The sequence below is a fragment of the Echeneis naucrates genome, chromosome 1 (assembly GCF_900963305.1).
Source record: "Echeneis naucrates chromosome 1, fEcheNa1.1, whole genome shotgun sequence".
NCBI classification, from domain to species: domain Eukaryota; kingdom Metazoa; phylum Chordata; class Actinopteri; order Carangiformes; family Echeneidae; genus Echeneis; species Echeneis naucrates.
In genome coordinates this window covers 13,382,810-13,525,411 of record NC_042511.1, presented here as the reverse complement: position 1 = coordinate 13,525,411, position 142,602 = coordinate 13,382,810, and the positions used below count along the sequence as shown (strand labels likewise).

At 40.3% G+C, this 142,602-nt stretch overlaps 9 protein-coding genes across 16 annotated transcripts in view; 5 read left to right on the top strand and 4 right to left on the bottom strand.

Annotated features, from left to right (window-relative positions):
• helz (helicase with zinc finger) overlaps positions 1–33,623 on the bottom strand; it is a 45,201-nt gene extending 11,578 nt beyond the window's left edge. For both annotated transcript variants that reach the window (XM_029501655.1, XM_029501664.1), the window contains exons 1-23: positions 33,584–33,623; positions 29,379–29,621; positions 28,537–28,573; positions 28,032–28,156; positions 26,361–26,417; positions 26,030–26,078; positions 25,735–25,810; positions 25,085–25,283; positions 24,069–24,176; positions 23,807–23,948; positions 23,188–23,343; positions 22,825–23,095; positions 20,299–20,425; positions 19,941–20,156; positions 18,913–19,043; positions 17,181–17,360; positions 14,741–14,842; positions 13,048–13,226; positions 7,619–7,737; positions 6,093–6,238; positions 4,355–4,502; positions 1,850–2,033; positions 1,297–1,525 (exon numbers count right to left, since the gene is read on the bottom strand). In XM_029501655.1, the coding sequence (XP_029357515.1) occupies positions 1,297–1,525; positions 1,850–2,033; positions 4,355–4,502; positions 6,093–6,238; positions 7,619–7,737; positions 13,048–13,226; positions 14,741–14,842; positions 17,181–17,360; positions 18,913–19,043; positions 19,941–20,156; positions 20,299–20,425; positions 22,825–23,095; positions 23,188–23,343; positions 23,807–23,948; positions 24,069–24,176; positions 25,085–25,283; positions 25,735–25,810; positions 26,030–26,078; positions 26,361–26,417; positions 28,032–28,156; positions 28,537–28,573; positions 29,379–29,603 (3,206 nt within the window). In that variant the 5' untranslated portion in view covers positions 29,604–29,621; positions 33,584–33,623. The remainder of the gene's footprint in view (positions 1–1,296; positions 1,526–1,849; positions 2,034–4,354; positions 4,503–6,092; positions 6,239–7,618; positions 7,738–13,047; positions 13,227–14,740; positions 14,843–17,180; positions 17,361–18,912; positions 19,044–19,940; positions 20,157–20,298; positions 20,426–22,824; positions 23,096–23,187; positions 23,344–23,806; positions 23,949–24,068; positions 24,177–25,084; positions 25,284–25,734; positions 25,811–26,029; positions 26,079–26,360; positions 26,418–28,031; positions 28,157–28,536; positions 28,574–29,378; positions 29,622–33,583) is intronic.
• A 1,246-nt stretch (positions 33,624–34,869) lies between these two features.
• psmd12 (proteasome 26S subunit, non-ATPase 12) lies at positions 34,870–41,566 on the bottom strand. 2 transcript variants are annotated; one of them, XM_029505624.1, is made up of 11 exons: positions 41,371–41,566; positions 40,917–40,976; positions 40,402–40,530; positions 39,953–40,060; positions 39,536–39,640; positions 37,888–38,037; positions 37,577–37,711; positions 37,294–37,406; positions 36,531–36,705; positions 35,929–36,006; positions 34,870–35,478 (listed from the first exon to the last, which is right to left on the bottom strand). In XM_029505624.1, the coding sequence occupies exons 1-11, from the start codon at positions 41,476–41,478 to the stop codon at positions 35,269–35,271; spliced, it is 1,371 nt and encodes a 456-aa protein (XP_029361484.1). In that variant the 5' UTR covers positions 41,479–41,566; the 3' UTR covers positions 34,870–35,268. The 2 variants fall into 2 exon arrangements, with proteins under 2 accessions (XP_029361484.1, XP_029361494.1); XM_029505634.1 differs by lacking the exon at positions 40,917–40,976.
• A 5,305-nt stretch (positions 41,567–46,871) lies between these two features.
• On the top strand, positions 46,872–106,446 carry LOC115041251 (cytoplasmic phosphatidylinositol transfer protein 1-like). The gene is given in 10 exon segments (XM_029498593.1): positions 46,872–47,168; positions 91,310–91,458; positions 94,788–94,876; positions 96,217–96,224; positions 97,060–97,131; positions 100,684–100,779; positions 101,346–101,501; positions 101,775–101,838; positions 103,652–103,723; positions 103,726–106,446. Coding segments are annotated over 10 exon segments (1,038 nt in total). The 5' UTR covers positions 46,872–47,120; the 3' UTR covers positions 104,010–106,446.
• Positions 106,447–108,817: 2,371 nt separating this feature from the next.
• Positions 108,818–120,325, bottom strand: vwa10.2 (von Willebrand factor A domain containing 10, tandem duplicate 2). Of its 3 annotated transcripts, none has more exons than XM_029508667.1 (22): positions 119,983–120,325; positions 119,183–119,390; positions 118,492–118,577; positions 118,276–118,369; positions 117,699–117,827; positions 117,430–117,616; positions 117,086–117,255; positions 116,868–116,980; positions 116,443–116,559; positions 116,158–116,361; positions 115,924–116,056; positions 115,572–115,724; positions 115,387–115,479; positions 115,115–115,224; positions 114,686–114,850; positions 114,200–114,508; positions 113,543–113,988; positions 110,400–110,498; positions 110,134–110,319; positions 109,787–109,929; positions 109,511–109,611; positions 108,818–109,110 (listed from the first exon to the last, which is right to left on the bottom strand). In XM_029508667.1, the coding sequence occupies exons 1-17, from the start codon at positions 120,181–120,183 to the stop codon at positions 113,557–113,559; spliced, it is 2,904 nt and encodes a 967-aa protein (XP_029364527.1). In that variant the 5' UTR covers positions 120,184–120,325; the 3' UTR covers positions 108,818–109,110; positions 109,511–109,611; positions 109,787–109,929; positions 110,134–110,319; positions 110,400–110,498; positions 113,543–113,556. The 3 variants fall into 3 exon arrangements, with proteins under 3 accessions (XP_029364527.1, XP_029364510.1, XP_029364519.1); XM_029508650.1 differs by having other exon boundaries at positions 110,814–113,988; positions 119,983–120,324; XM_029508659.1 differs by having other exon boundaries at positions 109,787–109,889; positions 110,814–113,988; positions 119,983–120,324.
• Positions 120,326–126,800: 6,475 nt separating this feature from the next.
• On the top strand, positions 126,801–128,915 carry LOC115041828 (ecto-ADP-ribosyltransferase 4-like). Of its 2 annotated transcripts, XM_029499656.1 has the most exons (3): positions 126,801–126,941; positions 127,102–127,244; positions 127,364–128,915. In XM_029499656.1, exons 1-3 carry the CDS (start codon positions 126,908–126,910, stop codon positions 128,267–128,269), a joined length of 1,083 nt encoding a protein of 360 aa, XP_029355516.1. In that variant the 5' UTR covers positions 126,801–126,907; the 3' UTR covers positions 128,270–128,915. The 2 variants fall into 2 exon arrangements, with proteins under 2 accessions (XP_029355516.1, XP_029355525.1); XM_029499665.1 differs by lacking the exon at positions 127,102–127,244 and having other exon boundaries at positions 126,855–126,941.
• A 207-nt stretch (positions 128,916–129,122) lies between these two features.
• LOC115041837 (ecto-ADP-ribosyltransferase 5-like) lies at positions 129,123–130,240 on the top strand. Its single transcript, XM_029499678.1, has one exon. It carries the CDS (start codon positions 129,255–129,257, stop codon positions 129,948–129,950), a length of 696 nt encoding a protein of 231 aa, XP_029355538.1. The 5' UTR covers positions 129,123–129,254; the 3' UTR covers positions 129,951–130,240.
• Positions 130,241–131,035: 795 nt separating this feature from the next.
• ftr84 (finTRIM family, member 84) lies at positions 131,036–135,002 on the bottom strand. 2 transcript variants are annotated; one of them, XM_029499645.1, is made up of 7 exons: positions 134,276–135,002; positions 134,005–134,100; positions 133,624–133,857; positions 132,832–132,988; positions 132,667–132,742; positions 132,418–132,461; positions 131,036–132,229 (listed from the first exon to the last, which is right to left on the bottom strand). In XM_029499645.1, the coding sequence occupies exons 1-7, from the start codon at positions 134,846–134,848 to the stop codon at positions 131,688–131,690; spliced, it is 1,722 nt and encodes a 573-aa protein (XP_029355505.1). In that variant the 5' UTR covers positions 134,849–135,002; the 3' UTR covers positions 131,036–131,687. The 2 variants fall into 2 exon arrangements, with proteins under 2 accessions (XP_029355505.1, XP_029355495.1); XM_029499635.1 differs by having other exon boundaries at positions 132,418–132,471; positions 132,686–132,742.
• A 2,017-nt stretch (positions 135,003–137,019) lies between these two features.
• On the top strand, positions 137,020–140,429 carry tppp2 (tubulin polymerization-promoting protein family member 2). The gene is made up of 4 exons (XM_029507625.1): positions 137,020–137,158; positions 138,126–138,317; positions 138,826–138,979; positions 139,610–140,429. Exons 2-4 carry the CDS (start codon positions 138,127–138,129, stop codon positions 139,799–139,801), a joined length of 537 nt encoding a protein of 178 aa, XP_029363485.1. The 5' UTR covers positions 137,020–137,158; position 138,126; the 3' UTR covers positions 139,802–140,429.
• A 1,561-nt stretch (positions 140,430–141,990) lies between these two features.
• The window catches only part of cbln18 (cerebellin 18), a 2,643-nt gene continuing 2,031 nt past the window's right edge, over positions 141,991–142,602 (top strand). Inside the window, exons 1-2 of one of the 2 annotated variants that reach the window (XM_029510315.1) lie at positions 141,991–142,098; positions 142,529–142,602. The exon at positions 142,529–142,602 is cut by the window's right edge and continues 40 nt beyond it. In XM_029510315.1, coding sequence (XP_029366175.1) covers positions 142,549–142,602 — 54 coding nt within the window. In that variant the 5' untranslated portion in view covers positions 141,991–142,098; positions 142,529–142,548. Of the gene's footprint in view, positions 142,099–142,503 lie in introns of those variants that run through there. The other variant, XM_029510325.1, reaches the window with a different exon arrangement.

The window sequence follows — 142,602 nt, the reverse complement described above, 5'->3', positions numbered from 1 at the left end:
ACAAAACTAGATTTGTGAAAATGTATAATATGGAAACTCATGCTTAGAGGAATATTTAATGTGTTTTTATTACAAAAACGCTAGCTCAAATTATTAGTGTGCTTAATAGTGGCCATTAATGTGGTGAGCACCTCTCTCTCTACTTCTTTGTGGCTCTCTCTCCCCCCCCCCCATGCATGTACATTACATGTCTATAACTTTGTTTCTTCCCATAGTCTGTGTTTTGTCCCTCCTGTTTCTGTGTCTTCCTGTCCACGTCGTACAGGTGCCGAATCATTTCTGCTCCATGTTCCTGCTCAGTACCTGCTGCTGAAACAGTTACCTTTAGTTATCATTACACACTACTAGCCACTTCCCATTGTAATCTCTTTATCTCCCCTACTGCTGATATTTAATAGTGCAGATTAGAACTACCAGGTTGCAATCACTGTATGCTTCGTTTGCATTATTCATGGCATCTTCTCTTCTCCTGTTCTCTCTCCATCCCTCTACTGAGCCCTGCCCCCCGTCTCCTTCGCACTCACTCGCCTCTGCTTGAAGTGAGAGAGACCCCCGCCCCCATCTCTCCCCTTCTCAGCTCAACCAAGTGCTTGCTCTAGGAAGGATATGTTGGGTGACTTGAACAACTCCATATAGAGTTTGCTCTAGGCCTGTTTTATGTGTTAAATGACTTGGTGCAATTTTGTCATGATTTGGTGCTATAGAAACAAACAAACAAACAAACAAAAAAAAAAAAGGAAAAGAATACAGACACCTTTAACTACTAGCCAGGAGATTCACTGTGGGGTTAACAATGCCTTTGCTTTGCACACATCCATTTAATTGCTCTGTCTTCACAGACTGACATTTCCAAACAACCACAACAGCAAAATGATCTGACATGGTGTGATGACTAGCAGACAAAACTGACAGTTGCTAGGGGAAAGTGTGAAGCCCAAGAGATAGAAGAAGAGAAAGGAATCAGCCAATGATCAACCTCTGACAAAACATTTGACTATTACTTGCAGCTTAGTATGTTCACATATAAACTGAACATACCAGCCAGAAATGAACTATCCGACTTTAATTTTGTATTTTCCCTGCAATCTGTGTTATTTCATTTTAAACCAATTCCTTTTCTAAGCAACCCTGCATTCTAAAAATATCTAGCCATGTGCAATATGATAATATAAACATAAATAACATTGGTTATTACTTTTATTGATGCTTTTGGCTGATCCCATGAATGTCTCATTTACTATATTTTAATCGGAACTACATTTTAAGCATAAAGATCTGCTTTCTCAAGCTTATTACCTGCACCGCCCGACGGAGCACAGTGCTATTGGGTCTCCCACAACTGCAACAAGAGATTGGGCTCTGGTGATGGCTGTGTTGAGCAGCTTGTAGTTGGAGAGAAAGCCATAGTCGAGGTCCTCAGTTGAGTCCTCAACTAGCTGTTCTTTACGTTTTATGGCCGTCTGCTTGTGCTTGCAGGTATGCCTTGTTCGAACTGTACTGAGGAACAGTACCCGGAACTGTTTACCTGCAAAAAGTTTTGTATTGGGACCTTTTTACGTTTTCTGAAAAGTGTTATACCGGCCAAACATAAAAGCAAGAAACTACTGATGGTAAAGATTCAAACACCATGAAACAATGAAATGTAACCATGAAAAACACCATAAACTTAAGAAATTATGTTTTGTCACTGTTTGCAATGATGTAATTTAAATGTCAAAATATGAATATACTGATAGACTGTCTGCTGCTGTCACTGATACACTAGTTTCAGTGTTTGGGCCAGTGATTTACAATTACAGATGCATCAACTACTTATGATACACAGCGTCACATAGTGTTTCTTCCTCACCTTGGACATTGAGCACTCTTTCCACGCTGACTTCATGCATTCTCTTTTTTCTTAGCTCAGCGCGAATGCGAAACACCTGGTCAGCGTATGGCGACACTACGCCAATGCTGCCCTCGTCCAACTTTCCCCAGGCCACTGGCCACTTCTTGCGCAGCTCCTCCACTCGTTCCACAATCTCAAACACCTGTGATGCAACATTAGAAAAGAAACAGCGAGGCTCAAACACAGAATAAGACACAATTTCCTCCCAAGCAAACGGACAATAATGGGGGATTAAATAATTATAGAACAAAAGAGCCTTATAGTGTGGTGGAAAATAGGTACTACGTGGCACCCATTTTCCACAAAATGCCCCAATTAAATTAGCTATAGCTTGATGAAAATGAATTTGCTGTGAAACTGAATTTGGAACATTTTATTGCAGACCTGCATTAATTATCACTTTTACATACAAAAATCATTTTGGTTGTGTAATTGGGTAGAAGTTGGGAGAGACTGAGTTTTCTTCAGATTAGATTTTGTGTGCAGGTTTAGCCCTTTAAAATCTTAGCACTAGTTCTGACTTTGGGTATTGATTATTATTATTTATTTATTTATATATTTTTTGTCTTGAACAGGTTTTACATTCTTGTTCAGAGCTTTAGCATACTGCTTAAAGCCTTGAACTGTCAAGGCTGTCTTTTCCTTGATGTTAGGCCCATCAAAGACAAGACAAACAAATAGACATGCCTTTGTCAATGCATTTCAGTTCAGTAAAATTATGATAATATTGCTAATGGTTTGATGTAGGCACTGTATCAAAGAGATGGGGGGTAATTCATTTGACATTGCTGACAGTTTGGGAGCAAAATCAAACAGCATCCATGTGTAATTGGTTAGCAAAGAGTCAGGCGTCAGACATGGCAAATAACCAAAACCAAGTGAGTCTGCAGAGCGACCAATTATAGGCTAGGACTGTTATTGACTCGTGCATCGAGTGTCAAACATAGCCCTCAAGGGCATCCTAATTAAGTTTATGGTTTTCCCTTTCAATTATGATTAAAAGACAGCAGGTATTCATATTTATGGTAATGAGATCAAATAAACAATTCTGATCCATTTTGCTTTTGTGTTCAGTCTACCGCCTACAACTGAATAATCTAGATTAATTTTTTTTTTTTTTCAAATCCTTCAACTGCTGATTATTTACAGCTAAACAACTATGTGTAATCAATGCAAGTTTGCATACTTAAAAATATTATTTCCATCCATTTCTCCCAAGTATTCATAAAACTGAAAAATTTAATTCTTATCGGATCTGTGTTTTTTCTGGGCCAGTGAAGATCGCTCATGCATTTGAAAAATATTGTGTAGCTAATCTCATTATTCATTATACAGATGCCGCATGGTGATTAGGCAATTGTCGTTATTTTCTGTTTGAGATGATCAATGGTAGAACTATCACAGCTGCGGTATGTTAAGCACATACACCCATTGAGCAATTTATTAGGAAGACATGCACTCATTACTAATGCCGTCACAACCACAGCCCATCATGTGACAGCAATACAGAGTATAAAATCAGGCAATCAGGTGTGCTACCACACATACAGCGGTGGTAGCACACCACTAACATGCAGTAGATGGGAGACTGGAGGAATGAATCTGCATCAGAATCAGAAATGCAGAAATTATGTGATGCTGCAATGTCAACATGGAGCACATCCTAAAAGGAGTGCTTGTGGGCTCTTGTGGATTCTATTTCACATAGGATTTAAGATTATTTGAAATTATCAGAATTTGAGTTGTTTCCAGGTGTTAATTTCTGAAGTTCTGAACCTTTACTGCAAAGTAAGTATTTATTGATATCAGCTACAATAGTTATCCCCTACCAGAAGGTGGAAGCAAGATTTTTCTGTTAAGGATTGGTTTTATATGTAAAACATTTATTGAAGGAATCAGCAGCAGATTGCCAAGGGAGTTTGTGGGAGCTGTTGTTCTTTTTTTATTTTTATTATTATTTTTTTTTTACATTTCATAAACGCATTTGCCCCCTGGCACTCAACTGGAAAGTTCCAAATAAAATAACATAGACGTGACTCTAATTAATAAATCACAGTGTTTTTGAGTTGCAGTCATCTTGACGTGTTTGTGAATGCTCTCCTGCTTGTAATTACATTTCCTCAATCATGAATTTTCTATTTATTCATTTATCTATCTTAAAATGTATCATTTACTTTTAAATATTAAGGGTTAATTTGACAGATTTTATCATCACACAGATAACATTAGCCAAAATCTTTTATTAATATTTGGCATGTTCGTGTTTTATATGTACCATCTGGTGTCACACAACCGTATGACACAGAAGATCATTTTTATTCTATTATAAGTAAACAAATGTGTCAGCAATCGGGTCTGGACTACACTGGCAAGTGGCCAGTTTTTTTTTTTTTAAATGTGCATTTGTATTTGATTCAGTCATTTTATGCTGGATGTGCATTCACAAAACCTTGTTTCTCTTACCTCAGCATTGTTGTAGTAAGCAGTGCTGTTCTTCTCCTGGACATCTTCTCCTCTTGCTGTGAAAAATGTCAGAGGGTAGAAGTCCTTATGGGAGGGCTGCTTTCCACTTGCCATCAATTTGCCATCGTAAAATAACTCTGATGTGTAACTGTGGGAAGAGGAGAGGGAGTGGGGGTAAAAGAAAAGAACTTTAAAAACGATTTCTTTTTTTTTTTTCAAAGAAAATGTTTTGAAAATTACTGACATTTTAAGACAAAGAAAACCGATAATGTTTTAGGCTTCAGCAAGTCTCTGTTGTATACAAGAAATCATTATTACATAATGACTGTACATAATCATTATTTTTTGACTACGGTTCATTAATCAACTGTTAACTTACAAGACAGAACAGACAAGTGTTTGTAATTCCTTAAAAAACAAAAAAACAAAAAAAACTAATGCACAGGTGTTAAAGTGGACAGGGCTGACATGCAGCATCAAAACAGAGAACCGAGAAGACGAGCACACTTTCAGAACAGAGAAAAACAGCAACTACATCCTGCTCATGTAAGAAAACATAAAAAGAACAGTTTTAAATTCATGAGGTTATTATAAAGATCATATCCATATGTGAGTAAAAAAAGAGCAGAGGAGCAGAACAGTTTCCTGACAGGTGCTGAGAAATGCACGTTTGATCTGAACAATCAAACTACTGCCCACGCAACACAAGGTCAGATTGGTTTTAAACCTTAAAATAAACAGGCCAGGTCTTCATCAGTTCACAGGGAAGTGGACAGCTTGTCGACTGCTTTTTATTCAGAATAGCACCATATTGAGAAGATGTAGGGTTGGCCCAGTGTGCAGACCTGTGGCTGAGAACACCTGCACAGACTTAACTGTTGCTCAAACACATGATTGATTATGTTCTTTGGTCCAATTTAATATTGTCACTTTATGATCAAGCAGTTGAATAAGCTTTCATTGACATTTTTGTGGTCTCTATCATTTGATTATGTTGGAGTCAAGTACTGTAGGAATGACCAGTACTTGGTCACATCGTACACATTACTAATGCTGTGGTACATCATGAAAAGATGTAACATGTTTAATTATTATGGAGGTACTGTGTGTAAAACTATTAAATCACAAGAAATCAAAATGCTAAATATTCTTTCATTCCCAGTGCTCCACTGTATTAACGCACTCAAACTTTTACCCAGTAGCCGAGAACTAGACTAGAATCAATGTGCTGGTGAGAGTAAAGAAAGTGTGATATCGGATATTGGGATGCTCTTGATGATGCAATTAATCACTGCTGCACATGCAAAAATGCTCCAACATGTAGATGCCAAGTAATGCCCTATAACCCTCTGTGTGTCTGCTCTAGAGTGATCTTTGGTCACATTTCAAGATAATTTGGTGGTGTACATGTTTGTACATCATATGTTTTGAAGGAAATCCTTAAAATGTATAAATAAATAAATGGTGCTTCTTTCAAAGCAGCATACCCACACCAAGCCCCTTGTCATGTTTTATCAGAGGGCTGCTGTTTTCATGAACTTTTATTACACCTCTTTCCTCTGAGTACAGCCTATGTTTTTCAACTCTTCTATATGACTCTTCAACCCTATATTCTTTTCTCATTCTGAACACTTCGTCCTGCCACCTCTTTTCTGTACATTAACTCATCTTTTCTCTATGTGTTCAGATTCTCTTCCCATTGTTTTGACACAACGCAGGGTTGAGGGCTCACACCTACTTGATGATAGCTTCATGGGAGCGGTAGTTCTCACACAGGAGGATGCGACAGGGGAATTCAGGGGGATAGTGCTCATACAGTCGGTCCAGCAGTGACACGTGCAGGTTACGCTCCCGTGCGAACTCGCTGTACACAAATGGGCTGAGCTGCAAATCAGAAGCAGAGGATAAATAAATTAGTTTCAAACCATATCACAGTCTTTCTCACACTTTTTAAAATTTTCTTTCTATTTTGTTTTGGAATATCATACCTAATAAGTCTAAGTCTAAGATTTCAGTTTTTAGTTTTGTCTTATCGCACTGTGACGTGCAAATGCTTCCATCTGGTGTCTTTGAATGCCTTAAATGACGGTAATGACCTCGAGTTGCAGTGATTACAGTGGAATTTGCCGACAGTGATTTGACTGCAGCAAATTTGATTCTGCTTGGAGTATATACACACACTAGCCAACCTAAGTTACAGGCCTGCTCTAACATGGCAAGCTAATGCAGAATAGTATAGTATAGTAAACAGCATCTAAAGGCTGATCATCTTTGAGTTTAATCAAACATAATCATCTTACTTAAATAAGTCAAAAGAATTTTCATGTGTTATGTTCCTCTGGTCCAAAAGTAGCATGATTTGGAGCCATCTCCGCCGTGGGCTTTGATTCAGATGAGGCTACGCATTTTCAACATTTTCCATGCCCACACATGTAGCCTCATTTCCTTTTTTCTCTTTTGATCACTATGATGGACAATACAGAGCAGATCTGACGTTTTAATCTTAATTCAAGTGAGACAGGAACAGCTGGCCTAATAAGGCCAAACACAGATTGGCCACAAAAACAGACTTGAGTTACAATTCAGCCAGCTCTTCTGGTCCTGAATGAGCTAAACTGTTGTCATGGGGGTCAAAAAAGTGATGAAGTTTAACAAAAATAAAACAAAAAAGAAAGTTAGACAAAGTGATTGGGAAAGAAACAGATTGATATACCACTGCAGCAATGTATGTTAAATCTCCTATTTTGGCCCAAGAATTAGTAGAAGGAGATGAAGAAATTAAATGAAGTAATTACATTGCAGACTCTTGGCTTGTCCCAATCCACTGTCTACTGTTAATCCTTTCTACCGTCTAAAAAGCAGGAGGAGGAATAAAGAAGGGCTTAATTCCTTGGTTGGCTTAGAAAGCTTGATTGACACAGGTTTAAATTTGTTAACTTTAGTTGAAGTGGTCAACAGGAAGAGAACATTTAAGGAGCTGCTATCTCCTCTTTCATACAGATAGTAGGCAAGACTGTAGTCTAATCATGTTCTAAACATGTATTTTGGTTAATTTTAGGACTAAGAAGAAAAAAAAAAAAAAAAACAAGGTAGACCCTACAGCATTCACTAATATTACCCTTCAATTAAGGTTAATGAGAAGAAGCTAAGTAAAGTGGCAGTTTTTCTTTTTTCTTTTCACCGAAGAAACTTGCAACTTCAGCGAAGTCAAGCTTGACAGCACATATTTTTGCAGCTTCCCTTTCAACATGGCAGTTAACTTACCTGCATATGGTCTCCAGCCAGCACGATGCGGGTGGTCTTGCTAGCTAAGGCAAAAGGCATGATGGTTTCACACTCCATGGCCTGGGCTGCTTCATCCAGTAGGATATGAGTGAATAACCCTGCCAGAAACAGATAGGACACAGACATCAATTTTATTTACTCAAAGTAACTACGGGATGTGAGCCTGAGGCCATTTCCCTATTCACTTCAATAATAATGTCAAATATATCCTGTTGAAAACAAACATGAGAAGTTGAGCTGGACACACTTGCTCATTCAAATGTGTGTCCAAACATTTGTATGGTAGTGTATATCATGATAGAAACTGCTTCACTAACAATAAGACGGCTTCAAACACATTATCAATATTTCAATATACCTTATTTACAGCATCTGTCACTGATTGAGGTTTATTACTGGGCGATGCCATCACTTCATTGAATTCAAGCTGAGCAAAAAGAGAAAAACCCTAACCCTAACAGAGCAGTAGTCTCAGACATGGTAAGTGAACCTCTGACTGCAATGCAAACATGACTGAATGAGCTTTCAAGTCATGTTAAAGCAGACTAAATAGTTGATGAGAGAGGAAATACTAATTCAGCTGCATGGAAATGGTTTGGCTATCAAAGATACGATAAACTTTCAGTGTGCTGCTAAATGTGCTGGAGCTGAGCAAAAAGCAGCGTGAACGCATCAAATCTGTCCACCATTTTAAGCAGTTCACCTGAATAGAATAATACGAGAGCATCAAAAGAGCAAACCAAATTTAATTTTGACCCCAACAATTGTGTAAAAGGATCCTGGGAGGAAGAAAAAAAAAAAAAAAAAGAGAAAACAAAAACAAATCTAAATATGTTGACAAGAGCCATGATGTATATCTGGAGCATGAATCAAATTTTTTCGGACAATACAGATCTAATCAATTAAACAATAAAGTGAGTAATTTTGTGAGTAATTTTGCTTAAACCTGGAAGGACCTCAAGCTGTTCAGAAATGTTATATTTATCATAAAAAGACTTTCAACATATTATGTGGCGTTAGAGACCACAGAGCCTGTTGTTTATTTATTTGCATTTTCAGCAACAACATACTTTTTTGTATCAGGATTGTTTAGTAGTATTTTGGACGAAAATGTACAGGGACATAGAAATTAAGGGGAGAAAAACAACAACAACAAAAAAAAAAACAAACAGACAACAACAACAACAAACTTGTCACCTGTAACCTTTGTCATTCAGTGTTGAAATACTAAAAAACCCTGGGAATTTGACAAGATACTGCTTCTATGTAGCTGATGCTCTTTTTGTTCTTATGAACACTTATATAAATGTATACTCGTGGTTCTGGTAAACAAAAATAATGTTTATTGAGAGCATTCAAACCATGTAGCTGTCACTAGTATGCCATCCCCCCAGTCACTTTTTCCTCTCTCTCTCTTTTAACCAACCCTAAAACCAAAGGCAGGGTTTTGTGGACGTTTTGAAAGGGATGAAACAGTAGCCTCCACCCTGATTTAAAAAGCTCAAACAGTGCTCTGCAGTATGAAGAGGGATGAAACTGCATGGTAAATGAGTGCTGGAGCAGGGAAGAGAGGCTGAACAACAACCAGAAAACAGACTCCCAAACACCATTTCCAGAAGAAATAATATGCAGATATGATATGTGACAGCTGAAAATGACAAAATCAACTCTGGGCCTGTCAAAGAGTAAACAAAGCACAGAAACATGAGGTGGCAAGAAAAGAGGTAGAGCAGTTTGATGTGAGGGAAAATTCACTCTTAACATCTACCTTTGAACAACTGAACTGCAAAACGTCCCCCCCCGAAGCTTCAATCCAGCTTTCTCAACACTTAACTGAAGCCCAGGCTGATACTCTACCCCCACTGTGGTCCTGATAAAAATGTATACACTTGGTGACAACATCCAATGATCCCATATATGTTTGCAGAATGTGTATAATTGCATTTATCTGTTAGAGCATATGATGTGAGAAACACCCTTTCAGAGTAAGGCAAATATGAAGGCGGGCAGGAGGGGTCTCTAATTCTTAAAGCAAACAAAATCCAGTTACATTAGATTACTTTCATTTGATTTTTTTTTTTCCTTATAGGAATGAGCTGTTAGATGGCAAGAGAACATTGCTCGATATCACAGAAGTAACTTACTCCAAAGCTGCTGTGCAATACAAAAAGAATCACACCCATGAACAATTTCTGAATCATTAAGCTTGAGTGATCTCTGGATAGTGTACATACAAGATGAATGAACAGCCAAGTTGCACAATGTTTCAGTGTGTTGAGAGCAATGCAATGCTAGCGGGAGTATAATGTCACACAGTAATGTTAAAGCCTTTCTTTTTAGCACCTTATTGTTTTTTACCCCTTCTTACTCAAAATGCACTCATTAGGACCTCTTAATGTGCTACCTCTTTTGTCACATTGTTAATTATTGAGGTCAGGCACTGTTGATGACCTTCTATAAATTGTAGTCAATAGCACCCCTGCTGCAAGTTGCCTACTTGCTCTAATACTTCAATCCACATGTATATATATATATATATATATATATATATATATATATATATATATATATATATATATATATATATATATATATATATATATATAAGGACCAGCCAGCTCTCACAAGTGAGGTACTTGAGTCATCACAAATGGGACTGTGTCCCCAGGCAGGGAGGCAGATGTGGTTTTATGAACCCAAACCTTAAAAACTTTAAGCTGGAATACAGACGACCGTGTTGAGGAATCTCTTAAACAGGGGTCCAAATTACATTTCTTTAACTGTTATCCGTCACTGGACTTATAATATGGTGTCTGAATACGACATAACAATGGTTATAGAAAGAAGGAGCCAGTGACAAGTAAGCAGAGGTTATCAGAAGCAAGATGGTGCATGAGTAATTGGGGTCTCCTTTAACTGCTGCTTTCTACCCTTTTTGTGCGGTAACAGTGACTTGAAAAATTGGTGGTCTGCGAGTGTGAGAGGGTTTATGCAGGCAGCTGTAACCCCCCAAAAAGAGCTTTGTATAAATCTGATCTATAGGTTTTTCTAACTCTCTCGATTTGTCACAAAATGATTTCCCAACAGTGAAAGTAATATTATTTCTGATATTGTTCTTGGGTGTGTTTTGGCTCCTGCGACACAGGTTGAACCCATAAGGACCCAACATAATTTCAGACATCACAATACCCTTGTTTTCTACAGTATGAGCTATAGTCTTCAACCTTTCTCACCAGGGTGTAAAGGCAGGTAGCCTCCAGACATAATACATCATATTAACCTAAGACCTTGTAGAGCTGGGACTGATCTAATCCAAATTGGGTAATCAGATATCAGACTGATGCTACCAATTCAGATTCCATAGTCTGATGTTTTATCAAGTCTAAAAACGTAATAATGTAATTGTAAGCCAATAGCCAAAAACCTTCAGCACAAGTTCATTGACTGATTAATTTGATAGTGATAATCAGGGCTGCCTCCTGAAAGTCTTCGAGTCTAATTGTCTGTCAGAGACCTGTCAATCAATTCGATTTGAGAAGTGTGCGGCTCTTTTGGTTGTTTTTGTCATTGTTGAAATGTTATCCCTGCACATTTGTTTAAGCTTCTATCTGAGGTATCCTATTATTGTAATGCACAAACACTGCTCAAAGACTGAGCACAGTCGTGGATGTGTATCCAGGAAGTCATCATGACAGTGCAGCAAACATGATCTTGTTATCAGACATGTTAACCACCGATCTGTCCTGAGGAACTGCACCGTGCGAGGGCTTTGTTGTGATGTACACTCAGTGCAGTTCTGCATTAACGCAACCTGTCGCATTGTAGCATACACAAGGTGTCTATTTGGTAAAGTGCAGAGGAACATATTTCCTGATTGCCAGATAGTCTCTGTCTAAAGTCTGTTTGACTGAAAAATTTAATTTTTGAATTGAACTAATGATTAAAAGTTACAGTGATTATAGGTAATTTTTTTTGCTGTCTACCAGCTGCTTAAATACAGGAATGTGTTTAATTCTGAACAGCACTTGGCAGAACGGTAGACAAAGGCACACAACTACACTACATATCACCTTGGGGGAAATGTCATATTTGTGCCTCCCCCGGCGGTCAAATTTCAATAGTTTGATTTTTGTAAGCTTGTGTGAAAAACACAGACAAAATAGAGACAAAATAAAGTAAATGTGAGCTGTGTGTCTTTCGTGTTTTTCCATTTTCTGGCGAAAATAAAAAATACAATGTGCACAGGAATTCACTCTCCATTACTAGATTTGCTTGTTTTCAGTCTTATAACCATCTTTTTAAAATTCTGCCTTTTTCATAGAAAACATCACACCAATGGCCACTCCACTTCACCTGCACATTTCAGCTTACTGAAAACTAAGACAAAACGAACATCTCCAACATGTACGACAAAATGAATAAAAATCTGAAAGGGCAAAGGTACTTTCAGTGTTCACTGATGCAGGCAGAAGATCAAAAGAAATGTAATTCCTTTTTCTTGCACACACAAAACCAATCGATGTGCCAGATCACATCTATGCCATAAAAAAAAGTTGGAAATCAACAAACCAAGCTTAACAATCTTTTTAAGTCACCTCTGTGCTTGAGAAGGGAGATTTGTTATTGCTACTTAGTAAACTTACTGGCTCCCAGTTGCCTCGTTTCTTGGCGATTTTCATCACTGTTGAACGGCAGGAGAGCGGGAGAGAAAAAACGTGGGGAGGAGGGCTAATGATGTAAAGTACATTAGAAACAGGCAGATGGTGTTCCCAAGCAACAGACAAAGCCCCCTCTGCTGACACATTAGAGTCGGTTATTAGGCTGCGCTGACAAATTGGTTTGTTTTCCATGTTTTTGACATGACTTAAATGACTTCCATCTCTTTAAATGATGGGCTTCTGCCAACACTGGGTATGAGAGTCACTGGGGATGACCAAAGAACAGGATACCGAATGCTCTGAGCAGTTTCTGCATACACTTTTGTTTTGTGCATTGATTTAATTCTATGTTTTGCCATTGTATTGGCATTTCTCACATTTTCTCTGCCTGGTTCACAAATGGTACATAAAAGAGGCCTCTGGGTTCAAAGCAAAAATCATAATCCACAACATTCTTCTTACAGACTGCTGCCCTGCACATTTTACAAAAGTTTTCAGTCCAATGTGGTGTAATAGGTGTTAATATGTATGTGCACATTCCCCAAATGTGCTCTGGATATTGCACCCACATTTTTTGGGGTTTTTTTCGCTTTAGATAAATTTGGACGAACTTTGCATAACCATTTGCTGGGAAATCTATCACAGGTAAACCCTGCCATAGCCATTCTTAAAAACTCTAACCAAACCAAAATTATCTCTAAGCAGCCTTACTACTCTAAAAACTGCTAAATCTCTACCCGCATGACTCACCTGGCTCCAAGTCAAGCTGGCAGAGATACTGGGAGGTGCTGAGGGTGACCACCACCACACGGTGCCTGAGGATGTCCTCCCTTGTGGGCATCTGAAAAGTGATCTGTGTGCTGGAGATGAGACAGTACTGCTGGACCACTGGGTGGACCGTCTTCACCCAGCGGTTCCTGAAGTATACCCTGGAGCGGGAAAGATAACGAGACAATGGTCAGGGAAGAAAGGTAAAATGAGATAAATTACTTTGCTAAGTGTGGCTACTAGTTACCCTATGTTGTGAATTGACCCAGGACTTACAACTGATGTAAGTGTGTTAATTACACATTTAGGTTACTCTGTCAAAAAGGGCTGAAAAGAGACTTCAAATTTCAAATAGTGGCTAAGTAACTATTTTTTACAGGACAATTTCTTCTTTCTTTGTGAACTCAATATGTATGCCTATGCATGATCCTTTGTACACCTGAGGTCTGAACCAAAGTGATAGTCATGGACAGCCAAGAAAAAAGCTCAGACAGATTGGTTCCTTGGGTTGTTGGTCAGTTTTTCCCCCCATATTCTGGCATCAAGTATTCATACAAGCTCCTTATTCTTGAATGACTCCGCTCGTCCTTAAGGAGAAAGGGGAGCTTACTGCAGTGATTATGAAGGAATTTAGCCCGGAACCCGTTGAAATCAGACTGCCCACTCATGTAAAACAAGCCTTTTGATTGCCCATATGGTCCCCAGGCTTGTGTGCGTGTAGACAGACACACGCTCAAACACACAGCTGTCATGTTACCGCCTTTGCCGATCAAGGCGGACATTGCTTTCCTGCCCTTTGTGACCTCTGGAGAAATGTGATTAGAAGTCACTCGTGCAGGGTAAGGCGGTTGGGTGTAACTCTTGTTGGGTTCATTGCCTCCAGGTGTACTTATTAAAGCAGGAGCCTTACTGAAGCCACATCTCCAGACTTGGGTATCTCTGGCATGGCAAACTTCAGCTAAGTGACACAAAACCTATAAGCATTTTTTTTAATTGTATGCAGTTTGAAAATCTGAAAATGTCTTCTGCCTTATATAATCAGCTGGTGCACATAATCATAAGAAATGGTTAAAAGCACTAACAGGTTTCACATTAAATCATGGTGGAAATGCCAGACAGTTAATATTACACTAACATTAGCATCATATTTTAACAGTAATTAACCATGGTAATCAACCACGGTTAGGGTACTAATGTAGTCATGTTAGGTTGTATACAGCATCAACCAATAAATCTCACAGAAGCAGATTTGGTCTCTTTTGTACTGGTCAAAACATGATAGGAGAGGGGAATGAGCTCTTCAGATTTCTTTGCATTAAAAAAAAAAAAAGAAGTTGATTCTTTAGTTGATACAGTGATTAACTCCTTACACACTGTGAGACGAGTTTACCTTTCTTTTCAGAGCAGGGTTTAATCTCTAGTGCTGATATACTACCATTGTCACAAAATGACATGATGCTTACCTTCAAGACAAGAATCTGCTTTGTGAAGGATATACACAAAAGCTGTGTAAAGAGATTTAGGATTTTCACAGAAAACATGCCAAGATTTCATTTTTTGCCAATTGCAAGTGGGGGTTTTGGTGTATCTTTCAGGGCAATTAATATTTTAATTGCTACAGAAATGCATTAACACAAAAGATGTTTCTGCTCATAGCCACAAGGTGTTTCCCAACCTGAGAGGTCTTGCATGTGGATTGCCTGCTTCAACATAGGGATGAAGGTAGTCCTTAATGTAAAGGTCAGCTGCACTGTTGGAGTGGGTGCAGATCAGGACCCTGTAGAGAGAAAAAAAAAACAACCCAAAGTTCTGCATGAAACATGGTGCTCAGTTGCTGCAATAATCAATGGCAGAGACTGTGGAACAATAAAACCCAGACAACTCAGTGGAATTAGCTGCATGGACCTTGCATGGACACTTTCTTTATTTGTTATTAATTGGTGTGAACCAAGCCATACTTCAAGGCTTTTTGTTTGATTTATTAGCAGTGGCTGGATCTCAAAAGACGGAGCATGTGAGAAAGAAGGCCTACCATCTTAAGACTTTATGACACATTAGCAATAAAGGAAACAATTCAACACCTATAACTTATGATTTACAGCTCTTAAACCCATCAGCAATGACGTGATGATTGACTGTACTTGCAGGGACAGCTCTGAGCTTTTGACCTATGTAACAACAAGTACTGGGTTAGACACCTGACTATCTATACCTGAGTCTATAAAAGTCTATAAAAACTCTTCTTCACCATTTTTACAGTTTAATGAGCAGGCAGCTTGGATCCAGGTGGGTCACTTTCCCTTGTCTTAGCTCTTAAAATAACCCTTAATGATCCATAACATAACTGTTGCCCCACAATAAGAAGGTTGTGGGTTCGGTTCCCGGCCCAGGGCCTGTATGGAGTTGGCATGTTCTCCCCAGATCTGAGTGGGTATCCTCCCACCATCCAAAGACATACATGTTTAGGTTAACTGGTGACTCTGATTTGTCCGTAGGTCGGTCTGAATGCGAGCGTGAGTAGTTGTTCGTCTCTGTCTCTGTGTGTTCGCGACCTGTGCTGGCGACCTGTCTAGGGTGTACCCTGCCCCGTGCCCGTAACGTTGGCTGGGATTGGCTCCAACACCCCCCACAACCCAGAAACAGAAAAGCGGTAGAGGATGGATGGATGGATATTATGTTGTTACACATTTTTCAAAGGACGTGTTTTCTTTGACACTAAATATAGCTTTCTCTCCCTTATTAAAAAAAACAACATGTTTCTGTTCAGGGTACACTGTCCGAAGTCATAAAGACGAGGAAACGTTTATGTGCTTCTGCAGCATTGCTTTGCTTCAGACACAGGCTGCATAATTTCCTATGGGTATCTGCACATAGTGAGGGAGCTCACTAATGATAAAAATGCCAGTGGAAGCTTATCTTGCAATCTTTCATTGTTAGACACACATTGTGGTGAACTCAAGTGATTACAACTTTGTTGATCAGATTATGGTTTACGTGAACATCCACTGCGGCTCAGGAAATCTGTTGATCATCAAACTATCCGTTGTGCAGTGACCACAAATGACACAAATACCTCCAAATGACCAGGACATTGTGACATTGAGTAATGGTGCAAACACACACCAAGTATGCACAGCCACATAGTAACAAACCGAGGCTCTTCTCCCACACTACAGTTTGACACTCTGCAGCTCAGTGTTTTATTAGCTTTAAATGTCAAACCCAAGACTGTTAAAACTGAAGCCACTGCACCACCAAAGTCCCCTTTCCACCTCCACAGCGCCCTTTGACTGCCCTCCCCTGTCGTTTCTTTTATTAATGATGCTGCTGCATGTACATGCACACCTCTTTCCCTCTCTATAACATTCATCCATATTCACTATAGTAAATACAAATAAATAAGCAATAGCTGCTGAAAACATCAATAGTTTCCTTCAATCTCAAAATGATGTACAGATGGGTAGATGAGGTTTCACAAAAAATTTTAATGTTTTAGTAATATTTAAAACATCAACTGTCTATTTTAATGCTAAACTGTGCTGCATTGCATTAAGAGGTAATTGTTATTGTTGTCCACATAGTTTTGTCTTCAACACCTCTAATAATAATGCGATACTTTTTAACAAAATCATAAACATGAGTTTTTAAAATGATCATGAGGTTTATTAGTTAGATTTACAGCTTAGTTGGCTATATTCGTTTAAACTACCTGTTCCTAAAGTAACAATTTAGCAGGATAACAATCAAGTGTTTTCTACATTAAGACAGAATAAGATCAACGTGTGTGCGATTTCAAAGGCTTGCTAATCAATACCTTTGGCAGCATTAAGGCTTTATGCATTAAGTGAAGACAGAGAGAAAATTTTCTCTCATCCTCTCATTTTCCTTACATGTTCTAACAGCACAAACATTTCATTCCAGTGAATTAAAAATTTATTCTCAAAACATAAAAAGTGTCATTATTATGACTATCCCCTACTTTAAACTGCATAACCAGAAAAGGATTACATGGATAGTTAGGATTTGTCTGGGACGGAGCAAATTTTCTGCTGGTGGGATGAACAACAGAGGTAAAGAAAGAAAATAAAAAACAAAACAAAACCCCCCTAACAAACCTGCTGTGGTCCTGGCGGAGGATGTGTTTGACAGCTTGTGCCAGGGTGAAAGTCTTGCCGGTGCCGTAGGGCCCAATGATAAGGATTGGGGGCAGAGGGATAGAGATGGGTGTGGTGATGGCCAGGATTGCCTCTTTCTGCTTGGCATTCAGACGGGGGTCCAGCTGCTCGTCCCACTGCCTGAGGGTGAAGGGAGAATGGGCAAATTGTTAGGGGAAAATAATAGGTCCAACTTTTCATTTACTTACTGAATTATATGCAATTTTCAAGCGTTTTGAAAAACCACCGCCTCATAAACTTCTAACAGCTTTGAACATTGGTGAAACAGAAACATTCAAAATCATTTGCAATGAATTGACTTCATTGTGAATGAGAATAACATGAAACCTCTTAGAGCCCACACTAGACACTTTGCATGTGTCACTCGTGCAAAGGCGTGGCAAGGTACGTGTCCAAAAACAACATACAGACTGACACAAAAAGCCTCTAGACAAACAAGCTGTCGGGGTCTTCTCTTCTTTTCATCTTTCATAATACAGGAGGTTATCAAGAATGTAAAAAATCATAATTTCATTAAGCTGTAATGTACAGTGAACTGATGATACTATCACTTACAAAAAGGCGAAAAGAGGACTTTAAATCAAAGCACAAAGTGGCTGTTGCACAATACTACTGATCATTTTTTCAAGGATTTATTCTCATTGTAAATCCACTGAATAAGCACCAAAGTAGCATTGACACTGTTTGGGTCCAGCATCATTATGTGGATGCCAAGTGGAAATGATACCAAGGTTATTTAATGGCATTTAATGACAGTTTTACATTTCAAGCCTAAAAACAAATAATACTTCAGTAACTTACTGAAAATATGAGAAAACTCAAAAAGCTGTACAGTTTTATAGCAGTACCACTTGGTGTGTATCCATTTTACACTGAGTTTAAAATTCACTGAGAGAAAATGAACTTAAACTTGAGCTAAACTCAATGCTTGGCCCATATTTGATGAATCATGCATGCTTATCCAAATTCAAATTAAAACAAAAGTCTACATCAATCATATTCTGGAGCGGAGATGAAGCAGCAGCCTGGAAAATCACAGGGATTATATTTGACTTTGGCTCCAGTCAATAAAGATTACTGTCTTGCTCTCCTCACCTGTCCAACTTCAGAGAGATATCTAAAACTGCAAGGAACTGCTGGCATTTCAGAAGGACTGGCAAGTCAGTAATGCTAGGGATATTCAGTCAACTCTTAAATTGATGTGGTGTCCCTTGTGTGAAGATATCTATTAAGCTAATGTGATGTGCAGGTATTAAAGCAGTCTCTGAATAATAAATGTGTTTTGGATTAGCACTATTTACTGTACACGAGAGTGTGTACATGCTGTGCGCACAGCTCTCCTTGTTATAGAGTTTGAAGCCTTCACTGAATATCTGGCATCTGCCCATCATTGTCTACAACATGAAAGATTTCCTCTCTCACACAAAGCCATTAAGCATTTCGCCATGTTTACAAAGAAAAATGTCATTGCTTCTATGGATTTACTTCATTTTGATTTATTTCCCGTCATCTAAATGCAATGATGCATGAGACTTTCAACTGAATCAATGGTGTGAGACACCATGCCCAGAGGAGTTACTATGGTGGCAATTATATTCTGTTGTTCATTATACAAATTGTAAAAGTCACATTTTAATTCAATTTAAAGTATGTGTCATTGTAGAATACACACCTGTTAGGACTCCAGGGGATCGTGGGGACAAGGCCAATGTCAGGGAAAAGGATGGTGTTATCTTTGATGCGATCCAGGGCATAGTGCATCTCACAGAGTGGCTGTCTGTTCAGTTGAAACTGTAGTTCCACCTGACACAGAGGCAACAAGCTTAACACAAGCTTAATGAACTGTCAATCCAAACAACAGCACATTAACATCCATCCATCCGTATCTATGTCCATCTACAGGCTACAGGTATTATCTTAATGAATGACGACAGTTAATTCATTGAAATACAATAGCTGTGTAACAAAAGATGTTTTATGTGGCATAATTCTGGCTCGAAATCAATTAAGAAATTCAGATTTAAACTTGAGACCCAGCAGAAAAGTGAATTAAACAACAAATACAAAAATAGTAAAGTTGGAGAATGCGTGAAAGAGAAGGGCATAAAAACATTAAGGGTCTGTTGAATACTGTAAGAGACAGAGGAAATGAAATTGTAGTATGTAAGCAGGAGCAGTAAAAAAAGATTAAGAAGATTATGCTCCCTGTGTGACAGGATGAGAGTTTTTTTGGTAACTGTTAACACAGAGCCTTCTTTCCTATGCCAACTACTGGAGAGGAGAATGAGGCTGCTGAAGGTAGGTTGTTCAATAAAAGATACTTTGCATAACCAGAAAATGTGAAACTAAACAGTGCAGTTGAAGCAAACAACAAACACCAGCGCACACAGGTTTTCCTGAAAAGGTCGCAGTCTTCTGTTGGACAGCTTTTTGTTAAAATGCTGATCATCTGTCAAGATTTACAAGTCAATCATAGGATGGACGCTAATTCGCTGCTACGCAAAGTACTGCTTGTATTAGGAAATGCCTCAAATGCACTCACCACTCTAAAGCCAATCCAATATCTTTATCTATTATCTACATTAAAACCATATATATATATATTTTTTTTTTCTTTTTTTTTTTTTAATCACTTGATATTAACAAAGACCACTAAAACTAAGCCACAAAAGTGTCTTGGCCACTTGATGCATCCAGTACCTGGAGTTCTCTGTCAGGCTGTAGTCCCAACTCTTCGCAACAGTCTTTGCAGATCCTTAGGAAGATGTATTCCTTTGTCTTCTCCTCAATCACAGCCTCGTAAACTCGTTCTTTGACTCCAGGAGGTGGCTGGCTGCTGTGGTGCCCCTCGCGGCCCAAGGGCAGCAGCAAAACAGAATTTACCTTGGTCATCACTAGCCGTCCAGCCAATGTGTCCTAAAGCAAACAAAAACACTGATTAGGAGAGCTACCTGACAAAATGGACTCCACAGCTTTTATCAAGTATATAAAGTGCTTAAGATGGAAAAAAAAAAAGGGGGCAGAAAAGTGTAATTAATGATTTAACTAGTCCAGTTACCTCAGAAAGTGTTTCAGTGAGTTTGAACCGAGCAAAGAGCTGTCCATTCTGGGCGTACTTGGCTCCAACAGAAATACCAGTCAGCATAAAGCTGGTAACCAGCTGCAGGTTCACTTTGATGTTAAACCTGGCGGTGGAGAGAAGGTTGGAGGGGTTGCATAGACATTTGGTTTTATTTTAGCAAATGTATCTATATATTTCCTCTTGAGAAAAGCTGACTACCAATTTTTACCACCGTTTGAAGGTGTACCATTTGAGCTTGTTTTGTGCCTTGCTTCACTAATGCATTTCCATAAGGACAACTGTACACACCATCAAGAAAAGCACAGACTGGTGACAGGGAAACATTCTGTCACTTCAAAGCAGTTGTAAAAGCACAGAAAATAAAAACAACCTCCATGTATTTTGGACAAGGTCTGGAAATAAACATGAAGTAAAAATTTGTACTAAAGCAAATCCTTAAAAAAAAAAAATCTATTCAAAATGGAGCGTCACTTAAATAAAACATTGTCAGTGACAACACTAAAAAGCTGAGAAATTATTTTCACCATGTCCTCCAAATAAAAACAACTATTACCACAAAGCTTATCCATGCACAATTTTAGGTGAAAATTTAAGCATTTTTGAGGAAAAAGGACAATCCCCCCTGGTCTCTGATCTGAAATGATGAAATTGGAAGAAATATTGGCAAAAAGCCTGTGCTGGATGATTGACGTATGCAGATAAATTCATACATTCAACTTTTATTTGCAGCAGTGGTGTTACAAAACCAAAGGGACTCTTGAGGTCTCTTGTTATGGTTTTCATCAGCTTTCTGGCTATGCATTTTGACAAAAACAGACAGCACAGCACTCCATGAATGACTCCTTCCACACTTTAAATAATCCCCACATGCCTCTTGACCTCCAAGACAAGACTGCCAAATGAGAGGATGTTATCAGCAAGCAAGGAATAAAATGTAGTTTGAGATTATTCAGAGTTTTCTTTCTAAAAATACTTTGGCTCATTTAAAATGAGCTTCCAGGAGTCCATTCTTTCGCTTAAACTGACTAATGAAAAGACATAGAATTGGGCAATGCATGCATGTTTTAAAAGGTGAAGAGATTATTCACATGCACACCGCAAATTCAGCAGATAAGAACATTTGATACTACAAGTAAAAACCAGAAAGGATCCATTATCTAATTCTTCACTAAGTCAAATGCATTAAGACTCAAGTGAAACGCTCAAATTAAGAGTGAAAAAGAAAGCTGACACATTTTATTTGTTGGGGGTTGGTCACTGTACCTATGTTCCTGAATTCATTATCATAATATGCCTTGTAATCACTACCACATTTAATTTAACATGTGGAGCATGTGGCAAATATCAAAACATGCCTTAGACATAAATGCACTGAGTCAAGCTGTGTGTGAGATATACACACAGACACACAGCCAGACAGACAACGCAAATTCACAACGAAGGTTGAGTCTGACACCTTGTGGTGTGTTCCCATTTTGTAGCAGAAGAGATATATACCCAATGTCAGAGCAAGGCCATATTGGTTCATGTATTGTAATGATGATTGAACAATCAGTAAATTTATTATGTATTTTTTTTTTCCACAAAGTATGTTTAACAGCGCTGCTAGATCAAAAAGAAAAAATGCTTTCAACACATGAAATCAGACAGCAAAACTACAAAATGAAACAAATCAAGCAGCCCAAATGACAGCAACGGCTTGCCTTGGCTGAAGCGTTCAAGAAAATAAATAAGCTTTGAGCCAAAATTTGAAATTGTGGGACCGATTGGGCCTATTTGACAAGGGGAAGCTATTCCACAGTCTCCAGTCTGTTAAGTGCATAGCCACCTCTACCTAGAACTGATTAGAAGCCTTGCTGTAGCGTTATGAACCAGTTAAATTCCATTTTTTACACATAACACACATAAACATTAAAAATATTACTTCAAATCACTACTAAATATTAAATGTCTCAATCAATTTCAAAATATATTTATGAGAGTAATTATTATTTGGAGCAGAGTTACTGACAGGGAGCACATTGTACAAATCAGTCTAAATAGTCATTAAAATGCTATGTGGGTTCTTTAATACACAATTGCATTTCAGTTTTGAAAGTTTTGGTTAAAAGCTCTGGGAAAGGCTAGTCTGAGGACTCGGAATAAGATAAACAACATGATAAATTTCATTGTAGGCTTGTCACCACTTCAAGAGTTTTTCCTAAATTTTATACCTAACAACAAGGTGACATAGAGCTTTTCATTAGCAAAGTAAATTGGGCTTAAAACGGATGGATACAGATCAGATGTGTGTCAATATCTTTATCTAGCACACACAAAATTTTCTTACCCCAGGTTGTATTTTGGTGCCTACAGAATTTCTAACATATACCACCAATGTTTTTGCTATGTGTGGTGTAGGTCATACAGAGTCCACACTGAGTAATCATGGATATATTGATGTATACATTTCAGCAATCTGTTACTAGCCTAGTGAGATAAAGCATTAATTTGTATACTTACTTGCTAACTTCCTTATATTGTGCAATCTCCTCTATGTAGAGCAGGTCATGCAGTCGGGCCTGGTAGTTGTCTTTGGTCAGAGTCTTGTCCAGGACTGACTGGGTAAAAAGCTGGTCAGCCGACAGAGGGATCTGATAGCGGGAAAGGAGGCTGCGCTCCAATTCAGCCATGGTCTCATTGGGACTGAACTCTACAATGGTCTTACAGGAAGAGTCCCAGCGCTTTGCAGTCATCAGGAGTTGCTGCCTGGCTGCCATCAAATGTTCTAGGTCTGGAGTGTAAAGGGAAAGGTAGGTATATTAATGCTATGACTGTATTGGACCAATTTTCATCCATCCATTTTTGAAAATTGCTTTGCCATACCTTCAATTGAGGCAGCATCCACCATGATCCGCTGCATCAGCACGGGTTCTGAGCCAAAGTCAAAAACAACTGTCTGACGGAAGGTACCAAAGATCTCCGTGCTGAAGTTCACGGAAACCTTGTAGACACAGTTGTCCAGGCCATTGTCTGCTGCCACTGTAAGAACAGCAAATTCTTTTAAGTGTATGCAGTCCACTTGAGAGAGATATTACAAATAAAACCTGCGTGCAAATGTAGCTAAACTTAATAACTAATGTAAGATACGGGCAACATTGCAAAGCTATTCAATGCTATGCACAAATTAAATAAGCAAATATTTTAGTTTTTGTTACCTTGCCCACACAATAAGAAAGTCGAGCTGCACTTGCTTTTTGTTCAGAGTCAATGTCAATAAATAAATAAATAAATACATACATACATATATTTATGTATTTATCCATTTTATTTTCCTGAGGCCAGATATTATGCAACTTCTTTGTGTTGAAGTTGCTTTGTCAGTTAAACTCTCCTGCCGTTCAGATACAATTACAAATTAAGAGGGACATAATCAGAAGTTTAATGTAAGCATAATCTCCCCAAAAAGTGTCTTCCCTTGGGACAAAATAGGGATATGACATACATGCTGTGTCTTCTCCTGGAGTCCACTCTTGGCAGCCTTTTGGAACAGCTTGAAGCCGCTCCCCAGCTGACACACCAGTGATGAAGAAATGTGGTCGGTGGGCATCATAGAGCAGGGCGATGCGATACAGCTTTCTAGCCGGCTAGTACAAGATAGAAAAAATTCCCAAAATGAAAAAAGGGGTGTTTTGTCCAACTAATACTGGCACATTTGTTGTGAAAATATGACCGTCATTCTGTGCCATACTGAGATGTGAACCTACCTTGCAAAACAAGGAGAAAGCCCAAGAATGAGAGGATTTCTTGGTGGTGACAGTAACAGAGAGGCTGGAGCTGGTTTCCACATTCACTCCTTCTAAATAGTCACTTAGCTACAAAAAGAAGAAACACCCAAAGTTAAAAACAACGGCTTTCAAAACCATCACATATTTAACCCAATGGTCAAGAGCCAATAATGTCTTCAACTTATTAACAAAAGGTATATGAACTTTATGATTCGTGCCACTTTTTATAGTCAGTATTCAACACAGTTGCAGTGACATTTTGAGATTTTCCCCACAAGGATAAAAATTTGTACTATATTTTCTACTTATTAAGTCAAGAGTACAGTGGCCAACAAAGGCATACATGCTTCTACAGCCCAAAACACTTCCATTCCTACATGTGGCAAAATCCAAAATTATGCCAATGAAAAAACACATGAAATTCATGTGTGCATAGATTCATATTCAAGCCAAATGCACCATGTGCCGTAAAGTGCTTGATGAAGTCAAAACAACTCCATATGAACCAACAGACAACATACACAGATGCCACATCGCTGGTACTTGTACTTAAATGTCATTGCTCCACTAGGTGGGGCAAGACTAATTTTTTCAGTGGTTTATGATTTATGTGGAGAAAAAAAAAAAAATAAGAGCTTTGTCTTAAGTTACTAACAATTAAAATATTTCTCCTCCCATAGGGAGGAGAGTGTAGCAATGTTTTATATACATGGGCTGAACTGCTCATGGGATGGAAATCATCTGTCATAAGGGACTGATTAAACTAGCGCGCAAAACAAAGAGAAAGTAAAGTAAGGCAGTGAGCTAGTTAATGGATTGAAATAGGGAATTGACACTTCCCTGCTAGATATGCAAGGTTAAAGTTTTAGAGAGGATTACTGACTGCACAATACGCAAAATTTGTGTTTGTGTGGCAATTGAACACTCAGATTGACACAATTTCTGCTATATTGAAAAGACACTTTAGAATTAACGTGCACCACAGAGTCACTCACAACTTTCTCTGGGGAGAGGGAGTTCATCCACTTCTCTATCAGGGTCTCCATGTAGTTTTCAGTGAAGTGCTTGCTTTCCTGCTGTTGTTTGAGGCGGATGAGTCGTGACGCATAACGTTTCTGCCACTCCATCAGCTCCTCCTGCGAGTGGGCTGATGTACACTGTGCTCCATACCGACACAGCCCCTGCTCCAAGTACCTAATCAAAGGCAAGTGGCATATGCGGAAGCGGTGCTAAAACAACCAACTAATAATAAATAGCACCAATTTGAACTGATAACTATAAATTTTGCATTATGAATTTATGAAGGAGATGAAACATTTGGTTGTTGTAGATTCCAGAGGAAAACTTGCTGTATTTGTATAATTCATTGAAGGGTTAGGGTCAATGAATGGCAACAAAAATGCCAAGAAACTCTTTATCAGAAGGTTCATAGTGACAGGTTCACAAGAAAAGGCCAACAAATTTGTTGTTATTCATCTGCACAAATCTCCTTCTTTCATTCTTTGTTAGAATTTGAAAAGGACTCCTAAAAAATTAATACAGATTCATTTGAAATCCAAGGCAAATTTTTTTCCTCAATATTGTCAATGAAAAATGTATTCTTTATTACTTAAAATTGTTTGCAAATTATTTAATGTTCTGTTACCTTTTACAGAGGGTGTACTCTTCGCTGCTAGTGACTCCTCTGGGAGGAGGCCTGAACTGCCAGCCATCTTGAACCTCTGTTAATGCACACAGCCAAGTGGTCAGTCAAACAATAAAATGATATGGGCTCCAGCCACCTGTTTAGTATGTGCTCAGGCTTCCAACAGGAAACCCAAGTCGATAATTCTATCAACTGGACTTCAGTTCAAGAAGCTATTTTTGGAACCAGCCTCACCGTCATTCTTTTCAAAGTTGAAGGAGGTAGTGAAATCAACTCATGCAACAGATTTGCTTACCTTCTTCCTGGTCATCTGTGTATTCTGGTGCCATGTCCCTATTCATAGCCTGACAGAGATGGGGTAGATTCAAAAAGATTACCATCTTGTCAACTGTTAACTGCTAACACACAGAAGCTGTTTGAACACTAAACTGATAACAGTCAAACAAGCAATAAATTCAAGACAGCTTCAAACCGGACAAGAGAAATAACTAAGTTACTGTTGGAGTCTGACCATTAGCCATCTTTAGGACTCCTGCCTGCAAACATTAACCCACTGCCAAAAGATATGAACAAAAATGGACAGGAGGCTATAGTAAGGTAACAGCCCCAAATCACCTGACACTTACCTCTATTTCTGAGAGGAGCATTTTTAATCTGGTCAGGTCTTTTGCGACGATGCCATTCTATGAGAGGGAGAAGACAAAACATCTTCGTAAAGAAACACTGTCAGTGGTGTATTGTCATTAGTGTATTGGATGTCCTGCTAATAATTGAACCTCTGGTACCAAGAATTTATCACTTGAAATACTGCCATCACTTCGATGATGAAAGATTTTTCCTAATAGATAATTTAATTCACAAAGGATATAATAAATATGAAATTATGAATTTATCATATGGCTTTGTGAAAGACAGCTGTGGATGACATGCTGGTACAATAACAAATTGGTTAGACGTGAGTAAAGACATCTTTGAATCCTGGCTAACTATCTGTTTTTTTTAAGTGAGAAATGCCCTACCATTGTTTATTAGTTTGTAACCTTACTTCTTATGCCCAGATCCAATCAGGAATTCCCTAGTACTGATTTTTAAACCAATGTACAAGCCTAATTTCTATCACCTGAATGCTGCCAAGCCTTTCGACTCCAAAGAAATTAAACAAAGAATCACTTACTGGCTTGAATGAAATTTAAGGTAGGGTACATCTTTGGAGCTGTTAAAGGCATGTAAACATACTTAAAATCACACTCTAGGGAACAGCTAAGCTGTGCTGAGTTTGGAGTGCACCAGCACCACTCAGGGCTGAGAAGTAGCAAAATAAATGAGAAAAGAAACAAGAATTCACTGTTTTCTCTAGTGTTTCCATTCTAATTCTGAAGTAATGTATTTCTCTTCCTGAGAAAAAGGCATTGATTATTTATTTATTAATTGTTTCATCAACTTTTAGGGGAAAAAAAAAACAAAACAAAACAAAAAAAAAAAAAAAAAAAACACAGGAAGAATTCAAGATATAAAAAAAAAGAGCAACTTAAAAGTAGTGCATAAAAAGTGGGAGTTAAAAAAAAAAGAAAAAAGAAAGAAGTAGGGCAGTAAGAAGTGGAAATATAATCAGTCCAGACTGTGTCCAAATAATATGACATCAAGAAAGATTGGGGAGAAACCTGCCTAAAAAGTAGGACTGCATAAAAATTTTATATGACCTTGGGGCCAAGTTCTGCGTATATACGTGTGCGTACGTGTGTTTGTGTGTGTTGCAGTGGGCAGGAAGTGGTTTGCAAAAAGGAGAAGAGTGGAGCTGGAGGAGGCACCTTGGCAGCAAAATGCATGTTGATGTATAAAGACAGTGGTTAGAATAAGCTAAGGGAAGGCCAGAGAAGTCAGAGGGAAGGGAAAAGAAAAAAATGGGAAAAGCACACACACACCAATATAACAAAGCACACATTAATGCTCATGTGGCCCTTTTTTGATCCAATATTTTTTCTATCAATATTTGTAATTTCATCTAATGTTCACCATATGTGGGAAACTTTTTGGATGCATCTTAAACCATTAAATTACTTTGGATTGCCCATATGTTTCTATTATAACTTTTCCAATGTATTGAAATGACTTTTGTAAACACAAATGACATAGGAGTACAGAAAAATGAATTTCATACCCTGTATTTGACATTACTGGAGAATCTAACATTAATTTAGGACAGGAAAAACTTGATCTCATCAAATATAATATTCAAGCCTTAAATCCACTGTGTCTAGTTATTACACATAATTATATACATTGTTGATGAATCATACCATTGGCTCTCCATACAAGGCTTTAGAGAGGATGTTGGCCACCTCCTGCAGGCTGCCATCTACCAGCATGGAGCGCAAGCTGGCCTGTAGCGAACCGTCTCCTCTGGCAATCTCTTCTACCAGGACTAGGACAAAGCAAAAAGCACAGAGGGAACAGGTAGGAGATCATATTTGGCTCTGTCAATGATTAACACTTACTGTCACTGCAGCAGAGACATTTTTCATCATTTGAACTAAAGGCCAATTACTGAACAAATTTTTTTGCCTTACGTTTCATTTCTGATTTGATGTAACGACATTAACAAAACAGATATATAGGCATCTGTTCAATAAAGCTCAGCAAATCAGACCCCACTTAAAATTCAGTCAGCTATACAAAGACCAAGCCATGATAAAACTAAATGCCTCCCACCCGTACACTGTTTAAACCAATCCAAAAAAAAAAAAAAAAAATTAAAAAGACTATATACTATCAGCATATGGCTCAAATTTGAATTGCTCTCACCATGTTTGCAGTCCTCATCTGCTTCATCATAGTTTTTCTGTTGATAGAAGAAAGAAAATGTAGATAAGTGGTAGCCATAACAAATGGGAATACTTTGTGTTTGAGGGTCAAAGCTTCACATAAGTGCCAAGAAATGGCTATCTTTGACTCACGATGGAGTCCTTCACACTATCATTACAGGCCTTAAGTAGTTTCCATAATCTTAGGGCTTAAGTAACTGGTATAATTTTAGTCCACTGGGCAGATAACAGAGTACCACAGAGAGAAAAACTGAGTTTATTGTTCTCATTTCCATCAATTTCTTCATGCTATTTTACCCAGTAATTGGAAGTACAACAGTGAATTTATAGTCCATTGATCAGTCAGTAGTATTTCAGTGCCATGCATTTATTATTTAGAACTGGGTGAGAAATTGTTCTAGAGAGGTTGATGGTTATTTGACAGTGTGTTCTCCCTCAAATAAATCTCTCCATGCCTTCCATCAAAGAAACAGTCCTACATGTGTACTGCACAACAATCTAACTGTGATTGCCTGGAAACCTGGAAAGCAAATGCAAGCTATAAAGCAAAAACAGTGAATGTGGGTCTGTGTGTGTTACACAGAGAAACACAGGAACACATTCCTTTCACACACACTTTAAAAAGTAAAGTATTTAAAATTATTTATATGGAGGTGCAAGCATATGCTAACAATGTCACGTCGTGCTAAAAAGAAGGGTGTCTTGAGAAGCATCATAGCGAAACATGTTAATTTAAAAAAAAAAAAAAACAAAAAAAAAAACTTTTGCACATTTACAGCTGAATTTTAGCTGACTTGTGCTTGGTACTACAATTGCCCTCACCAGCTGCAGGAAGGCAGCAATCCGGTATAGCAGGGCACGGCTGCGGAGGGACCCAGGGGCAGCAAGGGATGTAGGGCTCAGCTGGACAGGGGCACTGGAGGATGGGGCTTGGGACACAAGGACCACCAGGGCGTCTGTGCAGTGGCTGACTGCCGCCTCGTACTCCCGCCTGACTAACGATCTGCTGGCTTCTTCACATGACTTCTCCGCTCTCCTGTCCGCCATGACTCAGGGACAAAACGTCTGGAAGAAAACCAAAGAACTTATTTTTAATCAATTGGCTACCGTCACCTCAACAGAAACGTTGGTTACGAGCAATGTATTGAGTGAAGGAAGGTGATACTTGTTGTATCTCCTAAGCTACTAGTTGAGCACAGAACAGAAGATGAATCCATAATTACACTTTTCAACAGTGACAGACACATGAAATTTTTACATTAGAGTGCATCCAGTTATTCCTGTCTATCTCTTTTATAAGGCCATTTGTGCAAATCAAAGCCAAGCAGAGTTCCATATACACAAGGAGAATATTTTCCATAACATCTTTATAGTAGATAGTAGGCAACCCTACTTTTGTTTGTTTGTTTCAAAAATATTGATATATTGATATATTTCATATATATATATATATATATATATATATATATATATATATAAAAAACAGCAGAGGAGCTAACTGTCTGGTGTCATCATAATCATAATTGTATAGATATAGATAATGCAATATAAACTGGCTTTTTAGACGATAATGTGATGCGCAGTGCAGTGGCAGCCAATGCAAAAATCACCAAAGTATGACACTTCCTAGGAACAGAGCCAAATGATCAAAATTATTTATCAGCTATGATCTGCAATTCAGACCATCATATTTTGCTATAACCTGCTACTATAAATTCCACCAGCTACACATCCAGTGACGGGACTGGTACATTTAAGTATATGTACAAACTGCCAAAACAGCGTGCACTACCTGATAAAGGATAAAGGATCAGGATTCTTATTTCATATCTGGGTCAATATCGATGTGTTTATTTGTACAAGTTATTCTTACAACTTTAATTTTAACAATACAAAGTTTTATGTCCCTGACACAATGCTGCAAAAATAAATATGGAGGTAGATTCAGCGGGTCATGTACCTGATTTTTTTTTTTTTTTTTTTGCAGGGGGTGGGTAGCAAGAGACATATTTAAAACACATATTCATTCTCAAGCATAAGAAAAATTGTCTGGTTCTGTGTGGGGGAGTTGTGTCTGTTTGTAGGTGGTGTGTGGGGATCTGGCTACGTATTAAGGTATAATTAGTACCGGGGACTAAATTTGATTCAGACAAATTCATGTGCTTGTCTCTGGGTGAAGTCAGTATGCTTCTATTATACTTTATATGAAGGAAAATTTAAGAACTGCTATACTAACTTATAACCCTGAGATTCCAATTAACTATACCATAACAGTGGTATAAGCCAAATTATGAATACATCGTATTTGTGGCCTACTGAGCATTGCACTTTATGATTCATCATAGTTCTCCTATTTAATATTAAGTTTACTATTTACCCCAGAAACCTGCACCCACCATTTCATACCTAAGCCAAGCACTGTCCATCCCATGATAAATCAAAGCATAAAAACAATATAACACTGCCTGGCCAGTTCATATTAGCAGAGGTTCATCCCAGGTCAATGGTTTAGTCTGACAGGGGATGCTTTCCCTTGACATGGCGCTTCAAGACGTATTAACAGACAGTTGATGCAAGTTTTAGTTTAGTGTAAATGCCAACACAGAGTAGCATGGCTCCAGCAGCCTTTCAGTCATCTTTGCCAAATTACAAAAAGCCACAGTGCAACTATATGTTTACAAGAAGCAGCAATCCCTCCTTCGCACCAGCCAGCATGGATCAAGATAGAGGAGGTATACCATGACTGGTGGGGGAACACTGCAAATGCTCAACCTTGGCCAATGGCCTAGTAACTTTGAGTCCTATAGTTACTTCACTGGTTTTACTAACAGCAATACATCTTATCTCAGAGTAGCAGAGAAATAGCTTTGATCACATAAATTCTACCCAGAAAAAGCCTCATTAGTGTTATTATAGGCTAAGATAGCTGGCAAAACAAACTTTAGGTTGCTAATTAAAATTCCAAAACAGTTAGCTGTTACTGAATTTCCATTCAAGCAAAACAACAAAGTCTGGAATTCAGCTTTTGACTATGACGGCTCAAATTATAATTGAACAAAATTTTTGTGACAGATAGAACTTTATGATGTGAGCACACAGCCAATGTATGTTAAAACAGCAGTATAGCAAAAAACGTCAAACCTCAAAAAATCTCAACCTCAACCTCCGCCCCCCCCCAAAAAAAAAAAAAAAAAAAAAAAAAATCACAAAAAAATCTCACCTTCTGGAAGAAATTGACTTTTTGTGAGAGAAAGGCCTATTAAGACATTTTATTTCTATGCAATAAGAGAAAAATGCATATTAAACTTAATTTTGTAATAAAAACTTGCAAGACATCTTTCACTTCTTGAGCGCAGGGCAACAAGTAACTATGGTTGTTACAGCCGCTCTAACCCAACAGGCACATCATCTGAGACAGCCTACTGTTGTTCATGCAGACTAATTCCTCAGTTAATCTACAGTACTTGTTGGAAGACAAATGACAGACACATGAAATAAATTATACCTTACTGAAGCACACATATCCTCACACAGAAACTACATTGGTCTGAACAAACTGAAAATTGTGAATGATGTAAGTAGGTAATACTGTTAGAATAGAGGTGGTCAATCATGTTTTCTACAAAGGTGAATTGCAACCAAAATTATAATATTCAGAGGAGAAACAACAGTAATAGTATAGCTGATGAAAACACTGCATGACAAACTATCCCTTTATACAATGCACTGGAAACGGGCCAAATAGGACAAATAATATTGCTGCACCCCTGACACTGTAATAGCACATCTGCACTTAAAAGACTGCTGCATGTGCCTGCACCAATCTGTAAATAGTATTTACAATGCACCGGCACCAAAAGTTTTAGGGGAAAAAGTGTGATATTTCAGTGCCTTTAAAAAGTGTGCTTTGACCAAATAGACAGACATCTCAAGGCATTATTGCTGTAGTGACAACAGTGTTTACATTTTTCATTGATTTCATTGATTCATTATACACTGTATATAAATAGCAATGGTTATACTGTGTGTAACAAGACAAATGAAGCTTAAAGGGACAGAAATACAGGTTCTGTGACTTGATCACTGGAAAAAAAAAACCAACATAGATAAGTCTTGTTTTAAAGCAGCATTTACTCCAATGAAAAGAGGTCACTTCATAAACTATGCAGTGTCTCTCTGTGACTGTGGGAATAGCCCTTACCTAATGTTTTTGCTGGCGAGTCAGCTACTTCATAGAGACTACATCAAATAGTTTGGCGGGATGCAAACCACTTGTCTAGTCTTTTGGACCTTACAAAAGAGACTATAGCCTCGCCTGCAGCACAGTCTACTCTATAGCTGTTTCTATAGCTGAGGATAGCTGCAAAAGACCATCGCCTGCTATTCATCCTGACATAACGTTATTTGGCTTGGCAGCATCGTTAGCAGCTACGCGAAGAAAGCGGCTTAAAAAAAAAAGAAGAAAACTTGTGGATGTCTCTGCCCCGTATAGAAATGATCAAGAGAGCATACTCGAGACAAACGCTGGAAATGACTTGTTTCGTCCCACTGTTGTTTGTCTGCTAAACTTGTCATGACTGTTGCAAGTCAGAGCGATGACGGCAGCGTTACAAAGCCCCGAAAATGTCCCCACGGTGTAGGTTAACTCACCCTTCGCATTTTCACGGGGTAAACAGTGTTGCCACACTAGCCAGGGTACGTGCAGCTAACAGCTAGCCTGCTAGCCAAAACACGGCCTTTCTTGGCACCAAACTGGCGAGCTAACAACAAGAATAGCTGGCTGGTTTGTTAATGTTAGCAAGAGAGCTAGCTAGCTAGCTAGTGCTCGCCGAAACAAAACGGGTCGGGGCCTGTAATTTTGCCACGGTGTTTTGGGCGCATATAACGGACGTGACATCGTGTTGTTATCCATGCATGAACTCAAAGCGTTCGTCAGTATCCCAATGATTCGTGAAGGGGATTCGTGTCAGTGGCTGTGCAACCCAAAAGATAACTAAAAGGGCTGAAAATGGGAAGTCAACACTTACCTAGCTTTACTTTCTACGCCATCTTGGATCCACTTGTCAGACCATCGCAAAGCATAGTGGGATGTACTGATCTGAAGGTTGAGGGGACTGCGTGTGTGCGTGCGTGCGTGCGTGCGTTTGATGGTCTAGTCCTGGTTTTAAGGTTCAGGTTCAGGTTAGGATTAGTTTCAGGGGTGAAGGAGAGGGGATCTTAAATTGCTTAAATTGCAAAATCGCTATATTTTGTGCAGCTTGATAGAACTGATCTTAAAACAGCATAAAAGTAAAAAAAAAAATTATATCTTGGATCTGCACCCATTCTCTACAAGTGGGTAGGTAAACAATCACTTCATTTGTAATTACTGGGGATGAAAGACAGAAATATCAAAATGAGGCTTATTTTCTGTTACAAGTGACAGGGTTTAAAAAAAAAAAAGGTGAATTTAAACAGAACCAAAATGATGTAATTAGTAATTGAATGTAATATAAATGTAGGGAAGGTTGAAACAGATGATGTCAACCAGAGGATAATGACTTAAAGAGGAATAATACAATAGTGCACATATCTGTCTGCAGGGTTGAATTATGCAGCCCTCTTTATGTCACTGAGGGAAAAGCACGGGTGTGTTCAGTGACATGAATTCGTGACTGGAAATTGTATGCTCTCCGAAACAAGGTATGGCTGAGCACATTTACTGTGTGGAAGTGAAATGGGTTTGCCACAGTTTGCACAGCTTCAAGTGTATATATGTATGTGTGTATGTGTATGTATATATATATATATGCCACCATAGTTTTTCCTCATATATATTTTCACAGCAGACTTCTTCATATTTAGTAGTACAATTATGCCATCTAATTGGACTATAGATATTGTTAAGGTATTGTTTAAGTCCAAGTTCGAACAGTTAAAATGGCTGCTATAATGCTTGAAGAACATTGCTTTAATCAAATTCCTATATGTAAGTCACTGAGCAGCAAATCCGTTTTTATTAAAATCAATGAACACTAAATTAATTTGGCTCAGAAACTAGAAATATAAACAGATCGTAAAAAAGTCTGTGTGTGCCATAGAAGCTGTAATACAATGAGCATTAAGAATTGAAACTAGAAAACATACCAATAAAGGTGGCTATGTTGTATTGGGTGCTTTTTACATTATATATATAAAAAAAAAAAAAAAAAGTAACATCTTCCACTGGGCACTGGTGATCAGATCACCTAAGTGATGTCCTATCCTGTCTGATCTTGTCAGATCAGCTTCAATGTGCCATGACATAGGTACAAAATTTACATACAATAGTTAATCAAATGTGAGGAGTTTATTGTTTATATGGCTAAGTATACATTTACAAGAGATTTCAGCCAAGTTTTCATACAGCGAAGAGCAACATGTTTGAAGGCCCAGTCTTTGCTAACACTAACAGATGGATGAAAATGACGGGGTTTCTTATGTATGTGTCAATGCTTTACCGGCCAGTAAAAAAAATTAGCAAAGTTGGGGTGCTATGTATTTGCTGCAGTCTTTTCTCTAATTACAGTACCAGTCAAAAGTTTGTCCAAGTGTGTCCAAACCTTTGACAGGTACTGTATATGATACTGAAATAATGCTGCATTGACAGTTCACTAATATGTTGTATATTCAAAAACATTCCCACGTTAGAAAAAACAAATATTGACCAAGACAAAAACTATCGCACTCCTTTTCACTGTAGGTTGTGGATCATCTCCTCCTTGGCAATGAGATGTGTGGTCTTGTTGACCAGAGACATGAGGGAGTTGAGTTTGTGCGACCAGTCGTTGAGCAGGTCATTGGGGTCTTTGGGCCTCTGAAAGTTAATGATGCCAGCCAGCCGGTCCACCTTGGCATAGATGGTCTTGTTTACAACTAAGTTGGAGAGGAATTCCTCGGATTCCTGACAAAATCACGACAGATATTGGGTTAATCGCTTTCAAAACTTCCCTTAGTGAGTCAAAATACAAAAAATTACTTCTGTTACAATCCAAAGGTACTGAACAAGATTGTATTAATCTGTGAGATAAATTATCTTATAGTATGATATCACATTTAGAATTTACTAAAACTTAATGAATGATTTCATGAATTTGCAATTTAAGCATTGAGAGAGGGCCATAACCAACCATATCATTCAGAATACTTTCATTTTTTTTATGAATTTTTGTGAAACCATAACCTACCTAAGACATGGGATTCATCAATTAACCAATGATTATTCTTTTATTCTTTTACATTTTGAAAGTCAAAATGCAAATAATGCTGGGAAAATATAGAATGAGCATATGATCCAACAGCATTCGTTCTCCCTTTACTATTAGCATGCGCTACATAATAAAAAATTGTTTACATCAATGGAGAGGTCAAGGAGTCCAGCCATCCTCTTCATTGTGATTCTGGTGTAATACTTGGCCATTATTCTGATGTTCTGGGGAAAGTGGAGAATTTCATTACTATACACATATGTATCAGCAGGACAATATTTAGAACTTGGCATCTTTAAGGTGACAACAAAACCGCAGCAAAACATATTCATAACTGAATCTTAACTATCATAAATGATACAATTTGAAAGCAGGTCCATATTGGACATGGCTTTCAATTTGTTTACCTGCTGAATATGTAGAGCTTCTCTAGTCGCTCCTTCATTTTCCCATGTTGCTTATGTAGCACGTATATTGCATAGCAAAACCACATATCAGTGGTTTCACAGGCATATTCTGCACGGTCTGTGCATAATTGTGCATATCTAAGTAACATTTCAGATTCTTTTATAATTATTACATTCAAATTCATAAAATTACTATGCCACAAAATTTTGTACAAACTTTATGAGGAGAATGCCAGATGAATTGTTTGGGCAGTCAAGGAAAAGAGGAAAACATTTGATTAATTTGACCTCTGTACGTATCAACTCCAACTAAGAAGACCAGACTTGATTGTGTGACTTACATGCTCCACAACTCTGTTCTTCAGATCCTTCCACCTCTTCTCCCCCTCTTCTGAATAAGAGAAGACGTCTGTGGCAGGGCTGTCAGGTGAACCCTCTCTCAACTCCTTCCCATAATCTTCCACCAGGGAGGCCCAGCGCATCAGCTCCATCGTGGTAAACTGCTTCAGAAGGTCCCTGACAATAAAGGAAGAACACAGAGAGAATTTATGTTCACGTCCATTTGTGACAGTTCCCAAGGTGACTTTGCCTTATGTGGCATGAAAAGGCAATAATTTGCTGATCACACTTAAAAATCTTCAGCATGCCGATGTGCCACTTTGTACAATTAATGGTCAATTCCGGTGACCTTTGCAGGATATATATTTGCCTTAGTGATCTCTATAAATATCAGTGTTTCCTCTACATTTATTTAAGAGTGTCAAGCTGTTTAAGAGTTTATTTATTTTCATTAAAATTCATTAAATTATAATTATTTTTTTACATTCAGCCTTTATCTGACATTGTATATGGCTGAGATGTATAGGTTGCAGTGGTTGTAAGGGGAAAAAGCCATTTTCAACTGGCCAGCCAATAAATAGGTTGTAAAAGTTAAATCTGCAGTCAAGTGTCATTTGTTTATTCCACCATGGCCCCCTGGAGAGCCTGCCGCTGCTGCTGAAAAAATTCCTATTAAGAATTCAAGCCCAAAATCACACCACAATGTCTTTGGCTTATATACTTAAAGTGGACTTAATAGATCAAGCTGCACAAAGTATTTCTTACTTGTACTTGGGGATTTCTTCAAGTTTCTTGTCTGCACTGATTCTGTGCACAAGGTCTGACTGCTCATTATCATAAGGCGAAAGAATCACGTACAGCACCACACTCTTCAGGGCCTGAAACACAAATGTATTAAGTGTTTTTCAGCACAACGCTCAATTGTAAATATATTAATTTTGAAGCAGATATATAGATGTTTTTACTGTTACAAGTGAGCAATCAAAATTGCAAATACAATTATTCCTCAACAGCCAATCTACTGCCAGCAAGAATGACGAAAATATACCTGTTGCCATTTGCTGCTGTCCTCCAAGATGCAGGGGGTGTCATAAATAGCGCGGTAGTGTTTGCAGATAGACAAGTAGGAGCCTTCGTGTTGGTCTACCTGAATCATGAGGTTGTAGTACTTCAGTTTTGACTCCTAAACATCCAAGGGGACAAAAAGGAAGAGTTGGCATTCAGTTACACCAACCTATTCATTGTAGATCCATCTAAATTGCTTCCAAAACCCTGCTATATAAGTGGACATGGAGAAAAACCATCAAGAGCTTTCAAAGGTGTGCTAAGCAGCATTTAACATTAATGTATTTATTTTACCTCTGTGCCCTCCTCTTGGAAGAACTTGGTGTTTATCTTCTTGCTGATGATTTGGGTGCGAATGTAATCCTTGACAGCAATGCAAAGCCTCATCTGTTCCAGGATAAATTCCACCTTCTCCTTTTTCTCCATGGATCCATAAGTCTCCACCTAAGTCAGGGAAAACAATAAATTGTGAGTACTTTTATGGTACTTATTGGGAGTGTGTGCCAAAAACCCCCCCCCAAAAAAACAAACAAACCGATTCATATGAGAATTGCGATTCTAATTCACTACGATGTCCCAAAATCGAAAAAAAATAAATAAAAAAAAAAATAAATTAAAAAAAAAAAATAAATCTGTAGGCTGTCTGCCTCCATTTTATATGTGGGACGTCCTGACATCACCACGGAGCCGGTTCTGGAACATAATGGAGCAAAGAGCGATTCAACCGGCACCGTCCTCGTTGAAGGCAAAGATTTGGACTCATTTCGGTTTTTACCTAGAACCCTATAAAATCTGTTTTATTTTTTCTCAAATTCCATTTTAATTTTACCAATATGGTGTTTTGTTTTTTTTGGGATTTTTTTCTGAGAATTCCGCTTATAGAATTTTACACAAATTTAACCCAGAGACAGTTTTTTAAGTAATGAAATATAGACAATTTCTTCAAAACTTTAATGCTTCCACACATTTAAGCAAACACATAAACAATAAAATAATGAAACATATGTTCCACAACTTTGGTTCGGTCTCTGGTCTAGGCACTGGTCACCGTTCCTTGCTGTAGCCCAGTCCATCACTCGTTACCAATTAACCTAGATATGCCCCCACCAGGAATCGAACCGCACCCTTCTTGCAGAGAGACAGCACTAACCACTACGCCACTGTGCTGCTCATAGGTAGGGGGTGTGCATTATTAGTGACCCCCTGTGGAGCATTTTCCTGACAGATACATTCCTTTTTATTCTAGGAAAAAAAATGTTTATGTAAAATGTCAGTCAGTTCTGTTATTCCGTGTTTATAATGAATTACGTTTTTTATGCCCAATTCCTAATTTACCGAATGCCCAGGATGACCAAGCTTGACATGACCTTCACAGTGTGCAAGGTTTGCAAAATGAGGGAGCCACGTTGAACTGCACTCTCTTTTTTTTTTTTTTTTTTTTTTATAAAGAGACACTTTTATTTTTGGTACTTAAGCAATATGTGATGTTGTTTTTATGCAACACTTGCAACAATCCAATCTAAGCATGGATAAATGTTTCAAACTTAATAAATGTGAAAAAGACACTTTAATATCTCCATTTGTTATTCTGTCGTGCAAAGCAGACTGGAGTAGATCATGAGGATCCTTTGCACACCTTTAGATTTAAGCAGACATTATTATGAATCAAATCGTTTTGAATTGAATCGAAGCCCCAAAAATCTGAATCTAATCGAATCGTGATATAGTAAAAGATTCCCACCCCTAGTACTTACACAGGCTAATACACCCTAACCCTAACCCTTTAATGTTTAGTTCGATGACAGAAATATCAACGTGGCTAAATTTATTTCCACAAGAATCAATTTCTTTTAAATACCATCACCCATAGATATGTTCCCTTTTGTTCTGACAACTTTTTCCTCATCTTAAAACTTGGAAGAACAAAAAGACAACGTCTTACCTGCAGTTCTTGGAGAATGGAGGCAGCCTCTTTGACCTCTCCACTCTGCTCCTTGATGCTGGCCAGGGTCTTTGTTAGCCTTGCACGCTCAATTTCCACATAGATCTGTGAGATTTTGTGAGAGGGATAATTTAACTAAATACCGTTTCCATCGTTACAACGCTGTTACTGATGATTACACGGGACGTGTTAATGTAAATGAGATTATTAAATTGTTGTCACCACCGGCTCTATGAGCCTAAGAAGAGCTGCATTTTTTTTTTGGTGCCTCCTCTTTCATAATTTACCTGCTATTTTCAAGACACCACCCCATCTCTCAGAATGCAGTACTTAACATTACGTGTGAAATCCACATGAATTACCTTTTGTGTCTAGTTAACATTACTGTTTCATAACACAAAAAGACCTTCCACTAACCTTGCCAGCAGTCACAGTGCGAAGTGTGTCAATGAGTCTCAGCTTAATAGTCAGATCGGTCACAGCATCCACATACTTGTAACATTCTTGAACCATTTTGGCAACAGCCTGAGAAGATAGAAAACACGGGAATTAAATGCAGGCCTGAGTATTGACAGTCTTATAAAACAATGACAGCAGCAAGTCATCTTTGTTTGAAATTATATAAAAATAGTTGATTATAAGTTAGATACAGGTATTTTTCAGATATTTCTTTACCACTCAGAAGATTATTTACAGATGTGGAGGTGGGGGGTGGAATCAAAATATATGATTTATGATATATATGAAGTGTGCACATTCTACTGAGTAAAAATAAGTCAGTGTTTACGAATAACAACAAACTTTTAAAAAGTGAGACAGAGAATATATTTGGACACAGATGATTATGGGAAAAAGAGGCATTTAACCTGTTTGAGCTGACTCCTCCTTTTGGTGAGCAACATGATGTTTTCATTCAGGGCGTCCCAGTCCTTGGCTTCATAACACATCTGGACCACAGCCACCAGTATTCTGGAGGTGGACACCATGTCTGATGCCTGAGCAAAGTTTGAGGGTAGATAGGTAAACACGTGGACTAAAACATGTAAACAATTACACAGTTAAGTGAGTTGATTATCTAAATTTCCATTTCTTCATTGCTGTAAATGTAGCTGGTCTTCGGATATCTTGTTTAATTCTGTTGTATTATGGAAAAGAATCGCACCAACTGTTGCTGCTGTGGGTTTCTGAGTCTGATTAATGGGCAGTTACACTACTTCAAGCCAGTTCAGGCAAATAATCACAACATTGAGTATTCGACAATGACTTAACTTACAATTTAACAGGGAGTGGGGGGAAAATGCCAGTTCATATCCTGAAATCATATCGATGATGCTCTCAACTGAGGATAACCAATGATATATGAACAAAAACATTGACTTACTGTTCTTGTTTGCTTCTCCAATGACAACAAGCTCTCAATGGCCTCCTGCAGTTTTCCGTCCTGCAACAGAAAAACACACAATCTCAGCGTCGGTTGTCTTTAATTCCACTTTTAAACAAAAAAATGTTAATTTAAATGTTTTTATTTCTCACTGTTGCAAACACTTTCGCGTTGCTAGCAAGCTAGCCATGTTGCCAATGACATGGCTGCTAAGATTGCTACCATGCTAGCGAGCGTCAAACAAAAATAAACTGGTATATAGCAGTAACAGCCGCCACAGAAACATAGTTAAGTTAAATATACGTCAAAATTTATGCGATACTGCCATTCAATGCGTCACTTATACAAAGTTTCCCTGTGTGACATACGACGTGAGCGTTAGCCTGAATGCTAACGCAGTGATCCTGGATCACCATGACTCAGCCGGCGCTGGCCTCTTTCTCTCTCCGCTTACTTTGGCCATTTTCTCGCACTCCGGGAGACGCTCGTCTACAGTTGAACTGTAGTCGATCTCCATCTTCACCATCCTGCCATCGGACCGTTCAGATCGCTCCTCGGACATGTTTGCGGTCTACAGCGACAATAATGTACGGGGGCTTTCTTTCCTCAAGGCTCCACTCAGCCGGACGCCAGCAAACACTATTTTTCCTGTCAAATGAACGGAACGGGACAAGTGACCAATCAGAAGAGCGAGTCAGAGAGGTGTCCGTGGCGCCTGAAGGACCAAATGCTGGTGTGTTCTTCTGCGTGGATTTGTTTTATAATCAAATGTTTGTTTGTTTGTTTTTTTTTTTTTTTTTTTTTTTTTGGGGGGGGGGGGGGGGTTATAAAATTACACTGAAGTCATGTCAAATCACTTAAATGTGTGACAATATATTTATTTTCACTTTTCACAAAAGTGTGAAAAAATAAGATATTTGCTATTTTATATTGTGTAATAGTAATAGTAAGTAATAGCCTATAGTGTAGTTTTACTATAACATTCTTCGTCTTATTATTATTATTATTATCAATCTATATAATTGAATCCTGGTCTACATTATCCGAACCCATAGGGGGCAGTGTGTGCCTAAAAAGTGCTATTGAGTCTGCACAGGGTAAAAAAAGATGATAATTAATTTTTTGTCATTGTTTTATTGTTTGATCCACTCTATGGTCTAGTATTAACGAAGTGAGTATAATTTTTGATTTCTGCTTTTTGTCCTTATGGGAGTGTTGTAATGTAAATTCGACATATGCGGTTTAATGTTATCTTGATGTCCTCGCAAACGGACTGAATAAAAATAGCACTTCTCCCAAGGATGTACTTTAATTCGTCATTTTAAATTTGTGATGGTGCAAATCAAGCTTTAGGCTTTCTCGTTGGAATTGTTTTATACTTCGCCAAATTTGGATAAATCTGAGAATGTTTTAGATAACAAGAGGTTCTTAATCTTGTCATCTTCAAGATAGGCACAATTTTCTTTGACGTAACTGCAACGAAGAATGAAGAATTTTATTTATTATTATTGTTCTTATCGTCTCTGTCTGTCTCTGTATGTTGGTTCTGTCCAGGGTGTGCTCCCGCCCTCGCTCAACGTGAGCTGGGATTGGCTCCAGCAGCCCCCCTGACCCGGAAACGGATAAGTCGTGGAAGATGAATGAATGAATGAATTATTCTTATTATTATCATCACTATAGGCATGGTTACAGCCTAGTTTCAATTCAGGAATAGAATAATAAAAAATATGCAAAAAACAATGAAAGATTCTTATTTAAGATTATCTGTATCAACAATTTTGAGTTACTAAAGGTACTTTATTTTGAACTATCGTTAATATCTTATATTATTCATAGTATTATAACTCAGCATAAGAAGAAAAAACCTCACACAGCCTCAAAACCTCAAATACTGACGAGCCTTAACCCATTGAATGAGAAAAATGTACATGCTATTTATATAAATTAATCTATGTCATTAAGATAGCCCTAAATACAGTATTAAAAAATGTTTTACAATGCTTGCACTCATCAATCAAATGTGGAGTACAATGAATGAAGATCCTTGTGAATGAACACAAGTGCCATGACTTAAGTCCACCAGTAGATGTCCCTTTAATATGTGCATTGTGGATTTCTGGCTTAACTATTTTGAAAGGCTGTAGTGCCCCAGTAAATAAGGCTAATGTGGGTCAGTAATTTTTATGCTTGTAGCAGAGAAAGCCCCTAAACCCTGTGCTAATATCAGTTTGATTCCAGTGCAGGCTCATCATTCGACTTAGAGGCTTGGTAAACTGAACATGACTCAGTTCTACTGAGAGGAAGATCTGGGATTGAACAAAAACTCTGATTGCAAAGACATACAAATATTGTCAGGACTTTAAGCACAAGTTTCAGGCTTGAAAAATATTGGGAAGAGCTATGCTTAAGAGCACAAACTTGAGGCCTCAAATGGCTATCATCATCATCATCATCAATATTATCTTTCTCAATACCTTTGATGATAATCTGATATGCACAGATCATATTTCCTGCGTCTGCTCACTAATGAAAGCCAAAGGTTTCTTTGCTTATTTACGTGAGCCCTTTTTAATTTAATGTAATGTTTGCTGTTAAAAAAGTGGGGCAGAGGTAGGCCTAGGGTTAGTTATTTCAGAACTCACAGATTTGTGTGGTATCATTGACGCAACACAGCAGTTCAGATAAGATCAAGCTCTAATCTGCTTTCGAATCAACACAGACCTCATTGAAATAGCAAGGTCACCATTTGATCATGATTTGTTGCTTCAGAGATACCATTCACATAAAGCCCGTCACTGTCCCTTGGCTTCAGGGCTTTATGTTAAGAGAAAGATATACTGTCACAAAATGAAATCCTAGCTGGGTATTATAAAAGGTTTCTCGTGTATTATGCATGAGATAAATATGAATGAAAACTTTGTTTGTTTTCACACCCAGCTATCTGTCTGGCGACATCTTTCATTTTTGGAGCACTGCCTTTATTGAATAGCTGATTGTGAAGAGACAGGCAGGATCTTAACAGGAGAGAGAGTGGAATGTGTGTTACATCTGACGTCTCAGGCCAGATTTAGACCATGGATGAAGGATGTTGTTGTCATGTGGTTGTGACAATTCAGTAGTAATGATGAGGCCACACAAATCTTATGACAAATAAATAAATGAATAAATAAACAAACGCTTAATAAATAAACATTTATAAACATAAATGAACATTTCACACAAAGATGGACTGAGAGGTGCAATGTGAGAGATATTCTACAGCAACTGGTTATTGTATACCATGAAAGATATTAAATCTAGTGCAATATATGAGTCCATATGCGCACATAATATTGCATTATATAAAATTGTATATTTCCTCTGTATAAACCACTTCAAAGCCAAATGTGTGACTACAGTTACATTAAACCATGTTATAGTTTTTAAGAATTTATTTTCAACAAGCTTAATTTGACTTTGGATACATCCCCATATGTAACACAACACAATGTTAGGCCATTTATATGGTGACACATGAGAAAACTTTAATATAAGGCTGACTCTCTGGAACAGCTTGCCTGAGGAAAGATACAAAGAAAATCTTATATTGTTGCTGAAGACACTTCTAGGACAGCTTCCTTTATCTCACATTTATGATGCATTTAATCACATTTATGTCTCAGCCACAGTCTTGTGATTCCTGGCTAGCAGTGACAAAGGTACAAAACTTCACAAACTAGTCTACGTCAACAAAGTCTGCGCTTGATTTGAGTCGTTGAAATTTTTTGTAAACCCTGTCATTCTAACAAGTGGGCCCTGTATCCTATACACTTACTTTATTATTTACACATAGCAAGTGTAGTCAAAATTCCAATTCAGTTTCATGACCTTTACCCCTTTGGACATTTTTGAGTGGACCAGCCGAACGTTTACTTAGAGTTATATATACTGTTTCTCAGTTCACTACATCCTTTGAATATGAATGTGGATTTTTTTTTTAAATCAAAAGTGTCAATGGAGCCAGCAGGTCCACTTATAGCAGGATCAAAAGTTGCTGTTTATCAAAGCTTTTATGTTGCAACAGGACAGTAGTCAAAGAGTGACTTCAAAAAGTGCTTTCAAACCACGACCAGAGACATTTTAGTAATATCAAAAGATAAGATTTTCATTTGTCTAAAACATGGAGACTAAGCCAGTAATTTAAATTGCACCCGATGATGAACTATAGTATCTAAATACAGCCCGCAAACTCCCTACTTACTCTACTTGAGGTTGTAAAATGCAATTGATTTTAAACGATAGAGTAAAATTTACCTTTCAATGAAGTAAAGAGCATATTTTTCCAATTCCCTAACAGAGACTCTGAGAGACAATCGACCAGCAGACCCCATATTTGCTATTAACTTTCTAATTGTTTGCATCCAGGGTAAGCTTCAGTTTTCTTATTACTTGTTCTGGATCCTTTTGCTTAAAAAAGGAAAATCTAAATCCAGTATATGAGCCAGCCACTAATCAGACACCCTTCACTGTTAATTTCCTGAAACCGTGTCTGAAAAAGACGTGACTGGAAAGCCTCATAACTGTTTGGCCTAAATACTGTCATCCAACTCGCACTTTGGATTGCTGAGGTCAAAGCGATTGTTTACTGAAAGTTGCAGACAGCGTGTGTCTGCTCCTGACGCAGCTCTGCGATAATGGTGAAACATGTCGACATGCAGTGATGTTTCCTGCGCTGGAGATCAGCCGACCGACGTTTCCACCGGATAACCCACCGCGTCAGGTTTCAGCGGGCCGATCCCATCCTCGCCGGGTCGGGGAGGGGGGTGAGGGGGGCTTCAGTTTTCCGATCCCTTCCCCGAGCTGCTTTTTCAAGCAGAAGAAGAAGAAAAGGAAAACCAGAAAAAGGAGCGAAAACTGAAAGTGTTGCTTTTGTTGTGACCAGTGATTCTTTTCTTTCCCAAACTCGCTCACTTTAAAACGTGTACCGGGGAAGGAGGATGTTTGTTTGAACGAAATTTGTTCTTTACCAGCAATTTAGATGTTCTCTAGCGGTAGGCTATCCCGAGTAGACTCATGTGCAGCCAGGATAACCCATAGCCACATCCGGTCAGATATCTTTCAAAATAAATTCAAACAAGGACTTTTTTTCAGGTTGAAACAAGCTTCTTTAACTTTGCAGACTTCTTTGACTGTAAATATACTTTATGTAATAGGAAGGATAAAAGATGAAAATGAGTAAAGATAATTAGACTGAAAACCTTGCAGATGTTGAAAAAGATGATACAGTTCAGGTAGGTCCCTTTTTACACTTAATGGATAGAGAGATAGAACTTATCGAGCCCAAGCTGGGAAATTCTTTAATTCTTAAATGACGAGAATTGGCCACCATGGTCTCAGTGATACATATGTAGAAATGCCAAACCAAAATATATTCCTTAAATGAATCCATACAGCATGGGACGGAAAGCCAAACTATTGATAGAAGTATAGATGAATAAGATCTCCAGTTAATAAACGGTATGCCTGGTTCTCATTCCTTAAACGATTGAGCTACTTAATTAAGGCACAAAACAAATTTCAACTCCTTGTGAAGTAAGTTTTTTGAAATTTTGTTGATTTTTTTAAATAGGGTAGTGGTAAGATCATTCTTTTCCAACAGAAAAACAGTAGAAAAGGAAAGTCTAAAATGATATTCTACTTTTCCAATTAATCAAATTTAAGCCACTCTCAGTTTTCCACTTTAAAAGAATTGGTAATCCGGTCAATGATCCTGATATAATAATCAATGTCTTTCACATGTTTTCGTGTTTTTTGAAGGAGGCATATATATTCTGGACAAAACCACGAACAACGGGGTTCACAGAACACTAATAACCAACTAGCATTTGCCAGCTCTTATTTTGAAGGCTCGAATCACGCGTCTTCCGGTCTTTTTGGGCGCTGTTTATGTTCCGCTTGACTCTCCGGCGTGAAAGGAGGGGACGATCTTGAAACGAGCTCATTTGTGCCCTGACTGTCCTGGAGGAAGTGTCCGCTGGTTCCGATGAGACAGCTCGCTCGCACCTCGGGCCGTGTTTGCTGAGCCGGGCCGAGCGTCCCGCCTCATGCGCTGCTGACGAGCGTCCGGCTGCTGCAGGCATCCCGTCGGCGCGGCGGAGGGGAATCTGTTGACTTGGCCGGCTTGACACATTGTGATCACACAGCAGAGACGCGCGGAGGGGGAAGATGTTGCTGAAGGAGTACAGGATATGCATGCCGCTCACCGTGGAGGAGGTAAGTTTTCGACCAATTTCTACCTTTCTGAAGTCTCTTTTTTTTTCCCCCCTCTCTCTCTCCAATGAACTGGGTCTGGTACCGCTGAGGGAGAGTGCTGACAGACAGCCGACCGCTTTGGGTTAGCTGCTGCGGCAGGCATGTGGCAGGAGGGGACATCAAGTGTGAGCAACATATTGAGATTAACTTGAAGGCACCTCACTGAAAACTGACCCCCCCCCCCCCTTCTCCATCCCCCTCCACCACCTTCACTACTACTCTGTGACGCTTGTGGCGTGATCAGGACTTTCTGTTAGGTCCCTCAATCACTCTCAAATCCAGCAACTAGACAAATCCAAAACAGCCAGCATGGTTTGAAACACTTTCACTTAGACTTTTGACAGATTGTGTGATCACTTGATAGATGGATGTTTTACAGTGAGATCATTATTATCTGGTCAACACCCTATAAGAGGTACCAGATGACCAATGCAATTTTGCGGTCTCAAAGCTGTTCCTGTTTCACTCCCTCTTGCAGACACACACACACACACACACACACACACACACACTAATTGCACAAAAAATTGCTACAGACGTCATTTTGAGCAGGGAATCTCCACTTTTAGTTGTGTTTCATGTTAATAGATGCATGTGCTTTACTGGGTGAGTTCACAGACAGGACAATTGTCTGTGGTAAGTCTCTCTGCATTGTTGGTCTCACAGCTCAAGTTAAATTTAGAATGTGAAGATGATTGCTTCAACTTCTTGTCCTGGACATGAATTCCATACAGCATGGCATCTTCCTTTTCAATTATCACCCGTGGTATTGTTTTCTTACTTTTCTCCTTAGTCGGTGCTGTGGTGTGTTGGTGTTGCCCCCCCCCCCCCCACCCCCACCATGACCACCCCGTAGCCAGATTGAATAATGTCTTTCTGCTGCACAGTGTTTCAGCTGACGTCTTGTGATTTCAAATTGTGAGTTGAAAGCTCAGTCGACATTTGCTCCCTATATTGAAGCTTGAACGAGCAATACATTTTCCCAAAATAATCAGGAGATTTTCATTTGAATAAAAGCTATTTGTAACAAATGGAGGCAGAAATAAATGACTGCTTGCTTTCAGATCTTTTAAATTTCTTTCCTTTCATTATCTTGTGCTGATGTTACCCGGACTGCTGGCCTGCACAGACACTATTAAGCTGCAGCTGGCTGCGTAAAGTTTATGCACATTTTTCTCTGGGGATGCTTTCTAGGAATTAAAGAAATCACCATGGAATGATACGGAAGGAGATGCATCCCTCCTTTGTGTTACAGGCTGCTCATTTACATGAAATATTTGACAAGAGTAATATGTTTCTCCCTCCTTCGTGTTGCTGACGGGCTGCCAGTGCTATATTTTCTCACCACAGGCAATGAAAAAGCCATTAAATCACTGACTCATGCAGAAACCATGGCTAAAAGAGAAATACCCTCCTCCAAGACAAGAGTATCATGGGAAGAATATGTCTGCAGTTTTTCTTGCCCGTGCACTTGAATACCTTTGCAAGAGTGGCATTGCTCATGTGTGTGTGTGTGTGTGTTATGTGGGTGTTGGCATTCATACATATATTTTCCGTTCAGTGAACCAGCCTTTACCATATTTGTGTTAGAGGCCCAGTGGAACAGTAAGAGCCTCCTTTTCACACCTGGTGAAACTGTGACCGCAGAGTCATTGATGACTAATGAGAATTGTGCAATTAATGGCTCAAGATTAATTTTGAAAAACAGGCTTTTTTCCATCTCCAAAAATCAATGCATACTGCTCTTAGCTCAAAATTGACGTCTTCTATTGCACAGATTAACATTAAATACATTTTTTCTTTTTCAACTTTAATTTGCAGGTCAATCATTTCACTCGTAAATACTCTTCAAATAATGTCACAGAATAATTACTTATTTCACTTTCAACATTAGGTTTAGGCCTATCAACACCCGCTATTGTAACTGCCTGTCTGTAAACCGTTCCAGAGAACGGCACTTCCTTTAGAATGCAGGCCAAATTTAAAGCGTGATATGCATGTTCAATTTATGATTCAATTACACCAAGTTGATGCTTTTTTTTGTGAAGTTGCGTGGCCATGATGTAGAGTCATACCTATAATGAAGCAAAATAGGTTATTTGGTGAAGTATGCACATCTGTCTGTTGAAAGTGGAGCATTTCAACACGCCACAAGCTGAAAAAAGCACTACAGTTAAACATTTAAGTAAACAAGGAGGTCAGAGAAGATCAACCCTGCACTTTCCTTCCTTTTGTTGTTTTGCTAAAATTAAATTCCATTTGTTGTAATCCGAGGAAATTAGCAATCATTCTTTGTTGACGGTCCTATTTTAGAACAAAGTCTACTCAGTGGTCCGAAGGGAAACCTACAAGAGGATGTGATGGATTGCTCTTATCATGGCTGCACACATGAGCTTATTGTCTTTTTAAAACTTGACTACATGTTTCCTTCCCGTCCAAAGGTTAGAGGACTAAGGCATGGCCGGAGAGAGATATATGAAATCCAAGACGGAAGGATGGAATGGATGTTGAGTGAGCATAAACAACCATGGGCTGATGGCTGAGGGACTGAGGGGAAGGGTCAGATGGAGGAAAGGGATGGCAGGGGCGATGGAAAGAGTAGAGGGAGGAGTGGGGGTAATGTGGGAAGTTTTGGGAGGGTTTCTTTTTTTTCTAAGAAACTCCCAAAGGATCATGCACAAATATGCTTTGTATGCGCGCTTAAATATGAAGTCAAATGGACATGCAAGGTCACGTCTCTCTATGTATTGTCTCTGGGAAGAGATTGCTGTCTGCCCCTTGGTTGTGTTGCGTCATCACGGCCTTACTACAGCAGATGTTGGACCAGCTATCCGAGCAGTGTTTATACAAGATTAACAAACAGCACACACTCTGAAGAAATTGTTTGGGAATTCCAGAGGGTATGAATTGTTCCATGAGCTCCAATTTTTTGCTGCCCTAATCATCTCTGGTCTGTCTAGGGGTATGTCTGGCATGTTCCTCTTGCCCTTCGCCCCCATTTTCTTAATTCATTTATACTTCCCATAATGACTTAAACCATATTAATAATCACCAATAGTTTCTTTATGTTATGGGAATACTTCAGCAATGTCTTACATAATGATTGTGTAACAACTAGGATTTATGATGACGCACTAAAACAACTCAAGAAATTCAGGTTGGGATGATGTCTTCAACTTTGGAGTAGTTCAGTCACAGCACAGCCTATTTACTTGAATATTTGTTTGAAGTTTCTTCCGAGAAATCGGTAGACGAAACTCTAACCAGAACTAGTTGGCCAAGAAAAAAAAAAACATTGTCCTTTCTTAAGGGATAACGCTGCTCTTCTCTTTTCCTGTGAGTATCATCATTTATCTGACATTGAGCCTTTCCTTTTTTTTTTTTTTCCCCCTGGAAAGGATCGAGAGGTGATGCATCACGGGAGAGTCAGATAGATGTTTTATCTGTCCCCCTCTCTGTGTCTGTCTCTCTGTCTGCCTGACTACCATCACCCTGCACCACCAGAGAAATGCCTGCTTTCAGAACCTGTACCTCCCTTAATGTGACGTTGGTTGATGAATCTGGATTTTTCATTGCAGCTTTCATCTCATATTGGGATAGCTTTGCCTGGACAGTGAAAATGCGGCCAGAGACGGGCCTAAAATTGTGCTTAGACTCACAAAGACCCAGACTGAACCAGCTGACTGAGGTTTTAAGGGGTTTGGTTATTTTCAGGGGAGAACAGATTAGAGGGAGGTCCTCGTTGCAGAAAGCCAGTCTCTCTTTTCTTTGCCATTATCCATAGTGACTCAAACCGTAATGACAAAGTGAGCAAAGGCCAAGAAAAAAAAGACACCCATTCATAGCTGAATAAACTAAACCTCCATGATTTCTGAGTCGACTAGATGTGGTTGATAGATCGTCATACTCACTGGCTGAATGGCTCGTTGATGGGGTGCTCGCTCTGATAATAAATGAAGGATTATTGCACCGTCTGATCTGAAGGTACCTTCTCGGCATTGGTTGCCATATGCACAGTAAACCTAAAGGTGTAACTATTCACAGTTCCACTCACTATTCGCAGGAAGTGAAGTGTTTCAGCACAGCTGAGCACAGCTGGTTCAAACTCAGAATTAAAGGTAGTTCCTCTGTTTCCACTTTGCATGTTTATGAGTGTGTGTGCAGGTTTGGAATGAATGTTAAGCACGAAGCATGTGAGAACGTTAAATCACATTTGAGATCCTGTAATGATTTTACAAAGGGAAGTTGCTTGTCTAGGTGCCGTTGGCGTGCTCAGAGGATGGGTGGGCCTACTCAAAGGATGGATGACTATATAAATAGGAGGATGTAGGGTTGGCTGCTTGAATGGCTGGAAGGACATCTGTGTCACTGTTTTCATTGCATCAGCATCTCTGCTAATCTTAGTCTAGACAGTATTAATCAAAGTGTGAATACTTATTAACCTATGCGTCATTTGGGCTGGTACTATAGGAAGGTAATTTTCACAGCTGGATCTGCACAGCTGATGAGCTATGAAATTGCAAACACCAGAGACGGGGCAGCACGGGGGCATAGTGGTTAGGTGTTGCCCCACAGCAAGAAGGTTGCAGGTTCAGTTCCCGGGCCTGGGGCCTTTCTGTGCCGAGACGGCATATTCTCCCTGTACAGGTTTTCTCCGGGTACTCCAGTTTCCAAGACATCGTGTTTAGGTTAACTGGTGTCTCTAAACTGTCCGTAGGTCTGAGTGTGAGTGGTTTAGGATCTCTGTCTCTGTGTGTGGGCCCTGTGATGAACCGGCGACCTGTCCAGGGTGTACCCCACCCTCGCCCAATGTGAGCTGGGATTGGCTCCATTGACCCTCGCGATCCAGAAACAGATAAGTGGTAGATGATGAATGAATGAATAAACACGCCACAGATAACAGCTTATCTGAAACAAAGTGAGACACAAAAGTGGAATCCACACCTAATACACATTTGTCATAATGTGTTGTGGTGGACCGATCAGGTATTGTAATCGAATTAGAACAGCTGTGTCATATTGTGCTTTTTCCCAGGAAGGATTATCTGTGATACAGCTTCATAGAAATGTTCACGTTGTACAGACACCAGCCCGGAAACACAACAGTGACAGTCTCAAAAGTCTCATGCAACACTAATGTAGCATCGGTGGCTTGAGTTATCATTAAGTCGATGAAAACAGTACATTTTCACAAAAGGCAGCGGGTAACACTGCTGTTGGCATTAGGTCTTCTTTCCCCTCTTTCACATTGGATTTAATAGAACTAGCGACTGCTGGTTTGTTGAAACCCCCTTTTAATAAGGGCTCTTTAACAAGATTGGTTGCCATTGTTCAGTCCCACAGCATGTTTCCATGACGCCAGCAGTTGATTTCATGTATCCACAGGCTGTTAGCACCGAAAGGCAACTATAGCTCAGCAAGGACACAGAAAGGCTTCTTTCCAGATGAATCAAGTTATTTTTTTTAAATAGGCAAGGTATTTAAATAAGACACTGTCTGTTAATAAGTGGGTGTTGCTGCATTTACAGACTGTGACGTAATGAAATGAAATTTGAAAGTTGTGTAACATTAGACTGCATTTATCCCTGTGGGGGAATTCTCCTGTCTTGTCCATGTTCACACAGGGTGGGGTCTAAGTTGTGTTCAGTAGGTGGCTGCTTGCCAAATCAGGGCCAACGTCATTCATTCAATCATTCATCTGCTATTGTTACTCCATTTCCGAGCCGTTGGGGGTGTTGGAGCCAATCCTAGCTCACATTAGGCGGGGGCGGGGTACACCCTGAACTGGTCACCAGTCCATCGCAGGGCTCGGAGCCAACAACAGTTTCAAAAGTATCCAGGCTAACAACGTGATGTCCATATTATTTTCACAAGCACTGTTACCTGTATATTATTTTCTCTCTCTGTGTTTAAGTGCCTCCCACTCCTCAAAGGTTTGTTCGGGGGAATGAAGCCTGTGAGACACTGTTTGTTTCTTTGGTGTCATGGTAAGGTGCAAGGCCTTTTGCCATCTGGTATACATGACAATGCTGTGATTCAATCAACATCCCATTTACTGCCATTTACTCTTCGAAAGGAAACCATCATGGGCTGTGATGGACCATTATCCAAGGATGAGGCCTCTCCTCATTTCCTAGATGGTTGTGTGAGTGTGTGTTTGTGTGTGCATTGTCTTGTGTCATATTGGCAGAAAGGCAGTTTCATAACATGAGGGCTATATGAGATTGTCACACTCTGCAGAGGGAGTGTTTCACTTAGCTGAGGAACATATTCCCTTTGTTTCTCTTGAACACACCTGCACCCTGAGCTGAAGTGTGCATGATTCCATTATTCATCAGCAGGATACATATGCACATTACAGGACACATCATCGTAAGTCGCTCAGCGAGCTGCACTTGACGGCAGCATCCACCACTGCCATCTAGAGATGCTCAGACGAGGCGCTGAAAGAGAATAAGTGCCTGATGGTAGCTTTTTGGAATAAAAACTTGGCATGAAATGTAAACCAGCAGGGAGTGCAGCTTGATTGTTGCGCCTTGTTCTGTGGGTTTTCTTTTGAATAAAACATTGACTGGCTATGACTCTTTGTCTTATCAAATGTGGCCTTTAACAAAATTTTAATCTGAGGCTACCTTTTGTTGCCGTGAAGGAAAAAAAGAGAATTTCCTCCACCATCTTTGTGCTGCATCTATAACTCACAGGAGGGATGAAGCTAGTTTCCTACCAGCAGCTTCAGTCTGTAGGCGGCTGCTAAATCTGTAACGTGTGGCTGAAAATAGAGACTGTCGGATTCTTTAGATCACAAGGCCACAATTCTTGCTGCGCTTTGCATGGACATCTTCACTGGAACTGCTCACCGCCGCTACTGAGGATTCACTTGTTTCCATCATCTCTCAAGAAGAGCTGAAACAGCATGCTGTGAACGGAATAAAATGCTTCTTTTGCTCTATTTTAACGTGACTGAGAAGCTTTTTGGGTAGATATTATATTTAGTCACAGTGTAGATCTGTGTGTAAAATTATGGTAAAAGACTGTGAGGATGAATTAATGGAATTATTTGGGAGATGGAGCTTCACAGCTTCTTTACAGTACTTGACATTAAAGAGATTCATCTGCTCAGTCAAACACACACCTACAAATGGATGTGTGCACATTTCTTTGTTGTTTATTTGTGGACATTTCAAAGGCTGCAGGAAGTCTGACAGGAATGACAAAGTAGCCTGTTTCAGCTGTGACATGTGGAATGACTAGTCTTTGTCAGTGACATGGAAGTAATGCGTCAGAGATGAGAGATGAGGGGAAGTTGGTGACGAAGGTGTGCATGTTTTGTATTGACACTGGATGAAAATATGGGAAAAAAAAGAAAAACTAAAAATCCAGTCACGCGGAAGGTTAAATGTATATTAATCACTATGATTTTTTTTTTTTTCCCTGGGGAGTCCAATTGTTTCAATGGGCAAAGCCCTTTTGCACACAGATATAGTGATAGTATAGATTCACACATCAGAGCTGATGAAGGTGAAGGGAGTGTTTCTTCTTTTTGGCTGATAATATCTGTGCTGCAGCAGAACAGTTTGTTTAAAAAAAAAACCAAAACAAAACAAAAAAAACTCCACGTCACTCCACTCCAAAATACTTAACCTCTCATTTGATTACATGTCACTGAAGTATTTATCTTGCTCTGTTCAGTTTTAAATCTGGGTTTTATGAAATAATCCTCTTTCATTTAGTTCACAAATGTCCAAAAGACGTGAAAAATACCCATCACAGTTTTCTTCACTTCAGGTGACGACTTACATCATCCTCTTTCTGTTTGACCAGCTTTCCAAAATCCTGAAAGAAAGTACCTGCATTGACGTAAAGCACGAAAATTTCAGGGCCAGGACATTGTTTAGTTATGTTTCCTGGGAAAAATTACTAAGTAAGCTGCTGATTCATTTTCTGTTCCTGCTCAGTCAAGCAGTGGATGTTGTGACTTGTTGCGTTTACATATTTTCTCTGTTCGTTCAGTGCTGCTTGATTGCAGAAGGTGTGTTAGACATGAAGGGAGATGGCATGCAAAATTCTGAAAAGTGTCTATTCTAACCTTTGCTTGTCAACCCGTGAATTGGGAAATGCCACACTGTGCAATATTTATACTTGCTTATATCTCATAAGCCACATACACCTGTTCACTGTTGACGAACTGCAGCGTCCCACGCCATCGGCTGTGTCACACACAGCGTGCCTGCATGTTAAGGGTTAAATGAATAAATTGAAACTGATTGATAGCAATGTTCACCGTTGGAGATGTATTGCCCACAAATGACTCATCTCCCTACCCAGCTGTGGGGTTCTGTTTGCAACTAGTCCTACAGGTTTTAGTAATAACTTTGACTGTCTTGTGTGCGCTCTGCAATTGATATTTGCTGTTTGTCCTGCCACAACCAACTTTCCCGGAAAATGTTTCTATGAATTATTGAATTATTTGTTCCTGCTAGAGGAATAAAGTGCTGGCTATTAAAATTGAACAAATGCTGGAGTTGGTGAAAATGTATTCTGACTGTAATGAAGAGAAATGGAATGAAAGAGGCCATTAATGAGCAGTACTATGATTTGCAGGGTGGTTTGTTTTCTCATGTAAGTTTCCCCAGAATATCTATTTTTTTTATTTTTATTTTTTTTAAATCGCTGTGTGGCACTAAACGATGTTGATGTGGTGCCTTAAATCCTTGTGTCTGATGGTTGATCTTGCAATGCAGTTTATGACCGATGTTGCCTGAGTGAATAAAAGCAATTTAAACTGAGCCATCATAATCTTGTTGATATGATCTTTTTCCACTTTCTGCCTGTTTGCCTTAAGCTATGAACTGCTCTGTTAACATTAACCAATACTGTTGCCCTCCACATTTAGCTTTTAATTTGTTATTCATTTGAATATGAATTGCACTTTCTCAAATCTTAGTTTGAGTTTATTTAGCTGTATTTACAGGACAAGAAATGATTGGTTCTTGAGGGCTTTATATGTGTTTTTGTGTTGTTTTTTTTTTTTTTTTTAACTTCTTGTCTTAACATGATCAGAAAAGGCAAATACTGACTTGAAGAGTGAATAAGGGAGCGACGATTCTGTACAACGTGGGCGAGACACCTTGGAGTCTCCGGGTTGCTTTTTGACAATTGAACTGTAATCCTCTTGTTAGCTGAGAAAGTGACCCTTCGAAGAAGCTGTGGAGAAACATTATCACAAGGTCTACGTAAACACATTTTGGTGCTCAAAGCTTGATTTTTGGCTTGTAATGTCTCCATTACTTCCACAAATGTCACATTGATAATGGTATCACTTAAGCGTGAAAATGGCCTCTAAAGTGGCCTTCTGTTTATTTGGCTTCACTATCGGGGTCTGGTTATCCAGCATGCACTGTGTGCGCCGTCACTGATTAGCACTCGGGCTGTTTTGTTAACTGTCCGCCTTTATTTGTGACAAGCTTTTACCACTGGAGGCTATGAAGCGTGAGCTGTCATCTGATCAAATTTAATTTAATGTTCTGGTGGTCCTTTCTCACCTTCCGTAGTTTCACTTGCATAGTGTGCCTACTCCTGGATGTGTACGTGCTCAAAGGCACAGAGCGAATGTTTTTCCAAAACCTGTACTTGTACAGAGGCTGCTAGTCCCTGCTTCTGCTCCAGAGAGGGACTCAAATTGTGCAGAAGAAGAAGAAGAGGAGGAAGAACAGAGATAAGCAGCAAAGAAGAAAAATTTGCAGCCTTTTCTTTCCACTTTTGACTTCCTTCAGTTTGCCCAAGAGATGGAAGAGAGGGAAATATTTGGCTAAAAAGACAAAGAGAAGGCTAAGGGCAGATGGATGGAAATAGAGAGGGGAGGGTCAGTAGATGCCCTCTCATACGATGCTTGTTGTGAAATACGTGCAAATGGATGCTGGGATAGTGAGATAGAAAGAGGTTTTAACAAGTTTGACTAATTGTATTAAATATGAAGTAGGTTGGAAGAGTTGTGAAGGAAATGTTTTCCGGTTAATACAGCTGATGGTTTCTGAGGAAGATCTTAAATTATGATGGCTGTGGCTTGTTTATGGATTGCATTAAAATGATGTTCCTGGATGCCAATTTATTTCTAAGAGCGTAAAAATAATCCTTCTGAGAACAAATCTATATGTCAAGGCCTTCTATGCCTTTCTTTACTTTTCTGTCTTGTAAATCCTCTGGCTGCCTCTTAAATCAAAGCAGGTTATCCTTAAGTCATTGGATGCACCAGTGCCCTCATTATCATATACATGTTAGTATGAGTCAGAGCTTCATCTTTATTTTACATGCTGGTAGAAGTTGAGAAATGTTGTTTCCGCTGTGTACTTTCGGTGATTCTTTCCCACACAGGATACGAATTCATCTGCTCATGTTGGTCATCGAGCTATTCACCTATGCCTCTAGCCCACACACAGGTACAGCGTGTCTTGGAGGAACTATCAGCTCAGCCCCCACCCTAACCCCCACCCTACACACACACACACACACACACACACACACAAATTAGATAGGCTATAGATAGCTATATGCTGACACACTTCATTATCATCTCCCGTTTCTATGGTTACTAGTGCAATCCATCCCTACCATTACCCCCAAAGCAGAGTAGATTATAGTGATTATAGCGTAAAACCATCCCTAGGATAACTGTCAAATAAGGCCAGGGATTTTGTACCAGTCACTTCCTTGCTGGTTGTTTTCATTGTTTCTACTTTAAAGAGGTCCAGGTAAACAAAATCACTAGCTGGTTGCTCTCAGGCAGTTGGATGTTGCCTGGCGTATCGGTTAGCGAGAGTGCGATTACAAGTCTCATACCTGCATTAAGTTTCAACACTCAGGAAATTCAGCACATACGACTAAATGCAAGCACTGTCTGTTTTCTGACCATCGTCTCCAACCAAGAGCAGTGTTCAGGTTTCAAGTTGTTTTAATCTGTAATATTTTCATGTTTTGATCTTCTTGGTGTTGGTGTTGTAGTGGCTAGCACTGTTTCCTCACAGCAAGAGGGTCCTGCGCTTGAAAGTGGACCCTGGGCCGTTTGCATGGTCTCCCTGTGCCTGCATGGACTCTCTGTGGGAGCTCCATCTTCCATCACGGTCCAAAGACACGCACATGAGGTTAATGTGGCGATTCTAAATTACCTGTTTTGTACATTTGAGCACCCAGGGTGTTCAGGGAGATTTGCCCCCCCCCCCCTATAAGAAAAAGGTGATTATATATTAGATCAGCTCTATATTCTTACCTCAGAGCCCCTTAATGCCCCTAACTGTGGTGACTTTATTTGGTCAAAGCGGTAAGTATTAGGAGTACCTTATCCTTACTCTGCTGTTGTCGCTTATAAGCAATTTTTATAAAAAGGATTTTTATTCCTAACCCCAAAAAACACTTTACAATAATTCCCATCACACCCATCCTGGGGCAACAGTACATATTCAGAACATTCAAGTGTCGGACAGAAAATTAGATAGTTTGTCTCAGTTCTGAGTAGGGTGAGTTTTCTGTAGGTTTTCGAGGGACAGCGCTGCTTTACAAGTCTGGGTTGTAACGTCAGTATTTCTTCTGTCACTATTGCACAAGGGAGTCATAATTAAGGAACACCAAGATCATCAGCTCACTGAGTAACTGTGAATGAGGCCAATAAACTACGCATCTTATCTTAATGGCTTCACAATGAAGACTGAGGTTCAGTCACTCTCAGCCTTTGATAGGAGAACTATAGGGTGTGTGTGTGTGTGTGTGTGTGTGTGTGTGTGTGAGAGAGAGAGACTCTCAGGGCAAAATGATCTCCATGTTATATGATTGTAACATGAAGATGGGTCACGTTAGGATTGATTTTCCTCTTTGCTGTTTTGTGTGTGTGTGTAGTGTGTGAATATTTTCTCCTGTTTTAGTATCCTCTCCAACTGAGTCATCCCTAACCATGGCTGATTTGTAGTGTGATTTACAGGATTAGGAAGCAAAAATGCCTGCTAAGATCTATTGAGTGCTGGAAGTAAGTGTGTGTGTGTGTGTGTGTGTGTGTGTGTGTGTACATTATGCACAGGGGCACAGAAGGGGCAGAGAAATTATGCTTTGAGAAGGAAGAAAAAATATGTCCTCAGCTATTCATTAAGATAACGAGAACATTACTCACATTGGCTGTTCTTGTTCAGTTTATGTGACAGGACCAAAAACAAATCCATGTTTAGTCATAGGTCCATTGTGTTTGTGTGCAGGCCCATAGTCAGAGGATAAAGGCAGAGACAGATTTAGAGAGAGGAAAATGTTTACTCCTATTCAGTTCTCATTTTGCTTCTGTTTACTTATTTACAGTCTTATCTGCATTTATTTGACTGAGAATCTCAAAATTAGTTGAACCAAAATGGTTAATGAGGCTCTTGAGAAAATGTTTCTTCCCCTTTTTTCAACTGTTGCCCATAATGAGGTCATATTTTTATCTTTTTATCTTTTTATGATCGACTCCGAAAATGTTTCCTTTCTGTCCTCCTTATAATTCTTCTAAAGGGAAAAGAATAACAAATAACTGTGTGTGTTTGTATGTGATGCTTTACTAAAACAAATTACAAATCTCTGGTGTTGGATAAGAACACACAGGCTTGAAAAAGCCTGCAAATACGTCATGGCAGCTTTAGGACAGACTTGTGTTGTAATGGTGAAAATCACCTGACTATTCAACAAGGTTTGCACATGATCTTGCCAGCCAGCTGAACCAAGGGAACCCCCCGCTCACCTCAAGGGGATGAACGTAAAATAAGTTATTTGGGTCCAGTTATCTTAAGTAGTCCAGGTACTGTGCTTTGTTCAAACGGTGCTATTGTACATCCTCATTCAAAATCCGTTTAGGGTCTTCTTCACTAATTTCAAGTTGACTTTGATCCCAGTGCTTAGTAATGAATAATTGCAAACTGGGATTGTAGCATTTTAGTGTTGTCGTCCTTGAGTCCAGCAGAGATGATCCTCTTCAGACTGCTGACAGCCTGACTGAGATTTAACCTCTGTAGGGCAGAGGCCAGTCTCCCAGAGCAATCCTGCCAACCGAGTTGCGATTATAAAAGCAGGATTTAATGCAGAAGAATTAAAAGTTCACAAGTAGAAGAACTCATGAAGTATCTTGTGATAAGGCAGGAGTTTAAGTAGTACATATAAGGTGGATTGTTGTTTGGTTGACAGACTACTACGAGCCTTGTTGCGTTGGGTAGAGTTATTAGTTCCTATCTGTCCCTCATTAAAAGAAAATTTTTGCAGGATGACTCATAAAATTCCTTTACCAGCAAAAAGATTTGACCTTACACCGAAGAAATGCACATCATGGTATGCACGCTGACTTATTGAATTAGACTCACTTCATACTGCAGTGCAGTTTCATTGTGGGAATCTGTAGTGGGCCATATGAATGGAAGAAATGGGTGGAAAAAAACCCCAAACCAAACTCTAAAATACAGAAACACTTATTATTATTATCATTTCTTTTTTGGTGTTTGAAAACTCTTTTATCTTTGTCCGAGTAGACATGAGCATACCACAGAAAATTTCCTCGTATCGTCTTAAAGGAGATTTCCAGGTATTATAGTCTTCAGATTCCTAATAGATGCTATTTGGGGCCATTGACATGTAAAAATTGCATAATGCGGCTTTAAAGTGCTTACTGTGGGTGCTTCGGTTTCAGGGAGTTTCCACAACAACAGTGTAATGTTTCTTGGCAGACATCTTAAGTTTACCATGCTATTGGAAAGAAAAAACACTTGAGGGGGCTGATTTTGTATGTACAAGTCCCAGTGTGTTCATTTGAAGGCTGTGGTGCAAACAGACTAAGTGTGGAGCTCATAAAGACGATCGCCCTTCTCTCCATCACGGTTCAGCCTCCTTTCAATTTCCAGGTTTACAGCCCTGGAAAGGCAAACAGGGGGCAGATGTGCCAGCTCTTTAAATAGACCTAAAGAGGTCTTAACAAGCGGTATGCTCAGCTTCAGGTAATGTCCAGCTGCCCTTCACCAACCCTTTGAAATTCCTGAAATCAGTTACTACTTAATTACTGACTTTTTTTGGGTGTATTACACTGTAACAGCCCCTGTCCCCCCCTGGAGTCGTGATTTTAGTCCAAATCCCGTTGCTTCTGCAGGCTGCAATGAGTCACTGACATGATTCACCCTGAATCGATCACATTGTGCTCTCTTTTTTTTTTTAAACAACACACTGTTGAGGGCTTCATACTCGCTTGTATTCGTGTGTGTATGAAACAATTTCATCCCACATCTCTGTTTCTCCCCGTGCTACTATCCCAGAATTCACAGTTGAGCGGGAGGGGGGAGGGGAAGTGTTGAGACCTTCACACTGTAAGGTGTAAAATGTCTACGTGGTTATTCTCTCGTCTTGACCTTTGCTGTAATGGTTCCCTTTTGTGTGTGTTTGTGTGGGCCTGTCTTTATTGATGTTGTTGTTATTATTATTAAATTTACTACTATTAAGAAGGAATGTGTGATTAAAAAATAAAAAGTGATAGAAATAAAATCCTTGAGAGACAAATACACTATGTAAGACCAAAATCAATCTCTTGATGATTGCTACTGAAGTATGTTCTGGTTTTCCTAACCGGTGATCATCCCCTCAATTCTTTAGCAAAAGCCATCAGAACACCAGCTTTGGTTATGTTTTTTTTTTTTTTTTCCCCTCCAGCGGTGCCACACTCACACACTGTTTGGAATTCAAAAAGGCTTATTAACAAGCAAGACACAGAAAATTTCATATGGGATGACTGACGGATAGCATGGCAGAATGCAGATGGATAGAAAACCACAAACAGAAAGGAAATAATTTGTTGGTGTTTTCTCTAAGAAAACGACTCTGGCTGCGATTCCATTCAAAAGAATGATTTATTTACTTGGAAATCAAGCTGTTAAAAGTGTAACCACCAACTGCTGCCTGCAAAAGAGCATGACACCCCATCCCATACAACCCGCCCCCCCCCAAGGCTCTCCCCTAACTTTGTTATCTCTGACTGTGAGTTAATTTCTTGCTATACCCGACTTTTTGAACCACAGTATGAAATGTTTCACCAAGTGATGGCCTCAATTCCTCGCCTCAGACGCCAGATGTGTCTGCAGGCAATTCAGGTAAAAACCTCATAATAATTATTTTCCTTCAAAGTCTTTACTGCATATATGAGTGACATGAGCCTGGACAGACATGGATGTGGGCAACTCGACTGGGTAGATGGAGGCATACAATGAAGTAATTTAGTCATCCTTGTTATGGTAATGATATTCATGTTGGGTTAAGCTGTTGAAGCAGTGTACACTAGCATCTCTATCAGGTTGACAGTAAAATGGAAAGACACTGAGCCAAACCAGCGTTTTAACCTCCTTGAGGAAGGAATGTTTTGCTCTGTGTAATTAAAAAGATATGTTTCTGTTTAGTCTTTTGTCCAACTCCAAACTCCATTTTTCTCTTTTCATCTTCTTGCCCTCTGCTCCCCTCGTAATGTCATCTCGCACAGCTACCCTCACACACACATCCAGATCTATACACTCACACATGCTGGCTACGAATCAACAGTGGAGATATTTTGGAAAAAGCTGAGTGATTTCCTTGAAGGAAAAAAAAAGGGGGGGGTGGTGGGCAGGCATTGCTGCTGGGCTTATTTGGCCTTAATAGAACTTTGACGTCAGTGGAAGGCAAAACTGGACAGAGATGCATATTTCTGAAAGGTTCACTTGAGAGGCCTCAATAGAGGAGCTTTTTCAGCCCCTCGTTTTGCTGTTGCTGTGAAGCTGAGCACACTTGGTGCTCCATCTAGGGGCCCATAGGTGCTTGAAATGAACTGTAAGCATGAATTGCATCAGTGTTTTGTTCTTCTTCTTCACTCAAAATACCTTAAATGTAGTTACGTAATTTTCTTTTAATTCATTCTTTCATTTACTGAATTTATTGCTTTATAAACAGTATGGAACGTCAACATTTTTGAACAGTCTTCTCAGCTCCAGCTTTTCTTTGGCTCATGTATATATTTCACTGAGACTAACTTGCATTCCCAGAGAACAGAGAACCCAGAATTAACCTTGTGTATGTCTGTCATTGCGCATGAATTTGCACATGATTCTGTTTTAGGGATTGACCCGAGTCATGGATGTCTGTGAAAAGCACATTTGCAGTATGTTTACTGTCAGATGACGCAGGCAGCTGGTTGGGGAAGTGGGAACCTGCCCAGAGGGCTGAACCGTGTGCTGGGACTGAAACTATTCCGCTCCCTGTTTGTTTATCTTTGCTCTTTCTTCAGCGTAGACACTCTTTGAGCTTTGTGGGGAAGGAACCAATGAAAGAAAAGAAGTCATGAGGAGGAAGGTGGACATGAATGGGGGAGTAACTGACAGCCGAGTGGATGTAATTTGTGGAAAGCAGAAGTGGAGCCAAAAAGAAAGTTGGCCTCATGTACAGTATAGGACCCACTGCATGGGAGTGGTGCAGATAGTAAGCTTAAAAGAACCATAACCAAGTTCTCCTTTTGTGCAACCACATTTGTAATATTCAGTTTAAAATATATGGCGAATGAATATCCAACACCTAGATTACACATCTGATTTCTAATGTGGGCTTTAAAATTTTACATACTCCACCAAATTGCACATTTGTCCTTTCTCAGATAAGCCGGGCGGTTGGTGTGTTGGCAGGGCCAGAGAAAGGGGAAGTGGAGCTGGGAAGCTCAGATAACACATTAATATCAAGAATGATAAAATTATATTTGGGGATTTGCTAAAGGTTTTCACAGTAGTTGCTCTTGACACAGACACTCTCAAAAAAACAAACAAACAAACAAACACAAAATAGGTTGGGATTAATTAGAAAAATGCCTTCAGTAAGAATTTTGTATGTGTGTTTTTTTTTTTTTTTTTTCTTGTGGTTGTTGGACTGCAGTTATTTGGCATGAAGTGCGAGGTGCTTTGATGGTCTGTCAAAAATGATTATCATATTTATGGAGCCACAAATTGGTTGAGCAGGATGGGAAAGCAGTACATTAAGCTGCTTTCAGTGCTATAGTGGCTTGTGAATTTATGCATGTGATGTGCCAAGGCCAACAACTTGGGCTATAAACCCTGATCTGACCCTGACCCTACTCCAAATTTTTGGACCTCCTCAAATATTGATGTCACCTAAATGAAAGATTAAAATAAATAATTCCAACATTCTTATTTATTCAACACAAAGACCTCTATACTACACCGGACAGAGGAACGAGGGCAGCACCCTTCAGCCGTATTTCTTTTCCCCAGTTTTACAGATGACATTGAGCCTCTCAGCAAAATGCTTTCTGCCTGTTCACCTCTGATTTGGACGGCTAGGTTTGGATATGGGCACATCTGGTTCTAATATGAACATCATCCTTGGATATCCTAACAGAATTTTGCCTTGCACCACAAAAATCTTACTGGCAGGTGGAGATCCCTGTATTCCGCAGGATGTTCACCGTTATGCAGCGGCTTGTGTGTGTCTTCAGGTCAGAGATTATACATTTAGTTTGATACATTTCTGTGGATCGGATTTGAAACTATTCAGTGTTAAGTGAAAATTGTGAATCATTTTTGTGAATATATTTTTTCATATAAACATCCCCAGCGTCTGTTGCCGTAGTGACCCATTACATCATCTTCGGTTAAGTTTAAATGCGAAGAAAGTCTTTCCATTACGCTTTTGTGATGCACATCTAGGTTGACACGACTCAGAAAAACCACCTCATGAAAGCGCAAAAACTTTTTGGCAATATTTGAGAGTTTTTTCCAAATTCGCCTTTCCATTACCAAGTTTTTATTTCACTATTTAGATTTTGCACATGTTGAAGGGTAATGGGAGCTCTAATGGCTGAAATGGCTTACCCTGACTTTCAGTTTTGGTCACATGACTCTGTGCCTCTGTTCCTTCTCCTCCTCTCTTTCTTTCTCACACACAAACAAGCACCTCACGGGCCACAATTTACTCTTCTCCTGGAAAAATTGACTTCTGACCTGTAATGTAGTTGTGTGTGGTTGCACATGTCCATTGCAGTCCATTTTAATCCATTTATTCCAGCAGCACTTTGCTCTTTCTTTCTCTCCCTCTGGCTACCAGCCTCATATGTGGGCCATTTCACAGGATGGCCTTCATACCTTCAGTAGTTTAAACATCATTCTCGCTTTTTAACTCTTTTTATGCATGTTTTTACACACTAACTGGCCATTTTGTTGGGCACACGTGTTCAAAATGCTTAACTGCAAAATATCTAGTCAGCCAATAAGAAAACGAGTCAACAACGTGGACAACCATCTCCAGAGTTTACAGTGAATGCACATTGAAGAGGAACCATCCAGTGAGTGTTCTCTGAACACACCACACTTCGAAAGTAGAGGCAGATCGCCCACAGCAGCAGGAAATCACACTGGGTGTTGCGCCTGTCAGCTAGGAAAAGGAAACTGAGACGACAGTTCACCGGACTCACCAAAGTTGGGCAGTCGAAGACTGGGAAAACTTGGCAGTAGGCCACTGCGTTGTTCGGATGCAGTGGCCTATTGACTCAACTCACTGAATTACTCACATCTGTTGGTGCTTACTACCAACCACAACATTCCAAGAAAAACTCCTGCCAGCCATAGTGGGATTCTTTCATTTTTTCACAAGGCACAGACAGATTTCCTGCATCACGTTAATGTAAACCCCGCGACCCGACCTCGGATAAGCGGATGAAGATGTTAATCTAAGCAGATTCTGGTCCTACTTTGAATATCGCCATGTCCTTATCAATGTCTTTGGAAATGCATGGATCACTGAAATGGCTAATGTACTGAAGCATAAATGTTTGATGTGAATTAAGATTAGGGGAAGTGAAATATATTTTAATGTGCTATATCATCTGGTGCCATACTGTTAACTGCAACGCAGAGTGAGAGGAAAAACGTAGATTACAGCACGATGTCCAAAGGGTTAAGGTTGTTTATGCAAACGACATTTGCTCAACCGGCCTCACCCCAGACACAAGGCCTCACTGCTGTGTTGTCACAGATGTACAGAGTTGCACTGATCGAGGTGACCTCTCCAGCAGCAGGCGCCTCAGTTTGGGAGAGCCGCGAGAAGAGACCTGGTGCGTGCCCTGATTTGACTTTATGGCATGTCACCATTTTTGCTCTGCCTCAAAGTGTCAAAATGTGAGCAAATGTTACCCCATTATCCCCATTAGGGAAATACAAAAAATGACTGCGCCGCTTTGTCAAGTTGAACTTTCTGTCATTTAGCAGTCTTAGAGTATATAGCATTAGAATCAGTGATGAATGGTTCCTTGTTGTGTTGCCATTTGCATCCTGTTTAAAACTCAGTGGGAGATACTTCCAGCTCTTCGACATGTCACATTCATGGACTGACACCACCAGAACAAACAATAAGTCTTATATTAGTTTCCAGAATCTGCATTGATATTAATCCTGAGTGAAACAAATGCCACACAGAGGCTCAGACCAAGACGTGTGGGTGAAATATTTAACTATTTAAGGAATTGCATAATGAATGTTGTTGATGTTGTTGTTATTATTATCATTTAGTTGGATTTGTATTACTGTTGCATTCTTTACTTAAAACTAAAAGTAAATATTGCTGATTGAAAAGCAGTTGCACGTTGTTAATATATAGTAATTTGCTGACAAAAAACTCAAGATTATTGTGGTATAAACTTACAAGACTGTAGTACAGAAGTATTTCGAACACTTAGAAACACTTGGTAAAAAGTGCAGCACTTAGGAGGCACAGCTGCCGCCAGTAGAAGTGTGTGTGTGTGTGTGTGTGTGTGTGTGTGTGTGTGTGTGTGTGTGTGTGTGTGTGTGTGTGTGTGTGTGTGTGTGTGTGTGTGTGTGTGTGTGTGTGTGTGTGTGTGTGTGTGTGTGTGTGTGTGTGTGTGTGTGTGTGTGTGTGTGTGTGTGTGTGTGTGTGTGTGTGTGTGTGTGTATTTATACGGAGGAAAGTTCAGTATCCACTTGAGTGTGTTGTTTTTAACTGTGCTTTTTACATTGACAAAGCCTTTTTTTTTTTGGATGACTTTTAAAATGTCAGTTTTGAATGGAAAAACAATTCAGCGAAACTTTGAGTGAAAGCTGATGAAGCCACTTACTTCCATTAGATGTTTCTGTGGCGTTAATGGAGGAGCAGAAGGAAACAGTTGGGTTCATTCATTCAGTCCTGTGTTCGATGGATTTTTGATGTCAGGCCCTGACTAATTTAAGCTCCAGAAGCGAGTGGTTTTGCTGGGAATGATCATGGTAATGTTCAAATTTTTCATGTTTTGGGGCTTGTGGGATTTATTTAACCTAAAGTAAAGACAAACATTTACATTTAAGTGGCCTACAAGTGCAGAGATGACAAACGAGGATTTAGAAATGTAGAAAAATAAGAAAAGAGAGCGGTTATGTTACAGCTAGCAAATTATCTTGTTGCTCAAAAATGCTGACATGCTGCGTCCCTGCTGAAGGTCATTACTTTGGTCCCTGACAGCTCTTTGTGTATATATGTGTGCCTGCAGTATACAGGATACTTCGTCGCCGTTACTCGGATTTGTAATTATTGGTGTTTCATGATCTTTTAAGTTTTGAGGGGCATCACACCTTCATCACACTGTGATTCTTGTTCAAATGTTGCACAACCTTTCCTCATCTCTTGACTTTGCATTATCCATCTCTATGGCGATCACCATCAGCCTCCAGTTATGCAGTTCCTGGTAAATGAAGCCATTCTTCGCTTCCTGGAAAGTTTTGTGGACTTCCAAAGGAGAAAAACAGCGCCGATTTGGAAACTCTTCAGTTTCTATGTTGATACACTGCCAAATGAACCCCTTTCTATTCATCTACTGTTCTGAGTTTTCAGGCCCTTTAATGCTCCAGTCTTTGGCTGTTTTGTTTGTGCTGTCTAATGTGATTGTGGCTCTGTTACCCGGGACTGCGGGTTTATAGCCCAAAAGTTTGGAATGTGTCAGCTCGCTTGAGCGGGATCATTATTTGCCTCTTCCTCAGCTTCTGTCTGTGTGGTCTGCCTCACTCGCTTAGTTACGGTGAGAGGAAAAAAAAAAAGTGGTGTATTTATATTTTTTAATTTGCAATTAGGCCATGTCTCCTGAAGAAATCAATGCCTGGTGTAGAAAATCAATTACTCTCCTAAGTCTTAAAAGTCATTCTTTTCAATTACTATCAGTGATTCTGTAAAGACATTAAGATGCATGCACCACTCTCATCTGTGTTGTGACATGGATAAAAAAATTCTGTTGAATATTTGCTAATGGCTAAAATATTCAAAGTGCAATGTCTGATTTGGGCTAATCTACCAAGGCAATTCATAGTTTCCACCCCGCAGAAAAACAAAACTGTGACAGAGACCTGCTGCTCATGCTTTATCCAGAGATGTGAAAGGGTTAAGTGCCGCCTTCATATGGCATGTCCATCGCGAAAAGGAAAAAAATCGGTCATGGTGTCTACATGTTGAGATTGCTTTGATGAGTAAACTGAGGTCTGTCCAATTACTTCACTGGATTATAAAAAAAAAATGCTTTTGTCGCTGCCTTATTTAATGTATTTATCTGTCTCCATCTCAATGTTGACTGTCCTTGATTAATTTCTTCTCTTCCTGCTTTTTTTTTTTTTTAATGTAGATTATATAGCTACTCATGACGCACTGAAATATCCCTACAGGGATTATTAATTTATCTATCTATGTGTAGAACAGACATGAACAGGAGGCTTGAGAAATTGTGAAGTCAAGCAGCTGTCATCTCCGTCAGGCCCATACAGCGTGGTATGCATGAACTGAAATTTCAGCAGGAAACAGAGCAGTTGTGATTTAGTCATGGATGTGCATGATTGATACAGTGCAATATGTCTATTAATTTGGCACCATCGGCCTTAGATCCACAATGCTCGTTGGAGCGGTTCGCAGCTGGGTGTGAAGCGGCAGGGATGAGGATCAGCACCTCTAAATCTGAAGCCATTGTTCTTAGTAGGAAACCGAAGGATTCCCGACTCCAGGTGGGGAAGGGCTCCTTGCCCCTCGTGAAGGGGTTCAACTATCATGGAGTCATGTTCATGAGTGAGGGAACGCTGGCGTGCGAGAATGACCGGAGAATCGGGGCAGCTGGTCCGGTGATGCAGTCGCTGTACCGTACTGTTGTCACAAAAAGGGAGCTGAGCCAAAAGACAAAGCTCTTGATCTACCAGTCAGTATAGTTCCTGCCTTCACCTATGGCCTATGGCCTGAAAGAACAATATCGGGGATGCAAGTGGCTGAAATGGGTTTTCCCCGCAGGGTGGCTGGGGTCTCCCTTAGAGACAGGGCCGAGAGGACCCAGTTGAGGTGGTTTGGCCATCTGATAAGGATGCCAACAGAGTGTCTCCCTAGGGAGGTGCTCCTGGCGTGTCCAACTCGGAGGAGCCCTTGGGGCAGACCCAGGACCAGCTGCAGAGAGTCTATCTCCTCAGTGGCCTGGGGGCACCTCAGGATCCTGGGTGCCGGCGAAAAGGAGGTCTGGGGCTCCTTGCTGTTACTCCTGCGACCCAACTCCGGATAAGTGGTTGAAGATGGATGGATGGATGTTTATTAAAGATGCCATAATAGGGTGATTGGTGGCTAAACACATTTCTGGGTTTGTTTTTATATTTTGAAAGTGCATGACTTGATAAAAAGGCCTTCAGTATTTATTCAGAATTGTCTGTTAGCCTGACACGCAAGCGATGCAAATTTTTACAACTCTGGGGAAGAGTTTCCTCTTCCTCTTTTTATCCAGAGCCTAAACAAGCAAGCAACAGGCAAGTTAATTGACAAGGCCATTTTCTTTTTAACACAAAAATATGGATTACCTTTTATTTTATTTTTTCTTTCGTTTATTTAATCTCTGGTTTGAATGTTGACATACTTTATCAAATCAAACCAAATTTCTGATGCAAATCTAACAAAATGACAATTTACCGTTTTGTAGGAAAGTATTCAGAACACAGAACTAATCGATCGGGCCAGAAACGTATAATAATCAGTCCCATTACTTTCATTTTGTATTGTTTTTTTTTTTTTTTTAATGAACTATTGCTCTTGCTAAATGTGATAACCTCGGCTGAAGCATTTAATAACGCAGCACTAGGGTAAGTGTAGCGCTGCATCTGGTTGTGATTACTCATGTATTAATTCATCAAACTCTTTGCAGAGGTAATGGTTCATTGGTTTAGCAAAATGTTCCCTCTGTGTGCTGTTCTGGGTGTTACTATGCGAACTTTATCTCCATTTGACCCACTGCCTCTCTGAGACCCCACCTGTCTCGTATTTTTCAGACCCTTTTTTTCGCCCTCTCAGTACAACTGACTGCTGACATTTCCTTGTTAAATTCCACAGGGAACCTCTAAGCGTGAGAGCATGTGGCTGAAGAAAGATGTCCTTGTGTTCATACGTACGGACCTATTTTTAGGCAGCCTCCTGCCTTTTATACACAAACCAGATTCTGAACCCGCATTCACGGAGATGCACACCGCGGTGGACGTTTATTTTTACAACTGTACGCGCTGGGATCCCACAGAGAAACTCGACTGTGATTTCACTTCTCAACAGACCCTTAAAAAAAAAACATCAGTTGGTGCTATTCACTGTATTCTGGGACACGTTTTGAGCTGATTAATTAAACTTTTGTGGTGTAGGACTTGAATAGATGATTTATTTACAGTGTAAAAAAATCTCTAGTTTTGGACAACCTTCATCATCCTGGTAACACGTGTGAACATATACATACACATGTAGATGTAAAGAGAAACAACAGCAGTATATCAAAACAGCAAGGCCTTTTTAGAAAAAAAATAAGAACACCATTAGTCTCATTGCTGCATTGTATTCAGCTCTCTTGAGGATGATGTTTTCATCTCGTTTAATGGGAGCTATAAAATATCCATTTATGTGCTCATCTATTTTTGTTTACAATCTATGTGCTCAATGATTTTCTTATTCAAACTGCATAACTGTGCTTCACCCAGCACATGTGGAGTCATTGTGCTGCCAGCCAATTCACTCCACCCCCCCCAGCAGCTGCTCAGCAGCACTCTGTCTGTCAGGAGACTGTCGGGCTTGAGTCCAATTTAAACAGGATTAAATTCACTATGGAAGGCTCTGTGAGTCTCATTATTATCAATCCAGCCGCAATTGTAATCCACAATGCATCTGCCATGTCAAATGTAGAGCAAATTATCTGCTGCTTCTCAGGGAACTCTGAGGTTGTCTCATCATGGAAGGGCAATGGAAAAAGACCTCTCATTGATGCAGGAATGCCTCGTATTCGGGCTTGCCAGCGTATTGTGCCACCGGCATATGTATGTGTGGGCTGCGATGGTTTTGGTTAGAGTTCATGAAGGGCTGACCTCGATTATAAATGACTGTACCCACATTCCCTCTCTGAGGAAACTGTAGCTGTCCAAGGTACTGAATTGTGTTTATAGCCCAAGTGGTTGGCCTTGGCACATCACACACACACACACACACACACACACACACGGTGACTTCCTTGTGGGAAATGCTGACTTCAGCGTTTCATTGAGCTTCCACCTAACCAGCTGTGTCGTGAAGTGCTCCATTCTTTACTGCAGCCCGAGGTTAATGGTATGCGTGCAAGTTTGTGTTCCCGTACGAGAGAGGCACACCTTGCGCTGCCGCTTAATCTCTGTTGAGTGAAAAACATTTGCAGGACACAAGATACAGCTCTTCATCTCTATAAGTGCTTGCGTGTGTGTGTGACACACAGACACACAGCAGGATTGTAGTCTGCATGTGTGTTTAACATCATGTGCATAGTTGGTTGTAAGCAAAGTCCAGGCCTTGCGCAATTTTGGGCAGGTGGTCATAATGTTATGGCTGATAAGTGAATTGCTATCTGCCTCTTATAATGGGAAATTTTTCATTGACTTAGTTTTGGGAGATGAATTAATGGGAGAAAAAGAAATCACTTTTGTTGGCGAAAATGAATGTCATGAAATTATTAATTTGTAGGTAGGTGCCAGTAAATGATTTTATAAGGTCAAGGAAATGCATTGAGGAACTTATGGGTGATACAAAGCACAGGTCTGACCTCATGTAGCAGAAGAGCTAATTCTATGCAGTATTAATCCTTGATTTCAGCATTTTATGGCGCTCTTCTCATTCACACCGTGCTTCAGACCAAAAACCACAGATGTGTGATGGGTATTGTTGGAGCAGCACCCAAGGGAGCCAATGTATGCAATCAGTGGATGCTGAACTGCCACCCAGGAGTCTTGACTTACAACTTGGTTATTATTCTTATTTGTTATGTACATAAACAAATTCTTTGGAATACAGTAAATCAACACAGTGGAGTGACATTATCCTTGTACAGGTTGTGGATAATGAGAACAAATGTGTGTAAACCTGGATTGCTGCCAATGAGAAGGAAAAAATAAAGGCATGCTCCTCCAGACATTAAGCATGTGTTAATTCCTATTTAAGAATAATAGCCATTGAGTTGAACTATTGGGGACATGGATTAATTGAGAGAGGATAAATTACCTGTCTGTTCTGTATGTTTGTCCGTGTGAACGTTCCTGAGTAGTGTGTGACCCAAAGTCTGTAACTATAACTATAATTAGCTCCTGTGTTTTGGTTACCTTGGTAGCACCACAAGTCTTTGCTGTGTATGTGCGTGTGTTCATGTGGGCGTTATGTGCGTTTGCGAGAGCAGGAATGTGTGAGTGAAATTGTGTGAAGTGTGTGCTGGCATTGTTTTTCTGGCTGTTGGTCAGCAGAACAGATGTGGCATCAGGGACTGATTTTTGGGCAAAGCCGCACAACTGGATAATGCCCAGAAGGCTGCTCTCGGGGGAAACACACTCATCTGAGTATAAGTACAGACAACATTAGATTGGACAGATCCAAAGAGAGTTGTTTCCAGCAGAGCTTAATGAGTCTGATAGGAAAACAGTGTGTTCACATCAGTAATCGTTCTCGCAGTTCATTTAAACTCTGGAACAGTAAGCGCTCTGGTTCAGTGGGAACGGTGCCATTTAACCTCAGGTGGTGTTTCATTGCAACAGTGGCTCCTATTCCTTAATCAACTGAGATGCAATGCGTTCATTGAGAGTTAAAGCAATCTGATTCAAAACACTGGGATTTATGGTCGTTACAGGACCAGCGTCGCAGCCTGAGCCGCTGCCAGCGGCTCCTCGGGTTTAGGGAGCCAGTATGAATCACAAAGTACAGCTTAGTTTATTTTTACCAGGTGAGATTTACGTACAGGAGGCAACCCTCATTAAAAAAAAAAAAAAGAAAAAAAAGAAAAAGATCTTGTTTTGACACATTGAGAGCAAATGATAATATATATGATGAATGTAAACTGGATGAGGGTGGTGGCTCATAGATTTCTTCTCAGCTAGTCACATTACAGGTCTTTCAAACACCTGTAAACCTGTAGCAGCAGTTTAGAGAGTTAACTTCAGATCTTAATCATATTGTTGTGCGGTCATTTCATCACGTCGTCACACAAATAGGATGAATTGGGAATATGCCGCCAAACGCATTATTTTACATTTAAAGTGAATGAATGGCCACGTGCGGGGGAGTATTAGATTCCAATCATGTGCTTCATACACACTGTACAAAATTGTAAGACACCAACAGCCCTCATTGTTGTGCAAAAAAAATATCACTCCGGGAGCCTTACGTCGATAGTTCCTTAGGATACATTTCAGTTCACGCAGCTTAGCCTGTGTGACACTGCAGCTTTAGTACACCTGGTCTCATGTTAACGCTGCTATGTTTGTTGAACCTTGAAATCTTCCTGTAATGAAGAGCAGCTGATTTAATTCAGCTTCAGCAACTGTTGCTCTCTTTGAAAAGGATCCATAATTAGGCTGGTGATGCTTCATATGCCCATGAAGATTAAGGTTTGCTTTGATAAATTAATACCCTCCGTTTTGCCCTCACACTTTCTTTATTTCTTGGAAGGCACTTCATGGATACTTGAGGATACCTTGGATGCCACAATGATCAGACTTGCAATATGTAGCCTGGTTGGCCATTTGGGATAGACAAAGCCATAGTTGTAGTGTAATTATCGAGCCCTTCAAATGAGGAAAAATTGCTTTGGTAATACATGCTTAGCTATGACTGCACAATTAAATCTTAGTCTGTCGGCTGTCCTTGTGGGGGTTCAACAACACTGTGGCTGTACTGTGTAATACATTGTGTCGGCCCAGCTCAGTGTCTGTTAGGTCACTGTGGCCCTAATAATGCACTATTGATTTCTCTCAGCATGTCAATTTGACTTGCCTTCTGTTGTGAACCTGTTTCAAAGTTGAGCACTTGTGATGGTGAATTATGTGCTATTGGATATCAATACTTCACTTTATCAGTGCTATTCTGTGTTCAGCCGAGAGGTTTATCACCGACAATCTGGGTCGAGAGATTTAAACCAGTTTGCAAGTGATTTACGAAAGAAAGGGCCTTTTCTTTCCTCCTGTTTGGTACCAGAGGGTTTTTCTACGAACACGGCTGGTGAGGAACCAACCTTAGCTTGCTGGCTTGCTGGCGCTGTCGGGTAGCATTCAGAATCATTTGTCCGTGTAGAATTACACCGCCGTGGACAGTAACACTATCTCAGCTGTCATTATGCAATGCCTCGGTGTGCTGCTCATAAGTGCATAGCGTTGGTTGTACACAGGACCTGAAAGGGTGGCACAGACGTTAATGGATGATAAATGTAAAGGAAGGAAAGGAAGACTAATGGCAGGAGACAGGGAAGAGGGGGAGCTTTCTGCACCGTCAGCTCACCTGTTTATATTATTAAACAAGGCACATGGGTCAGAGGAGAGATGAATTAAGGGTGAAGCGACGCGGAGGGACGGGTGTACGTAAGGTGGATTCACATCATGTGCATGTAGCTGTCTTCCCAGTTTCTTGTGGTTTATTAGACAGTCAGTAAAATCTGATCAGAGACGAGGCTCATTATTTCCACACAGACGACTCTGTCATCCAACTATTTCTCAAGTGCTAATTCTTTACTCAGTGCATAAATTGCACAATATCAGGCACCCGGCAGTCTCTATATTGAGTTGTCAGTAAGGTTGGAGTTGTTAAAGTCTCACCAACAGGATATGAACTCAGCAGTTTGGTTCTGACGGGTTGGACCGTTCAATGCAGTGATCTCCAACGGGTTGCATGATAAACCTGTAACATGTAAGATTCACTGAGGCCCTTCGGCAAGTTTTCATGATGTCAAGGTTTAGTTGAGCTGAACTGATACTGATTGAAACGTTTATAGTAGAAAAAGTACACAGAAGAGATTAAGAGCTCATCTGGACAGTTGTGACCGATTTCACTGGAGAATAAATCAAACTTTGTCCAGAGCAAGAATACAAAGACGCAGCACAAGTTTAGAAAGACAAAGGGAAAGAGGAGGAGGAAGGGAAACAGACTGTCCTTCATCCCAGATGATGACGTCAAACTTCAATCAGCAAGGCTAAAAAAAGTACATAGTACAGTAGCACACACACACACATCCCAGCAGGGATTCCCATCAAAGCTGCCTTCACCCACTCTGACCTTTTCATTTAAGTTAAGTCACTCTATCACTCTGTCATTCACAATGTCCCTGTGTGGTATAACCTTTCACCTCCAGTCCTACACTGAGCCCTTAGAGTCAATCTCTCTACAGATATACACAAAGACACACACCTCACCAGCCCGAATTACCATGTGCTGCACAGTAAAGCTTTCGAATGTTAAAAAAAAAAAAATGTAAAAATAACTTGAATGAATATATTAACCCTATATTTCTCCACATGCAGCTGTTAAAATAGTTCAAAAGACTTGGACACGGTCATTATAGTGGAACGTTTCTGTTTTGTGTCTTAATTTGTCAAGGTGACTGCCAACAGGTCTATTTTTGCACGTAGAAGTATGCATCACTTGTTTAAAAAAAAAAAAAAAAAAGAAAAATCTTAAGGTCATGCGTCACAGTCTCATGCAGAGAGTATGTCTGCTGCGATCTGTGGACATTTACATCAGAATGAAAACCACTTTTCCACCCGCTGCTACTTGGTCAAAAATAGAGCTCTTTGTTATAGGTAAAACAATGGCGCTGGGAAAGGACGGAATTAAATAGAAATTGATTTAGCCTCGTCCCAGAGGTAATGAGGATGGGAAAAGTAATTATGTGAGCAACAATTTGTGCATAAACATTTTGAAAGAAAGAAGGGCGTCAGAAAAAGGGCCCTTACTTTCAGACCAGGGTGCTGTGATGCATATTCCGCCCCAGTCTCTGTCTCCGAGTTGTCACTCTGCATTGTGTTTGTTTCCTGTCTGCTGGGGCAGCTGCGCTCTAACACAGCTTGTGTGTGGGTTTTGTGTGAAAACGTACAGCGGAGAGGAGAGGAAGCATTTTGAAGTGACCACACGTGCACATTCACCCCGCAGACGATTTTGTTCCACCTGAAGAACTATGTGAAAACAAAAACACGTTCATGTTCACGTTATAGCCTGAACGAAAACATAAAAAAAAAGAATGACATAAATAATGAAAAAAAAGGGACTAATTTTACTTTGGCACTTGGTTTTTGTTTTTTTTTTTTATTCATGACACATTCACAACTTCAAGGGACCCGACCGTCTGGTCACAGTGACAGTGAGAAGAGAAAAATTCAGCAGAGTATTTTAGCTGAAAAAAAAAAAAAAGTGCAACAAAGAAAGCGTGAAAGGCGTGGTGGAAGGAAAATTGTATGATGATGGAGAGGATGACAGATAAAAGGAAGGACTTCCCCCCCCTCCCCAAATCCCTCCTCCTCTTCACTGGTCTTTAATGGGAGTCTGTCCTCACCAACTCCCTGTGTTATTCTTAATTCTCGTCTTTTAAGCATTCAGAAACTTGAGTTGAAAAAGCTCTTGTATTCATTCCCTATGAGTATTTTCCTTTTTCAAATTTCTGCTCATTAATTTGGAGTTCCATTGATCCTCAGATCAGTCATCATCACTGATAGGTCATGTCTGCCCACATTAAGACGATATTTGGTCCGTAAGCTATGTTGAATAAATATTAAAATTAAATGGAAATGTTTCTGCCATTTTTTTGTCGCACAGGTTTCCGGTGTTTTTTCTAAATTATAATGACATCCTCTGCATTTAACTGCTACTTCCAAGATATCTGCGCACACACACACACACACACACAGGAGCTGGTACCCGTGTATGTGAAAGAGTAGGAGAAAAAGCATGAGGTGAGCTGAGCATAAAGAACAGAGTGACCTGAGATATGTCTTTTTCACTGTTGCATCAGCCAAAGGAAAGAAGATTAGAGGAAAAAGAACACAACATTGAGATTTTTTTCTTCTTTTGATCAAGCAGCTTCTTTTGTGTCTTTGTCTTGAGGTTGAACATGAAAGTTGGGTAGAAAAAAATTTCTAGTACAAAATGACTCCCGTGAGACTCCATGGTGAAACATTTTAGGGGAGCTGATGAAAAGGGAACGATGTGCTTGCTGTGCCAGTTGAGGATTGGCAGGTGCACTCAATGTCCTGAGCTGGGAACCCAGTGTGTGTGTGTGTGTGTGTGTGTGTGTGTGTGTGTGTGTGTGTGTGTGTGTGTTGGCACAAATTGTGAGGCATTTACTGCAGAACATATTGAACGATGGTCTACCCCCCAAAAAAAAAAAAATTATTAGAGAAGGACAAATGTGAAGATGTACATTCAGGCTGTGCATTTATATATATTATTGTTTTTTTTTTGCATATTTTACTAACAATGTAAGCATTTCTGCATGTTCGCCCCTGTTTGTCTGCCTGTCAGGATACTATGCTCCACTTGGGGGGTGTGTGTGTGTGTGGAGGATGCTCTTCCCTCCGGTAGAGCAGGGCTAATGGTTTGTTTACATGCTCTCAAGTTTCGGAGGGATTTACAGTCCCTGAGTTGGCCAGCGAGGACGAGGAGGGAGGTTCAACAATCCTCTTCCTCTGCAGCCTTCTTCCTCCTCCTTCGTTCACTTGCATGCTGGGACGCCGTCACAACGCTTTCTCACATCTGCCAACGTGTCTTTCCTCTCAATTATTTGCTGTCTTTCCTCATTTTCACTGCATCATTCTCTCCCCACCAAACAGTTACTCACTCTAACACCTCTGATGTGGGGTACCTGCCATTATTACTCTTTCCGCATTCATTGATCATCTTTTTTTTTTTTTTCTTCTTGCCATCTTACAAATTTCTCTTCACTCTCTCGCTGCTGTCATTCGTCATTTTGCCTTTTTCTCGCTTATTCTCGGTTCCATTAGCTCCCTCCTTTTTTCGAATAAGTCCAGCTGTGCTTCATCGTATTACCTCACCATCTGTCCTTGTATCCGTTTTTCTTTTAAATGTGCTTGGGGCTCTTTCTTTCCTTTCAAGCGTTCTAATGATATTAAAAATAAAAACCTATTATTGTTGCTTTTCAGTGAGCTATCAGTTAAAGTGCACTCAGCTCTTGGAAGGAAGAGTAAACTATTAGATATTAAACAATGCCACACATGCATTTTCTCGCTGCAGTGTTGTTAATTGTTTTTAGATGATTGTCCTTGCGACAGTTAGGAAGCACAGGGGAGATGCAGACAGTGTTGAAGGGTTATAGCATATACATCCATGCTGCCTGCCGCCAACTAACAAGTGAATTCTCTGCTCTGGTTACAAGCCTCATTGCTCGACGTTAAACATCTACAAGTATCAAAGCAATATTCTGTCTAAAAACCCCCGAAACTTTCAGCAGACCAGACAGAGAATCAGACATTATTGCTATTTCATCATCACTGGTACGACTGTATTCTTCTACCTCACCTACACCTTTATAATCTTAAAATATCTTTGATATTATTATTATTATTATTATTTATTTTTTTTTTAAAACTAGCTGAAAGATCTCACTCTGGCCTCTCCCTCAGACAGTGCTCAAATTTTTGGCTCAAAATGTGATTTGGAGAGTAAAATCTGGTAATGTAGCTGTTCGTGGATTAAAATGTGGCGTGGTGGAGTCGAGTCAACAAGATTTTCATCATCAAATTTGCACAAAATTCCTTTAAAAATCAATTTGACCACTTTGACCACTTCAAACCGCACTTCAGCAGTTAGCGCCGCTCATAAATTAAATGTACTAAACGTAGACTCAGCGATCATTAATGATTACAGTCAATTTAAATGATCGCTCAAACTGTGAAAATGTGCCAGACTTTTTGTATCACAGATTTTAGAAGAGAAAACACAAGAGGAGGCTCCAGGGCACGTGTTTGTATCAGTGCTGCTGCTCTCTGTGAGGAGGTGAGTGAGGGGAAAAGTGTGTGTGTGTGTGTGTGTGTGTGTGTGTGGGTGAGTTTAATGGAATATGGGACATCCCTCACAAAGTAGCGACACTCCACCAACCATTTAGACACACACACACACACACACACGCAGAGTTGATGTACAGTATGTGCATCTGCCCACTTTGAGAGGACAGAGCTAATGACACACCGGTCATTGGACATATGTTTAGCCCCCCTTCATCCCATTCAAACACAACGCGCGCGCGCACACACACACACACACACACACACACACACACACACACACACACACACACACACACACACACACACACACACACACACACACACACACACACAGTGGCATGTCACAGTGCTCTTCACACCACTCTCTTGTGACACACACACGGTGTAGCAGCTGCGTGCACTGTTCTGCAATTCATAGCACACGGCTTTGACCTTCACCTCAATGCCAGCAGCTAACTGGTTTTGGGCCCAGCCCTGTGGAGGCTGGGGGGTTGGGGGGTGGGGGGGGGCGGTTTGACTGGACTTCCGCAGCAGTTACGTACTTTCTTTTTTTTTTTTTTTTTTTTTTTCAGTCCAGACAAGTGTAGCATCATTCTGACGGGACAGCACCTGAATCTGGTGTCAGGGGAAATTTTCGCGTAGAAATGTCAGCCAAGTTGTCAGGCCTGTCCCTCACTGCTGCGAGGACATTGGTTTTCCACAGACCGGTTAGCTTTTGTGGTGTAGCCTGTATCCACATGCCTGTGCATAACAATTTAGAGAGATGAGGTGAATGCTGCTTCACGGCAACGCACTGTATCAATCAGAAGTCTTTTTACATGCATAAAACATTTAGATGAATATGAATAATGCTGACCTTTTTTTTTTTTTCTTTTTAAAAAGCAGTTTTTGATGGAAATGAAGCGTATATCCTCAGAGATTAAACATCCTACACTTCCTATGGTTCTCTGTTTCCTCATGCTCTTATGACCAACATGTTCGCCTCGGGAAAGCGTCCATCGATCTGTCGCTTGCATTTGATTTGTAGGTGTGCATCATCTGTGTGTGCAGAGTCCTGTCTGCATGTGGAATGATCTGATGAATAATAATAGTTTGGGTGATTAATAGCGCTGTCAGAGGTGAGGCATGGGTCCTGGGCGTGTGCCTCAGCTGGCCAGCACTTTATCCCACATTAGCCGGAACTTGGAGCTGACAGCTATCAGGTTGAGTCACAGGTGGACAACTCGGCACAGTTTGTCTCACTTAAAGGTCAAGGGAGCGGCCATCAAAGTCAATATAGAACTGTGGAAATCAAATATAACTCCAGTTAAAAATTGATATTTTAGTGTTTTGCCTCAGACTAGCTTTTCCCAGAAAGAGGAACAGGATCGTAAAATGGATATAGCTGAAAAACTACTCAGCAGTTGTTGGGCCTTAAAGGTTTCTTCATATATCCACTATGAAGAAGAATAACATCTCATGTCCTATAAGGGATGCTATGTTTATTTTCACTTCATTTAGTTGTATAAGCAGTAATAGATCCCTATTGTGTGTTTTCTGGTTAAACACAGAGTGCCTAGTTGTCTGTAAACCAGTTGTTTTTCAACTGGTGTATAAAAAAAAAAAAATGCAGCAGTTGCCTTCCTGTGTTTATAAGAACCACACTGAAAAGTTTTTACTTCTCCATATAGAGAGCAACATGTGATTACCCCAAATAACAGATGGGCTTTGTCAAATAACATTTGTGTAAAGGTTAATTCTTACACAGCAAACCTGCTTCGATGGCTTAAGCAAAGACGGGAAACGTGGTGAAAAAGTCCTGCCTTCTCTCTCCGTTGGCCTCCTGTAAACGTTGTCTTCGCCTCCCTGGATCTTGTGCACGTGCTTTGTTTTAATAAGCAGGCGCAAACACCTCGCTCCTCTGTTACCCGCGTAGGCTTTTTCTCACACAGTGTGTCAACTCTGCCTCGGCCCACTCCGTATGCTTCTTGCGGAGGATGGGACCGAGATGCACTGCAGATGTTTTCCCACCCTGCACGCCAGTTTTCTCGCTCATGGTGCTCAGGCTGGACAGGCTGGGCGACATCAATAACTCTTTCTCTCCCACTCATTCACTATCTCCACTATCTTTTTCTGTCTTATTCGTTTCCTTTTTCTCACTCGTTTTCCTTCATTCACGCAAATGCACTAATTACACTCCTGGTCTACCTATTGACTGTCAAGCCTTCGGCTGAAGGATAATCTTATCTGGACGGAGCAGCATAGCGCGCTGCACGCTGTCGCCTAGTTGATTAAATGTGCACCGAACAGGGGAAGAACATTGTATGTGTGTGTGTGTGAGTGTGAGTGTGTCATCATGGGTAATGAAACTGCGCAGTGATGGGCCCAGAGCTGTGCCAGCAGTAAAAAAAACACACATATGTATGACAGTGAAAGGGGTTCTTTTTTTTTAATGGCTTATTTCAATACGTTGGGAAATAAACCATTTCAATAATACTTTGATTATCAGAAAAGTGTATTATTTCACAGCTGGAAACATTCATGTTTCTATTAAGAAAGAAGAAACAGAATTTCCTGTTGAATGACAATTTCTCTTTTTCAAGATTTCTTTGTTATTCACCGTTTTAGAATTGCATCGAGGAAGAACGAAACTGCAACATGCATGAAATCATTTCACTTTGTGACAGAAAGCATAACGTCTTCTCCTCCATTGTCCTGTTTTCTAAGCAACCCCTGCTCTCAGGGTTAGACTGTGTTATAGTCACTGGTCATCATGATTTATTCTTTAGTCTCTCACTCGTTCCATTTACGGGCCATGCCCTCCTTAGCTGTAGGTCCTGGCTGAATGACTTTTATCTGAGACAGGGAGATAACATGCGTTTTATCTCACCATTTTAAGGTGGCAATATTACATTTTCAGGTAAATACATATATGTATGAAAGAAATAGAGAAGAGCACATCCACGATCTGGTGTTCTTACGAAGGGCTCAGCTCTTCCTGTGAGGGCAGCTCTTATATGTACTGTCTTTTTATATTTATATTTTTTTATAATAGCCATGAATAAAAAAAGCCCACCTTTCTTCCCGTGTTACCCCCCCACACACACACTGGTCCTCAGCGTGCGATAGCACCGTGTCCGTAAGTGCTTCTCACTCACATTCATAACACTCAGTAACCGAGGAAAGCACACTGGGATCAATTACAGAAGCTGTGAGTCCGGGGGCTTATTTTTATGCTTTCACTTTCATCTCTGGAGCTATTTCTCTTTTTCAGAAGGAAATTGAGCAATTAAAATCACATGAGCTCTGCGGTGAGATAGGTGCCTTTTTTCCAGCAAGGTTGCTCAGTACCTGTCAGGCATTCAATGGTCTCTGCTGAGCAACCATGGCGTCCCCAGAAGGCATCGATGTGGGGAAACTCAGCGATTAGCCGTTTCACATTCACTTACTTGACACTGACATTGAAACAAAGAGGTGTGCTGACCTGGCTGCCGAGGAGCTATGCCGTAGGCTGTACAGCTGTTGGTTCTTGCTTAATTATGTCTTCGCTTTTGCTTTTGTGGTTCATAAGAACCTTCCGCTGATTTCAAGGACTTCTGTAAATAGAGGCTCATTTATTCCACTTCATTCACAGAGGGCACAATTAAAAAGGTAATCTCTTATAGATTATAGGAAAATGACAATTCAATTTCAATGCTCATTTAATTGGAGAAATATAGCTATAGTCCAGTGCCGGGGCTTCCTCATCCCATGATGGGTCACACTTATGAATGCACGTTTAATTTCCACTCATAAAACATAATTTGCGCCCAATAAAATGAACAATTTTGGTGTATTTGTGTCAAGCTGTTAAGACGTTGACTTAATCCACTAATAGAATAGTGAAGAATAGATAATAAAGTTGATAATGTTGTGCGACTAACAACCTGGACGCTTCAGGAATCCCGGTGAAACACACCACTGAGTGAACACACATTTCTATACTTGGTGCACTTACACATAGTGTACTGTGTTATGGGTCATTGTCAGCAACAGTAGGATAAACCTGTAAAAGCTGATACAGCGGTTGCAAATAGTGCAGCACATGTTCCCAGCCAAGGTGCCACTTTCAATTAGAAACCGAGTTGATATTGTTGCGTCACTATTTGTGTGCCAGTGAGTCGTAGAGGCCTCTGACAAGCAAATCTGCCACTCCAGAAAAAGGACGGAGATCGTCTCTCAGTGGACACAAAATGATCCTCCATCTTTTGCAGTCTGTCTCGGGTTATTGCTCTTATTTATTCGGTTGCTTTGAGAAAACGCAGTGAGACCGTGATGTGCAATCTGCAACCCCTCCTCTCTCTTTGCCCTCTTTGTTTTGTCTCCTTCCTATTCCTGTTTCTATTAGCTGATCTTCCTTTCTTCCACTTATCCCTTTTTCATTCTTTTCCTCTCTCTTCTCTTTTTTTTTTTTTTCACCTTCATCCTCTGACCTTTTCATCTCCACCCCAACACACACACGCACACACATACTAACAATGCTTAACTGACAATATGAGGATGCCAACTCCTTCTCTCTTCTCCTCCTTTGTCTTCCCTACTCCTCTTTCTTGATGATTGTGCTGTAGCTTTATCGACTGCAAAGAAATGCTGAGGGAGTCCAGCTCGACCACATATTGATTGATACAGCTTAACGCAGCTATATTGTTTATTTATATGCTGTGTCTCTGGTCCAGCTGTATGTCTGGCTGTCTGGTGGCCAGTCCTGACTTGGTTAAGCCCTTAGAAATGAGAGCTGTGTTACAGAGTTGTTGTTGTTGTTGTTGTTTTTTTTCTTTTAACTCACTTGTATAATTTCGGTCGAACGTTTTATTGACAACGCAGTAAAATAAACACTCTCTCACTAAAGCCTGTGCCTTTACGTTCAAACACTTTGTGTGGGCAGAAACAAATGAGAGCAAGATGAGCTGGATTGAGAAATTGAGAAATGATTGAAGTGTGAATAATTTAAATTGTGTTGGATGCAATTAATTGAGTGTATAGTTGCTTTTGTGAGCCCAAGAGAATATTTTACTATTTTTATTTCTATCAAAGAATTTTTTCCAACCAACCTTGTTTTTTTTTTTTTTTTTTTGATGGTGGTGTCTTGCTTATTTAATCTTGGCAGCTGAAAACAACAGGTCTCATGCAAGAACTGCTCGTTTGGGCAGATTTCTTCTCAGGAAACGCGTAGGAGTGATTAAAGAGAAGTTTTTGCTCTAACCAGTTTGCATGGTTAATGTGAGCGATCCACAGGACATCTAGGCACGATGTACGAGTCATTGATGTCCGGTCTTGCCCTACTTACTTTAAAATTGTCTACTCACTCATCCTCTTACGCTTTATCCGTTTCCGGGTTGCGGGGCTGCTGGAGCCAATCCCAGCTCACACTGGGTGAGGGGGCGGGGTACACCCTGGACAGGCCACCAGTCCATCACAGGGCCAACACACACAGACAGAGACCAACAATCACTCACACTCAGACGGACAATTTAGAGTCACCAGTTAACCCAAACATGATGACTTTGGACCGGAGTACCCGGAGGGTACTGCACCCAGAGGAAACCCACGCAGCCACGGGGAGAACATGCGACCTCCACACAGAAAGGAACCAGGCCGGGAACCGAACCCGCAACCTTCTCATTGTGGGGCGACAGCGCTAACTACTGTGCCGCCGTGCTGCCCAAATTGTCTACTACGCTAAATTAATAAACTTAATGTACCATAAATGTTGAAAATTAACTTACAATTTTATACTTGGACACGGCAACTCTTGGAGTTTAGTCCCAGTTGTCTCAGTGTAATTGTGTCTAACAGTTACGTCCCCTTGGCTCCCTCTAATCTAAGTCAGTTTCCTTTTTTAAGTTGTTTAGTGTCTAACGTCATATTTAATCCATCCTTGGGTCCCATTACAGCACTTCTGTGATGACTGAGTGGAGGCTCTATTTATTTATTTTTCTGATTTTAGGTCCCCTTTTTAGTTCATTCCTACTGAAATTTGTCACATTCTCATCTGCAGATATCTGACTGTGAGGTTTGAACCGCAGTGATTCTTGATTGGATTTTTTGTTTTTGTTTTTTTTTTTTTCTACAGCGTGACGTTTCTTTTTTTTTTTTTTTTTTTTTTTTGAAAATGAACCTGAAAGGTACGGCTCTGCAGATGCTCACAAATGCACACCCCTTCATAAATAAGTGGCATTCATGAGGCTCAAAGGAGAACTTTGTGCAGTTAAGAGATTTCGATGAACACGCTTGAGACCTCACAGAAAATGGCGAGGAAATTTTGGAAAATGAATATCAAAATCATGAGTAATATCACCTGCGCTCAGACCCAAGTTTGTGTGGGAAGAGAAGATATGCCAACTAAATAAAATGCATTTCTTTATATTTATATTAAACACTTAAGTTTTTGTTTGTTTGTTTTTTTTGTGCTTTTTATTAAGCCATTATAACCTGCTGCCAAATCAACTAATAGCAAGTCTTCTATTGATGAGTCTTCCAATGAAGCACACTTTAAACATTTAATACAATGGCTCCATCATGAAGCATTTATTATCACATACTAATGACCACCATGCCAGTCCGCGTTCTGTGTTTGATTTTTATTGTTTTTTTTTTTTTTTTTTTTTAATGTGAAGAGAAGTTCAGGTACTTCTGGTGCCTGAAGTTAAATAAGTTCTGATTGCAGTTTTTGGACTGAAGTTTCAACAGGCTGGACGAGAACCCTGTAATAACCATCAATGATGACAACACACTCTTTCATTCAGACTGAATGATGAGCGACAACAAACCAGAGGGCTTTGTCATACAAATCTAATAAAGATGAGGCCAACTACTGCCCTCTGTGTGCCGGCTGCATCGCATAACAAAATCATCGATCATGCTGTGAAGATCCCCAGACAAGAGACAGAGTGAGGCGTACTTCAGCGCTGCTGTGCTCCCTGAAGTGATTGCCAGTTTTGCCTCAGCGGGGGGAAATAACGGGGCTATTCAACAAGGCAGCACAAGCTTTTATTTGTTGTTGCGAAAACCTTCCCAAATATGGAGTGGACTGTTTTGGTCTGTTCGTGTTGGAGAAGGATTCATCACGGTGTCCTTAAGCATTTAAAATTATCGCACCATGCTCTTGTGCATCGTGTACACACACACACACACACACACACACACACACACACACACACAAACACAGACACTTGAATATGTAGAAGGTGCTTACAGCTTTAGCTCATTGATGATGAGCTCAGTTGGAAAGGACATCTCTTGTCCAAACGTACCTTTTATTACACTGATGTCACACTTAATTGTCTCAGCAACCCTGTGTCCCAAGCATTTATTTCTGTCCATCTGCAGCCTCTCTCATTTTCTGTTCCTTTGTCCTCACTTATGATTAAAGCACTCTCAAGAGTTCTCCTTACTCCTTTTTTAATTCCCCTCTCTGCTTGTCCTTTGCCTTTGTGTGTCCTTCATTCTGCGCCGCTCCCTAACTCCCTCATTTTGCGTGTGGCACACAGAGGTAGGATGGGGAGCGTCTGCATTATTTACAGTAGCTCTTAACCTGGTTGACTCACCGTCACCGCGGCTCAGAGCTGTTTTCATAAACGCTGCCTTTGCTTTTGAGACGTCAATGAAAAGGTGAACTTTTATTAATGAAACAGACGTGTGTGTTTTTGGAGAGAGGAGAGTTATTTAATGAAAGGACAAGTTCTGGTGTTTTGCGTGCCCAAATACTGAGGTGATGTAACAACTCCAGTTTTGACTATATGCTGCATTAAAAAAAACACAAACTGAATTACATACTGCCTTATATCCGCTTTTAGTGTTCTGCATATTTCAAATCCTTTCATATTCAGTTACGACCTCCCTGACATTTTCTCTCACTTATTTATTGTGACCGACTGAGCTGTCTGAAAAGTGAACATGTTGCTGGTAGGTTGCTCAACTCCCCTGAAACGCAACCAGACCTCAGCTTATACAGACGTACTCATACAGAAATATACCCCTGTTTAATATTAAGAGAACACCTGAAGACTGTTCATTCAGCACTGTTGTACTGACCTATGAAGAGTCTTCTGCTCTGTGAGTATTATCTGAGAGCTGAAAATGTCCCAGTGGTGATTTCGACGTTGTGGCTACAATTATTGTTTTTGCATTTTCAGTTTTTAACATCACCGTATGTCGAAATGGTTCTCTTTACACTGAATGAGTAAATTAACACCTCTGCAGTTCCCCCTCAAGCCATTATGGGGTCTTTTCAGGTCTTTGTCCGTTTGCTCTCTTTAGCCTGGCAAAAAGTGGGTCACTCCGAAAACAAACCAGAGTCAGTCAGTTGGATGAACACAGTGAAGTATTTAGCACCTAAATTGGCAGCTACTTCTCGTGGGTATGGACATTACAGTTCCCAAAAACTGAAGCCAAAACACCTCAATAGCACCCAGGTGGCCGTCAGTACGACAGCTCAAATATCTTCCCCACCAAGTGCATGCTCCTTAATCTTCCTCTTCCTATCATGTTTTTCTCTACGCATGTTCATGGGGTAGGTGTTTGTTTTTTCTTCTTATTAGTATTTTGATTATAACTTGTTAAATGTGAAACTAAAGCTCATCGGTTATTAGATGAGTATGCAGACTGGAGGTGAGGGGAAACTTATCCTAAGTTTAAAAAAAAAATTAAAGGTGACACATTTACACAATTACATCTTACGTGTGATGTACGTGATTAACGTGGAAAAAGCTGACTCCCTCTGCTTCCAGTCTCAGGCTAAGCTAAGCCAATCACCTCCCAGCTCTGCACTCACAGACTTGGCATCCAATTGTAAGAAATAAGTCATTTTCCAAAACATTCGACTGTAGCATTAATGTCGTGGACCTTGTTGTTTGGTGGGGTCAGTTAAATCTCGAGGTTTCAGTTGTTATTGCCCCCGGGGGGGGGGAAGAAAAAAAAGAAAAACACTTTATGACAATATACTGTAGAACTAATGGTACCCTGCATTTGTCACTGATTGATGAATTGGTTAATGAACTAATTGTGTGGGTATCTAACTAAAAGTATAAAGTCTTCAGATTTCTTAGCTCTCTGCCGCCTACTGTAATTAGTTTGAGGTGGTAGAAACAGGAAATATGATGCGCGGTGGAGAAAATGACATTCTTATATAACCATCGACAGTGCAGCAGGGGCCAGACTAATGCTGTGTCTTAATAACTGTTTGTCTCTGATCATAACCTGCGCCTGTGCCCCGCTGTCTGAGTCCTCTGTTAACACAGCCTTTTTAACACTTGGTTTCTGTGTGTGTGTGTGTCTTTACTTATTGCTAATGTCTTTTTCTGGTAACGCAGTGTTATATGTAGAGAGAGCGGCTGTGTCGGAATAAATAGACATAGAGGAAGTGAGTCATTGCGTTGCTGCGCTTTCAAAGTTTCAGATTGAAACACATCCATAGTGCTGCAAAGATTACAGAGTGAGGCTGGTGTGTGTGTGTGTGTGTGTGTGTTGGGGGGGGGGGCTTAATGGGTTAACAGTGGTATTTCATGCAACTTTAATGGCTTATTGATTTTAATATACAGGAACCTTGCATGGATGAACAGTTATTATGTTTTGGGAGAGTAAAAGTGTTTGTGTGGGCTCACGTTTAAGTGTTTATGCACAGTGCTAATGGTTAGCGCTGTTCCCGCTCAGCAACAAGGGGCAGGCCTTTTGATGAGGCTTCCTTCCACAAGTCCAAGGTCACGCGAGTCAGGTTCATCGGGTTGCACGTAGCTGTGAACGTTCCCATGAATGGTTCGTCTCTGATTGTTGATGATGTGAAATGTCTGCAGAATCCACCTCTCATTAAAGTGACCAGACATCCACCGCTGGAAGAAATAATGAATAACAAAGTCAAATGACCCATAGAATATAAAAGGGGAGGGTTTTTTTTTTTTTGTCTCCTGCCCCGTACATAATCAGAATTAATCAAAAGCCACTCTAGTTCATCACCCTCATTATGATAAAGCCTCTTTACTCTGGTGGGAGTGTCCATTTTTCTGCTGATTGCACTCGTGTCCCTGGTGCAGATTCAGCCACTGAAGGTCCTGATGAGAAGAATGACCAGCACCACACCTCCACAGAATACAGAGACTCTCTTGATACAGGGATTTTAGCTGTAAACATTCAGAAAAGACAAATCGATGGCCGAAACGCAAAAATTCCTATCTGAAAAATCCACCTTTTTTTTCCCCCACAGATAGATAATATGAGTAGCTTTCTTTGTTTTTGTCATCCAAAGTGAAATCCAACTATCAAAAAATGCTGTAGATAAGAGGTTTTGCGTTTTTGGCCATCAAAATACATTATGGGGTTTTTTTCCCCTATGAACACAATCATTAATTGGGCAAATGAGACGTGTAGATATATACGGACTGTGAAATACGTCACATAAAAGAGGTCAAAGAAGAGACGGTAGGGTCAGCTGCAGTTGATTCTTGCTCCTTTTAAGTATTTGTGCTCTGCCCTCTCATTGAGAATTTCTTTTTAACTGAAGCTCATGTGTGATGACGAAGAGCACAGACAGAGAAAGTGTTTGGTGACTGAGGAGGGAACAGAGCGCCGCTTCACTCGCTCATGAACTGTTAAAAGATGAAAGGACTACAAGCATCATGGGTTGTTATCGCTTCTCATCATTTATGCCTCAATTTTTTTTTCTTCTTCTAGTCTCTTCCTCGCAATGTGTTGTCAAAAAATTTCCAGTTGTGTCCCTTCTCTCTTTGATTTAATTCCAGCTCCCCCTTCTCATTAAAACTCCTCAACTTGCGCTCCTTTGATGCTGCTGAGTCCCTCACTCTCAGTCAGCTGCTTTTCCCTCTTTGAAATCACTCATTCATTTCCATATCTTTTTCCTTCATGGCTCTTTTGCCCCAACAGAAGATTTGGAGTAGGAATGTAAAGATTAAAGCTCACAAGAGGACAGAAGTGTTGCCTTAAAGTCGTCTATCCATGTTGCACTGCCTGAATGAAGCACTCAGCGCCTCTAAAGCTGTTACTGCCTGAGAGTTTGTAATGGACTGAGCATTGGGTCATTGTGTTTAACACAACACGTTCATTGTGAGCGTTTGTTGAAAACTAACCGTGAATCTGCCCCTTGGTTCAAAATGTGTTATTGCAGAAGCCTTATCCTCATGACTTCAATTTATTTTTTTTTGGCCTTTTCCTCGTCTAACTAAATAATAGAGTACGTAAACAATGGGGATGCTCACTTCGTGGTCAATCTCATTTCACCGTGAATGAATTTAATTACGTTTCTACAGCGCAGCATGAGGAAGAATCACGCCTGAACTTTCTGAATGAATTCATTCATTTCAATTCATTTCAACTTTAGTGCGGACCCTGAAGTTATATTCAGGATCTAATAGTCTCTGAGTGTTATAATTGTTTGTTACTCTTGATCCCGCTTCCTTTTCCTGCCACTAAAAGTAGCCGAGTGTGTTTGTTCTGTAGATGCAAGTAGTAAGGCCGCAACCTTTCATTACCAGCAGATATAATTATAATATACATTTTTAAAAGTTATCTTTAATGGGGGGAAAGTATGTGTTTTAGGTCTGTTTCTGTTACAAGGACCAAAGATTACTTCGATGTGGGCTGGAGTTCAGAGTTTGACTTTAAATAGTAATGTCACGATTTAAGATGCATTTAGTCTTTTTTTTTTTTTTTTTTTTGCATATCCCATAGCTGAAACACTACCACTCACAAGTTTCCCAGGGCTGTTGTGTTAACACTTCCTCTCTCTGTTTTATCTTCCAGTACCGGATTGGGCAGCTGTACATGATCAGCAAACACAGCCATGAGCAGAGTGATCGAGGCGAAGGGGTGGAGGTTGTCCAGAACGAACCCTATGAAGACCCAGCGCATGGCCAAGGGCAGTTCACAGAGAAACGAGTCTACCTCAACAGGTCGGTGGAACCTGGTTATGTGAGCGTGTCCATATTTGATGTTTTTTTTTTTTTTTGTTGTTGTCAAAATGCTCTTACCTACAGGGCACGGGCTGAGTTCGTTAGCAAAGAATAACAAAGGAAGGGCTGAGTCAGTGAAAGGTAAAGCAGGAGCCACTGGAACTGAGCAGTAAAAGTAGAGAGCAGGACCCGTAGAAACTCAAACTTTGTTTACAGTAAATTCAACAAGAGAGGCATCACAACACCACGCAGAATGGTTGGCTGATAGGAAATCTGGGCAGTGCAGCTGTTAGCTTAGTAACAAATGGTGGAAAACCTGGAGTGCAGAGGATGAATGAGGATATTGGGGGTATTGGGTGCCAGCATATCAACAATGAATCGTTCACACACAGATGCACGACTTCCAGTTGTTACTAGCAGGTTTGCTTTGAATGGCATGATTCAACATCGCTCCACACTGATACATCCCACTGCATCCTGTGAACATTTTTGGGCAGCAGTGTGAGGAATGTGCTTCCATGCACACGTCTTATTACACCACCCTGAGACTGCGCCATAGCAGAGGATCTAGGAATATGTGAGGAAGAGAGAGGAGGAGAAAATAAAAAGGAAGAAAGGCAAGAGAGAGGAACAAGAGGAGAGGAGCACAAATGCCTGCGTCAGCGTTCACCAGTCCGTGGAGCTGATTATGCTGAGTCAGCAAAGCTCTGCTCTGCAGAGGAGAGGAAGAAAGACGCAAGAGGGAGCACACAGAGATGAGCTGGGCAAGTATTTTCATCCAGTTTGCTCAGGATTGAAGTAAAAACTTAAAACTTACTGTATCCTCCAAATCAGAGAACAAGAGAGCATTAACACTCGACTCCAAACCAGCAATATGCTCAACTTTTGCATCCATTTACAACTCCAGAAAAAAAACAAAAACAGAGCACTGACCTTTCCAGAGTAGATGAAATTTTTATTAAGATAATATGTTTCTTCCCAGAATGAACCCCAAATGGTGCATAAATACCGCTCACATTGCATATTGTATTTCTAGCTTTAGTTTTACCATGAAAAATGGGAATTTATCATAAACCTATCTCCTCCGGACTCTCTCCACCTCTCCCTCCCCTGCCATGATGCTCAAAAGGCTAAGCAGTATAGGTGATGGATGGCCAGTCTACTTTCCTCCACTGACATTAAAGCTGATAAATGTGTAACAGGTGACAGTGCCACATAGCCACTGTATATCCATCCGAGCTATAAATCAAACCCACTCCCCTCCAAATGAAAAACTAAGAAAAATAAACAGGAAAAAGGAAACGAGCTTCGAAAGACCTGAAAGAACAACAGATTTATGATTGAAGTTATTTGAAATAATGAAAACTTGGATTATGTTTGATATTACAATACTAAAATGGATTTTTCCCTTCTGCTCGCCTTTGATGGTTGGTTCTGCAACAAATAAACATTTTGCTCCGATTCACCAGCAGGGAAGTCAATCTGGACCCGTTCTGTCACACTTCAAGCACCCATTATCCGCCCAATCTGCCTCACACTGCACTTCAGTACGTAGCCTGATCTCCTCCGACCTGGACATCGATTCCGTCCTTGTTCCGTCAATAACCTTCATTAAGGACAGAGAGGGGTGACTAGATGTTACGAATGAATAAAGTTTTTGCATTTCCTTGGATGGGTTCAATTAAACTTGTTTCTTATAAAAACAAACAGCGGCTTTGGCATGAAAACTCTGAACAGCCACCCACCACACTTGCACGCTTGGCAATGTGGGCTCTTCGCCGCTTGCAGCTATTGGCAAAAATCTTTAAAAGAACAAGGAGGGAATGGGAGAAATCAACAGATGGAGGTGTAGGAGGAGTGTCGGTCTCTTTTGTAGGAAGATTGAAAAAGAAAGCGAGATAGAGAGTGAGTGAGTGAAGCTGCCAACATTCACACAACGTGACCATGAAAGGCTGTTTTTATTCACAGCTGCCACAATGAAATGGGTTCCATTTTTGTCCTCCAAAAAAAAAAAAAAAAAGGTTTTCCACGTCAATCAAGGCATGCTCCATGAAGGCCTGCGCACTTTATGGTTTTACATGTCTCATAAATAACCTTCAATTTCATCCTCAATTTCAGTCGGTGTGGAGTCCAATATCAGAGAATGGCAAGCGTGTCCGCTCATGCTGGATTAACACATTACTGAACATACGGGAGATAATACTGTGAGGTTCTGGGTGACATCTTTTTTTGTTTGTTTGTTTGCTTATTTTGTTGTAGTTTTTTTTACTTTTTTGTTCAAATTAACCAAATAGAACGACTTTTTAAAAGTTTTAAAAGGGCTGGTTGGCAAACCCAAGCTAACAGTTTTTCCTTTTTGTCGAGCCTCTGGAGAGACAAAAAAAATGGGTACTATAGAGCGCACCTGAATATAAGCCGCACCGCGGCTGTGTATTGTGTTACACATAAAGATTTCGCCTTTTCGCCAGATTGATCGACTTTAACTTGAAAGCTGCATCATATGCATTGCTTCATGTGTTTCCATGATAAGGCTGTGTGCATGAAGCGCAAAATAAATGACTGATCTGAAGAATTTAGTGTGGGTGCATTTAATTTAATTCGAACAATTTAATTGGTCCACTGCGACCTGTTGGGTAATTTCATTGGTCTGATGTGACACTAAATGTGTTGGCGGCATGAAGCTCGTTACCCGTAAAAATCCATAAATTAGCCGCATAGTTGTTTAAGCTGCAGGGTTCAACGCGTGTGAAAGAAGTAGCAGGTTATAATCCGGAAATTACGGTAATATTTATCCATCCATCTTCCATCTTCTACCGCTTTTTTCTGTTTTTCCCGGGTCGGGGGTTGCTGGAGCCAATCCCAGGCAACGTTCCGGGCGAGGGGCGGATACACCCTGATCAGGTGTCCAGTCCATCACAGGGCCCACACACAGACAAACAACCACTCGCACTCGCTAGAAATATAATATAAGAATTAAAAATATTGGAGTCTTCATTAGTCAGATTCTTTACACACAGCACTTGCCCCTTCCTCGTTACTGTAGTGCCCCTGAGCCAGGCCTCAGTGGCGAACAGATGAGACTGTGGTTTCGCTGGGCACCTTGCAGTTGAGAAGATGAGGAGGATTTTACTGAAATGGGAGCGTCGCTGTCGTCTTATATTTTACGCTGTCCTGGAGTTTCTACGCTCAGGGCAGATTTTACTTTCATAAGTGGAACACATCTTTGATGATTTCTGTGATAATGGAAGCAATTTCATCCCAATCTCTGCTTCTCTCCCAGACAACCCCAATCTCATTCCTCATCTGTCTTTCTCAATGTCTCTCTACAGTAAATTACCTAGCTGGGCTCGAGCAGTGGTTCCTAAAATCTTCTATGTGACAGAGAAAGCATGGAACTACTACCCTTACACCATCACAGGTGAGATCACAAAGTAAAGGTGTTTGATACAAATGGAACGCCAATCAGTCGAGCACGTCTCTGACCGATGGTCGGCTCGTAATTGGCCATAATTGATGCACTCGCTTTTCACATCATATCAAATCCATTTAGCTGCTGTAAGCAAAGGAGCCCACTTAAACACGAGAACACTTGCTTGGTGTAGAAATGGAGCGTGCACTAGCTCCGACTTGCATTGCAGTCGATACATTTCTTAAAGGTCAGCCTCTCAGCTGGTGTTTTAAGGGCTAAAGTTGTTTTGTGAGTGAAAAACCTCCAAGTCAGCATTCACCGCTTAGTGCAATCGGTGCTTTGCTGGATGTTTGAGGAAGCTGAACTAATGTGAAAACATGCTGCAAAAACAGCTCTTTCTAGCACGTGGCCCATGAAAGGCTTCTCGTCTCCGCTGCATTTTTGACACAATTTCTGAATAAGACGCTCCTCTCGGAAAAATCTTTCTCTCCCAAAGCCCCCGCGCAACCTCAGACACCTGCAATTCCAGAAGCTCTGATGCCCAGTTTTCATCTGCCTCGTATGTATGTAGACGTGGGGAGGTTCTACCACAGAAGGGGCTTGAGCGCGTATGCAGCGATGCAGAGCTGGACGCAGCAACACTGGAAATAAGGGTTTCTATAGCTTTGTAAGCAAAATGTAAATGAAAGATGTAAAAGAAGTAAAAGGAAACGCGAATCAAACAAGGACAACCTTAAAAACGTCAAAATTATAACGTCAATAGCACCTCTTGACAAAAAAACTAAACATGTAAAAGAAGTATATTCATCAGGGCTCTTCATAGTAACACACCACATGTGAAGATGGTTCAGTTCTAAGGTGATCATTGCAGGTTTCCGTTTCACTCTTTCTCACTTTCAGCGGTTGCCAGGATGGCATGAGAAAAATAACGATCATGGTAATGACAGAAACATAATGCTGATGTGTATTTACAACAGTTTCGCCATGAAGCCTTCTTTTCCACGCCGGCGCACAGTGAGTGCAGCAGTGGAAGGCGCTTCACTTTGTAAATCACCAGGAGAGATGCAGAGATAAAAAAAAAAAAAAAAAAAAAAGAGATAAAAAGGCTTTTCTTTTTGATGAGAGCAAGTTAGAGAAAAGAGAAGGGGTGGGGTGTCACAGGGGAGGTGATGATGTGGGCTAACAGATGTGAGAGTCCCTATTTTACACAAATAAGTCAAAATTTTTGTCCCATCGTATTTCTGACATTTGCTTTTATACAGAGGAAAAATTGAGCAGGCTGTACAACTAACTGCATCTCTCGTCTTTTCTCTCGGTTCCGACCTTCACCGTCACACCTCGGCCTGTAGAATACACTGTAAGTATCATGCCCTTTTTCACTCTTTGGCATTTATGTGTTTGTCAGAGCTCATTTTGGATGTTGAATGTTCAGTCCTTCTGGAGCAGGCACTTTCAGATTACACGTGGCTACTGCTAAACCGCATGTAGCTTGAAGGCCCATATTTGCCACTGTAGTTAGCTTTTTAAATGTTCCATTCACAGACACACACACACCTGTTAATACGTAGGCAGATGGGTGTCGTCTTTGCAATTATGCAAAATGGGAAACCGCACAAAGCTTTTACAGAAGAAGAAAGCGCATCTTGAGTGCGATTTAGACTTGGTTATTGTGCTCCTGTTGTGCAGTTTGAGAGATGTCGACACTATGAGTCACGTCGCTTTAGGGTGTGGGGATAAGAGGGAAAAGAGGGAAAAGAGGACATTGTTGTGACAACAACAAAAAGCTTGATATTGTGTCTGTTTGTGTGTGGGAACATTTTGTGTTTACATATGAGTCAGTGTAAAAACACTTTCCCAAAGAGTTTCTTTTCCCTTTCAAAGATTTTTGTAGAACTGACTCAGCTTCTGACACTTTTTTTTGACAAGCAGATAGAAAATAATAAAATACTTTCAATAATGTCCCATCACAGACTTTTTAGAACCAAAAGTTAACACAGCAGCTTCAACAGTCATGTCAGTGTTAATCGGTCTACTTTTATGTACTTTGGGTTCATAAAGAAGTTACATCAAAGCATATTAACTCAAGTGACCCGTTCTATTGACAGCTAACATAAATCCTTATCAGAAACTCTGTTTTAATTTTATTTATTCAGATCTACAAAAGGAATTTGTCATCTTTTCTTTATCCACAGTGCTCATTCTTGCCCAAGTTCTCCATCCACATAGAGACAAAATATGAGGACAACAAAGGTTGCAATGACAACGTGAGTACATGTGTGCGAGTGTTCCTGATGCCCACATTTTCATATTCATATTTTTCATTTGAACAGCTGGACAAGTTCTGCCTCATTCACGACATATAGAAAGATCTATATGTACAGTACCTTTATACATATATAGTGGTTCACCGCTGCAGCTTCTTAGTGTTTATCAGTTAACATATACACTCGTTCTGACAAAGCCCGCAAATAATTTAAGAGTCCTGTCTGTCTCTTGCCTACTCGTAGTGGATATGTAAAGCGAAATAGGCCAAAAAAAATAAATAAATAAATAAATCCATAGCAGACATATGGTAGAAAATGCGTCCTCCGCGAAGGCTCCGTCATCCACGCAGATTTGGTAACTCCTGTGCAATCTCGTAATATCATAATGTCAACTATACATGAGGCTTGAGAGTCGGCCAAAAACTGCTCTGCTTGTTTGCCGGCTAATATGATTTGGGTTGCTGGCATGCTCAGTGTTCTCTCTACATATCCCTTCTCTCCAGCTTGTATTAGTCATTAGTCAAAAGACGTGAAAAATAAAACAGAGTGTGCAACGGAGGAACTGCTTGAAATATACCGCGGTGGGCAGCCAACAGGTTGATTTTTTTTTTTTTTTAAGTTGTGTATTTCTATGTTTCTCCCAGCTTGGCTGAAATGCCTTGTATCGTGACGTATCCCAGAATAGTATCTGTATGTTTATTTCCACGTGGTAAGTGAAAGAAAGCACTGTTATATCACATAAATACTAGTTTTAGAGCCTGCAGATAAGAGCTCAGGGTGCCTTTCCACCTTTTTGTGACCTTTTAAAAGAAGGAAGGACAGAAGGACGTTCATGGATATGTGGACAAGTAATGAGCAAGTAATGAGCAGTAGAGGATGTGGTAACACCATATGACGTGAAATTCCACAATGCGACCGAATGTCACACACAACACATACACACACCAGACTAACGTACACACTAACACATTAACCTTTAACATGTGTCCTGAAGCGCATGCTGCTCTAGTAAAATCTCCGCAGACTCCAGATCTACAGTTGGCAGGATGAGCAAACTAATCAGTTTCTCTCCTTTGCTTTCATGCCATATTGCTATTTCAACAAATGTAACAAATTTTAATTTGCTAAATTGGGAATGGGGGGGAAAAAAACCCCAAACAAACAGAAATCAAAAGCATGGTGAATTGCATCATTGCATTTCATGCACATAATGAGCTTAATGAGCACCTTAATGCCACCTTGATGAGCTAAAGTCTGTTTAAAAAGGCTGTTCTTTCAACGCCCTGCGTCTGTGGAACACACTGCAAAAGGCTACGCATCCTTCATGTGAGATTGCAACTTTTTCAAATGCTCAATAACCTCGGCAGCTAATACCGCATGCCCTTCTCACAGGCAGGCAATTCCTCAAATCTTCTCTAAATTCCCAGCGCTTTGACAAAAATACCAACAACCTCTACGTGCACTGACATTTTTGTCTCTTTTTATTCAGTTACTGGTTTGTATTATCCTATCTGAGGATGATGAAGTACAGTCCAAATCTGTTTTTTTTTTTTTTTTTTTTGAGTCAGTGAATATTATCAGCTCTCATATAACATTTTAGGTGCAGAATAAAGCATCGACTAGGATGCAAGGTGATTCGTATACAGGTGGGAACTACAGTATGTGACTTGGGTCAGTGATCAGCACAGAGCGTAGCTGTTATCATTTATGGGATGACGACTGTCTTGATCTCTTTGCCAAAGTTGTTTTTTTTCCTCCTCTGTCTTTGTCCCTTTGATGTCATTTCACCCTCTCAGTCTGCCAGCCATCGTTTTTCTCCCCGCCCCCTTTTTTTGGCATTGCTTTTGTGTTCCGATTCAAAAAAAAAAAAAAAATCTGAGAAGTCATTAAAAAAATGTTTGCCTGCCTCCTTACTCCATCATAAACTGTTTTTGCATCTTTATTTATTTTATTTTTTTAATTCAGTAAATTAAGTTTTTAATAGCAGTACATTAAAAAGGTCAACATGACTTCTTTTGCTTTTATTAATGTTTTTAAATAGATGCACATGATATTCCCCCTCTTTTCATCACATTACTCAAAAACCTGTTTTCCCTGCAATTTTATCTCCTGCTCCCTGGTCACTCCGTCCTTGTTCTTGTCCTTATCTGTATGCAATTCCACAATTTCCCCTCTCCTGTCCTTCATCCTCCCACCACCTCCAGCCCGTTTCTTCCTCATTGTTTACCTCATGAGTTTCGACCTTCACCCAGCGGTGCCTACCTCCCTCTCTACTCATCCTATTCTTCGTTCTTGTTGCTTGGCTGTGCTCACGCTGGTATGTCGTCCATATTGTTGGAGCAACACTCATCCACACTCTAAAAGACAGAGAAAGAGAAAAAGATATGACTATCCGCAGAAAGAAGAACTTCACAGTCGGTTGGGTGGAAAAGCTCCCGATATGATGGGAGAGCAAGCAGTGACTGGTAATGTGATAAGTAATAAAAGAAGAAAGGGGCGTTTGAGAGTTTTTATGTTTAATACTTGAGTCTCATCAGCTGGAATCAGCAAGTGAGGCTACAACAGAGATGAGATCGACACCCTGTGGAGTCATGCTATTTCAATTGTCAGTTGCCGAAGCGTCGCTCTTGCCTACTGGGGAATTCATGTACGGCTCAGGAAATAATGAAATCTGAGGGATAGAAATGAACACTCGCTCACTCAAACTCAAAAATAGATGATGTCTTAACTCCTCAACTCTCCAACTCAGTTTAGCGGGTACCTGATCCAGTGAGTAATAAAATCTTTAGAATACAAACATTCACTTGAGTCTGAGCCACAAAGTGTTTAACTACAGCTTGAGCAAAGCAAAATTACCTGACGTCAGAAGCCTGTCGTGTAATTTCTACTTCTTACCCGTTTCCGGGTCTTGGGGGCTGCTGGAGCCAGTCCCAGCTCACACTGGGCGAGGGCGGGGTACACCCCGGACAGGTCACCAGTCCATTTTTACTCACGTAATTTAATCTTGCTGCAGCCTGTCCTAAATTAAATGAAAACCCACAATTTATAACCTCAACGTCACCCTAAATACACACATTGTCCCTGTCAGCACTGTTATATTGACACATATATTACAGTTTACCCATATTTAATATATCGCAGTAGAAAGGTCCATTAACTCAAAATTAGATGTATGAATTACTGCGATGCTGCACACACTTTTTGCACAATCAACCGTCTGTCTTAACATGTGACATGTGCAAATGCAATCAGCAGGCACAAAAGAAACTGAAGACACGGGAGTAGAGCACTATCTACTGGTTGCATCAGGGATTACAATGTATGGCTTGTGCTTTTTCTGAATGATGGTGGACACCAAGTGACAAGCTGCAGTATGAAACATCAGCTACACAATAAGAAATCAAATCACTGAGTCAAACTGTAGATTTTCCGACATGTGTGGTGATGTAGCATGGATCAGACAGATTTCAAGATTTAGAGAGATCTAGATCTCTTTTTTTTTTGTGAGGACTCTGACTGGCTGGCAGACTAAGTGGTTTGTTTTTATTTCAGATCTTCGACACTGAGCTGAAGGAGCAGGAGAGGGAGGTGTGCTATATTGATATCGCCTACGATGAGATCCCTGAGCGCTACTATAAAGAGTCTGAGGTGAGCTTGTGTAGCTGTGTGTGAATACACTCATGTTTATTGGGAGTTAACAAAACCTGAGAGGTGTGAGGAACAGGATTTTTTTTTTGTGTAAATGCAGAATGAAAGTAATGTGAGTAGGGAAAAAAAAGCATAGTTTCAGTTTCTTTTTATCTTCACAAGGAAAGCTAATGATAAACCTGATTACAATATTGTAGATAGACCCATCAGTTATCTGAAGAACTGGTTGAAACTCAAGCTCTCACTCAAATGCAAACTTTGTGGGCCAGAGAAATTTCAAACTGATACCACTTGACATTAATTGGTTGCCACTTCATATCTCGGAGTATGCCAAGTGAGAGAAGTGGAAGTTGTCTCTGTGGCTGTTTTACAGCAGACTGTCTGAGTTCTGTAAGGATTGGAGGGGCGAATGCAAGTGGTGTTTAACGCTGGCAGTCAGTCATTAATCAAATCGTAGCCTCTCCATTAACTGTAACTCTACTGGGGTTCAGAATCCGCGATGCCTTAGGGTTTGGGTTAATTATGGCGACATTAAAAGTATGTGTGTTCCTGTTTCCAAATTGCAGGACTTGCGATATTTCAAGTCGGAGAAGACGTCGCGGGGGATACTACAGGAGGGTTGGAGGGACACCCAGGATCCCATCATGTGCTCGTACAAACTGGTCACTGTCAAGTTTGAAGTGTGGGGCCTCCAGACACGAGTGGAGCAGTTTGTACACAAGGTGAGAGGTCAACCACGGGAGGGGTGCTGCCCCTCGCATTTCACGTTTCGCTCAGTAGTTGAACTTCATGCATTTTCATGTATTGTGTTACGTTGCAGTGATAAATTGTTCCATCTAATCAGCCCAATGCTGCTCTTTCGCATTCAGTTTAATGGTAAAATACGATTCAGTGCAATTTTAACGCAGCAATATTTAAAGGCAAATGTATCCATAGATATTGCCTGTTACATTACATTACATTAATGCTCTTTGCCGATCACTTTTGTCCCACAGGTGGTTCGTGATGTGCTGCTGCTGGGACACAGACAGGCGTTTGCCTGGGTGGATGAGTGGATCGGTAAGTCCTGCTGTCCACGGACATGCCCTTCAAAGCCGCTGGCACATTCCAATCTTTCAGTCCTAAACTATTTAGTCATACTCATATGCTTAGTTTAAATGTAAAAATGTTTAATTTAATGAATGCATGCATGCTTATTCAAAAGTAGAGCAGTTCATTGTTGCATATCATGACTATTATTTTGTTTTATATACATATAAGCACAGCCATTGCTGTGTAATTTCTGTCACTAACCATTTGATATGCATGTAAAGCACCTGCATCTAACCCCCCCGCCAACCTCCCTTGTAGCATGGATCTTCCTCTGGGTGTCAGCACTGACCCACAAATAACCAGCGCTGCACTCTGGTTTCGAAGCATGTTCGGTGTTTGTTTCAAACGAAACTCGCACAATGGTAGCCTTTCATGTTTCATGATGGAGTAATTAATCCATGTCAGTCCAGAGCAGGCAGGGTGCTTTTATTCATAGTGAAGCCTAATGTTAAGTAGCAAGGTGCTCCAAACTTTGCCTGCCAATTACATGAAGGAATAATTGGAAATTTACATCAGCAGTGGATGATCCACTGACAAATGAAAGCTGCCTCTGTCGGTCTCTCTGAGTCGTGTTTGCTTCCACAAGGGGCTTCGGCACATTTCCCCATAGCTGCAGAGCTTGCAGATAGCAAACCCATTATCTTTGTCATGAAACAATTCCGCTCCTCTCTTCTATATCACTGCTAGTCTCTTCACCGCAGCTCTCCACAACTTGGATACCACTTCCAACCTCTTCTCACGTACTAAGTGATTTTGTAGGAGCTGTTGCTTTCCGGTGCATACCGCGATCCAACCTTTTCTCAGGGTGTGGATTGTTCACGCTTTTTTGTTACTTTTGAAAGGGCTATGACCCCCCCCATCCTTCCTTTCCTTCTTCCGGGTGTGGCTTGGATTTGTCTATCTGTCATCTGTAAACTGTCTGGGTGGTGGGAAGCTTCCACTTTAACCTGCATTGCTTAAGTAGAAAAAAATAAATAAAGAAAAGGAGCTCTACTCATCCATGAAAGTCTTTATTCACCCACGGAATGCACTTTTGCTGCCTAATCTTCTCCTCACCCACCTGCCTGTTAACTGGACCACCACTGTGGAGGAATTACCAACCTCTCGATTCCTCGTTCCACCCTTTTCCCCCCTTCTTCCAGATATGACTTTGGATGACGTGCGGCATTACGAGAGAAACATGCATGAGAAAACCAACATTAAAGTTTGCAATGAACAGCAAGAACATTCCACAACAAACCCATCTCCATTGGATGACATAGAGATCCATGATAAAGCCAGAGTATGTCCCTTTTCATTGTTTTTTTACTCCATTCTCCCTCCTCTCTCTCATTTTTCAACCATTTGTGACTTATGAAGCTGTCACAGTTACGCATTTGTCCACATACGTCTACTAGTTCTGTCCCACAATGAACCAAGGTATGTACACACATGAAACTTTGTAAGAATATGTTCAAATACATTTACTTGAAATGAGGATCTTGGAGATTCTCTAGGAAATCAGGGTGTTGCCACATATTGGTATTTATTGTGACTATTATTGTGACATTTTTTTCTATACATTTATTGCAATAATAAAATTATCATATTGTGTCATGAATTGGATAGTAGAAATAGAAATAGAAATAGTATTCTCTTCAGTATTGTTTTATTTGTGTCCGTGGATGTAAGAACGTCTTACTGCCTTTTACTAAACTAGCTACTCAGGAGTAAATAAAATCTAATTAAATTCCCTAATTCTTAGTGTAACCAGTCCTAAACAAACGCTTTTCCAATCTAGACATGACGATGGATGAGGTGAGAGAGTTTGAGCGCACCATCCAGGAGGCCACCAACCAGAAGATCGGGATATTTCCCCGTCCATCTCCATCAGTGAGACGCCCCTGTCTTCCTGTGCCCTCACCGGTCCTGCCAGTGCCCCCTCCACGCCGATGTGCACCGATGCACCTGAGTCACTCTCTATCCCTAAAGACCGACCCCGCAAAAAGTCTGCTCCAGAAACCCTAAGCCTTCCTGACCCTCTGCCGAGTGTCGCCCCGGAGGGCTCCACTCTGAGCCCGCTGCCTGTTTCAAACCACCTCCAGTCGTCCGCACCGCCCTCATCTAACGCCGATCCTGCTGATATGGATGAACAGTAGAGGGACCATGGGATGTTACACCCATAGCTTAACTTTACCCCCCAAAATCCCTGAAACATGTCTTAGTAGCCCAAATGAGACTAGCCTAACCTCCAAACACCAGTGCCCAGACATTTAAGGTCTCTAGTCAAATCCAATGATTCTCCATGATTCTGCACACACAACAATCACTCTAGATGTCACCATAGTCACTGATATCATCCAGGCAGCTGTGCAGTAGGCTCAGCCACTCTGAAGTTGAAGCTCCGACTTCCTCTTGCTTCAAGTAAAGCCAGTGTCTTATCTATTAAAACAGCCACCTGTGATGTCTAATCAAAACAAAGAGCATCTATTATTTTGGTTAAATGGAAGTTCCTCATGTTATATGAATAAAAAAATGCAATTTTTTTTTCATATCAGCTGATTGTTTTTGAAGTGATTGAACCATCAAATAGTTGCCTTAGCACCACTAAGTCGGCGGTGCTTATCGGGTTTGACAATGTGTGCAAATGAACGATGAATAGAATCCCTTTTAACGCCGCACGGCGGCTGTATGTATTAAATTTGAAATGAAATCAATGACACAAAGTGGAGTAGCACAGTAGACCTAACGCGTTAGACTGACACACGCCAGAGAAACAGCAAAGTGCCCTCATGAAACTACCGCCTAGCAACTGTGTCCTGAGCCGTCCAAGCTGGCCTGTGGATCAGATTGCATCCGTTTGTTTCCCTCCAAACAAATGTACAACAGATGCAAGAACTGTACAATCATAGTTTATGCCTCAGGTCTCCCCAGCTCCACCTGGCTCACACTCCGAAGGCAGGGATATTACTGTACCTTTTTGTCCCTGCTTATTGCCAAACACCCACGTTTTTTACCTCCACAGATGTTACAATACAACAAGCTATACCAGTCTACTGAACCCTTAAAATGTTTACACCGCAGAAACCTTGGAACATTTGCATATAATCCTGTACCTGCACTTTGTGCTCGAGGACGACCGCTAAAGTTTATCATTGCTTATATGTCACTCATGTTGACTGCGGCGATTGATACAACAAAAACACCAGGTACAAAAAACCGTAAAATGTTTCCTAAAATTACATTGGACATCTCATTAGATATAAAGATCATTTCATTTGAACAAATCAGAAGATTGTTTGAATGTCGCTATCTAGGAACAAGGCCATTTTTTTGGTGAGCTTTTTTAAGAAGTGACTGACCTGGGCACAGTGGAGGTTGATGAAAACTCTCAAAGTTTGATTTGAGGAGAGCAGCACGTGCATCAAGCTGACTTGAGTATGTGCTTATGACTTAGTATGTGTTAGCTGCAGAGCATAGCATATGCGGAAATGCTGATGCTTTTGCTTTCTGTGCTGGTTAGTGATGCGGAGCCAGCGCTTTGGTGAAAGCATAAAATAATCGTGAAATGGGAACATCCTTTACAGTGTCCCGTTTTTTGTGCTGGGCTTGTGCTGCTTATTTACACCTAAAAACCCTTAAAGAGAAAACAAATACACAGTCAGAACGGTGAAAGATGTTAGTCAAAATAAAGGGTTTTTATATGCTGCATGGAATGATCACAACATATATACATATTATGTGAGGAATATTTGTATGTATATAATGTAAGTGGCTGGATTGGCACAGCACATTTGGTAATGCAACTGTTTGGAGAAAAAAAAAAGTGAATGCTAACTTTGGAAACTCAATGTTACTTTTATATAACAGAAAAGCAGTCTGAGTGAAATTTAAGCATGCCCAGAGAATATACTGTAGGCCTACAAACTCTTTCAATTCCGTGCCTCTGCATGCAACAATTGTATCGTCATCTACATGTGTGTAAACAGAAGTCTGTTCAAAATCAGCTAGAGAACAAACACAAAATGTCATTGCATTTCTTTACTTGTTTTCTATCTCAAACATTACATTGAAACCCACAATGAAAATGGGCTGCGGCCCCCCGCCCCCCCACACACACACACACAGTAGCTGAACAACATAAACAGATCCAGTTTATATCAAGCCACATCAGACTTTCAAGTTACAGGGCTGACTTGTTTTTTTTTTTGTAGTACATTGAAGTATAGTTATACATTAAGTAATTAGTGCATTGTCGTCGTAGTACACACAAGCACTGCATTTTTGTTCCCCTGTTCATACTAATTACATCCGACTTTACAGCGCAATGCATTTTGCACTTTGCAGTCTTTGACACCTTATTTGACAATGAAGGAATGTGTTACATTACAGTCTTGCTGGGTTTGTTGGACCAAAGTCCTATAATGCAGCATAATGACTTCAAAGAGAGCAGGTTGAAGAGAAACTCCTCAGAGGTCTTGCCATAAAAATATTGTCGATATTATGTACAGTTTCTCACTTGCTTTTGTTTAAAAAAAAAAAAAAAAACACAAACAAACTCAACAAAAAAAACAAAAACAAACTGTAGCTATTTATCTGTAACTGTAGCTTTTTGTTTTTGCCTTTACAGGATAAAAATGTTAATACCAATTTACTGGCCCTCTGTATTGATCTATTATGTATAGATGATACATACTCACAACTCTGGTGATGTCCATCTCTCTTGTCAGGGACACAGAGATCCAGGTATATGATTGATCTGCAACGGGCTGTTTAAAATAATGCAATGTATCCAAGTCTGTAAAATAAAGCTCTGCTCTGTTTAAAAGAGTAACACATTAGGTATTGTAAATACTGTTGTTAATGACTTATAGAGTAGGTTTCTTACCTTGAATCTGTTCCAAGTTGCATTGCTGATGTAACGTGGATGTGGACAAAGATATGAAGAAGACAAACGAAGGATATTATTTAGTGCTTTTGTGACAATGACACCTTCACAGACGGGAATTGAAGGTTTATTTTAACTTAGCGGTAACGTCTCTCTGTATCTATGAAATCGTCCTCATTTGCTGAGGGTGCTGCGTTTAGTTGAGTTTACTCTTTATAATCGAGTGTCAAGACTCCACATCGTAGTGCTGTACTGACTATCCAGTAGCTTTTGGTGACCTTGCAGAGCAAAGTGATTCGTAAATGAAAAATTGATGCTTTTCTTGGGTGGCTGTTTTGTTGTCTACTTGCATTGTTGCTTGAGAGGTGATTGGCTTTTTTCTATTGGGTTCTCTTTTTTTTTTTTTGCTGTACTTTGATTTCGTGGTTTCTGTACTGTTTGAAGGAAACTCTAAATTAGTATTTCTCTGGATAAAAGGACCAAGCTCTGCACTTCTCCTACACTCTTCCTGATGCAGTTTGCATTTGGCCAGGCTGTTGTGCTGTCTCCTGATAACTGGGATCTGTCTCACCATTCAGGATCACCGGGTTGGCCGGAGAACCGCACTGAGTAAAGCCAGAAACAGCACGGTGTAATTCTAGTGTCTTTCTAGCGGAGATCAGATGTGGTTCTAGCTTAATCCTGCTTTGTGAAACAGACTCCAGAGGTGCTGTTCTTTATCGGCTGCCATTAGTTGCTCTTAGTTCTTCCATTTTGTATTTGTTATATTTTTACCCTTTTGGTTCTATGTTGTAATTATTGTTTTACCTTTTCTGAAATAGAAAAATAAACTTTGCTAGCTGTTACAACAGTGTTATAATTCATTCTGCTCAACGTTCCTGTTTCTGTGCACATTTTGCCGATGAAAAGCAGACCATGCTGCTTCCAGCAGGACCCTGCTGTGTTTGGATGAACCCTAACCTTTTCCCCATTGACCACCAGCTCATGATGATATTGATGTAAAATCAAGTAAGAAAAGAAAAGAGAATCCACATAAAAAAAAAAAAAACAAAAAACTTCAATGCGTTTTTCTTATCTCTGCAGCTAACTGGCAAAACTGAAGTATAAATGAATCAATAGATTATGATGTTATAGTCATCAGAGGAAGAAAAATAATGTACAAAACCGCACAGATCAAAGCTATCGCATCTGTCTCAGGACACACACATAGACAGAGTAGAGGAAGGGTGAGGGGCTCCTTCTCTGTGCAAACTGCTAAAATAGATTGGTGCTCTGGTAAAAGTGTCAGAGCCGGGTTGTAGACAAAAGTGAGGTCTGTGAGGCCAGATGTCATGGGTCATAATGGGTTGCCGCTTGATTCAGAGACCATGTGGTATCCTGTAAGTGTGCCCTCCAATTTTGGCCACAGGAAACCTGCGGTTGTGAGCTGACTTGTTAACCTGTTTGACTAAGAGCACACCAGACACCACACTGCTGATAGGTTCCTTTATCAGAGCATTTAAAACTAAAACTACATTCAAATCTTATACGTTACACTGCAGAAGATGTTGAAAATATATGTAATATATATATGAATGTCACTGTAAGCAAGCAATAGCCCACATGAATACATTGATGAACATGAATACACTATTTATATTTTCTACGTATAATATAATTAGACACACACACCAAAAAAAAAACAAAAAAAACAATTATGAGTACTCAAAATTAAACCTAAGAGATTAATTAATGCCAGGACTGTTTCCTGAATTGAAAGTTGAGAAATTGTTTTGTTTGGGTATAAATCAGGGATTACAATGTTTATGTTCTAAGTATGCAAAAGGCCTGTTTTTATTGATTCACTACAAAGATGAAAGATATTGGTCTTTGCTCACTTTCATATCCGATGTTGGAAATCTGAAACATCACATCAGATCAATTCCCGGTATCAACAAATATCCAGATTTATAGCGCAGCCATGTTCTTCTGAAGGAGTACACCAACCAGGTCTCATTAACTTTGTCTCCCTCTTTAGTGTGTAAATAGACACGTCGCACAAAGAATTACGTTTCAAGGATGACAGTTAAACGCAAGATATCTGATGAATGCAAAGGTTTACTTTTTTTTTAAAGAAATGCAATAGAAAATAGAATACAATAGAAAATATTACATTCATATTTAGAAGAGCTTCACTGTAATCAGATCATAAACAGCTTTGATGTACATTTAATAGTCAATGTTGTTCCTCGACAGGTTTTTTTTTTTCACAAACCCCGTAGAGTTTATGTGAACAGGGTAAGTCATTCCACTTTGATAAATTGCTGCCAGTATTTTGGACTGCTGCACAGTTCTCTCCTCCAGCATTATCAGGGTGTTGAGATCGCCAATATCTGAGAACGACAACGGAGCAAAAATGGTTTCTTCACTATTTCTCCTCCATTCTGTTACATTAAATGTGGACTGTGATTCTGCTGCCTCTGCTACAATAATACGAGTCATTACACTGTCATTATAAGGGATCTGAAGTATGACGATCAACATTAGTATAATTGTAGTTCCTTTATTTTGAAGATGGCAATTGAACCTGAGTGGATATGAGGATATAAGATATCAGAGTACGAGTCAAAACATTCTGCCCTGCGAGTTCTTCTGATGTTTAAGATTTTAGTAGCAAAAGATTAGAATGAAGACAATCAAGATACCCTGAAGATGATCCTCTGACCTTCTATTCTGTGCCATCAGGTTAAATTCAGAGTTCAGTGCTCTATTTTGGATTTTGTTTTTTCTTACCTTTTGGTGGGAGTTGTCCCATCCACCCATTTCCAGACACCTTCCTCCTCTTCATCAGTCAGACCAATCCAAATGCTTTTGTTCAATTCAATCAAAAATTCCTATTTTAAAAATAAAGGGAGCCATCGCAGCGTGATTTCTTTACAACATGTGTTACTGATGCTTTACTCTCACAGTGATGAGTACCGTGACATTGCTCTGATCAATAATATCCATAAATTGAGAACCAATTTTTACATTTTAAAATAAAATTACATGAGTTTGGTTTTATCTCACCTGTTCCTCATCAGTGCTGACAATCACCAGGTCAGCTCCTTTCTTCAGACACTCATTCCTGCTCGCATTCCAGCTCTTAGTCTCAGTAGATACGTAATAACAGCTGCTGCGAAAATATTTCCAGCCCAGACACCAGATATTCTCTGTAGTACATTTAATAGAAAGTGTCAAATACAGTAACGGTTTATGAATCGAACCCAATAACATCATGACTGTGACCTCACAGTCTGGTACAGAGCGCATTGTGTCAGCATTGAGTTAAAATTTGTCAAAGAAATGTAAAGATTATAATTTATGCAGCAGAATTTTACAAATGCCAGCAAGTAAGAATTAAATCAAATCATTACCTTGAACATATCTTTGAAAAGCTTTGTTCTCTTTATCCATGCCTTCCAGTCTTTTCAGGAGCTCAGCTTGTTCATTAGCCATGTTGTTGCAACTCGTCTTTAATTTGTCTATTTCTTCTCTCAGGTTGCTGTGCGTAAGCTTGTTTGTCAACGTCTGCTCGTCCCGCTCAGAGATCCCGTGGGTGACTGGTTTTGGCACACAAACAATAAACACTGATAACTCCCATCACTTGCCAAGTGCATCTAATGACATGCAGACTACTCACAGAAGAAAACCAGAGCGACGAGTCCAGCCAGGAGGAGAAGAAACAGCAGACTGAAAAATGCCACAGCAGCTCTGCAGGAACTCTTCTGTACATACTCACCTGAGAGGAGAAGTCAACATTTACCATATTTGTGGCTCAAAGTCAAAATTGAATAAAAACAGCCAGTAAAATGATTCGATCCACTTTATAACACGACTATACTTTGAAAAAGCTAAAAAATAGATTGCCTTGTCAAGACTACTATGGCCAGTTACCAAAGGAAGCACTGATGCCCGGAGACAGTTTTATTACCAGAATAAGTGCGACTGTGACTCTTTTGAAATGCCTGTATTTACATAAATTAGCAGTCAACATCCTATTGGTATATTAGAATTTATAATGTAAACTATGCAAATGTTTGCATGTGTTCATTACCTGAGCGTGGACGTCCAGTTATATTTAATTCCTGCCTGCAGATCACATTTGCATTCTCATAAATTCTTTCTGAACCTTCATCCATCCTTTTCTCTATAGTTCCTCTATACTGTTTGAAATGCCCAAATTTTTGACCCTTTATCTTTAGTGGGGCTTCATTATTATCTTTTGACTGCAACTGTGCCTCTAAAATGAATTGAAAGACAGCAAACCCAGTTTGTAATGAATATGATTTTCAACAGGAAACTGTGGGCTGCTGGGAGAGACATGTACAAACCACAGTTTGCTAAAGTGAGAGGACTTAAACATTTTATCATGAAGGCACATGATTCAATTCCAGTTATAGCATTAGCACGCAAAATAATAGTTGTATTTCTGAGTTTTCTTTTTGAAAGGTCAACAGATGAAATCACAAAAAATGAAATAAAATTGTAATAATAAAATAATAACAGCTGGACTCATGAGAGGAAGTATACAGAGGCAGGTTAAGAAAAGAGGTTCATACTGGGCCACAAGTTACATTTTTAAATGTATTTATTTATTTACTGATTTATTGATTTATTTGAGAAGAGCCCTCTTTCTCAAAAAAGTTAGTAGACGTCATTTGATTATTATTGAAATATGGTTTGATGTACATTAGATCGGATTTGATTCAGAGAAAGTATAGTGAACACACTAGAAACATGTTAAAACATTCCACCCTCTTATTATAAAAATATTTCCCGTATTAGTTTCCCAAAATCAATGGCGTAGCCTGCAGGTATGTATGTAATTATACAGCGCAGTATGAGGAGTCCAGGTCACATGACCAGCTCATTATGTCGTCACATTCTGAACACAGTTGTGATGTCACACAGGAGGTTGTTCTGATCGAAAAGCATCAAGAACTCCAGTTTGAAACCTGAACTGCCAGACACACACCTCTAAGTGGAAAGAGACCCACATCCTCCAAACGTTCTACACGATAAACTAAGACAACTCCAAAGTCTGCACAGTACCTGTATCCAGCAGACATGGAAAAGCTGGAAAACTCAGGAGACAAGGTAAGACCTAAGCAGATGGCATTTCCTTTTTTAGCTCCTTACATTTACTTTTATTACTTGATGTTGGGCTGCATTTTCACTCATTGTCTGTATTGCATTTTGTCTCTCAGACAATTGGACTCATGCAGCCTGAAGATGCTGCTCACCAAGATGAATGTCCTCGGAGTAAAATGCTGCACGCCCTCCGCAAAGCCCTTCTTGACTCCAAGAGAAAGATAAAGAAGCTGGCGGCAGAAAATGCTGCTCTTAAAGAGCAGATGGCCAGCACAGACATCAGCTCGCAGGAGACAAAACAGAAGCTGCTGGACAGGCAGGACTCTCTGGCTTCAACCCTGTCCCTGACCAACCGTTGCTTTGACTTGCTAACAAAGATGCTGGACTTTGAAAGAGCCATGCAGGAAGAAACTGAAACTAAGAGAAGTGAGGTGGAAAAGAAGTTGAAAGCAAAGGAGAAAGAAGTCCACTCCCTGCAGAAACAGCTCGATTTACAGCACGATGAGGCGGAGGCGCTGAAAAGCCTGGTGATGGCTGAGTGCCAAAAGGGGAAGGAGATGGAATTGGGCTTTACCCAAAGTATTGTGCAGTTCAATGCAGCATGGGAGTACAAGCTGGGACTCACTCAGGAACAGGCCAACGCTGAGCTTAAAGCCCTGCAGGAGACCTGCGACAAAAAAGTGCAAGATATCTGCAAAAAAGACGAGGCAGCCGCCAGTGTCAGGGCTGAAACGATGGCGCTGGCAGAGAAAAGCGCGGAGCATCTGGCCAACCTGAAAAAGATGGAGGCCAAGATGCAGCAGAAGGAAAGCGAGTGGCAGCAAGACATGAACTCACTGGAGAAGAAACTCAGAGCTGCTCAGTCACAAACAGAGGAGCTGCAGAAACAGGCCAGCGAGACGGAGAAGGGTTGGCTCACCAAGCAGGAGGACTGGTTCAACAAAGTCAGCAGGTTGGAGGGAGAACTCGAGCTCCTCATCCTGCAAAACACTCAGCTTCAGGTACGCCACTGCAGCTGAGGATTTTTCATTTGAACGAAGGCTTTATCGTAAGTTTGTGTCAGACTTTACCATTGAAAGAGAAAATGCTGGAACTGAGTGCTGTCCGTCTTTTCAGGAACTGGCTCTGAAAACTGATAAAGACAAAGCAAAGGACAGAAAGGAAGAAAAGAAAGCAAAGAAATGGGCCAAAAAGACGCCGAAGAAAGAGATGAAAGAGGAGAAGTAGGAGGAGAAGGAGGAACGAGAGAAGGAGCATGAGAAATGAAAAAAAGAGCAACGGCCTTTTCCTTTTAGACCCCCCACCAAACATCCCTTTCCCAACCCCCATGTAACTCTTGCTTCCTTCTCTTTTGCATTACCAAAACTGAAAAAAATTAAACATAAAAAGTTACTTGGCACTTGATGTGTCTCAGGGTGAAATGTCTGACATCAGAATAACAGGAAGCTCAAACCGAACCAGTGACAACAATCCATTAAATTTAACACCAAACTAACACAACTTGGTTAAATACACCATCGATATACATATTCTAAATGCAACCTGAAAACTAAAATATTAGATCTACAGAGAAGTTGGATGAGGATATAGCGTCAAGCTGTGATCACTGCAACAAATCTTCACGCCACGAGGAATATAAATTAAGTGTATGAATTCGGTTCCTTGCAGAAAAAGCCATATATATATATTCACATTTATAATCTCCTTTACTTCCAAAGGAGAGAGATCCCAACGCTGATCCAGAGACAGTGTGACAGGCTCAAAGGGAGCCCTCCTGTGGATGTGGTGGTAGTGGCAGCTGTGGTTACAGGTGCAGCTGTGGTGGATTCTCTTGCTCGTCCCACACACATCCCCACATTTCCCACGTTGTCCACGACAGACAGCTCTACGGTCTGAGAGCAGCAGGAGGCGCTGTAGGTCACTACGGTAATGTTCTCGCCCCCGGGCCCAGACACTGTGCTGGTGTTCAGGGTACCGTTCCCTTGGCGGACAGTGATGCTGTCGATGCCCGTCCCATTGATGCCATCGGTCACATTGGCAATAAATTCCCACTGGGAGGAAGCACAGAGTGAGGAAGAGGAAGGACAGCTGGTTGATGTGCTGGCTACCTGGCACACAGGACGGGCAACATCGGTCACCTGAACACGGAAAAAGAATTTATTTGATTTGATTAAACTAAGTTATAGTCTAATAAACCCTGTAAATGGAAAATGTTGTTTTAGTGTTAAAATACATCATCTGTTTCAATAGCAGTCAAGTATTGGATCATTCTTCATCACAACTGATTCATCAAAAATGTATTTATGTGCACAAACAGAATAAAAGCAGCTATATCTTTTTTCTTCTTACCTTGGCAACCACTGAAAACCTGAGCACGGCATAGTTTACATCTGTGGCGGCTGCGTTTTCCACCGTGATGGTGAGTGTCACATCTGTTCCTGAAGCTGCGGTGGACGGCACAATCAAGGTCACGGTGCCGTCGGCTGTGCCGCCACTTCCTGCTCCTACGGTCAAAGAGCTGGGCGAGGTGGAATTGTAACTGCGGTCATTGTTGGCTTGGACAGTGAACGTCCCAGCGGAGGAGTCATTGACAGATCCGACGGTGAAAGGGACGGACACAGTGGAGCCAGGTTCTACGCTGGTGGTGTTCATTTGAGACTGGAGGAGTAGAAGTCGGAGAAAAAACAGAAATTTAAGGTGATGTAACACTTTTGCTTTTAGAAATGTTGGTATGAATCTGACAGAAGCAGACTTTTTAGTCTATAAAAGTACGGCTCCTGGAAGTTTAGCCTTTTATTTTAGAAATGCTGAAACACAGGACCTGACTGTGCTCACAGTAACGAAGATGCTGGAGGTCTTGATCTGTGTGGAGGCCTGCCGTTGGAAGCTGCTTGGTGTCGACCTGGAGGTGGAGTTGCTATCCTCTCCTTTCAGTTGGACCATGAAGTCTCCTGCTGGGACTCCACTGAATGTCACAAGGAAGTTGCCGCTTCCCATCGACTGTGGAGGACAGGAAGAGAAAGATGGTTTAGTACAGCATTCAGAAAGAATTACTGCAAAAAACCTACTGAATTAATCAACTTTGATTATGATTTTGAGACTTTCCATTTGGAGATTAGCTCTAAAAGACATGAAACTTGCTGAAGTAGGAAAGAGCCACAAATTAGATTAGAATTAGAACATTTATGATATTATTTTGACAAAGAGTGTAAGTAATATAAAATATACACATTAGGTACTGGGTAATATTATCATACTACATGCCTGAAGCGATCCATTGATCTCCATTGTCCCTGAGGTGTCAAACAGAGTGATCTCTGAGACTTTTACTGTGTCACTTCCTGTCACAGAGACCAAAAGGCTGGCATTTCCCCCTGGAGGTTGGGTAAAAAGGAGAATTAGATGAGTATCATCACGTGTCATCACTCACATAAAGAAAACAGACTAGCTCTTAAAATGAACAAAACCATTTTTGGCAGAAAACCAAATACAAACAGTAAAGATGAAGATGGAAGGAAATATGAAAGTGGTCTGACCTGAAATGGGTCGTCCCTCCTTCAGAGCAAAGTCCCCGTGGGCTCCTTCATAAGCCTCCACAAGGTAAAAAACAAAGCTCACTGAACTTTGACCTGATGTACACACAAATAAAACAGAGTCACAGTGGTAAAAGCAACAGAAGTCAAAGATCCATAAAATAAAGTATTCACTAAAATTCACTGACCTATGACCTTTATGGAGTAGGGGCTATTGGAGTTTATGCTGATTTGCCATGATCCTGTCTGATTGTCTGTGCTGAGGCTTAAACGTCGCAGGTTTCCCGCTTTGATGAGAGATGCCAGAGGACCTGTGGTCTGACTGGAACTCTGAGATACACCTGGATGAGAAAGACACATATAAAGTGGTCGGCACATAAAAACAAACAACCACCAAGCAAACAAACAAACACAAACACACACACACACACACACACACACACACACACACACACACACACACACATACACACACACACACACACACACACACACAAAAACCACATTCAAAGATCAATGGTGGATGGAGGAAGTCGACACCTGTGGGGCTGGTGAGATTGAATGTCATAGAGGCTCCCGTGATGTACAAAGTTACTTTCCTTAACGAACCATCAACAGTGAAGGTGAAATTGTCAGGAATTCCAGGATTCCTCACAATCTGGAAAACTGTCACCTGAAAGGAGAAGGAGCAGAAACCTCACACGGTGGGAACTTATTCTTGTTTTGTTCTTGTTCTGTTTGATCATGTCTTGGTTTTATTGTTCGATGCCTTACAACAGCACTGGCTGATGAATCTGCTATCACAGCTGTAGCAATGGAGAGGTCTGACTTTGTGACCTCAATGGCCTGACCTCCAGACGCTCGGGCGAGGTCTTGATAGAGCTGGGCGTCAGATTGACTCAATGAACGTGAAGTGCTTCTTTGAGCACCTCTGCGGCGCCGTCTACTGGCCAGGACATCTGTCAGCATGAAAGTAACCTAAACAAGATGAGAAAATGGCACCTATCAAGATTGCATACATGATATAGAAGCACACAGTTAGTGCATTCTCTCTCTTACCACAGACTTGGTGCTCTCTATGAGGGCAGTGATGGTGCTTTTCAGGTAGGAATCTTTTGCTGGAGCGTCAGTGAAAACAAAGATCTCAGAGGACGGCGGCGCTGCAGTCAGGGCAAGCTGTTGGTCATGTACAGTACAAGACAAACTGTTATTAAGAGCAAAAATTTTTCCAGAGTACAGATATACTTTGTTTAGAATGAAAGGAAGATTGTTTGAGTTTGATGTCAAGGATAAATATGAATGAATGTTTAAGCAAATGCCAAGTTAGATTCAGCTTTGGCTATATTTTGACGAGTGAATTTTTGTAATTGTGTCTTGACATTATGGGGATATTGTGTTGTTTTCCAAAACAAACTGGATTTATCACCTGTCAGCAGAAAAGTGTGATGGTATTGGTATTGGTATTAAAATGGTATTGTCCCCACCTGCAGTCCGGACAAGCTGAGCTCTGGGATGTCTCCCCCTCCACTTGCAGACAGCTTGTTGATGCTGTCTTTGAATATATCTGCATCAGTTGTCATGATCAGAGGTCCAAAATCTGCATAAAGAGCAGATTACTGATTTCAATCATTAATTTAGTTACGAATTTTTCTGTCGCTGTTGTCTAAGGTGAACTGAATTCCTCATTTGGGATGAACCCAACCTGGATCGTTGAAAGGTACCAGTATGTAGGCAGAGGTCTCCTGCTGGGTTCCCCTCTTACTGTCAATTATTTCAAAGGAAATTCTCTTGGCTTCAGCAATATCATCACTCATACTGCCAGTTGTGTCGATGACAAAGCACAGGACAGAAGACTGGGAGAGGCCCATCAGTCTGGAGGGACAAGAAAAACAGTGGAAAAACTAGCATTTCGACACCAGCTATCATCAGCATTTTTGTGTGCGTGAAATTCATGAAGTTATTGTCCTTATTTTTGCAGACATCCTGGTCATGGATTTATTCTCCTTGTGTGAAGGTTAAAATGGCTCATGCAAAGAGGGCACATACCGCAGGAAGTTCTTGTCACCAACAGCAACTCTGATGTCCTCCAGCAGCTCCATAGTGGCATCTACAGCAAGATCAGCTGCTTCTTGGTGAAGGGGACCATGACTAGACCCAACATCATCCTTATTGATGCCCCCAACTGGGTCTCTTCTGCTTGTTCGGTCAAAAAAGCCACCATGGCTGCATTTTCCTTAGAATCAAGAGAATATCTGTATTTAACGCATATATTAATAAAATGCACAACATAGATGGAGACGAGTCTTTAAAGGTACCTGGAGGTTTTTCTGAGGAGAAGAGGTTGAAGTAGCCCGACGTGAGGAGCCCCTGCTGGAGCAGGTCAGGCCGGAGGTTGTTTTCACAGCTCTCACCTGTACAGTTTCTACAGGTTGGAGTATTGATGTCTGCAGCAAAGGCATCGAAATATAACACACACAACACGAGAGTCTGAATATTTGTGTTCTGTAAACAATTTCTAACCTTGAGACAGATGAAAATCTATTTATGTAAATAATTGTATTTTTAGCCCAGTAAACTGCTAGGAATAAGTATCATTTAGTTGTTCCTTTGAGTGAATAAATTATTTTTATTATTGCAAATTTTAAATCAGTGTTGATAACATAAAATTCTTCTTGAATTTGTAGCTGAATGATTATTTATGTGCTGGATGTAGCAATTTTGGTTTGTAGTTTCTTTTTTAGAGTTCATGTAAAGCCACCTGCTTCATAGTAGAGTGCTTTGTTAACTGACAGGCGACGGATAAAGGCCGAGTCTCTTTTGTTCAATTTCTGTTATCAGCATGCGTTAATGCATTGATGGTTGAATTCCCTGAAGGAATTATTAGTATCCTACCTGCTAGGTTCTCAAGAGGCTGGTCCGGTTTGATCAGAGTGCTGTAAGGAGCTTTGTTTCCCAGCTCCACCCAGTTACTGTGGCTGTAGAAGTCCTTAACATACAGCATTTGAAACGATTAATAATATTATATGATAAGGATATCATGTATCCTTGAAATTATTCCAGCGCCATCCACCCCACAAACTAATGAAAAAAAATACTCATCGCCCTCACCTGTAAGGTGTGAAAGACTTGTCCGAGAGTCAGTCTCCCTGCAACAAACTTCCCCAGCTTCACGCTGGCCTTTACAGCAGACACACCTCAACAGGAGAGCGGCATGGAGGCAGTTAGAGGCAGGCTGAACTGTACTCATGCTCTATACCTATTGTGTCTTATTGACATGCAGCAGACTCTCCCAAACTGACCAAATTCTTTCTGGTGGATTGGCTTGTCTACTCTTGGGAAATCTTATGTCAGAAGTGTTTAATAATCATTATAATTATAGTGATTCATAATAATTACAAAAAAAAAAAAAGAGGAAGTAAATTGCAAGCAGCCTCCTGCATAGCAACAAAGAACAGATCCACCCTCATCATAGATTTTAGTTTTTTATGGTGTGAATTTTAAACTTCTGAAGTCTTTTGCCATTTGATATCGCCAGTTGGAAACACTGTCCTGTGCAACATTTTGATTTACTGTTGAATTAAAAAAAAAAATTAAATCTATTCCCAAAGAGCCAGACAGAATGGGATTGACAGGGGAATGGTTGGTTTTGACATGCACTGGTATATTTCTGCATTTCATAGTGAATGGCAGAATCTGGCTGGGTACATGGTGTGTTTTCAACATCAATAATATTTATCCAGTTTCACATACCTTACCACCTTATAAGACATCTAACCGTATATGTATGGGAAATGTATACCTGCTGTGATGATGTCCCGACCCCCCAGGAAGGTCTCATCATCAAAATGGTGCACCTCGCTGACGGAAAAAACCACGTCCACTGCAGCATTGTTTAAGTACATGTCAGTAATGGAGGTTTGGAATATGGCACTTGAGAGGAGGGATGCAGAAGTGTCTCCAGAGGAACAGGCCCTTTGCACCATGCCAGCTGTCAGGCTGTCATCAATCTGGAGGCAAAGATGAGACAAATAGCCAACCACATGTTGAAGGGATACATGTATACAATCACTGTTTTCTCATCTTTTTGTCCCCCAAGGGGGGAGAGTCCTCAGAGTGTGAGAGCCAAAGCGGAAATCCCTGATCCCGACCTTGACGACAGCAGTCTGAAGTTAGTAACAGACTCAGTGGTAATCCTGTTTGCCTGTTTGCTTTGGCTTTTGTTGGGTGGACTTTGGAACTTGCAAAACTCTCCCCTGGCCTGATGAACTACATCTCTTTTGTTGTCAACACTCACCTCAGTGCTCACTGACATGTATGCTGCACACATACCAGTGTACTGACACCCATTCTTCCATTTTTGTGATGGACTTGATAACATTTATCAGTCGGTATGCAGACTATGCACAGCTTTGTTCTCACGTACATTTATGATATGTTTATTTTGAATGAAGATTTTCAGCATTACGTGGAAGAATTTTACCATTATTAACCAGAATTGGGAACATTGTTCCAGATCAGCAGACTAGAAATAAATGCAAAGCCTAATGTAGAATCTGGATGTTAGAACATATTGTTGCAGCTGCAGATTTTTCAACTCACAGTCAGGCTGAAGTCCCGTCCCTCAGAGGCCGCGATATCTCGGCAGACCTCAGCCGTCTTTCTGAGGACTGCCCGTTGGGTGATGACACGGTGGGTGATGGACTTCCCATCAAATACAAAAAGTGGTTTGAAGCAGTAAATGCAGTTCAGCAGCGAGAGGACCACCACCATCAGGAGGATAAGCGACCTTCCAACTGTCATGATGGAAGAAGAGTAGATCTTAAAAATCTGTGAATACTGATACTGTTCCAAAGCCTGTCTGTATGTGTGCTATCCCTTCTTTATGGCTGTCTCAACGCTTTCCTACGACTGATCTGCTCCTTTCTGATTGCTATTTCCACTATTCAACTAAAGTCCTCCCACTATTGGTGGAAATGATTGGCTTTCTTCCAACAGAAACCAATGTGGGCAAATCTGGTTGGATTAGCGGCAGAGTGTCAGGGGTGACAAGGTTACCAGAGGCAAATCAGAACACCTGAGGAGGAAGAAGAAAGAGATGAAGAAAATATAAATGAAGGTTATTGTGTGTAGAGCCATGTGTCTTCTGCAGGATACCTCTACACTCTGTGTGTGTGTGTGTGTGTGTGTGTGTGTGTGTGTGTGTGTACACGAGTGTGTGCATTTGTAGTTGACATTCATCTCAAATGATTCAGTTGATAAAAAGCATTCCACCCCCATCCGCCAACCCGCCCTCCACCTTGGTTTAGTTTGTACATGCGTCTTAGTTTTTACTGTAAAGTAGGGTTAGGCTGACATTTGTTGCGCCAGATTTATTTTCATACTCAAACATCCATTTGACATAACTTTAACAGAGTTTTACAATGCTGTTTACTGTATATAAGAGAGTCTATTTCCTATGATGGTGAACAGTGGCTTGCAAACCGATGCACCTGGATGTGACACAAAAGGAGGAGATATAGCACAAACGCGTCACAGAAAGGCTCCAGACAGAAATTGTATTTTTGCAGTGTGCTACAAAAGTGTTTAGAAATTTAGTTACATACATTATAATGGATTTTGTTCACCATGGACATGATGTTGATCTTACATTTGAATCTTACAAACACATTGTTATTTGGCATACTGAATGAGACATTTGATGGGAAAATGAGTGCGATTCATGTGCAGACCTTGTTGTGCAAGTATGTTCAAGTGACTCAAGTGACGAGAAGTGACTCACGACTCTTTGGGGAACTGATTCCACAGAAGTAGCTAGAACATGAAGCTTCATGTAAACCATTAACTGGAGCAGAACAAGAAGCAATTGTTCGACTGTCAGCGAAGGACTCCAAATAACATTTCCAACATCATGGAATTTTTTTTTTCTCTGCCCTCCTGTGGATCGCCCCAATTTTTATGGTGCTCTTCCTCTCACAACCCTCCACATTTATCCGGGCTTGGGACCGGCACAAGCCTACCACTGGTTTGCGTTGTTGCTGGGGTTTGAAAGCGCGACCTCTGCAGCAAAGCATGCAGCTCTGGCACTGAGCTACGGCCTCGGTTAGTCACGTCTTGGAATACTTTCATGAGAAATCTATGGAGCCTCACAGTGTAAGGCTCAGACGGCGCTGTCGTATGTTTTGATCTCTTTATTTCAGCTTCGCCACAATAAGAAGCTCATTTCTGTTTCGATTCTGTTTAGGAGTGGAACAGGACAGTCAGGCAGAACAAGAAAAGCAAGTGCTTCAACTATATCATATATTCAGTCTGAAAAATCAATGTTTACATGAACAATGATTTACAGCGGATACCATAGTCTAAAGCACGCTTTCTCAAAATTTTTCAGAGCAAGTACCACTTTGTCAAAAAAAAAAAAAAAAAAAATATTCAGGGACCACCCAACCATGTTGTCTGAACATATATTGGCTGTATAAATATAAATGTAACTGCTCATTAACATATTGTTGAATAAATGTCTTTTGTGTACTCTACATGTTTTTTAAAAAAAAAAAGTATGTAAAAAAGTAAAAAGTAAAAAGTATGCCTATAAGCTGCACCCGTTTTCATTGAAAATGGGGTGTGTCATACACTGGATATGATGTAAAAGGCCGTCCACGCTGAGAATAATAACTATTTGAATATATAAAACTATAAAGATTCATTCACAATATGAACTAGAAAATTCCTTGGCAGTAATTTCGAGAATGACTCGGAGGGGGGCTGTTGGGGGGAGGTCGACTTGGTGCAATTCCAGAAGCGTGTATATCTGTGCACGTATGTCAGACCAGTCGGACCGAGGCGTTAGGAATTGACAAATCCCTCTGGATAAGAGGCAAAACATCTTTGACAAAACCGAAGTCCTGAGTTCAGTTGCTTTTGATTCAATTGTTGGCCTGATATTACTCAGACCTGTGTGAATGAGAATATACACAGACAGACGTATGTCTTTAGACACACATCTATTTCACACATACACCTTGAGACACAATTGTAAAAACTGACAAGTGCTGTCTATCTGTTGTGTGTGTGTGTCTGTGTGTATCTGTGTCTGTCAGCTGTGTTTCTGTTTGTGTCAGTGTGCGTCTGTATATTTGCCTCTGTGTGTGTCTTTATATGTGTTTGTGTGCTTCTGTATATTTGTCTGTGTGTGTCTGTAAATATGTATCAGTGTGTGTGTGAGTGCATCTGTATATTTGTCTGTGTGTGTGTGTGTGTCTATACATGTGTGTAACAGTAGTAACAGTTGATCAGCTGCTCTCGTATCAGGACTCAGGGATGAGTACATTGATGATTCAAACTGACGGTCGTAGTCAGTGTTCGTCAGCTGTGCATGTGTCAGCTGTGTTTTTGTGTCTGTGTATATCTGTATATCTGTATATGTATGTATGTGCCTATGCATAGGGCTGTCTGTATATTTATGTCTTTTGGTGTGTGTCTGGCTGTTTTTGTGCACCCGTCTGTCTATATGTGTCAGTCTGTATCTGTCTGTGTGTGTGTGTATATATCTCCATCTCTGTGTGTGTCTGTCTGTATCTCCAGCTTTGTGTGTGTCTGTCTGTATCGCAGTCTCTGTGTGTGTGTCCTGCAGTCAGTATCAGCTGATCAGCTGCTCTCCTATCAGAGGACTCTGATGACGTCATTAACTGCAGCTGTGTGTCTGAGCTTGTATTGCATCATCCTTCTCAGAAAGCTCATTAGAAAACGGGTTCATTTCTTTCAGAGAGCCTCTCACTCTGAGGCAATTTGTGACAAAAAGGTAACTCCTATCTGCAAACTGAGCAGACGCTGAGCACCATAACAAGTGTGTGAAGCTGTGTGTGTATTTTGGTGTTTCTAGGATGCAAAATGTGGACACGGGAGCGATTTAAAAACACATGAAAATGTGAACCCCTCTCCTTCCCGCCGGAGAAAAATACATGGCGAGTAATAGGAGAGACAAGGGGTGAGCATGTCCTTTAGAGGAGCACAGTTCAAATTTGGTTTGTCTGACTGTTAAAGTAGACACATTTTTCAAAAGAGGACAAAAATCTCTACGACTTTAGAGAAAATGACGTGTGTACCTTAAATTATGTGCCCGTGAGGACGATTTACATGTTTCTTTTTCCTCGATAATCAGCTCACCGACGCCCTCTAACTGAAGAGTCCGCCACTCTCAGCCACCAACGTTCCGTCCAACACACACACACACACTTTCAGCAGAAATGTGGTGAGACGAGCGTCAAACCTGAACAATCGCTGATCGAAAAGTATAAAAGATACCAGAAAGATGAAGACACTACGTGGTAGAGAACAAATTTCCCTCCTTTTTAAAGGTCAAATGGAATGTGTACCTGCAAGTATGCCAAAGTATCAGAGGTTTGAAAAGCTGAAGATTTTCGCCGTCTCTCATTAGAAATGAATAGTTTTTTTGTTTGTTTTTTTGCCGCGTTTTCGCCGTTTACGGCGCCAAAATATCGTGTTATAGCCATAAAAACGACAGCACACCGATCCCAAACATGATGATGGTCAATTCAAAGCCCTCCGACCAGGATGAACTTTTTACGGAAGAGGAATAATAACCTTAAAAGTGAGCGTAATAAACGCGCAGGATAACAGTGACTGTGCGGAGCAGCCGTCACTAACTACACGTCCTGTAAATGGCGGCGACAGTCACGTGACAGCAGCGGATGTTGAGGCGTGCACGTGCAAAAGTGCGCAAACTACCAGCTATAGCGTGTCGCTGCCAAATTATATATCGACTATAGGATAATTTAATTAAAAAAAACGATAAGGGTTCAGAATTACGTCCTCTCATACCAGGATAAATTATTTAAATTCGCACATATTCAAAACGGTAAATTATATGAATGATCTGTCCACCGTCAATTTAAGATAAAATGATTAATTGTTAACTTCCTCTACGCGACTGACGTGCCCGTTCGTTGCCTAGAGACCATGACGCCATGATCCCAGCATCTCCTTGCAATGTTTTAATCACAGAACACAAACCTGCGTGTTTGTACCTGCGTTTGGCCCTTATGTATGTGTACACGTTTTTGTACTGATGCCAGCTCTCAAGTTATTTTGACACATGCAGTATGTAGTTTTTCTTTTTGTAGAATAAGGCCATCCTACTGGAAAAAAAATAAAAATCTGACATTATAAACACAACAGAAGAAAATTCCTACAAGTTATCAGGAGCTCAGCCCAAGTCTGTAAGTGCACTTCAGCTCCTCCGGTAATCACTCTGAATCACAATGATGAAGTACAGTTACACAGCATAAGCTGCAATCATCTTGCCCTGCAGCATATTTATGTTTTTGACCTTTGCTTGACATTAACGGTGTATATGATTCATTATGCAGGAACTTAAACACAATGAGAGAGATAAACCTTCCATCGTTCACAGCTCTGCAGCTGAAATACACCCCCCACCCACACTTCACTCAATAAAGGTTAACACTTCAAAGCAACAGAGTGAAGAGTGTCAAACTACACCAACTAGTGATTTTGAAACTTCAGATAGAAGAACATGAGTAACTTTAGTGTGACACACCTGAACTATCAATACACAGAAAAATGTGAAAAGCTGGATGAGCCACTGTGGAGCCAAGCACTAGTGTTTAATAGTGTTTTGACCCATCATCGTACCGTGGGCATCGGGCTATCTCATGGTCCCCTACCAAGCAATACCTCTCAGTAAGCCTGAGATATACTACATTTAAACTGCTTGAAATCTTCACCCAGGCAAAGAACAGATACTTGGTGAATTGTCCTGGCTTTATATTTACATTTCATCCACACAGACTAAAGTGCCGCGACCCAAACAACAGGCCTGATGGACAACACCAGTGTTATTTAACTTGAATATAAAAAATAAATCACTCTCCCGACATACACTACCTCTTTGTCCAACTGATTTAACACGTTGAACATATCCAGGCTGGGAGTAGCAGCACAGTCATGAAGGATCCGAACACAGGAGGGCACATGCAGGGAAGTGGCTTTTAAGGCTAAAAGGTTAATGAGTACTTCAGCTTACAAACTGACCTGAGTACATGGCCGGGCTGGTGCGTAGGCCTGGCTGAACTGATGAAGACTGGGGGGAGTTTGTGTCAGTAGGTGGTGAAGCTTAAGTGATTGAAAATGGAGAACAGGTGAGCAGGTGGATATGGAAACAGAATGGAAGCGGGGAAGGAAGACAAAATAACGAGGTCACAGACAGGAAATGATAAGGCCTGGAGACCGCAGGTTCCCCCTCAGGCCTAATCCCCAAACCGTCAAACTAAATTGAGGTCACCTGAGAAGTAATTGAGTTTGAGAAGTTGCAAGGGCTCCAAAGAGGAATTGGAAAGCACTGATATACAGTATCATGTTGACTTGATGAAGTTTTGGGTTTGGTAGCGCTGAGTTTCCATAATTTTGTTTCCTCCCTTGACCCCCTGTTCATAAACAGATCAGGTAGAGATCAAATGAAAGCAGATTTATTGTCATGCCATTTCTAGACATTTCTTTCTTTGAAGCATTCACAAGCTTTGTTTGGACTTACATGTAACCTTTTATCTTTTTAGAAATACTGTATTCAGGTTGTATTTCCTCTTTGGTAGTCTTTGACAGTTTTTGGACATGACACCTGTACAACTAAGCCAAATGGAAAATTGGCAATCAAGTTAAATTTCTCTATGGACTTGTTAACAAACTGTTTTGGCTGCATGTCTACAAGTTTGGACTGGAATCTCTCTTCTGTATTAAAGCCCTTATCATGCCATTTTGGCCCAATCAGAAATAAAAGGAAACTGTCCAATATTTGTCCTGTAGATGGCAGTATACACTAAATAAACTTTGGGCCAGGGTTTTGGCTTTGAACTTCACAACTCTCTCCCAGGAAATACACAGTATCTGCACGAGCAGGTTCTTCTCACTTTAAGCAAGGATTAGCATGAAGTAGCACAAGTGTGCACAACTAGAAATGTAAAAAATAATCTTTACTAATAGAATTTTTACGTGGCGCATGTGATTACTATTATAAAAATCATCTTGAATATTAAGCTCCTCTAGAGATCCAGATGAATCCGTGTATTTTTGTTATTAAGCTTAGGTTGTTAGGGTTACACTAAGAAATGTCTTCTGCTAAGCAGGATACACCTTGTGCAACTAACACCTACCTCCGTGTTGCAAATCAAACAGTAACAGACCCATTGTGAAGCATTAACATGTGACAAACACAAAAAAAGCAGCAAGGGAAAATGCTGGGAACAAAGTAGAGAGAGAGAGAGAGAGAGAGAGAAAAAAAAAACAAACATCTGCATTTTCTTTTGTTCAATTTCTTCCCAGAATTCATGACGCTGTTTAAACACCGCAGGCATACAGCGGACCTGTAGAGTTAGGAACGGGGTTTGTTCAGCTTCAAAAGACTGCCTGGTCTTTGTGGTTGTACCTGGAAATCCAGTGAGGACGGGTTTTCTTATTGACTTTGCATCTGCACTCTCCACATTTAAGAAATAACATGCTGCTGCTAAAAAGCCCTTCACAGACTCAAGGTAAGCCACAAGGCTCAGATTTAATCTATCTTTAGCATAGAAGCTGGCGATATCTACTCAGGCAAATAAGATATATTCAGCTGGGTCATGATTGTGGTTTTATTAGCCATAGTTATATCTTTATTCCAGATTTAAATTATGTAATCTTGTCTCAATTTAGATATCAAGTTTGGCAAAAAAACAGCCTGTGGGCTGAAAACTGTGAAAAGCTCGGCAGCTCTTTGCATCCTGCTGCTGCTGGTGCTGCTCCTGTGGCCTCCTGAGTCATTGCTAATACTTTTGTGGCCTCAGAAACCTGTTGAGGTGAGACAAGAGGTCTTTCTTTTAAATGCGGCAAAAACATATTTATATATGAGATTTTAAACAGACTTTGTGTAACTTTTGGTTTTGCTCATGAGAATGTTTCTTTTGTTTAACTGCAGAAACCCGAAGCTTTACCCATGGATATGGCGACGGAGTCCATCGATGACATGTATGACGGATGCCGATCTGAAGCAGCCTCCATTATTGACCAGTTTGGCGTGCACGAGTGGCACTACAACAGAAACTTCAGCCTTGCCTGGGCTTTAGGTGAAAGAGGTGTGAAAAAACCTGCGCATGGGCTGCTGAAAGAAGACCACACCATAGTCTTGTATATTTACACAAAGATGAAACATATCCAACAAGATTTCAACAAAGCAGTGCAAAGAGGGAAACACAAGTACAGCACCTCTGGATTTTTGTACCACTATTTCTACTTTTACCTGACTGACGCCATTCAACTTTTGCATCACAATCAGACCGTGTGCAGAACCACTTATCACAGGACGTGGAAACAGTTTCAACACAATGTCGCAAACAAAGACATGCGGTTTGGTGCCTTTACTTTGGCAGCTATGTCTAAGTCCTCATTGGGTCATGAAGATATCAACGACTACGTGTCTTGTTTTGAAATCTACATGTGCTTCGGGGCAGATGTGACATATTATTCTGCTGCAAAGGAAACGGCGGTTCAGGTGCTCATACCTCCGTACGAGGTTTTCAAAATCACTGAGGTCCTAACAAGTGACCTATGGTGCAGTGTGGTTTACAAGCTAGAGAGCACCAAAAGATCAACAAGCCATTTAAACTGCAAGCTAAATGGAAATCAGATGAAAACATACGTTGGAATTGTTTCAGCACACCGGTATAAAGTCAATGCTTGGATAATGTTCATATGTGTAATAATGATGGTAATCGTCTCTTTAGTGCTTCTAAGACGCAGGCAGGAGTGTTTTGTGGCTGCAGTGATGGGTGCTCTGCTAGTGCTCATCATTATAGTGATGGTGTTGAGAGTTATGAGTGCATGAAAAAAGCAAGAAGGGATATTAATGAGGTACAAAAAAAAATTCAAAACAATCTAATCATTTACATTTTTTTATGACATTCCTGATTGGTTGCAAACAACAACAACAACAACAAAAAAAAAACAACTATTGTTTGACTTTTTTGTTGTATTTTGTTATACATATAACTTCTTGTTGTATTGTTATTTTATGAAGAGCAGTTTTACTACATAAATCAAATGGGCCCTTTCAATTGACATTTTATTTACTTCCTTTGCTCTCAAATGTTTTCAATTATTTCAATAATACAGGTGACTGCTGGTCACTGATAACTTCTGCTGCATGAGATAGACTTGAAAGTTTGTGGGGAGATGTGCAGACCCCTCCCCCAAAAAAAGAAAGAAACAATAAAGAAAATGTTTTTGAGATTTCACTGCACTGACTTTTGACTGTGACAAAAACACTGTACAATAGAATCTCACTATTCATATCTTATATGGTCAACAGTTGCCAAAGGCCTGCTGTGCAAAAAGGTCTAAATCGTTACAATCACAGGGAAGAGGCTAAATGTGCAGCCTTGATAAAAGCTGATTGGAATGAGCTGCACCTGGTGAAAGACCAGACTGAGCTCGGATAACACTTTGTATCATGACAGCAGGAGGGAAGTGAACTGTGGTAAGTAAGAAATGCCTTCATTCCTCTTTTTGTATTTAACATTTTTGGGGGAAACTTTCTTTTGACTCTGAGTCTTTGTTTTGACCACCTTCATTTGTTTTGTCATGCAGGTAGAACATGGCTGTGATAGCAGTTTGGGCTTCAGTGCTAATGGCCTATAGCATCTCTTTAGTATACGGAAAGGTAGTGTGTAAAATGATGGCTTACTGTTGAATGTGAGGTTATCACAAATGAAGCTTTTCCTCTTTGGTTTTATTTACTTCAGCAGAACTCTACTGATTCTGGTTCAAAAGGCCAAATTCCACTGGATCTGGCTCCAAATGCTGTCGATGACATGTACGACGCTTGCAAAGACAAGATGGCCTACAAAGTGAAGGAGCTGTACCTCGCAAATGAGAAGAACAAAGACAAAAATTTCGCACTGGCCTGGACTGAAGCAGATAAATATTACAACAAGAAATGGAAGCGTAGAAAAGGGACCCGGCCGTCCACTGCACTGGAAAAAGAACAGGTCATGGCTATCTACGTTTACACTCTAGACAAACCAAATGTATATCTTGATTTTAATAATGCAGTTAGAACCCAGAGATCTGTGTACGCAACCACGTTCAGATATCACTCGCTTCATTTTTTCCTCACCGATGCCCTTCAAAAGCTCAACTCTCGAAAACCTGAAGCAGAAAGATGTGTGACGAGTTATCGGCGAGTCGACAGTTACTTTAGCCAAGGCGTTCTCAATAAGATGATTCGCTTTGGCTCGTTCACCTCAAGCTCAATGGGCTGGTACCCCAGTGCTGACAGATTTGGGGAGAAATCATGCTTTGAGATTGCCTCATGCTTTGGAGCAGATATCTCGCTGTACTCTAGGCTTGGAGAGTCAGAAAGAGAAGTGCTGATTCCTCCATATGAAGTCTTTAAAGTCACAAAGATAGAGAGGAGATCAACGCAGCAGAGTTTGCCATGTGAGGTGGTCTATAAAGTCAAGAGTACAGGAAAGACACTTTCCAGTTTGAACTGTGCGCTTTTCTGAAGTAAGCAACAGCACATGCTGTAGATACAGTTAACTACTCGTACAAGAATAATAGATCAAGATGGAGCCATTTTAAATGAATTAAATAACTAATGTAAAATACATTTTAATGGTCATGGGTGCAGGAGTGGTGCTGTGGTGCTGTAGGATAACCGATCTGGATAATGGGACTTCATCGATGAATCTGTGCTCTTTAAGACATTCCACTGCCTCTTCATATGAAATGAGACGTGTTTAGCAAAAGTACAACACATGTATTAGAGTATCAACTGTGGGGTGAATTATAAATAATAAAAGGTTTGAGAGTCTGATCATGTGCTATCTCTATTTTCATAAAATTTTAATTGAATATTTTACTAGAAAGGTTTTATAAAGTTGGTCTTTGCATACAATTAAGTTCCATTAGAAAGTGTTACTATATGAAAATGTGCTAATTGTGGCCTCCAGTGTCCTGAACCTGAAATAAGGGAAATGGTGACATCTACTGGTAAATAACAGAGGTACTTTTCTTTCCTCACTCTGACCGAGGTGTCAAAAAAGGAAAAATCACTAGTCACCCAGTGAGTAATATTACAAAAATGACTCAGCCTTTATGCTGACAGAATTGACCCCAAATTATTTTTTCCCCTTTACTACAAATATTATTCTTGATCAGATTTGGTTTATTTATAAAATAACCAATAAAGCTATGATATATTAAGTTGTTGTGATTTTGGCATAATTTGAATAGGGAAGCTATTGTGTATCTATGGAAAGTAATTGAACAGTGCTGAAGAGGAATGTTATATTTATCAACAGCAATATTAATGTTAAAATTTGCATTTATTAATTTTTCCATTTACAGCAAATTGATCAGTTAAGACACAGGGAGGTGAGGCTGAAAGCTTTGCATTAAAGAATACATAGACCTCTGAGCTTACTTCAGTAAAATACATGCTCAAGAACCAAAATTCTGTGTGACTTTGCATGTTCTCCCCCTGCCTGTGTGGGTTTCCTCCCACCATCCAAAGACACCATGTTTGGGCTAACTGGTGACTCTAAAGTGTCCGTAGGTCTGAGTGTGAGTGGTTGTTGGTCTCTGCCCGTCTCTGCGTGTTGGCCCTGTGATGGATTGGTGACCTGTCCAGTGTGAGCTGGGATTGGCTCCAGCAACCCCCCAAAATATATATGAGATATTAAAATGTATATTTTACACCAAATAAAATATAAGAATAGAAAAGAGCTTCATCCAAAACGTGATTCAAATCTCATTGCATACTGATGATCCATATTTAGACTGAATAGATGTTATTTGGCAAGTGTGGTTGCTCAAAGCATTCAAGTGAGGGAGTAAGGGGGGGGGGAGTCCTTAAAAGAGATCGAAGAGATTCATAAACACATGGAGAGGGGCTTGTTCAGAAGTACTTTTCTCACTTCTCAGAGAAGACATTAGCAGTCTACATTCCTTGAGGGAACGCAGCTTCTCATGGACCCACAGATGTGTAATTTAAAGATATTGTTTTACTGGTAACTACATTTTTACCAGCAGTGACAGTATTAAATCAGCACTGAGATAGAATCAGCCTGAGATGAACAGATAAAGATAAAAAGATAAAATGTATAGCCAGAATGTACAGCGTGTGGTCACAACAATATAATCTGTTTAAGAAAGCAGTTAAAGCTCATTTTGCAGGAAATATATTGTGCTGCAGATCCGATATTTAACCCTTTTACCGCTGATCTTATTTTTTTGAAATCTCAGTAAGGACTAGGACTCTGCTTCAGTTGGCAAAGAGTAACTGAGGAGCCCACACCAAAGCCAGCGTACAAAGGCTCACTGAACTGGGCTTTGAAAGTGTGGATGAGCTCCATGGTTTGTGATACTGAGTAAAAGGCAACAGTGTTGCCTGCATAGTCCAGGTACACACCAATCCTTGTTGCCCGTGGAGCATCAGGGAGGTCATGGTCTGTTTTGTTGTGCCAGGCAGAGTAACCTGACTCTGAGCAGAGGAGGCTCCAAGACTTATCGTTGTAGCCCAGCAAGCTGTGCGAATTCTTCCCTTTCCGGCTGATGCTCTTGTAGGCCACGCCGATGGAGAACTCCCCACCCCACTCTGCCTCCCAGTAAAATCTGAAACCAGTCAGAGGCTCCTTGCACAGTACCTGGGAGAAGCCATCAAAGCGTTCTGGGTGATCTGGGTAAAACTGCACGGTTTTTTTGCGCGTCACCTTCTGGTTTCCGTCAGACAGAACCAGCTCTTTATAGACTGTGTTTGGATCAAAAGACATCTTACAGGAGTCTGAGTGAAAAAGAGCCACAGCACACATTTGTTAATCATTTCTGTTTGTCCTTATCCATCCTCTAACTTTTGTCCCCCCGCATCATCTGAGTAAAAAAATAATTTCAGTCTAATCTATTACCACAGAATTTCAATAAATATTGTTGTTTTCAAAGAAAAAAAATAAGAGTATTAATATTTAAACTCACATCGCAAGAAGTCAGTTCTTGTTTTCGGCTCCTGAAAATCCACCCTGGAGGGAACTGTTAGAATAAAAAGACTATTGAGAATAGTTGCAGTTTTCGTAGTTATATAGTCATAGTATAATCAGTTTTCATATAATAATGATAATAATCCAAATTATACATTATTTTAATAATAAAAATCTATTTCAAAGAATTAGTACCTACATATATACACACTTTTATAATAAAGCTTTCTAATCAATATTCATGCACTCAGTTGAAAGACACTTACCTTTAAGCCTCTTGTTTCCATTTCTTGGCAAAAGTATGTACACAGGGGTTTCGCTGACTGTGAAGAAGATGCAGAATTCGAGTTTGTCCCATATTTGGTTGTCACAGTAAAATTATAACTTGCGACTTTTGCATGCTGGAACAAACCTGTCTTGGAGATTTTGCTCAGTTCCTTCTTACAGATGTCATCCAGATTTTCCTTCATCTCTGTGGCCGTCTTGCTCATCTCTCCGAAGGAGAACTGAGGGTTGATGAGCACTTTGGGCACCATGGCCTCAGGAGGAACACACAGGGTTGGAAAATTCTGCTCAAAAGGGTTAGAAAAGAAAATAAGTGCCATGATCCAGCCAGAGTCAGAAAAGGTCTAAAAGAGCAGCAGAATTTGATCCAAACAACATAAAGGTAGCATTTTCCTGACTGCCTGAACTCGCCACTCTGTGATATTCAGCACGCGTTGTCATAAAGTTGTAACATTGACAGCATTATCTCTATTAATTTCATCTGGTTTTCTCTGTAAAGTGTCTTTGAATGTTGTCTTCAAAAATGCTATATAAGTACAATGTATTATTATTACTTCATATAACAATGCTGATCTTTTTATCGTGTGATAAAATGTGATCTTTCTTTAAGAAAACACTGGCACCAGACAACTGCCTGACAGCTGAAATACATAAATAAAAAAACAAACAAACAAAGTCGCTCTAATAGTTTTTAGGGTCAGCTAGCTGCATTCCTGCTGAGCGCTCATCCAGAAAAAGTTTGAGTAACCAATATAGATCAGTTGCTTCTGTCACCCTTCACGGTTTCACACCATGAATGCATAATACATGAGAAAAGTCAGTCCACCGGATCATATACTCAAATAAATAAATAAATAAATAAATAAATAAATAAAATAATAACATGCTGACTTTTCCTGCAGCTCTCATCTTGCAGCACCTGCAGAAAGTGGATGTTGTCCTCCGTTTCGAGTATGTGCCGTAGCTCTGCGTCCCTGCGCTGTAGCTCCATTATCTCCTGCTCCAGACGCTCCACGTAGCCCTCAGCCTGTGACATCGCTGCCTGCATGTTAGCTGTTATCATCTGATGGATTTCAGCCTTCCAGCGTTCCACTGCTTGGAGCATTTCGTGGAAAGTCTTATCACTTTCTGCTTGTGCTCTCTGGGCAGCACTCTAAAAATAAAGTCGGTCCATAAGGATGTCTTAGAGGCAGCAAGCACACTGACACCACCAATGGACTGTGCAAATTAAATTTATCGAAAAATAACGCCCTTATGGTGGAGTTTGTGAAATATAGACAGCAGTCAATTTCATTCTTACTTTGAGAACATCGACATTATGCTTGAGCTCTTGCAGCTCCTTCATCCTCTCCTGGATGATGTGCTGCACTTCAGTCTGGGTGACCACCAGGACTTTCTGATGCAAAGACATAAAAGTGAAAAGACAGGTTGATTCGGTAGACTAACATTCACTTTCAGTCTATCACATCAGTGTAGATGCAGTGTCTGCGTGAGAGACTCCAAATCAATATTCATGACATATCACAACATCTAGTTTATGCAGCCAAAATTAAGAGGCAGTTCAATCTCACTTGTTTTTCGATGCGCTCTTCTTCTGCTGAGGTGATGTTGTGGCTGCGGTGCTCTCTGACAGTACATAGAACACAGATACACATCTGGTCAGAGCGACAGAACAACTCCAGGCCTTTCTCATGCTGGGGGCAGATCTTCCTGTCCAGGTGGCCTGTCTCATCCACCAACTTGTGTCTCTTGAAAGTAGACGACTCATAATGAGGCTTGACGTGCGTTTCGCAGTAGTAAGCCAAACACATGAGGCACGACTTCACGGCTTTTTTACGATGGCCAACGCAGAAATCGCAGAAAGATTCACGATGCATGTAGGGGAAAGGAGTGAGCTCTGGAAGCTGGCGCCGGGGCTCATTGTTCACGTCAGGAAGGTTACGTCTCAGTGCAGGCCTTGGTGTGAAGGTCGCCCGACATTGCGGACAGCTGTACACGCCCATGTGGTCAAACTGGTCCCAGTATACTTTGATGCAGTCCAGGCAGTAGGTATCGCCACAAGGGATGGTGACTGGATCTCTCATTGTGTCCACGCACAATGTACAGAAAGCCTCTGGCGGTAAAGGGAATCCAGACTCGGCCATGTTGACCTCAGAGAGAAATATTTGAAAAAATCAGATTTCTTGCAAGTCAAGTTGTGCCATACACGAACACACGCCAACTGTTAGTCTGAGTAATTCTGCTATATAATAGGAAGCCAAACACCGCTTAGTCCAACTGCATTCAGTGAACCGATACCTGCTGGTCTAGCCAGAGACAATGCCGTTGCCTGTTTATATGTAAGGGGAAGCTTTGTTTCCACTGTAAGCAAACAGGTGAGCTTCCCACCGAACCTTTTTTTCCAGCATTTAGCTGACAGCACTGAGGTCTGCAACCATGACTGAATCTGCTTACAAAGCAGACATTTCACCTCAGCCAGCAAGGCAAGGTTAAGTTGTGGGAAAAATACCATCTTATGTCATCACGGCCCACATTAAAAATGTAAGAACACCATGGTGCTGCCATTTATCTGATAAATAGCTCATCCTTGATACTGTCTCCTGCTTGCGTTAGCTAACAAACGACAAAGTTAGTTTCACCGTGATGTCAATGCAGGCTCTTTGTTATGTGACCTCCCAAAAGAAACCATGAAAGCTTTCATATGCTGTTTAATGTCCCTCTAAAATGAACAGTTACGAAGACTATACTGGTCAATGTTTCAGTCTTTCAGCAGCGCCAGGTTTCATGATGGTGCATGATGTCAAAACAACTTGTTCTGTTTATCCTGTGAACAAACATCAGTATCAGTGTGTGGGTTCCCACAGGAGTACATCTGAAACATGAAAAACCTTTCAACGTGAGAACACATCATGATATATACATATTTAGATTTAGCTTCATCTAAAGGTAGACACGCCGACTGGAACAGCAATTCAAAAGAAATTGTTCTCACTGCTCACTTTATTGATTTTAATGCACACATTCACACTGCGGTTTCTGCCTAAATTTAACTAGAGTGTGGGCAGAAATGTTTGAATGTGTTGGCCCTTTTTTTTCTCCTGTGTTCTGTGTGTGTTTGTCAGTGCAGATGGGTGTGGCTGTTTGCATGTCTCTTTCACTCAGGCCAAAGGTCTGGGCCATTCCCCCCCATTATTAGTAAATACAACATTATACCTGTTGCGCTTTAAAGGCTATATGAAGGTGTGTTTTTCTTTTTTAATTTTCTCCATTGCCTTTGAGCTCACCTTAAGAACACATATTTCCTCAGAAGCTAAAACTGTTGTTATTGCAGGTTTTAGTCTTTGTCTTTCATTAGCTCCTTGATTCTTCTGTCCTGTCTTCTTCATGCATGCGTCATGGTGGGTGTGCTGACCTGGTTCCTGGCCCAGCTCAGACCTGCCAGCTCCTGCCTCCAGCTCAAATGTGAACCCACATTTCCCGCACCTGTAGATATTACACAAGAAGCATTTTGAAACAATTTACGAGAGGAAGCCATATTTTTCTTTGAAATGCACATCCGTCATCTGTCCAGCTTCACCCGCTTATCCGTGGTCGGGTCGCAGGGATTGCACGTCAGCATAACTAAATTTCATCCAGTGTAGTTATGAGTAAAGTTTAATGACTGTGTTTGTGGAACTAAAACCAGCGTAAAATTTGATATCACAATGTCTGTAGTATGCTAACAGCGCTACGTACTTGATCCTAGCTACAGAAAACCGCTCAGCACATGGATCGTTATTCACAAAGAATGATATCACTCTTGACAAAGTCTACAGCTGCCTGCTCTGCGATGAGCAGTTTGACTAGTATGAAGCTGTGAGATGGGATTATGTTTGGCGTAATGTGTCTGCTTTATGCTGTCAGTGCTCTTTGTCCTTTGAAGGGCCACTCTCATCTCTGCCCAGACAGAAGTGCTGTTGTGACAAAGAGTTGGGAGAGAGAAAGAGTAGCCAAAAGGCTGCGAGAGAGATGGAGAGCGGACAGATCGCTATGAAAGGGGAAGAAAGGGGAGAAATGAAAATAACCTTATTTACGACACAAAAACGAAAATGAATGTAGTGAAATGAAACAACATAAATATAATATATATAATACTCTTATAACACAAGTCTGTGCAGGGAGTAACTAATGAGAATGAATAGACACAAGAGAGGCTGAGTGCCCATGATGTCATTGACTGTGCCGGTTGGTGCTCTCTCCCTCCTCCCTTCCTCTGTCCTCCCCCCCGACCCCCGCCTCTCTGTATCCTTCATCTCTGTCGTCATTGTGAGAAAAGCCTGGGAGTGGCCGGAAGGAGGAGAGGCAGAGCAGAAAGAAGACGAAAGAGGAGGAGGAGGACGAAGAAATCAAGCACCTGTACACAAATCAGGACTTTCCTGAATATTTTCATAGCATCCTTCTATTTACAGCAGCAGGTACATTTTACGCTCTATGTATTTTTGGCAATAGCACCAATAGCAATTCAGCAAAGGAGGATTTAAAATTAGATATTAAACAGCTGCCATGACTTGATGTAGATCAATTTATAGCAATAATAATAACTGGGAAGGCATTATTGGAGACACAATGACATCTTAGATCCAGAAATAAATATTAACTTAAGACTAGCTATCTGTAGCGCTAATTGTTTTGTTTATGGTGTATTGTATGCAACTTTCTTCGGCATTTTGAACAACATGGTGATTATGATGAAAGAAATAGGAAATTGAAAGTAAACTAGATGAGAAATTGAAAGTAAAATACTCTAAAATATGCTTTCTTTTATTTTGTATTTTTTCTTACAAATAGCATTTTTCTGTTTTCACCAAATGTCCTCACAGGCCAATTAATGAAAGTACATGTTGATTTCCTTCTGTATTACAACAAGTGATGGGTGAATGTAATAGAGAGAAAGTGAAGGAGAAAGAGAGAAGAGAAGAGAGGAGATGTTTGTTCATTCACTGTAGACTGAGCCGCAGAGTAGCCATTTGGATTTGGAGTTAATTGAATTAAACTGGCCTTAGAGTAGCTTGAGTAACACGAACAGAAGAGTGATGGATGTGAAAGTTTGCATCTGCAGCAGGAGTGTGATTTTGCGGGTGTGCGAGAAAGGAAGAGATATTAATGCACTTAGGCTGATGATCATGGCAGCCAGTTTTTCTTGGCAGGCCAGAAGCCAATCAGCTAATAGAGTTTTTATAAGTGCCTTCAATTTCACCAAATGTCTTTACAATGATAAAACACAGATGAACATCCCGCAAAGTAAAGACACTTTGTCATTGCATTAAAAAGGACAACCATGTCTTTAGGACAATACATATGCAACACAAAACAATACCTGAATCCTCCTATTTGTCTGCATGCTGATGAGAGATGTGCGTGTTCTGCATGTTTATCCGTCAGCATGGCTGAGGGCGCAATCTCCGTAGCAGCGGTGGAGACCTCCTTCCAGAAGTTTGCAGTCCATGGAGACACCAAGGCCACAGGGAAGGAGATGAATGGCAAAAACTTCGCCAAGCTCTGCAAGGACTGCCACGTCATCGACGGCAAGAATGTCACCACCACAGATGTTGACATCATTTTCACCAAAGTCAAGTAGGTTTTCACCCACTTCAGTATTCAATATATTTAACAAAAAGTAAAAAATGCTGACATCGCCATGGCAAGAAAAAGTTAGCGGACCAGCCTGGCCATGAGGAGGAATCCCCCGGGAAGGAAGGATGTCTGAAACAATACTGAGCTGAAAAGTCGATATGATTTCAAAATTTCTCACAATTGCACTCTTTCAGATGGCCTGTAGTTTTCTCTGGCACTGTTGTCATGATGTTTCTAAATGCTATGTTTAACTTTGTCAATTCTTGTGATGACATTACTGGTGTGAGATGTGTATTACTTAACCTTTTGTAGCTTTCTAGACGAATAGGCTTGAAAAACATGTACAGCCCCATTCAACTTCCACCGATTTCTCAAGAAAATGTAAGAATCAATAATCACTGAATGGTAGTCCCCTTCCTTGGTTTGAATTGGTCTAATCTTAATAGGCACTTGACATTACTTGGATAATTTCATTACTTTCCTCATTTTGCAATATTGTGTTTCTCAGGGCAAAGTCTGCTCGTGTAATCACATTTGAGCAGTTCAACCAAGCCCTGACTGAGTTGGCTCCCAAACGTTTTAAAGGCAAAAGTAAGGAGGAGGCGCTACAGCAGCTCTACAGTCTCATCGCTGGCAAGGAGCCCTCCAACGTCGGAATCACTGTGAGCACTTTGTGAATTACAACAACATACTCAGTGGAGCGGCATCTGATTCCTCCATCATCTATTTTTGTCAATAAGTGACTCTATCTTAAAACACTACGATATAAAAACCCTGCTGACGAAGCTGTTAAATATGGCAATTAGCCTGACTCTTCACCGCTCTAAAGAACAGAGTGAATCCGGACATACTATAATTGAGTTACAGTCATAACAATGTGCTCACGCATCCTTTACTTTTATTGGTTATGTAGGTCATGGCCACTATTTAGATTTAGCAGTCACTCTCTGCCACCATCTCATTTTTAATCAGAATCAGAAACGTTTTTATCGTCAAGTATGTAATGAACACACAAAGAATTTGTCTTGGTTTTTTCCTTGGTCTAATAATGGAGAGGAGATAAAATGTGTGTGTGTGTGGGTGTGTTTGTGTCCACAGTGTAATTGTTTAAATCTGCGAAGACTTGTGAATATTTTGGAAGTCAGATTTAGGCTAAAGTTAAAGACTTAGGTGGCATTCGCGATTGATTCGTGACGCGATTCTGATTATAACTATCATAGGTAAAAACTGATACTTGTATGTTATCTAAAATAACTTTTCTCTGTAATTTTTCCCCGTTTCCTTATATTCAGAAAGTGACCAAGGCAGCAGCAGTAGACAGGCTGACTGATACCACCAAGTACACTGGATCACACAAGGAGCGGTTCGACGAGTCTGGAAAAGGAAAAGGGAAGGCTGGGCGTGCAGACATCCCAGATACCAGCGGCTACGTGGCAGCTTACAAGGGCAGTGGCACTTATGATGAAAAAGTGAAAGAGGCGTAATCCTGATGACAGATTAAGTAAACCCGAAGAACAATTTACTGTTTGCATTATTTTTGAATACAAAGGATATATGTATATGTACTGTGGACCTGCTCTTAGCACTGAAAACAAGTCAACAACAAAAAAAGGTAACTGGAGATTAAAAGGTCTTCATAAGTGATGACTTTCTCCTTCTTTCTCAAGGAGAAGAAACAAAGAAACTAAATCCTGAAAATAATTTTAAAAAAGTGACTATATTTACCTGCAGCAGTTTCAAGCACCAAAAGACGAAACTGCTCAAACATGTATTGTAAAAACTTTATCCTAGTTTATGTGCTGCTAAATTTAATACGACTAACAGGCCAGTCACCTTTAAGAAAAGACAAATGCATATTTCACTCCCTTTTCATAAATCACCAATTAGTGCCCATTATTTTTCTTGTCATGGAATTTGTTCACCTCATCACACATACATACAAATAGACTACATCATGTGGAGATCAAAAATTGAAGAACAAAGTGAGTGCGAAGTTGAAACTTCATATAGGATACTATATATTTCTTCTATGCTGACAATATGATTCTGTACTTTTTCATGCTCATGTAATGTATCCTTTCACATTGTTGTATTTCATTTCTACGCTTCATAAATAAAATAAAAAATTGTTTTCCTCTGGATGGACTAAAAATGCATTTAAGGTAAACCCAAAAAAATCTGAAGTAATTGAAAGAAGTGTCCCCATTTTACAGGGAGCTACAGCATGTAATTATATTATTCTATGTATATAAGAAAAATTACAATCTCCACAGAATAATGAAGACTAATAATCTATGATCTATCTTTTTGATGCAAACAGTAGGAAGATAAAAGCAAATATTTCATGGAAATGTTTTAACAAAAAAAAAAAAAAAAAAGAAGCTTTTTGCAGGTCATAAGGTTCAGTCAGGAAAACCTCTCATAAGCTCTGCTGATTTTGAGAAATCTACAGTATATATGCCAATATACAGTTTCACCAATATAAAGAGTCCACATAGAACAAAGATCCTAGCTGGACCCTCCTTGCAACATGACACTGGTGGCATTTATGGAGGATTCATAGGAACCATATGACAAAGTGGTGCACGTGTTTAAAGGCAGCTTTCCTCCTCTGTATCCCACAAAACAGGTCTCACCTGATAAGAATCAGCTGAGGCTTAGGTTGAATGCTGGCTTTGGATTTCATTTTACCGAGCAGAAGTTGGACTCATGTATAATGTAGGTCACACGCGTCATAAAGAATGATAAAATATACCACTATTCAAGAAAGGAATAGTACATAGTGAAACTCTTGTTCATATTTATTTTACAAATCCACTAGATTTAGGGCAACATGCATGCATTCATTTAGAGTTATATAAAATGAGCTGCGACAGCTTTATTTTGCAGAGAGCTCAGTCAGTGGAGTGGAGGGCTATAAAATCAAAGTAATGAATTAAAATACACTGAAATGTTCCTTAGAAAGGAGGGAGGTTTTTTTAATTCCTAATAATTATGTGGTGCATTCCATGTAGTCATTTAATCTGTTGCTGACATGGAAACATTGATTATAACCAGCTTTAAATTTTTTGGGACATCCAGAACATGAATGAAAGTTTTAAAAACATAAAAAAAAAAAAAATAAGTATGCATTTCAAATCAAGTTATTATCAAATATTTAGCTTTTAGGAAAAATGAAAATCATTGTGTGGGAGAAAGCTACATTTCAACTGCATTTGTGAAAAAGGTGAGGTTACAGTGATTTGCAGGTAAAGTCAAAAAGCTAAAATCTTTTCACAACTGGTTAAAACTTATTTAAATAAAACCAGAATCAACGTTGAACTTGACACTTTCTTTTCTTAAACCGCGTGGCCTTCATGGTTTGTGATGAACAACAAGAAGATATGCACATTACACTGAACAGCCCGGCCTGAGCTGAAGTAGGCCATTCTTTGAACCAATGTCAAATTCAGAGAGACAATGCAGCAGATTTATCAGAAACATCCAAAGAGAGAGAGCGATCCCATCGGGTAATGTGACACCTTTGGCCTAATAACCGGTGTATTTGCGCACTGGCTCTATGAGATATAATCTGTCAGAACTTCTGATACACACTCGGGAGCTCAGCAGGATGGTCCTCACTGAGAACCTCTCCCAGCGGTCACACCTAGGATAAGTAGCACAGAGCGAGAAATGTGTATATGAGCAGAATAGAGCGTTCACTGGAGACCGAGGGCTGCCATCTGACTGCACACACAAATTCTGCACCCATCTGGAGATAAAACTGACAACTCCCTGGCGGGTATGCACTGCTTTTCACCTTTTGGTGATCATCAAGATTACGATTAAGCTTTAAACCCCTAGACTGTAGGATTTTGCATCGGAGAGGAGATTTGCTGTTGGGCTGCAGTGAATCAAATATTTTGTAGAAGTGCGTGCGGCAAAAATGCATGTTTCTTATGATTACTTAAGATGTCCTTGTTTTGTTGTATCTGTATCCTGTATCTAATGTATTTTGATCTTTTATTCAACTTTTATTCAACAGAGGATGTCTTACAGACTGAAATCTGCTCCAGTTTCTAAGAACATAGCTTAATTTTTTTTTAAAAGAAAAGTAGCATATTTGGAACATTTCGATTGATTATGAGATTATAAACAAATCTCTCTTTCGAACCCGGGACATTATTTTCAGATGCCTTAAATTCATTCACTGTGAATCTGTTTGTCTGCAGACATTAACTTGTGTTGTGAGATGAGAGCTGTAGTGCGCATCCTGTTTACCTTGGGCCTGCTGTTGGACAGTGTG

What these genes read in the sequence shown, in the direction of transcription:
- psmd12 (XM_029505624.1), bottom strand. Translation starts at nt 41,478, where the DNA reads ATGTCCGAGGAGCGATCTGAACGGTCCGATGGCAGGATGGTGAAGATG. An exon ending in CCATTCTCCAAGAACTGCAG is followed by an intron (nt 38,038 to 39,535) that starts GTAAGACGTTGT and finishes TCCCTGACTTAG; the next exon opens with GTGGAGACTTATGGATCCAT. An exon ending in GAAGAAATCCCCAAGTACAA is followed by an intron (nt 36,706 to 37,293) that starts GTAAGAAATACT and finishes CTTTATTGTCAG; the next exon opens with GGACCTTCTGAAGCAGTTTA.
- vwa10.2 (XM_029508667.1), bottom strand. Translation starts at nt 120,183, where the DNA reads ATGACAGTTGGAAGGTCGCTTATCCTCCTGATGGTGGTGGTCCTCTCG. An exon ending in GCCTCTTGAGAACCTAGCAG is followed by an intron (nt 117,828 to 118,275) that starts GTAGGATACTAA and finishes CCTTTGCTGCAG; the next exon opens with ACATCAATACTCCAACCTGT. An exon ending in CAATCTCACCAGCCCCACAG is followed by an intron (nt 115,725 to 115,923) that starts GTGTCGACTTCC and finishes TTTCTCATCCAG; the next exon opens with GTGTATCTCAGAGTTCCAGT.
- LOC115041828 (XM_029499656.1), top strand. Translation starts at nt 126,908, where the DNA reads ATGCTGCTGCTAAAAAGCCCTTCACAGACTCAAG. An exon ending in AAGCCCTTCACAGACTCAAG is followed by an intron (nt 126,942 to 127,101) that starts GTAAGCCACAAG and finishes GTCTCAATTTAG; the next exon opens with ATATCAAGTTTGGCAAAAAA. An exon ending in GGCCTCAGAAACCTGTTGAG is followed by an intron (nt 127,245 to 127,363) that starts GTGAGACAAGAG and finishes GTTTAACTGCAG; the next exon opens with AAACCCGAAGCTTTACCCAT.
- LOC115041837 (XM_029499678.1), top strand. Translation starts at nt 129,255, where the DNA reads ATGTACGACGCTTGCAAAGACAAGATGGCCTACAAAGTGAAGGAGCTG.
- ftr84 (XM_029499645.1), bottom strand. Translation starts at nt 134,848, where the DNA reads ATGGCCGAGTCTGGATTCCCTTTACCGCCAGAGGCTTTCTGTACATTG. An exon ending in GAGCAAAATCTCCAAGACAG is followed by an intron (nt 132,743 to 132,831) that starts GTTTGTTCCAGC and finishes TCTTCTTCACAG; the next exon opens with TCAGCGAAACCCCTGTGTAC. An exon ending in GGTAAGTGTCTTTCAACTGA is followed by an intron (nt 132,462 to 132,666) that starts GTGCATGAATAT and finishes AGTTCCCTCCAG; the next exon opens with GGTGGATTTTCAGGAGCCGA.
- tppp2 (XM_029507625.1), top strand. Translation starts at nt 138,127, where the DNA reads ATGGCTGAGGGCGCAATCTCCGTAGCAGCGGTGGAGACCTCCTTCCAG. An exon ending in ATCATTTTCACCAAAGTCAA is followed by an intron (nt 138,318 to 138,825) that starts GTAGGTTTTCAC and finishes TGTGTTTCTCAG; the next exon opens with GGCAAAGTCTGCTCGTGTAA. An exon ending in CCTCCAACGTCGGAATCACT is followed by an intron (nt 138,980 to 139,609) that starts GTGAGCACTTTG and finishes CCTTATATTCAG; the next exon opens with AAAGTGACCAAGGCAGCAGC.